Here is a 143,776-nt window from a genome sequence, read left to right on the forward strand (position 1 = left end):
CCCCCGACCCCCACCCCCTTTTATAGAATCAGGCTTGAAAAGACTACAACTACACAAAATCCTAGTTCAACGACTACTTCAAAAAAAACAAAAAAAACCAAAGAAAATTTCAAGGTGACCTGCCCCTTAGCCCTATGCTACATCATGGGGAAGTGAGCAGGAACAGAATAAGAAAACAAACACCAAAAGCAACAGAGTGGGAGTATACTGCACTGGACTTCTGTATTGTTTCCCTGAATCATCAACGGAAAAGGCTCATCCTCTTCCTTTTCAAGATAGAAGTATGTGACATTAGAGAATTTTTTTATATACATATGCATTTGTGTTTGTGTGTGTGTAGGGCTTGTATAGGTAATATCTATGTGCACATATAGAGTATTTCTTATTCTTAAATATGTATAGTTAAATTAGAGGTTAGTTTGTGGTTTTTGTTTTTTTTTTTACATTCAGTTCAAACAACGATAAAGAGTAGATAAGTCGATAAGGAGGTATGCAAAAGGTGGGGACTGGTTTCAAGTGTTGCACATATTGGCCTTCATTCTTTCAGCGAACCCACTTAGAATTAAAAGATGGGAAGATTTTTTTCTTATTTTGATGGAACCCCGTCTTTTGCGGGGGGTTTCAAAGAGTATCTCCTGTGAATGTTCCCAAGCCGTTCAGAAAATGCTATGCTATGTATCAAAACGCCTTCAAAACTACCTCCTGTCCGCCTTTTAACTGAGGAATGCAAGGTGGGCTGCGAAACGTTTTGACACCAAGATTCTTGGCGACTTAAAGGACAGAACACATAAGGAAATAAAACCAAAGTGGTATAAAATGCTATGGAACCTCCACTGGGCGCTTTGAACTCCATGACAAAGGAAGCAAGAGGGTAAAAATAAAGACAAAACACATGAGATGGAAGTGCCCAGAGATGAGTGCTGATAGACAGGATCTCACAATATGTGGAGGTTGTCAAGGTTACATGGATTTCTTTTCTGAGGTATTCTGTGTTGTTTTTTTATCTTTACATTTTTGCACACCAAGAAATACCAAGATGGAAAACTGAAAGAACACTCAGCGTTACTTTCCCAAATGCCGATACAGTCAAAGCGCTTTTTGTCTGTTTTTAAGAGCAGCTTTCCTTAATTTTGACATTCGGAAAGGCAACAGTCCAAGTCTTGTAAGTTAACGTCCAGAGGACCAACAAGGTGGACCATTACGTGAGCTCCACACGAGCCTCCCCTGCTAAGTTCTTCATATTTATTTACAATCCTTGCTGTTTATAAAGCACTGAAAAAGTATTTGGCTAAAAATATTGTACAGAATCAGTCAAAAACTTAGAACAAAAGGCTTCTTAAATACCCTTTTAAATGAGGTGTTCCACAGAAGGGTTTCTGAATAGTTTCTGTTTTGGCAGTAGGAATCTTCTGCATGACATTTAATCTTCTATGCCGTCAGACAGAATATTTATCTCACCTGCCAAAGTTCCTGGCTGAGGACTAAACTCAAGATATCTACTTGCCGAGTGCAAGTCTGTCTGACCTGACTATCGATCGTGCTCATGAGCCAGTGTTGCTCCCCAGCTCCACTATTAATACACCGACTGGTGTGGGTATCTGCATGTAGTGTAGACTTTTCAACCGAAAGGTAACAGAGAAGATAATGATCATCAAAGACGCCGAAAGTCGATTTCAAATGACGCCATAACTCGAAAGACATCAAAAAGCAGCTACAGGAGGATCACAGCAATGTACTTTTAGCATAACACAACTCCACTCATTAGCTGATTTTTTTTTTCCTTTGTTTTAAACTTTTCTGCACAACACAAACCGAAAGTTAAGCTCGTTACCCTGAAACATCAACACAACAGATCAGAGACATCATACAACATTAATGGCCAAAGCTTTAGAATATTCTTTTTTTTTTTTTTTTTTTTTTGGAGAGGTTATGAAAATTTCACCAAAGCTGAAATATGAACAGCAAAACATACTGTGTACATGTAGTTAGTGTTTTTGTCTGAAAACGGATGCCAATATTGCAGAGTATAATGATTCTCCCCCCCCCCCCCCCCACCCCCACAAAACTTAAAATCTAAAGCCCTCTTGAAGAAAAACACCGTCTGCAGGTTTCTCATCAATGGGGAGTTTGGCAAAGCCTCTGTGAAAAGATAAAGAAAAGTGCTGAGGGAAGACTGTGTTTAGATGCCTCTGGATTGTGGCTACAACCAAGAGGCAATAAAGTTTTTTAAAAAGGGCCAATGAGACGTGGACCCACAACTGCCCACTAACAGCCCGTGTTTATCGTGATAAATAAGGGCTCGTCAGTCCTGCGCTGCTCACGCTTCAATGACCAAGGATGGTGTTAAAGGACCCAGGTGAGGGCACAGGGAAGGGAGGGGCTTCTTTAAAGAAAGTGACAATCAAATCAAACATTTACTAGCAGAAGGTATGTGTGACCCTACTCTGCTACCTACAACACTGTCAATGTGCATTTCCCACTTTTGAGTGATAGGACAATCAAGACCTGACACATTTCTGAGAGGGAAAAAAAAAGAAAAGAGGGGATCACAATGGTCAGCAAGCAATCAGAGAGATACTGTCTCCAAGATACGCAACTGGAAGGTCTGACAAATCATCAAACTAACTTTTTGTGGCATTAACTCTCATCAAAACTCTTCTAAACCTGTCAGCTTGAAGTCAGAGGTCTGTAAGGCCAAGGAATACTATTAAATACTTGCAATAGTACCTTAATGGCAAAAATGAAGCACATTAGAACTGCTAGTCTTTGCAACAAGATGGAATTAGCTCTGTTATATGGTCCAAAATGAAGCCAAAGCCTTTGTGCACAAGTGTAAGGGCAGCAGATACACGAGTGTTAGCAGGGCTGAATGTGAGTTCAGAGCAACAGGGACCAGCTGGTCCATGTACATGTAGGTGGCTCTAAAGTGCCAGACACACCTCCAAATGGTAACAATGCTGCAAGATTGTCATGGTAACATACAAGGGTCCCTCATAAAATTGTATTTTGACTACATTTCCTTCACGCAGCCATGGTTTTTATTCTTTACATTTCTGCCCGTCTTTGTCTCTAATCGACGTGGTAGTTTTTAATTGTGTACGAAAGTAACGTGTGTCGGTGAAGTGAATCTGTATTGTTCCATTAAATGCTTGTTGTTTAACAGTGGCGTGGGGGTGGGGGTGGGGGTGGGGGTGGGGAAGGCCGACCTTCAGCGGCCTTTATTCTTTTCTACTTCACTTTGATTTCGTCCTCACACTCCCATCCACCTCCTCAGACCGCCGTGTCTATCTGATGGTCTTTCTAGTTGCCATCTGTAAGGAGGCTTTCTGACGAGGCGGAGGGGTGAGATGCACGCCAGCACCGCGGGCTTGTTGGAGGCGAGAACAGCCAGTGTGAGAAAATGTCTGCCTGAAAGCCTTTCACATTGCAACATAATCACGGGGGGGGGCTGGGAATTTAAGCCGACAAATTTGACCTGAATCTTACGTGACATTTTGCTTGGACGTATAAGTGTGTTGTTATCGGGCAGGTACATTATACGTGATTTAGAGACCAACCCCTAAAGATAAGATCTGAGAATGTGATTTTTGAGTTGAGTATTCAGAGGGTGCACTTGATTTTACTGATCAAGGAACCACAAATGTCACCTCCTGGCAGCACCATGACAATGAATTTGAACCAGAAGTTTAATGTGATCTGTGTAATAAATTAATGAGCTAGGATGGAAATTTGGAAATCAACTAACACGGAGTTCTCCAACCTTTTAAGAGCTGTAATGTTGACATATATGCTCCAAGGCATTAAGTTTTCACAAGACAACTTATCTTTGCAGCACTTCTTTATACTCCAGGTGGAGATTTAGCATGTTTTTTTTATCTGATTAGCTCTAAACTATGACACCCCTGCTGAACTTGTTCAAATTCTACAAGTCTCTTTTGTTCATCGCTGCATCAGCATCATTCCAGAGGAGTGTCTGGCCTTTCAGATCTACACCATGCTTTCCTTTCAAAGCCACGCTAAGCTTGTCCTGTCTTCACAAATGCTTTGACATTTACAACACTTGGCATTGCAACCTATGATAGAGATGCACATTTTAACAGATCTGTTAGCACCAGCTTGACAGAAGTCTGGAGGGGAAAAACAACAGCATGGCAGAGCTTGTATGTTGTTGTTTTTTAACTGCACTCAAAAGAGAATAGATCTCGTTGCAAGAAGAGTCATTCTTGGATATGTAGTTAAAGGAAAAATATAAAACATTTCTAGCACTAGGACTAAACCAAATCTTGAACTACTCACTAAGAAAAAGTTGGTATCAGACTAGGACTAATAAAGAAGTTATTAAGCACTAGTGATAGTGCTGGGAGATATGGACAAAAATATTATAATTTTAAAATTTACCAATATTAGTAACTGTTGCTATTTTAAATGTTTTTTTTAAAACACATAATAGAGTATGTGAAGTTATGTCACACCCTGTTGTGAGGTTTACAGTCTGTGTGCCCGTGTACAGTGGTTACTGCATGTTCTTTGTTGGGCGAAAAAGTTGTTTAAATCAATAGGGAGAGATGAGGAGATCCTACCATGAGAAATCCATACATTATTTATAAAAACTAATAAGGATAAATACATTAACAGTTTTTCAGTGGCTCAAAATCTGCTAATTTACAAGCTGACAAGCCGCCACAGTACATTTAGATTTGAAAAGATAAGGTGTCACTCCTCCGACCTACTATGAGAGCAACACTGACCCACCATGGTGATGGTTTTTAGACTCCAGTCAGTAAATCAAAACGCAGCCTCCAAGGGGAGGGACCCTCACAACATGGTGTAACATGGTGCGACATCAACTTTACATTCTCTGTGTTTATCATTGACATCAGCAACTGATGATGTCACAACCGAGGGAGGCCAATGGTATCTACAGGTTTGTTTTCAAAAACGATGCGCCTTAATTTTCTCTGTAGGCTCTATAGTCTTTAGGTCCTTTGTTCTTTTAAGCACAAATTGAACAATTTATCTAAATTAACTATCATAATAGAGGAATTTTTTATATCAATAATAATAATTACAATACAAAACAATAACAATATTTAGAGATTTGTCATCCAGCTGGTGATGTTCTTTGCATTCCTGTGTGTGTGTGTGTGTGTGTGTGTGTGTGTGTGTGTGTGTGTGTGTGTGTGTGTGTGTGTGTTTCTTTAGCTTGTGGTCAGATACTGTGGCTCCAAAACAAAAGATGGGAACAATGTTTCTGTCATATTTAAGTTTTTAAACTAAACCTCTACATTTAATTATGACAAACTGTTCAGTTATAATTAAAAAAAACTACAGTTTTGTAAAATACTTCTAAATTAAATGAAATACTAAATGTGAGTAGGATAATTAAATCAGAAATGTGTTTCTTTGAGCAGCCAGTCCCTTTTCCATGTCTGTGTCAGATCTGTGTTTTTTGGTTTTCTACAGCCAAGCAAAATCAAATGCAGTCTGAGCTTCCAAATAATTCCACATATGTTTCCGCACACAGTAGAATAGAACAGGTTCATGCCTACTGTAGATTCTGGGGTTGTAAGGGGAATTCTGGGAACTGTAGACATTCATTGACAGCTGCAGAAACAGTGGCAGTTTGGTGGCAAAGACTTAAAAGGAGAGAATTTACAACAAAATAACTACAGGAATGCACAGAACATCACAGACTCATGACGTGTAACAGAACCACTGAAGGGAGCGTTTTGTTCCTTTGACAAAAAGATGGGTAAGTTGACTTCAAAAAAAAAAGAGAGAGAAGTCTTTGTTGAAAGCAAGAAACAAAGGTCATTTTCACAGAGGCATTGCCTGCAGTGTGCCAGATCAAAATCAGCCAGCAGTGCTGATGTTCAGCAGGCTGTGGACAAAACACACCCACCTGCTTCTAAAAGAGACATGGCAGAGTCCCAGCTTCATAATTATACATATAACCCACCCACACAAAGTGTGGCTACCTGATCTGCAGGGAGGGTGTGTGTTGTAGGTACGTCATGTCTCTAAATGTGTGTGTGTGTGTGTGTGTGTGTGTGCATGTTCTGATCTTCCATGGCTGTATGTGCTAGAGAGAATACAGCATTGTATTCACAGAAACCTGGCTTTTGGCTTTTAAACAATTTCTCTTTTCTTTTTTTGTATCAAAGAAAGAAAAAGAAGATATAGAATAACAACAGTACGAATGACAACAAGGAACTACAATTATTCAAAAACTGCTTCTGTCAGTTACATCTAAAAATCTGGAAACAAGCTGTACTAAAAATCCTGACTCTTCATTGTGTGTGTTTCTAATTTACAATCAGCTGCTTTGAAGTGACCGGACCTGAGGTATAAGTGACCAGATATGCAGCGTGACAGTAAAAGAAACAAAAGAAACCTCTTCGCAGAGAGGAGCATGGCAATCATATACATTGTGGTTCTTTCTGTCCTGGTAGCCTGCGGCAGCATCATGCACCACTTTCAAACAAAATGGCACATAATGTGGCGTCTATGAAATGAGGTTACAGTAGTTGCTGTTTAACTTTTTTTTTTTTTCCTTTTATCGTATTTTTTGACAGTCACTCAGAAAGAAAGAAAAAAACATCAAATAAAAACACGAAAAGCAGAAGTGAAATCACTTGGCTTACCTTGAGATGCAAAAACTGTAAAATAAATATATATATATTATGAGTGTATATTGTTTTTCATTTCCATCATATAAAAAAGGTACATTTTCCTGTGTGTGGGTCTTTTTTTGGAATGCAGTATAGCAGGTTTTTGATCAAATAAACGGTCTAAATGTTTCATTTTAAAAACAGCATATAAAGGTAGGTTAACTTGTCCACCTGTCCCCCAATCTCCCCACTGGGTCTCTGGGTATATGCAATAAAAAAAATAATTAAAAAAAGCAAAAGGAAAGACAATCCCATTGTCAAGTTTCAGCCTGGAGTCATGTTACACATAAAACAAAACTATAAACTACAAAAAAAGAAAAGAAACTCAGAACAATAAGACCTGCTTCTTTCTCAGACCAGGGTGGGCCCAACCTTACTCACTGCCTCCAGGGTGAAACTGGACCGAATCCAAAAGTGTTTTCATCATAAGAGGAAGAATTGAGAGGACTTTAGCCCCCCACCCCAAACCATGTCAAGCCACTCCCAACCAGAAATGGCAGTATAATCTCTGTGGGTCTATTTCTCAATCTCTTGCTCATACTTTAAAGTTACGTTGTTGCAAAAACTAAAATACCTGAAAAGAGCTAGGGTGGCAAATATTGGTCAGTCAGATGTTTGTAGCCTCCCTCCTCACTTTGCATGAGGGTGGCAAACTAGGAAAGAAAAACTAACAAATACAACCACAAAAGAAACCGGAGGATACTGTATTTTCCAGAGTATTGTCTGTCCTTTGTCTAGGTTCCCATGTAACGAATACATATGTATGAGGCACAGAAAAAAGTCATTCTGAGAATGAGGTATAGTACTTGGTCTCTGATGACCAAGCTTATATGTAAATTAGTGTTTATGTATAATATATATGTATATAATTACATCTGGTACAGGTAGTTTGTGCCATTTTCCGACTGACAAATATTGCTGCCCATCTCGTTGGATTGATCCTGAGACATTTACAGTACTGAAGGCTACTGTTGCCCGCGTCAGAGAACAACTGTTTTCAATGCAAGCAGCGTAAAGTAAAAGACTAAAATCAACAGTCTTAAAAATGAATGGACAGTGCCATCTTTTTTTGCAGATCAATCTTTGAGATATTCACGTCCGTTCACTACATTCATTTTGTGAGTATTGATGAGAATGAATAAATAAATATGTACTGCTCCTAAAAGTATTATATACTATGCAATTTTTTTAAAACTGCGGTGAGCCTCAGTAGCAAGGAGGAGGACTTTTTCGGACAGGGGGATCCGTTAACCACGTCATTACTTCAATCCATCCATCAGTAGAACCCAGGAAATAGAATACAAAATGACAGAAGTATACCTTAAATGGCATGCACCTCAAGATAGGATCAGGCTGAAAATGGGTCTTTCTTGATAAATGATGTGGGAGAAAAATATGTAAATAAGTGAGAGAGTTTGTATAAATCACACAAAGATTGTTTGGCCCTTGAGGAACTCGCCTCAGAGGAATTTAGTCTAAGTGCTGCGGGAGTTTACACACGCTTAAACTATTTCCCAACTTCCTTATGGTTTATATACACTACACACTCAAATAAGGCAGATTGCCATGAGTTTGTTTTTTTTGTATGAAGAGGAAATAGGCACACTAAGTTGTGTTTTATCGCTGTCATTCACAGCTGGCTAATTGAGCAGCAATCATGACGTTTGCCATGAGGGGCCTTCGTAAGAAGTGCTTTGCTATCAATACTGAGGCTTTCACGCCCTTTAAACTATCTGATTAGTGCATTGTCCATTTTAGTGTCCAGCTCAGTGTGCGCAACAACCATTTAGACACTTCTAATGCTCGGCATTGTCAAAGTGTTGGACGCATTTCATGCATGATGACCCCTGGTAATATTGTTGTTTCAGGGGTCAGAGCTTTTCCCATTGGTCATGCATACATGCCAATCAGGCCAAGGGAGCTAAACCTTAAGGTAGATAACGAATAATCACAGGGGTAATTAGGATTGTATGCACCAAGTTTTTGATTCTGATTAATTCACAACTTAGTATGAGTTTGAGCACCTGTGGTTCAGGATTAATTGTGTTGAAATCCCCTCAACATAAAATATTTGATTGGTCAGACTCCAAAAACAGCCCAAAAAAAGCGGTGCATGCCATTTTTCTAAGATATGAATCAACGAAAAACATAATAAATAAATATAATGTACAGTACATTTCAAAAGGAGTGAATCATCATCATCATCATCATCATCATCATCTCATCCGAACAGAGACATACAGTTCTCATTAAAAATCTCACAGACTGGGTGAGCACCAAGCAGAGTTAGTGTTTACCACAGATCAAAAAAAAAAACATTTTGACATTTAAAAGCTTTTGTCATCACCTTCAATTTTTTTCCTGATGGAAAACACCAAAAGAGCATTTTTCTTTCCACCTGTGTCCTTTGAGGAATATCCTTTTTCTGCCTGTAAAATGTGACGGTTGTTGTTTTAATCCCTGGTACTTCGGCCGCAAAGGGAGGGAAATCGACGAGACAACACTACGCAAAACCCAATGTATTCAAGCGGTCAAACTTTTTTTTTTTCCTTTGTTTTTTTGTTGTTGTTGTATTTGTAGAGGTAATTAAGGGAAAAATAGTAGTTTGGGTCAAAGCTACAGCTTTTGTATGTCTTCACCCTAGAGCTTTTTGTCTTCCACCTTTCTGCCCTCTTCACTGCTTGTCGCTCCAGAAAAGAGCTACACTACATGCATAACCTCAAACAGCTTTCTTTCTCTTACTTTTGAAAAGTGCTATTTCAGAAGTTTAGCGCCATAAGATCAATACTCAAACTCAGTGTCCTTTTTTTTTTTTTTTTTTTTTTTAATGTTCTTTCTCATAATGCATTAGCAGAGCGGCCTGCTATGGCACTGCCATATTTACTCGCATGGCCCCTTTTCTCAGACCAAAGCAATGTCTTGTCTTCCTGTTTGTCTACAATAGGTCCAACAGGAAATTGCCATATCTCAAACCCACATCATCTGTCTCAGTTACCCTGAGTTAAAAATGAGGAGAAAAGAAATCATCCAGAATCATGGATTGACTTTGTCATTATAATATATTAAATTTGCTTGTCCTTTGCCTCTCTCAACTACCCATTCCCACTGCATATTGCCCACCCACCACCCTGAAATGAACAACCTCTATAAATGCACATTTTTGTAGTAAACTGCCTTAAAAACTGTTTTTTAAAGTTTAAGGGAACTTTATCAGCTAAACCATTTCTGCTTAGTTTGTTTACATAAGGAAAGTATCTGCAATGTGTTAACCGTTAACCAAGACCAGCTAAAATGTATTGGCATAGGCTGCTAAAGCCTTGTAGAGGAGCTAGATTATCAACTGGATAGCAGCAGAGTTTCACATTCTGATCCTAGAAGGCCCTGATCCAATAAAATATCCATGAGGGGATGAGCTCTTTTTGATGGCTCTGGCATTCCAGGATCAGCAGTGAAACCCTGATGAAGGTCCACGAGGTAGCACTCTGCCTTAAAAACAGCTGATTCGTTTTCAGATTACCCCTCAAAAACAGGGCAAAGAGGGCAAAAAGAGGTTTAAAGAGCTTCCTGGGTCTGAAAAGGGATCAGTGTATAGAGACGGTGTGCACCTCTGAGGTTGCGACTGGGCTTTAGAGACAGACCATTATAAGTGCATGATGCAAGGGCAACAATGCCGAGGTAACCTGGTCTGTAAGTGCCAGACCCAAAGTGTAGTGCAAAAGAAAGCAAAACGAATCAAATAAAAAGAGAAAGAATTTGATTATAGAAGTCAGTAGTGTCCACGAAACTCACAAACATGCATCCCTGAATGACTTTTGTGTGTCTTTTCTCGTTCAAAGAGGACGGACTTATGTTGCTTTCATCCGTACAGAGATTAGCAGAATATCTTAAGGAGGAAAGAAATTGTTTGCAGTTAAAGCGTCATGGCTACCTGGCAATAAGAGAATGGGTTTTGATTCCGAACCCTGGTGAGGAATATCAATGGTATGATTAAACTTTACAAATGGCTTCAAATGTAATAGACAGTTCACTTACCAATTTTTAGCTAGTACTCCGTGAAAGAGGGGAGCAATAAAGGGACAAATTTGTCAGTTTTTAAGAAGTTAATTTTCAGCCTTCCCCCAAATTGGAATGGTCCATATCCAATCTGCATTTATAAGCAGCAAATGTTCAGTGTATCAAGTTCAGAAAAGGGGGAGGGGGTTGTATTTTTGGGCTGGGGATTATCAGCATGCTTAAGGAAATTTCAATAATTGTCAAATGTATATCTGTCTTTATCTGCCTCTGTTAAGCCCCTGGATATAAAAGCTAAACAAATGCTTTTACAGCGTTGCTCAAGTGACGCTTGTTAAGAGCAATCCGATTAGCAGTTTCTCTCCAGTTTTACGAATCCTCCTTATATTATCCCTGCGTTTGTGCTCACCCAGATACTGCAAAGTAAATTGGCACAAATAAAGCCCCATCCATTTTCATATTACTTAAGTCATTTGACTGAGGTTTACATGTGTGAGTTGTTTTAGTCGATTGGTTTGAAATTGTCATCAAACTCTTCTTTTACATCGTCTTTGAGCCCAGCAGCTGCCAGCGGCGGGCCGTCGTCTCGGGGGGTTGCAATAGGTGTGTTTTCTGACTCTGTGGGAAAATCCTGGCCTCCTGCTTCCATCTTCATCATTAGCTTGAGCTTCTTCTTTGGGGGGTTCTTCAGGGTTCCCATACGCTCCTTGACCTTATATTCCAGGGTGCTGTGCGGGATCCCGTACATGTTCTGAGCCTTTGACACACTCATCTTCCCACTCATCACTACTGCAATGGCCTCCTCCAGGATCTCACTGTTATACTGACGATAACGGCCTCTCTTCTTCCTGGGCTGTTTGGAGTTTGGATCTCCTTCCACATCAGAGGTGGAATATGCTGGCCCTGTACTGGAGTGGTCCAAGTCAGAGCTCCAGTAGTCAGCTGCCCCATCCAGCAGGCTTCCCAGGCTTCCTCCTCGGCGGTTCTGCTTGGGCAAAATGGCTCTCAGCTTCCGGCTAAGCGTGTTTTCCCCATGGCCACCACCCCCAGCTCTCATGGCACCGTAACTGTACATCTCAGAGGCATGGGAGTCCCAGGAGAGATCCATTCCCCGTACTTGGGGTATCTTTAGGTCAACAGGAGGTGAGTGGCCTGGGTCTCTCTTGCCGTCATTCTGGTGGTGCTGTATCTTGGAGACCTGATTGTGGTGATGATGCAGGGAACTCTTCAAGGAGAAGGCTCCATGGTGGTGATTCTCCAGGAATGTAGGCAGGTCTTTGAGGTCGCTAAGGGCTCCACTTAGAGCTCCACTGGCCTGCTTTAGTTTGATCAGGCTGTCAAGGTGGGCCTTGCTTCCCCAGAAGGAGGAAGACCCCTTTTGGCCAAGCAAAGAGTGAGACTGGCCATGGTTGAGCAGGCCTGCTGACTCTAGATTAGCCAGTGAAAGAGCAGCAGGTTGACTTAGGAGATGCTTCTGGCTGAGGAGCTCTTCCTTGATACGCAGTGAGCGGGCCAATGGGGGCTTGAAAGAGTTGGAGCTGACATAGTTCTCCCTCATTCCATCCTGTAAGCCTCTCTGCAACAGGCCATCTTCGTCATCCACCTCTGGCAGGGTTTGTTCCACTTTGAGTGAAATTCTGGATCAAGAAAAACAAAAGACATTGAAGGATCAATGTTGGAGATCTTGTCATAGGACGTAAATGATTGTTGAGACCAGGGTTCGATGCATACTGCGTTTACTAATTCGCGCTCCAGTCTGTAATATGTTTCTCAGAGTAAAATATTAATCACTGTTTTTTTAGTATTTATTTGTTTGGCCCCGTCTGACAAGAGCCAGGAGGATTAAGTTGGTACCAAAAGCAGTTAACCAGTGTCAGTCAACCGTCAATTATAGATTCTAGACAGCAGGCCGATGTAAGTTGTGTCACTTCAGTGCTCTGCTTGCAGTTTGCATGTGAACATTTTTTTAAGCCAATCTTTCTTCATTCAGTAGTGTCGAAATGGGAACTGGGTCCCCCACAGTACTATGGTGGTCATTTGCAAGATGGAGGAAAAAAAGTTATACATAACTTATAACATGGAGTTTAAATTTTTACCAAGCAAAACATTTGAGAAACTTGCGCTGGTTAATGTTAAATGTCTGCTTATATTGCGCTTTTATCTGAAGAGCTTTACAATGTTGCTTGTCATCCACCCATTCACACACTCACACTCCGATATCTTTTAAACAGTATCTTTTTCACATGATGGATAAGCAAAGTTGACTTGACTAAGAAGTGTGTTTTCTTAGCAACAAGCATCTGCATCCTGCAAACCAATGCATTTTCAAATAGTGGAACCATCTCTGCTGCTGAAACATACGGTTACTCTACATGTGAAGTACTTTCAACTGAATCGCTGCAGCCAATGTTCCTAGAGCTAAGTAACTATAGCAACGGTGAAAAGAGTCTTTTGGAACAATTTTCCTTTAAGTTACTAATAACAGGAAATAAGATTGTCAAGTTAGTGAATGGCATTGGGGAAGATGAGTTTGAGGAAATTCTGTCTCCTTTTGGAGACATTTAATTGAGCTAAAGTCTGCAGTTAGAAGCAATTACAGTAAGTAGCTTTCTCAGGAAAGCTGATTTGTAATAAATGGGGAAACCTGGCTTTGTAGAGGCGAATGGAAACATGAATTCTCTATGTCATATATACACACGTGTAACCAGGTTTCTAATCAGCTTTCAACATCAGTGCATCTGCAGAGCTGCAGACAGGGCAAGCAACAGTGACAGGCTGAATCAAAGGAGAGATCGTTAACAAAGCAATGCCGCCTCGTGTCTAAATAAAAGTGCAAGGTTTAATTAAATTTAGTCTATGATGTTGTTTGTTCTCCATGTTGCAGAAATGAATGAATTATTACTCAATTGTCAGTTTATAAGAGATACCACAGTAAGTCTGTATGATCATTGTGGAGATGCTGCTGTTGAATTGGGTCGTACAGGTATGTGCTTCTGTACTTAAACGTTCACTGCTACAGATGTAGCAGATGTAGTAAAATAGATAATAAGTTAGTAGAACGCGACACAACTAAACAGTTTCAGACACTACAGCCTCCAAAATGATCATACAGGCGATTCAGCGGATATGAAATAGTTAAAAATTAACATTGTGAACTTCACAAAGGGACAATTTCATAGAGTGGACTGGTTTCAGCTACTCAACTGAGGGTGTATTTAATCAACTATAAATATAGTAAAGTAGTTTTATCAGATACACTTATTGCTGCTGCTCAATAATATATATATAAAAAATAAATTAATTCTACTTTGGTTCTAAATTTATTTAGTTTGGTCAATTCTAATTGTTTATTTTAAATTACTTGAAACAATTCAGATATTTCCTATAGGCATTAAGTTCATTTAAGCTGGACATATTTGTCTCATTTGTTATTAAATTGTATTTTATGTGACATAAAAAAGAAAGGGGAAAAAAAAAACAGTCAGCCTCCCTGCTCTCAAGATCAGGATCAGCCAAAGACAAATCTTAAAGATTGACCACTACTCTGTAATATAAAACTCTTAAAAGAGTGAGACCTCTTCTCTCTTTAGAACCTTCCAGTTTACATATTTATCTCATGTCAGTAAATCAAGAAAGCAAATTGTAGCTCCAAAACAGGACCTTCAGTAGCCTTTTTTAAGCATTTAGCTGTTAGACAACAAGTTGTGCCAAAGTCATTAAGCTATTAAGTAATCACACATTTTGTACATCGAATATTTGTAGTGCAATTATTCCCCCCCCCCATAAATGTAGCTTATTTTTTTGTATTTCTAAGGTTTTTTTTTGTATTGTTTATTTTCTTTGTTTTTGGTGTCTAAAGAGCTTTTAGGTTATAAAATTAATTTAATGTTTTAATCAAAAAATGTAATAATGTAAAAAAAGGAACTTTTTCCCAGGCTTTCATGCAAACGTGCTCAGAAAAGTAAGCAAGTCATTTGTTAGGCCCAAACTAAACCGCTGTGAGCTTTTGGGATTGACTGTCATAGATACATTTATATGGTTGGGGTGAAACTGCAAACTCCACCTTCTCTAGAGGTAAATGTTACATTACCTGTTCACTAGACACTTTCAGTGAGGCTCAGGGCTACTGGCCCTCAGGCAGAAGGTCAACACCTGTCCTAAAGGGGCTGTTTCCAATTTTGCTTTTAGTTCTTTTATGAAAGTCCTTCACAATGCCAGTGTTTACCACTGAGTCCTTGCTTGGGGTACATGTCAGAAGTATCTTTTTGCATTAAAAAAGGAAAAAATAAAGCTTGTGCTATTGTGTATGCTGAAGTGTTTACATTTGTGAAGCTGGGAATCTCAAACGGACACTTCACCTTCCTGAGAAACTAAATTCCTAGAATCACTGAATCATTAATGGAGAGCTCACCCCGTTCAGCTTGGTCAAAACCAATAGAACCACTTCAAAATTATAACTTTTTTCTTTCAATCCCTCAGGAAACACGCACAGTATATCGAGTGTGGCTGTGATTCAGTTGGTAGAGAGGTTGTCCACAACCCAATAAATCCCTGATTCAATGCCATTGGAGGATACAGCACATTGTATCAAACCTTATCCTTTCTGAACTACAGCACTCAAGTAGTCATGAAAATATAAGCCACAATTAGAACAGATTCTAATTTCTCCCTCAATGCAAGACTATAGACCATACAGATTATAATTGCTACTGAGAAAAACTTGACTTCAAGGCAGAGAGCACATTCGTCAATAAACAATTGGGCTACAACACTGAGAATCGTGCAGACGGACACAAAAAGAGAAAAACAATCCATGGAATTGACGCTAGCTCAGTTATTGATCAGCTGAGCAAAAACCAATAAATAAAAAGATGAAAGGTGGGAGGCTTTGACAGTGGTTGCTTGAAGACAACCATGGGGGACCATGGTATGTGTCCCCAAAATGTTGAGAAATTGAGGCAGAGCATGACCCTTTCAATACTCACACACTCGTCTATTCTTTTCATGTCTGCACGGCAATTACCAGTGGTTTGTTTCTGGCTTTTCTGGGACTTGTGTAATTGGATCATCAGTATCTAAACAACATCATTTTAAAGAAGAAAAGTCTTTATGGATTCTGTTCTAGCTAATTGAAACTACAGAGGTTGTTAGGAAGTGTCTTTACAGCCCTGTTGGGTTTATTCCTCACAAACAGCATCTTATCAGGTCACTATAGGAAGAAAAGGTTTTGTAGAAGTGGTAATTGTGCTTAATCAATTAACAAAGTTAAAGGATTTGTGGTCCTTTAGTTGTGGTGACCTTTAAACGCAACTGTGGTTGTAATTCATTTATAGCCCAACAGCAGCTTTGTTACTTAATTCTGAGTTCTGTGAAAGATTCATCTGTGTAATAAACTTATTTTTTTATTTTGTGCAAATTTTTTTGCACAAAATAAAAAAATAAGTTTATTTTTTTAAATATCGGTGGAAAAAACTTTGACTTTTTTGTAGAGGGAACCAGGAAGACGCTAACATCTGGGTTGGCCTACAAATAGGTGTCAGCCCTGCAGCACTTTATCATGCAGTAGAAGAAATGCAAATTTAGCACTAGGTTGTTGCCCTAGAAGCATGAAAAATACACAAACCTATTTAGTTGAACCTGAACAGTATCTGCAAACACCCACTGAGCAAATTTAAAGGATCTTTAGAAAAGCTCACACCAGTGTATTCAAAGTGACACAATTGATAAGTGATGGACAAATGGCAGTTGTTGTCTTACCCTTTGACGTCGGGCACAGGGGAGATGCCAGAGAAGGTTTTGAGGTTGGCTGTACTGTGGTTCTTCTTGGTGGAGAGGTCAAGGACACCATCTGAGGATATGAAAGTGCAGGAAAAAGATTAAAACACATAAGTCATATTCATAGCATTGCTATGAATATGGCTATCTTTAAATAATTAGTCAAGTAAAAAAATTATAATAGTATGGTAAAGCTTGAGGCTGTCTGTGTAAATTGCCTGTGAATTTTTCTTAGTTGATTTCTCTGACTTGTTGTTTTTTCCCCCCTCACTGACGTTTAAAGCAGGGAACAGCATTTAATCACACAAGTATGCTTCTGTAAAATTTAGATTAATTAGTTGCTACCCAACTTCAACAAGTATTCCGGCTGCCATCCGTTGCTTGACAAATCAAAGAGAATTCTTAAAACACACACACACACACAAAACGAATTCGTGAACATCACATACCGCACAGCCAAAATTGCAAAGCCAATAAAAAAAAAAAACTGTAAAAGTAATTTACAGTTGATCAGAGAACCAGTTTAGTCACGCAAAAGAAATCTGTTAATTGACTGTTGCAAGTTAATTCGCAGATGTTTGCTCAAAGATTTTCCTAGTAAAGCTATTGTTGGGAAATGTGTTTCACTCTACAATATACATAATTATACAATAAATTAGCTTTTTGTTCATATTTTAATGAGTAGTAAGGTTAAAAGTAGAGATTATTTATTCTGTGGGATCTATTTTAGCAGATTTATCCAGGAACATTTTTTTATCTCTTTAGACCCATTTGTCTCCTCTGATTTTACCTGACATGTTTTGACTATACAGCTATAATGTTTTAGATTGCGATCAACATTTGATTAATCTGAGCTGGAACAATGTTACCATGGCAACCATACCATATTCCAATTTAAATGCGACTATTACTCAGTTCACTAGATTCATACAGTAACTGTGTTACATTCGAGGCAGTTCACACTCCTCATCAGTCAGATATGCAAATGGATGATGTGATGTGTTTATAACATGAAATATTTGTAAAATTTACCTCCCTGGTGAGAGATAACTGCTGTCAATCTGTTGGTACTGTTAATTAATGAAATCACTTGGCAACTAAAACATGTTAACAGCTCTGCAACTGCTTGCGTGTGTGTGTCTGCATGTGAAAATTACTTCTGTGGTTAGATGACAAAAAAAAAATAAAAAATGAAATATTTTCTGTGCTTGAGAACAGGTGGACTCTCGGCGACACTTTAGAAAAAGAAGTCTAGTAAATATGGCAACATTGGTGAATATGTTTGTACAGGGGTAACTGGGGTCACCAGCCACACTTGGAGGATATTTACAGCATCATCCTGTCCCGGGACACAAAGCTGTGGAATGGGTTTAAACTGAACTGCTTTGTAAAAATAAAAGAGTATTTTTCACTTAAAATTGTGAGAGCAGAAATTTTTAATTGAACCCTCAGTGTATCTGACGACGTGTTGAGTAAAACAAATGAAAATCTCTTGTGTCTTATGGAAAAGTAGGGCAGATGTTACACACAGAAGTTCAGTGTATTCAGATGCATCCATAAAAACACTGGTGGTGTTTTGTTGTAGTGTAATTGGACAAGAAGGAAAATATTAACGGATAATTAGTTGAACAACAGCCACATTACAGCCCAGATGTCATACAACAATGATGACTTAATTCACGTGTACAGTGATGTGTACAGATGAACAGTGCACACACAAATCAAGAGTCTGTAACTAAAACCGTATGTGTGCACAGAAGTTTGGCTCAAAAATCAGTCTTAATCAGAAAGCACTTCACTCGCAAAATGTCCAGTGAAAGCAACCATCATAAATTATACATAAGGAGTCACACTAATGAGGTCCTTCTCTGAGCTAATGAGCGTCTATGTTAACATGCCTGTTTTCCCATAACACACTGCTGGTAGTAATAACTCCCTATATAACAGGCTCAAACAGTTTCCTCATCAACATGCAAATATATGCCACAAGAAATTCCCAATTCCAATCAGATCAAAACCGCAACTCATACAGTTTAGTCAGTTTGTGTTATGAGTTATAAGGTTTTCTTGAATGTGTGCAGACAGATACAAAGAAAAAAAAACATTTGCTCGTGCTCACGGACTGAAGTATGTCACAATTTCTAAAATAGACTGTGAAAGTTTGTCTAACGTGACAGGAAAACATGCTGCTTACTGTGGCGCATGGTGTTGTCATTATGTTCTCTGACTTATTTCATCATTTTATTGGTGTAGTCTTTACTCATCTAATGAACGGAGTTAGATTAGCATTAGTTGCATCAGTGTGAACATAAATCCAGGATCCACTCTCCTGGTAAATGTTTTGGTTGCCACCAGCTCCTGATGAGAAAGTTTGCCTGTTAAAACAGCAAACTGCTCCACTACAGGTTGAAGTCTTTTAATCTGAGTGTATCCATCGTTCACTTGCTTGCATCTTTCCCTTGCGTCTTGAGCCAGAATTACGCTTCTCGGTCGAAACCCACTCGGAAATTAAATGCAGGTTCTACAATTCACAACACTCGGGATCTGTAAAGGTAAACGTGCATTGCAACGATAAAATGAAACCTGATAAACTTTTTCCCCTCACGATTCTTGTGGTGGATGTTCTGCTGAGGTTTGGTTTTCACTAATCAAAGGGTTTGTGTCCTATGTAAAGTATAGTATGCTATCAAACCCAGCCTTTTTTAAAAAAATCTTTTTTTAATTTTCCTATAAGGAAACAAAAATAAGTTGAAATTCATATCTCAAAACACTCAAGTGGGAGGTTTGAGAGGTGTGAACGTTGAGGCCTCTGTGGTGTACAGTTACCCAGAATTCCCTTCCCTCTGCATATGTCTGGTCGGCTTAACATGACTCGATGGAGAAGTATAATTTAGCCTTTAGTTTGTCTCACTGAGGACACAAGGATGGATGCATGAAAGAAGCAGAAGAAATCCACATTTGGAGCATCATAAAACAAAACGATCCAGCAACAAAGGCCCAGGACTGTGCCACTAGAATCCTGCATCATTTTTGCAAAAAGAAAGACTTGCTGGAAGAAGATTCCAAAAAGCTGGTAGTAAAGTGGGTTCCTGGTCACACTGTTGCTGAGGGCTGGAAAAGCAAGCTGTGGCTGTGAGACTGCCGCGTGTTCGCTGATTGAAACACCAACCACCTGCTGGTTTAGTTTGATTAACCAGAGACTGAACCCTGATCTACATTTCAGTGCTGAGCATGGTGCTGTAAATGATGATGGTGTTTAAATAATCTGTGCATGAGTGGAATCTGTTTGTGTCGAATGTGAGCGTGTGTGTGTGTGTGTGTGTGTGTGTGTGCGTGCAGTCTGTTGACAGTCTCAAGGTTATACAAGTTTTGTAAAGCTTAGGATTCTCTTAGTTTATTAACTGCTTTGAAAGAATGCGATTCAAGAAGAAAGATGCAACTGTAATTGCGGACAACGAAAGAGTTTCAAAAATCCCTTTTTTGGTCCTTTTTCAACTCTGCTGCCCTTTTATAACATGTACAGTGGACCTGAAGCAGGCAATCAGCTGAACAACTGGATTTCTCAAATGTGAAAAAATTTAAACCACCACAAAAAAGGTGATTCCTTTAAATACATAGTGTACACACACACACACACACACACTCTTTTGTTGCCTCACAGCAAAAAAACTGTCACTACTGCAATAAAAGTAATAGCACCTGAGATTATTAGTTAAGGCAAATCACGTGAACAAGGTTATAAAAGAACATGCAGGTGCAGGGGCTCCATTAATGCACAAGGTGAAGGTGAGGTGTCACTAAGAAAGCAAGTTTGGAAACCCGAATATGGAATTACCTGATGATCCCAGGTCTTAAGCTTGTCAGGAGAAGAATCTACCACCATTTTAGAGAAGAAACGTACATCCCCTTGGCTTGAATCCAATAGCAAAACCTCTGCAGTACTTATTATTGTTATTTGAAATCTGTAGTCACCAAAATGCATCACCAGATGTCACGTGATCATTGCTCCAAACACGTCTTCACACTAGTAGTCAACTAGCTGTTTAGCTTGAACATGCTGTTTTGGGCAGGATTGCGTTCGGATCAATGTCTCACTGCAAAGAAATCCTTCAGAGTTCTTTTGGGACCAGACCAAGGCCACACGGTGTAAAATGTACACTGTCAACTGAAAATGAGCAGTCAACTTGCTGTTAGTTAAAACATGCTAATTTGGGACAATTCAAGGCTGGATCCCAAACAGATTCTCCATGGTTGTTTTGGTCGGCACCTCAGTGCCACAAATACCCAAGTTTAACCAGATTAATGACGTAGCTTTGAAAATGGCTTCAAATCATCTCTACAGACTAATATCATTTTTGCCCAGGGGAATCAAATATATAATAATCAATTGGGTTTGGCTAAAAGAAACTAAAATTGTATTTGAAGGTTTTTTTGTTACTTAATATTTCAACGGCCAGGGCTCCAGGTTGGCCCTTGGTGACTAGGCAGGGCCACATCCTGGATTGGAATTCGATTCCCGCAGCCTTCTGTATTCCAACCTGATGCTCTAGCTATTGAGCCACCAGGCCCCCACTTTTGTTACTGTAAATGCACTTAATTAATATGTTGTGTTAGACTCATCTCGGTCATGTTTTGGTTGGTCAATCCTCCGGGGAATTTTTAATTTATAACACCATGTGATGCTATGTAACAAAAACTGTGTGTTGTTGCTCTCACCCTGCTGGCTGGGCTCCGGGTCGACCTGGTTCTTTTTGACAGTGAGGTCCAGCGGGCTGTCCTGGTCGGCCATGAGAAGCTTGCTGAGGACGGGATTCTGTGCAGTGGCAGCAGCAGTACCTCCTGCTCCACCATTACTGGCTCCTGTACCGTTGCTGCTGATGGTGCATGAAGGAGCTGAGGCAGCAGCTGTGGCGGCAGCAGAGGTGGGGCTGAGGCTGGGTCTTGGGGTCAGAGATGGAGAGGAAGAGGCAGACGACTGAGGAGAGCTTGGTGCAGGCAGGAGCCTGGGCGGGGAACAGGGGGCCTGGGCCAGAGACACCGCTCTCGGCAGGCTTTGGTCCTTCATGGTGCCGTTGGGCAGGGGTGGGTCGTCCTGAGTAGTTTTTGAGGTATATTCAGCAGCGAATTGGCGGACCATTCGCTGCATGATCTTACGAGCCACTAGAGGAATGTGAGGGTCTGAGAAACTTGGGAGGTCTGCGGAGAAACAAAACAGCAGAGCAAACATGTCAGCCTCTCTGCTCGAGGAATTTTTTCATTCATTGCCATGTCCAACGGCATATTTATCCGATTTTATCCTGGAAATGTAATCCTGATGCTTATCTGAAATAATCCAAAAATCACTCAGAGGCAGCACTTAATCCTGCCTATTGACCATGATATCAGTGTGTACAGAAGATCTTTTCCGCTGGAGCTTCCATAGATTTTCCTAAATGGTCCAAAGAGTATTTTTTCGTTTTCAATCTCACACTGTAACTTTTTAAAATCCTCCTCATTTTTATACGTCTGGACAAATAGTGATCTCATAACCTAAGCCGAAGTTCACCAGTAACTGTGTTAGCCAAGTAGCTGCACAAATCCGTTCTGAAGCTAAAATGCCACTGTCCAATTCAATGTCGCATTTGAATTACATGCACAGAATCTTCACGATTGTGGCATTTTATAGGCTGAGTACTTAATCAAAAACATTATCAAAGTAATTCTGTACATCATTGGTGTACTGGTACTTAACCAGTGTGTACTAGCAAACACAGATAAACCAAACTTTCCATTATCCCCCAGCCGACAAAACCAACCCACATCAAACACGTCATTGATCTCAGCGGTTACTGTGTTGAGCTAAACAGTGACGGTTACAATCATTTGATATTGCTGAATTAATCTGCCATTGTCCCACATAAGTCAAGTGCACTTATCTCTACTGAGTCAAACCCTAAGTCCTCCAAACGTACATTATCTTATCTTATCTTATAAAATCTTATCTTGACACTATGTTGAAATAATTGAAAAATCCCATATTTTTGCAAATGATTCTGCCTGTTGAGCAAAGATAAAGCAACATAATACTGTTGAGCGGGTACATGCTGCCAATTTCCAACGTGCCTCAAACATCTGCTTTCCCAACACGCTTCCTGTTTTTCGTGCACGGTTTCCTCCTGGAGTTATTTTGAGTTCTTTCAAATTAACACTCCATTTTCTCAACTCATTTGTTCACATTCTGGGGGCTCGATTCCTGTGTCTGCGCTAACTAAAGGAACAATGAGGGCTACAGAGTGAATGTGTGAAAAATATCAAACCAGTGATGATCTTTGCTATGTACTGCGTTGGTAATTTGGATTGAGTACATGCATATGTTGTTTTCATTTGTTATTTGTAACAGATTGCTTCATTCCCTGTTAATTTATTGGGCTTCTGCACTTTTCACTCCCCAAAACAGGATACTGTAAAATTATTCTCGTTATTGAAATGATCTTGTTTACATGCTGTGTACTGAAGTGTTTGTTGTGTTGTACAAGTTCAAGTAATTAACAGATGCACTACGTTATACTAGTATGGATGCACAGTGTGGCATTTTGCCCACTTTGCCACAGTCAAACGGACCTAAAATGCAATGAAACCTCGGGAAGCAGGTTAGTTTGGTCCATTTTGCCAGGTGCAGGTTTCATGCTGCCGCCTTTGGAAAAGAGCCACGATTGCATCATTAATTTAGATGGGAGCCCTGGTATAAATATTTTTTTTTAAAATCATGTTTTCATGCCAAGCAAACCCAAGATTTTGTTGTGTGTTTTCATATAGACCATGTTAAATTTGCTGGTCTGGTAATGGTTCTGAGGAATGTGAGTCAAAGTGAACACATTGGAAACAGCCTGTCTAGTCCAACATTTGCCAAATACAGGAGAACGAAACCCATGATATGATACATTCGACATTTTTATGGTGTTTAATACCCCAGCAGTAACTTTCAGAAGCTCAAATGTCTGGCATTACATTTGACAAATATCTAATATGTATACAACCATAAATCTGTATAAATATTCTGAAAATGGGATTTAACATGTAATCTTGAGGCTTGTGCATTGTGATGTTAAAAATTGTAATTTGGCTGCTTTGACATTTCTATTGATTTTCACATGGATACTGCTGTTTTGTTCCAAGCAGAGCTTCTTTTGATAGAGCACACAAGTGTGTGTTTATTACATTTCCTTTAATATGGCTGTGTTCTTTGTACAATTGATTTTTGCTATGACTCATTTTAGAAGAAGTTGTCCATTTTTCAAAGCATAGCTCTGAAACTTGTCATAACATATTTCTGTCTTTTTATTGGCGCCTACACATTTTGGGCCCCTTCCACCGCATCTGCCTAAGGCCCAAGGACATTAGACTGAATAACATCTTCAGCAAAGTCAACAGTCATGACCAGTTTTGAAAGATGGTTGGAAATCATTTATATTGGCATAAGTTTCTGTACCTTCAGTTAAATGCTGAAATCAGAGCACAGCAGAAAAAAACCCTCCAGTAAGGAAGAGGCCCATTATGCAAAACCCTACCACTCCTAAATAAAGTAGATAAAGTGTCTCAGTTTATGTAAATGGATCCTAAATAGCCTGAAGGGTTATCCGTTTCCAGGTTGCTGTAAGTTTGCATGAAATGAGTTGGAGTTTTAAATTTGGATTCGCAATCCCCATGTGAATACTTATACAAATGTCCAGCAATGAATAGGACCTCTCCCTCGGTCCTATTTTGTGTCCTTAGTCAGGCTGTATATGCCGTTAGACCTCTTCAAACTCCGATTACACTCAAAATATAAAGGCGGGACTGTCTTCATGGGTTTTAGCTGTGGTATTTTCTCATGGGGCTTTATGTTCAGTCAAGAAATACTGCAGATCTAATCAGTGATATTTGTCGCATGTACATTTAGGCTTCACTCTGCAAAACTCAGCATTAGATCCTCATCCTAGCACTAGCATCTAAAATAGCCTTCTACAGTTTTTCCCTCATGGCCTCTCGTAGTAATCATCATGGAACTGTTAGTACAGGTCGGAAAAGTGGGTCGGCCTCTTTGGCCCAGATCTTAGCTGATTTAGGGTCTACCTAGAAGGGAGAAATGTCTTTGTTCCAGTTGTAAAACTTTGAAAAACTTCCATGCGGTGTCCCTCAGGGATCGATTCTTGCCCCCCTTTTTATCCACTTACAAACTGCACAAATTGTCCTATTATGCAGGTGAAACTTAACGTAAAGTACTGAAGTCCTGACGTTTGTGCCTGATGTGTACTTTTCCAAAACTATACAATAAATGTTGTAATCATTAATCTGCTACAATATCTCTGGTCCCTCCAGAGCAGGACTTCCCCGGGAAAAACAGTTCTGGACTTTTCCTCCCACATACCCCCAGATTGTCATGATACCACTCCACAATTCCATTACTTGTCAAGGTAAATGTAAGGTAATAGTCTTGACACTTGAATAATCTTGACGACTATTTCAAGATATGTTTTCAAGATTCTAAACAATTTACTGTACATCTACAGTACTGACCTAAAAACATAACAGACCATCTGTAACATGTGATATTTTACATGCCAAACAGCTTCTATAAAGTTTAGTCTTTCCAGTTTTAATCATGTTTACTTGTAAGTAAACTGGAACAAATGTGTCAAAAATATAATTAAAAAAATACAGTACATTTTCTTTAAGGGATATTTTTTCAGAATTTACGCTCATTAATTTCTCCACATTTATTTAACAAAATTTTTTACTTAACCTGCTTAAATACATGAAAAATGTCAAGATGGTCTGCATTAGAGTTATACATTTGAATTAAATAATTTACATTAATAAATTCAATTAACCTACAATAAATTAACAGCATACATCCAGGACAGGATACCCGTCTTATCCTACAGTTAAAATATGACATTTCACCATATAAACCCAGCAAAACCCAAATCATCTGCGTGGAGCTTCATATTTATTCTGTTCATGAGCTTATTTTCTTAAAGGCAACAGCTCTGTGGATGCAAAGATCACTGCATGTCATACATTTTTAATGATTAACTTCCCATTAATTGTTAATGTGACTTACTGTCAGGTCAGAAAATTGCTTAAAATTTCCATCCTGACCAGATAATCCTGAGCAGAAAGGTGTGGTGAAGAGTAACGAAATGGCTGTGGAGGAATGAGTGCGTTTACCTTTTCTGTAGAACACAGCATTGAGGAAGTCTTGGGCCTGTCTCTCTAGCTGGCTGATCCGAGACTGCTCCTGTTTGAGAGCTTCGCACTCTGACAGCACCTGGCTGCCTCCACCGTTCTCTGCCCTGTGCTCCTGCACAGAAAAACACACCGAGGCAAATAGTGAGTTAAGTCCTGTTTTTAAAAAAGAAAAGAAAAAAACCTCTGTGCACCATCCCATCGTAAGTGACCTTGTCGAACTATAGATGCTCATCTTGGTTCAGGAGACGAGTTGTACATACAAGCAGAGCTCTTTATTCTTTAGCTTGAAAAATTACCAGCCTATACTGTTTCTAGTATTTAACACAGGAAAGCACAGCGTCTGAATCAGGAGGGGAATTAAAACCGTGTTGTTGTCAGCCGTGATGAGTGTGTCAGGATTAAAAATGAAATCTATTCATCGACTGCAGAATGGTCAGAATGTATCAGTCATGCTGTTAAGCAGGACAGACAGGCATGATCCCTCAATCCCAGTGTGTTTTAGAATCCATTCTAAGGTCTGTGTTAAGTCTTCGAAGAGGCAGCATGTACTGCCAACCCTTAACTTGTCGCACTGGGGTATCAGAATTCTTTTAGAGCTCTGCATGCTCAGGTGTATCACTGCATGGAGGCTTTGGTTGGTGGCTTGGTTGCTTCTTTCTTTTAATACCACCATCTTTACTATTGTTCTTTTTCTGTTTTTGCCTTTATCACAAAGCACTTTTGCAACGTCTAAGCTAGAACGTTATTTGCTGGGCTCTTCGTGGCCTTTTTCCAGTTACAGATGACCGTTTAGAGGATGTAGACAGAGGTCTTTTATTTTTTCCATAGACTTTGCTAAAAACTAAATGGGACAAAATGTAAATTTAATTTCGATGTTCCATGTGACACACTTTGTAATCTAAGTGCTTTACAAAAAAAGTTGCTTTTTTAAATCTGATGACACATGTGTGTTGAAACGTTAGTCCAGATAGAAAATACCAGTGTGCTCACGACTCTTCCTTATTTGGATATTGCATGTCGTCTGATCTGAGATGCAGCTGAATCACCTGCATTTCATTGAATGGTATGCAGAGAACACCTTTTTTAAAATTAGTATTAATTTTTCTCGTGTGCGTCAATGGCAGGACAAAAAGCCACAAATAAAATGAAAATGGGCTTTTAAGTTCTTCCCTCTTCCTCTCTCTTTAATTTAACCCCCTCAGATCTATCTTTCCACTGGCGGTTTGTATGGTTTCAGATCAATGAATCAATGGTTGCCGCCTACTGAAGCTCCTCCGGTATTTTGCAAACAAGCTAAGGGTAATAACAGTGAAACAGAGGGAGCTTTCAAGCCCTAAGATGAATAAAAGATGAAAACTCTATTGAGTAAGAGGAGGAATACAATTAAAAGCTGCTGCAAATTGTCTTATTTGTGTCATGATTTGAACACTGTGAGTGGCAAGAATAATTATTGACCAGTCCAACAGTGCTGCTAAAAAGAGCTCCTGTAACCTATAACCTTCTGCTCGCCTTTATTTAATTGATTTTTCAGAGGTAATTGATTTTTTTCCCTCTTTTTTTTTTGCTTGTGTTGAAGTCTTATCTTTAGTAACTGTGCACTGTTAGCATGATGTGTAGGTTTAACACGAGCAGGAAGGGAAACAGAGACAGATGGGGGTTGAGGGAGGGGGGAGGTGATGAAGCAGGGATGTTTTTAGGAGACAGATGGCCGACCTCTGAGGTTGGACGAGAGTCAAGTTGAAAAACAAGTGACTGCCGGGGGAAGAATGTCTCCCTCCTAACTTCCCTTCCTCTTGTGTTCCCTTGATTGCTTGTTCCAACACATCATCACGAAAATAAAGATCAGCTATATCACTATACCATCAAAGAAAAAAAAAAACTTGGAGAGGAGGAAGAACAACTACCACTTACAGGCTTCTAAAATGGAACTGTTATTCAAGGTTTCTACAATTGTTATTTGACTAGTAAGCATGACAATTAAAGATATCTACAACTACATTTTGACTGTTCAGAAATTATTCTTGGACCTCATGATGCCATTTTTATCATCTATTAGACCAACAGAAGTTCATTTTAGATGTGTGTATTTTTGACTATCCACACTGGAGCCAAAAAGCAGATCTGCTATTACACCTTGACTAGCTGGTCCTAAGTCCAATTTACATCTGTAGTTTGGCATATTTAAAAGATGCCTTATTTTTTTGGGATGTATGGAACATCTGCTTGACATGACAAGATATTACTAGTCAAAATTCTGTTAGGAGTCAAAATGCAATGCCACTTACCTGTAATGTATTGTAGGCTTTCTAATAGCAGCTTTGACTAGTCACATTACAGGTATGTTAAATGTAAATCCTCTTCAATCATCTAATGTTGAATTGGCCTGCTGTAAAAACCGCACAACAGCGAGTGGTTGTGTGTTTACTCTGGGCAACTTTGCACTTTCTGCGGCATAATTTGCCAGTCTGGTGCCAAGACCAACGTCTACAAACCAACCACCAACGTATGTGCTGCTTTCCAGGGTCAAACACTCTCCTCCTTCCCTCTAAAGTGGATTTTCAAAGCATCAAATAATCAGCACTTTGGCCAAATCCTGTTTATTGTTTAGCTGCATTTTCAGAATAGAAGAGTGGAGCAAATAGCTGGTGTAAGCTAACAACATGCCCCCCCTCCCCCTCCCCTCCCCTCCCCCCTCCCCGAGCTAGAATTCACTGCACACTTTACCATTTGTAAAATTGATGTTGTTGTGTCTGACTCATCCGGCACAGTGTGACATGCAGTAAACTTTACATGATCATTGTCATCGCACTGTTTGCAGACACCTTAAGTCAATCTCAAGTTGAGACTGTTTAGTCAACAACATAAGAGAAGCAAAAATAGTTTTGTTCAAAGATTCTCCAAAACCAAATATGAAAAGTGCGTGTTTCCATTGACTGACTTTATTGAAATTTAAGCAAGAGCATCAATAGGGGGCCTGGTGGATCATTGGGTTGGGATACAGAAGGCCGCAGGTTCAAATCCCGCCTTGGATAAAAATGGGAAGGTTGCAGCAGGAAGGGCATCCGGCGTAAAAACTCATGCCAAATCAACATGCGGAACACGTTGTGCTGTGGCGACCCCTGAAGGGACGAGCCGAAAGCCGTTGATCTTTTTGATGTGATAAGATCAATAAGTTAATTAATAGAGGCTGAGTGAGTCTCAGCTATTTGTCATTACCGCTTCCTACCTAAGATAGCATCTGTGTTTTTTCCTCTTTTTTACCAAATTCATTTGTACCCACTGGTGTTTAGATTTGCCACTATAGCGGCAGCCAAGAGCCATTACAGCCACTAAAACACTTTTGTTTTTGGGAGTCAGTGTCTGCAACACACGAATGCGTTTTCTACTGCAAAAAAGCCAGATGCAGGTTCCACAGCGTCGCTGTTTGTGCATTTGTGAAGTGTATGTGTATGATGTAGTAGTTGGTTCAATAAACTCATTGTTATTCTGCTCCGATCACCAACCTCCTCCTACTTCCACATGCATGCACCACCCACCTCCAAATCATTGTGTCGCGTTCCTTTCACAAGCTAAATTGGGGTCAAGACCATCATGGTTGAACAACACTAAGAACAAGTATGCAAGAAGAGGTGGAGAGACAAAGATGAGCTTTGAATGGAAAGCTCAGAAATGGTGACAGAAAACAAAATATCATAAATAAGCGCACACACGGAGAGGAATTAATTCATAAAAGTAAGTTCCTTAAGTGCTGCATTAAGCAGGAAGCGACATTCATCGCTAAACTTTTATTTGTTCAGAAGATTTTATGAACAATGAGCAGTATTCACACACACACACAGTGGTACTAAAAGAGATGCGTTCAGGGACAGTACACAGTGTACTGGAAACAGAGCACTATTTTACGCTGGAAAACAATAATGGATATTTGGGGGGAAACCGAATAATAATAGTAGACAAGTATCTGAAAACTGTATATCTGAGCTGAGAAAAACCAGTGTCAACACAACTGCATGTAAAGTTGAAACAACTCACACAAGGTTCTTAAAGTTAAGGCATTAAAGCCATTTAGTTCCACTTAGTCTTCTCTGAAACCGAGACAAAACACTGTGATGCCTCTCACCTTGATTTTCTCGCGTCTTAAGCAGCAGAAGAGACAGTTTTCGTCAAAGGACCAGTCACACACTTCCTTGGGCTCGCAGTCTGGATCAGAGAGAGAGACACAGAGCAAAGGGTTAAATCCTGCAAAATAAGCTCAGTATCACAACATTACATAAACATTCTCGCTGACAGCAGGAAGTATGACATGGGACCAAAGAGGAGAAGATCATCTTTTGTCAGGTTTTTTTCATAAGCTTAGCTTTCGTCCCTTGTTGCGGTTTTGTTTTTGACCTTTGCATTCACTCCGTTTAAACACAGACACAGGTCGAGTCTTAGAACCGGCTGTTAATGGGGCACAGATGAACCAACTCTTCACATCAGGTCAGACCCGAAGAGGCGACAACAACTTGAGCCATAAAATGATTCACTTTTAATTACAGTTATTAAACTACAGTGACAATCGACTTCGCGCGTCAAGTATGTTGTGTAAAAAGGGAACGACACATAATTAGCAGGAACTGAATTTGCTGCCATGTACATCTTTGCATAAAGACCACAAACACCACGACGAACGATGTTTATACGTGAATGTGTATGTATTCCTGGCTCAAAGCCTTATTTGTGATGAACTGGTTAACTCTTTCTAAGACTCTTAAGACTTTTAATTCCCTGCTGTCTCCTAGTAGTTCAGTCAGCCGCAGCTCATAAAAGCGAAATATTCCAGACTTCTGATTTTTCTCCCCACAGCTGTCCTGTTGCTTCCAGTCGGAGCCTCAGGTTAAGTGTTTCACCTGTTGTTTGTCTGGTACAGAATCATCACACACATCACTTCAAAATCTGTACTGAACTTTGGAGGCACTCTGTTGGTGTTGCAGCTGCTCTCTGTGTGTAAATGTCAAAATTAATTCAGGTTCTGTAGACCAGTGAGTGAGTTTAGATTCCAAGTGCTATTTTCTATGCTATTAGTCATTAGCAACTAGCTGTCAACCAAACATTAAATCAGCAGCTTCCCACTTTTAGCCGGTGCTGATTTCTCCACTGACTAGTTAATATGACAAATGACTCGAGCTCCGGGCAGTTTCACTGCTCTCTGTAGTCAGTGTCTGTACGCAGCCAAAGCCTCCTGTGAACTGAATGATACTACGTTTGAAAAAAAACATCAGTGAGACATCTTCACTGTACAAAATCCCATCATTCTCTGCCCCTTATTTGTCTTATTCCCAGCAATAATTTAAACTTATACACTTATTTTTAAAATAAGACCTTCAGTACCTGGACCTGAAAAAGCTCTTAGGATGTCTGATTACAGCTGCAATTAGCATGATACTCAAAAATCAATGCACTCTGCTCCACCCAGCCCTCTGTGCTCTTCTACCATCTGCTATGCTCCACCACTTTCTGCACAGCTCTTCAGATAATTGTCATTATGAAATTACAGTAAATAAAAAGCTGCAAAATTTACTACTCAAGGAGCTTGTTGGAAATATCCGATGGTTAAAGCGGCGAGAATTCCTCACAAAATAGAAGCAAATCTGGGAGATTGATGCTCAATAAGTCTACGGTCACAGGAAATGTTAACAGCACCATGCCACATTAAAATAGATCAAATTATTATTCTACATTATTATTATATTATTAAACCATATATAGTGTTTAATAGACTATAGATTTATGCATAATCATAATTTGCAACAACCTCAGCAAATACCACTGATCTTAATATTAGCTCTGTGCTTAAGGTGGATTATGATGATGCCAACTGTCAGTTCAGGTTCAGCGAGAATCAGTTCAGTTCAGTTTTGTACAGTTATGTAGGTTATATTCATCCTACAGAATGTAAATGTAATTCACCAGTATAGCACCTTCTGATCTGCCAGAGCAAAAGTGAGAGAGGAAACTGCTGCCGACTTGGTTACAGCTGAGCTGTTGCCATGGCACTATACTTCCTTTAAAATCCCTCAGTTCAGTCTGAAACCACTTTGCCGGAGAGTGACAGAAACATATAGAGAGAGAGAGAAGGACTGAGGAGAAAGAGGAGTGTGTTACAGACCAAAAAAAAAAAAAAAAAGACAGCCGAGTCAGCTCCACAGAGAGAGAACAGAGAAACACAAGAACAAAATCAATATGGTCAGAATATTCTGTGAACATACAGTATATGTCAGATCAGAACCTCCCATCTCCAAAATGTCACCTTTTCATCTGCTAAGAAAAGAATCTGTTTTGAAAGGGTTTCATGAGCCCTGAGGACAGTGGAACATTTTCATCATCCTTCACTTTATATTAATCTATTCTGCTTAATTTGCAGTGGCTTCAGAAGGTCTTCAGAGCCTTTGTGCACAGAGACAAATTGAACTGCTTTTCTTTATGTGTGTGTACGATCAGCAATTCAAACTAAACAGGACCAAATCTTTATGTATTGCAGCTTCACATTCCAGTGAGACACACACAAAAGCACAGTCTGTGCTGTCTCTCACTGTATCGAAAAGGTCAAAGGTGAGCACAGTTTTAACCCTGTGGTTGTGCCACTTACAATGTCTCTGGGAAGGTGCCAATTAGCTGCAGTCCGACTGATAAAGTGACCCCCACCCTCACAGAAGTCGGGCTTCTCTGTGTGTGTCAGAGAGAGAGTTGGTGAGCTGGAGGAAGACATTGACACTGTTTCAATCAATCTTTAAGCATTTGTGTTTCTGCTCATCAGTCAATGTGTTTACATGCACTTAATTAATGGGGTTACTGTTTCTTCAGCAGCCTGGTTTCCTCAACATCATACTGAGTATAGATTTCTGCTGCAGTTACCTGACTTCAGATGCATAACAAGGTTTCTACACAGCTTTTACAGTGCATGTGAGTTTGTGCACGATAAGGACGTAAGACAGGGAAGGTGGCACAGTAACAGGAGCATGGATTGACTAAACCTATAATGATTGTGTTGTGTGTGTGTGTGTGAGATATGAAAATGTATGAGCACATTACTGAGGACACTCTCCGTCTGTGTGTTTGTGTATCCGTGGACTTGCAGACAAATTTTGGGACATTTGACCAGTGGTGTTTACTTCAAAGGGCTGTTTTAGAATTCAGACATAACTTCTGAAGTTTTCTGATTTAATCTGTTTTTAACAATCCCCATGCAGACAACAAACCAACAATGAATTCCCTAAAATATGTAGTAAGATGGGAAAACGTAAAAAAATTAAAAATGAAACCAAACATGTGGTGCACTAGTTCTGGAGGTTAATACAATATCTGAAGTAAAACATTAAGTTTTAGGGTCGGATGCCAAGATTGACATCTTTCCAAAACTTTCGATTCAACGATTGGAGCAGAAATTAGTCTTAGGCATTAGATGTTGAACTGGCAAAGGGACAGTGGGTAAACCAGGAAAAACAGATTAAAGATTTTTTTTTCTAAAGATCTTCTTAATGACGTGGTCAGTGACGTGTGACAGTCAACAACTAATGAACACCTGACACACTATGAACGTGTGAATGACGACAGCTGCTGCAAAGGCAACAAGCGAGTGTGTTGGGGGCCCAGGGAATTGTGGTAAATGCAGGAAAACACTAATAAGTGACATGGAGGAAGATGAGGGACAATAATTCATGAGGCATTCAGTAGCTTTGGTGTGTCAACGTGTCAACACCACAAAATGGAATTTGTGTCTTCTTGTGTTTCACAAATGGAAGTTAGCTAGTTGTGTCTAGGTGCTGGTTTTAGTCTGAGCGTGCACGTGTCTCAGTCTAATGCATGAGGGAAAATAATGTAGCCTGAAATATTCTAAAAATGCCTTAAGTTGGTGGGGGAGGGGTCACATGACTTCAGGACAGCATGTCGCCCTCATTTTGTAGAGGCAGAGGCTGCATCCCAAATCTGTACCCTGCACAATGTGCACACTAGTTTAAAGCAGATTCCTTTTCTGGTTTTTTTGTGATTTTGTGAGGTTCATGGTAGCAAATAAAAGCCTGACAGGAAGTGCTGATGGTCTCAACCGGTAAAAAGCCGGTCAACACTAATACTAAATTAACATTGACATGACATAGTTGACTGACACGTGACTGACACGAGGATTAATCCCACCCTGTAGCTCCTCCCCCCCCAGAACTACACCCCTTCAAGGGCTTGTTTTCTGTTTGCATTGTGCCACCACTGAAGCCAGGCAACAGTCCATATGACTTTATGTATTCCTATATTGATCTGTGGTGAGTCCACAGGCTTTTGTAATATCTAATGAAACATGCATTTCCAACTTTTCCTGCAGGCAAATTGCGGTAACACGGGCTGTTTTTCAACTCTGACAGCAGCTTTTATCTTCCAAAATGAATTTAACCCACAGAAAGAGCCGTTGGGAAATTACTGCACAGCTTGCTGAGATTGGACTTAGCGTCTTTTACTGCGTCACCTGGCAGATCTCACAGTGCAGAGCAAATTGACAAACAGACTTCATTTGGATGAACTGACCCCTATTCTCAATCTAAACGCTTATTTTCTCCCATTAAAAAAAATCTCAAAACACACAAAATAATATGCTCCCAAAGCAATCAGTCGAATCCCCATTATTTCCCCCTTAAACGGCAGTTGCTGGTGCTGCGTTGGCTCGTGTTTGACCAATCAAGTGAGCCCTTCCTGCACACATGGCTGATCACAGATGCTGTTTTAGCAGGTGCATTTTGGTCATTTAAAAAATAAAATAAAATAAAGTTTTTCCATTTACCAGCTTATCAAAAATCAATAAGGACGACCTTCAGGAAGCACCTACATAACATTCAGCTGGTGTTTGGTGGAATTTTAACAGGCTGTTTTACAGTGAATCATGCTATGTAGACTATGTGTAAATTGGAAGGATCAGTAGATAGAGAGATTTTGCTCACTCTGTTTCTAGTACATTAGTACTGATGTGGCCGACTCAGTAAAAAAGCGATTCAGATACTGTAACAATTAATTTTTACAAAGCACAGCTAAGATGTAAAAGACAAAACGCAGTTCAGTCTTGTAAAAAGCACTGTTCAATACAATATTTTGTTTTTTTGCATCGATCAATTCATTTCAGTTATTTTCTTTGCTACCAGCCAAATTTTCCAAATAAAACTGACATTTTGTTCGTATAAATCCGTATCAAATGTGTAAGCATTCATGGGTGTGGTCGTGTGTTTGAGCACGTTTACCTTGGAAAAGAGTGATGTCTTTGAATAGTCCCGGCCCAAACAAGCCTTCCAAGATGCTTTCAAACCCTGTGAAAAGGAGATGAAGAGAGGAGATGCTATGTTAACGAATCGTGACATGTTTACTATAGTAATTATTTTGTTTTTCAAAATAAAATTCACATAATCAAAATATTATAAAGGATGTTGAAAACTCTTATTTTATCTTTGAATGGCGAGGAACATAAATGACAAAGGGGTTTTCCCACAGGGCATGTTTTGCTGATGCACAGTCCAGACGTGATGAAAAACAAAACATTCAAAGACAAAGTCGCCCAAGTCATGTGGTGAATTTAATGTGTAAATAAACATGTTTTTAGAATTGTGAAAACAACATCACACACACACACACACACACACACACTCACATGTGCATACATTTAGACAATAGCTCTATTAGGCACATACAGATAATCGGATAACATGAAAACCAGAAATTCACAAGGCTGCGCAAAAGCTTTTTGGACACACACAAACAGAAACACACTAAAATATCTACAAAGGCAGGCAGGGTGAGTGATTATTATGCATATACACATAATAGACTCACACACACACACACACCTATACAGAGAGGGTGCAGAAGCAGAAGACACACACGCACACGCACACACACACACACACACACACACGTCTTTCTTCCCAGCTCTTAAAGCAAATAAGCGCTTTACCTCTAATACAACCAAGCTAATGTCACTCACTTTATGTTAACTGTAAATACCCTCGTTCTCCTGTTGCTTAGCAACTGCATACAGAGAAACATAAATACATATTGCAATTTTCAACCTGACCCCCCCCTTCCCCCTCTCTCCCACCCCCACCTTATCCTCCAATAAATGGAAATGGAGGCCGTCAGAGAGAAATGGAGACAAAGATGTGTGCATGTGCCTTAATGTGCAAGTGTGTTTTTAGCCATGAAGGGAGAGGTTAACGCACACACACACACACACACACACACACACACACACACACACACACACACACACACACAATGCATATGTTCACATGTAGTTCAAGTGTTGTTCACTTGTCTCAGTGTAGAGGGTGAAGGTCTGAGGCCAAATACTTCACATTGCCGGAATAAACTAGTTTGATGAAGCAGAGCAAGCATGGAAATGTGTTTCTCTGTTAGAAAATCATTACGGCCAACCTCATGACAGTAGCAACACCACTTCAGCTCAGGAAGAAGGTCAAAGATGCAAGGACTGCAGCTGCGTTTTTATAGGTTTCAATGCGATAACTAGTAACACAAGACCACTGCTTAGTTATGAATACATTTTTTTTTATGTGACTGCTTATATTGCACCAATGACTGAAGGAGTTGAGACAATTTCAGTGCTAAGAGTCGTAACATATGTGATAGCTTTCATTTCCTGTCATCAACAGCAGATGAGCCAATAAGCCACCAAGTCACCAAAATGTCCTGTAAAGTTTGGAGAACTCTTCCATAAAGGCATAACTTTATATCAAGCCAGCTTTAATGTGTAGTTTGTCTTAGGAGTTTATCTATATTCACCTGATTTTACACATTGACCATCAGGTCAGGATTGTTCAAATTAACATACAGTAAACTCCGGTATTATTTGATGTTTGATGCTTCATGGTCAGTGGCTGCAGTCTCACAGCTACACACAGCTGCAGACGCATTGTATCTTTCAGGCCTGTGCTGCAGCCATATTGTGTGTTTGTGCTCAGCATTTAAACATGTGATTGAGATCATATGGCTGACTTTGCTCAATAAGACCATTCAAGTAAAACACTGAATATGGATGTAAGATAGAAGACGGCTCTTTAACCTCATACTAACTACGAGGTCTTTATTACATTACATCAATGCTGAGGTTCATTGTCTTTTACATTTGTCACGTTTGTTCACTTTTTCAGAGAAAATGTATCCTGTAAATTCAACAAAGCTGTCATGTGGTGATGATATGATGGCACACACACACACACACACACACACACAAATGCACAGAGAGAGAGAACTCAAACGGGCAACTGGGCTAAAAATTTTTTGGGTGATTTTTTTTTGGCAACTTTTAGAGCTATATTGGGAAAAATTTGGTCAAAAAACAATTTTCCTCTGTGAAAAGGATTGTTGGTATGTTTATACCATTACTTCAATCTATTATAATAATCGTTTTCCCTCTTTACTAAAATTACAAGAACTGCATACAGTGGAAAACACCCCCCACCCCACACACAAACACAGTCACATAACAAAGTTCACTTAAACCTGCACATACAAAATTCATGTGGCCAGCAAAGGATGCTTTGATAACAAAAACACTAAAGCTTCAAAGAATTTTCAAAAGCTTCAATTTTTCCCTCCTTTCCAGCTGCTAATATGCACAGAAAACTCTGCTCTCCTTTCAAGTCAAGCATGGGGGAAGGGAGGGGGATTGTTAGTGTTGCAGTGCTGCATCCTGAGAGAAAGCCAAAGTTACACAGACCCCGTGCTATTTGGGACGGGATGGAGCATCCTCACTGTTAAAAGAAAAAAAAGGACAGTATAGGTCACAAATTCACTTCCAACTGCAGCCAGTGCACAGTAGAGGACGCACGGCCGGAGCTACAACAAGACAGATGAGAATCAAGGATGAGATTGGACAAATAAGATTAGGGGATGTGATTGGTTAGATGAGATAACAGCGACCGAGTCTCCTGAGGCGCAAGCAAAAAAGCTCCAGAAATGTAGGTCAGTTAGTGAACACACAGAGCCCATTCACACATGACATGGTAAGGAGAGAAACCACACGCACACACACACACACACACACACACACACACACACACACAGTGGCATCTGGGATTCTGTAAATGAAACATAAAGCTGCTCCAAATTCCTGAAACTCCACTGTGTCGTTTTGTTTGCTTTTATGGAAGGAATCCACCTTTTTGAGGAAGTAAAATCACAAACATAAATGCAGTCACTTCTGTATATACACCACACTGATTTCATAATGTTAAACACAACAGGAGTTAGTTTCTTAGTAACTCAGTGCTGCGAAACGTGCAGTTTTCATTAAGTGTAGACGTTAAAACAAGACTTCTGTGCTGTCAATTGTGAATGAGTGCCAGATGTTTCATGCAGACATTTCAATGGCCAAAACACCCGAAACACCAACAGCCAGGGGAAACATAGGGGAACACGAAGGCAAAGACCTGTGAGAGGACGTAGGACTGACAGCGGTTGCTGGGTAGCAAAGATGCAATACATTTATTGTAAAGAAGAACTGGCCTGACACATTTATCAGTCAGGTCTTTGTAGAAATCAATCGAAGGGAGAGATTTATGCGCCTCAGTGCAGACATGCCAGCAGGGTAATCCAGGAACTACAACATCGAAACACATACCCATTGAGGGTACGCCTGTCGTATCAAAGCGCTGACCTGCACACGTACAATCAAGTGCAGAAACAGCATCTCTCACATTTCCAGCAGCCGTGGAAGAGGAAGTCGACAGAGAGGCAGAGCAATGAATCTGAGAGGAGGAGACAGGAAGGAGAAGTAAGGAAACCAGCAGGTTGACGAGGAAACAGCCTCTCCTGCCTTCTTCTGGCCACTGGACCTAAGCTAAATATAGTGCTGCATGAGCATTAATAATTTAGCATGACCAAAGCCTTTGGAACAGGAACAATCAATACCTAATTAACCCTAACAGAGGTCTGGGTTCAAGGCAAGAGGAGGTGAGACCACATGTAAGGTAGACATGGGGAGGATCAACAAGCCAACTAAAGCCAACACCTCAGACCCGACGCCGTTTGTGGTCGATGCATTAAAGTCTTTATTCTTGACACCTTGACAAGACCAGGTATAAATTTCTTACCGGGGGTCATCTCCAAAAGCACAGGGGTTACCAGTGGTGTGAATCGGTACGAGGGGAATTTAGATGCAATGAATGCTGCAACCAAAAGCTCGATAAGAGGATGTTGCAGCGGATTATTACTTTGGCTGGAGGCCATCAGTGGCAGGTTATAAAAACAGACTGTACAGATGCATGAATATGATTGGCTGGAGAAGTCCGGTGTATGATTTACTGTGGATACAACCATTTTTTAAAATTTCGGCTCAACAAATTTCCCGACTCGCCATCAACAAGGACCATGCTGTCTGTGTTGTTATTTTTGTTTGCTAGCAACATATCCCGATAACCATCTTAATCTAATTTTGCGCAAATTAAAATTGTGGACCAAGGATTGAGCGATTCGTTCATGATGTGGTTTAGGAGATCGTTTTGAGGATTTCTCTTGATGCTCTTTTACTACAGACTACTACACTTACATTAATGTAATAGTTCTGCCACAAATCTCCGTGTAACTATGCAGATTCAGATCAGAAAGCAGATCAATTATTTTTGTTGTGGTTCTTAAAACATTTTTTGAATCCGTTTGCTGAGGATTCCTGTAAATTGAAAAATGACTAGATATAAGTCAACAGTATAGTAACTGTCATAACATATTTAATTAGTTTCTTGTGCCTGAAGGAAAGGCAGCATCAGAGGCCGTAATGAATTTCTTTCTCTCTTTATCTTTATTTACCTAAGTTCACGGCAAATAAAGAGGCAGGACTCATAAAAGCTATATTCATAACGACACCATCTTGTGATGCGTGTCGTTGGCCCAGGTTCACATCCTTCCCGTGTGAAAAGTTGTTTAAATGTATGAATGCTGAAACACAGAGACCCCGCGAACAAAGACAGAGCAGTGATTCACAAACATCACAGCAGAGGAAAGATCAACTAAATCCTCTTTTCTCTCTGCAGGAAACAAACTTCAGTGAAAGTGTTTCTCAACTGGGTTTGCGTCTTAGTGAGAATAAAATGAAATGTAAAAGGTTGTTTACCAACAGCCACAACCACCACCGACAAGGAGCTGGAGATAATACTTGAGATCTGGTGACTGCGGAGGCCATTTGTGTACAGTGAACCCATGGTCGTATTTAAGAAAGCAGTTTCAAATGATCTATGATATGATGAGTTATCCTGCTGGAAGTAGCCATCAGAAGATGGGATCACTGTGGTCATAGCGGGTTGGACGTGGTCAGCAACAAAACTCAGGCAGACTGTGACATTTAAAGTTTGGGCCCCGAAGTGAGCCAAGAAAATATCCCCCACACTACTACGACACCAATCTGAGTCATCGGCACAGAGCTGGATGCATCCATGCTGCCTTCTGAATGTCGCAGCGAGGTGAAACTCATCAGACCAGGCAACATTTTGTCCGATTTTGTTGAGCTCTTGTGATTTCAAGCTTTACTTTCCTGTTCTTGGCTGACACGAGTGGCACATGGCACATCTGCTGTTGCTGTAGCCCATCTACCGGCTTCAACCAGTCCGGCCATTCTGGCCTGTAGAAATACTGCTCACTGGCTGTTTCTCAGCCAGACTCTATAAAAACTGTCTAAAATGAACATTCAGAGTCACCTAAACAAGCTTTCTTCCTTATTCTGATGAACTTTGAACTTCAGCAGATTGTTACAACTATGTCTACCTGCCTAAATGCATTGAGTTCCTGCCATGTGATTGGCATCAACAAGCAGTTGAAGAGGTGAACCTAATAAAGAGGCAGTTGAGTGTGTGTTTGTACAATATGTTTGTGCGTGTTTAAACGTGTGTGTCCTGGCGAATTAGGAGGTAAATAAATAAAGCAAATATTTGCATCATTGGCCGTGACAACACAAGGGACGTAAACACGAGCACATGTACAGAAAAGCAAAAATACACACAACCTAAATGTTGTGTGTCGATTCAATCAGACGGCTCCTCTGGAAAGCAAGTCCCTAATCTTATCTCTTTCTCTGAAGTATCCGGTGATGAGCTCAAAGGAGGCTGATGTGCAGTGGCAGCTATTTCTGTGACTAACACACCAGTAGTGCGCACACACACACACACACACACACACACGCGCTTGTTAACACAGTAAAAGCAATCAAAATTGGATGGTGCCACATGAGAAAGTCAGTCAACCGGAGAATATACACCATCACAAAACGAGAATTAGGAGATTTGACATCATATTGCCCCATAGTGGAGCCGGTCACACTCGGAGAAAAGATGGAGCACAGCCACAAACTGCTCGTGTCCAACCAATCACTTTGCATATCGCTGCACAAAGCGTGTAGAGCAGGCTGATGCTGAAGATGCAAACGCCCTGGTCAAAACAATGTTGGGTCCTCATTTCGACGCAATGGACGGACCGTAGCCATGGAAACAACCTCAGAGCAACAACAGAGACGTGAGTTCAGGCAGTTTTCTTCATTTATGAGAAATTTTTCACAACTTTACACTCCACAATCACACTGCATTCTGGGTAGAAACCCTGTCAAAGGTTAATAACTACTGAATAAGGTTGGTAAGGACACAGCTTTTCACTTTACAAATTTGCTTTGCTTTGCTTTGTAGAGGGGCTGGAGCCCCCCCAACAGCCCTGCTTCCCGCTGCCCTGGCTCAGGCCTGAGCTTGGGTGCGGTGCTGCTCTAAATCTGTGCTCCCTTTTCTGTTCCCTTTGCTCATTTCTGCAGCCAAGTAGACGTCACAGCGGGAGGAAAGGAAAAAAAAAAAAAAGAATCAGTCCAATTACTCCTCTAATTATCTAATTATTTCATTATGTGGTAGAGAGCAGGAAGGAGGATGAAAATGGCCTCTGTGTTTCCTTTCGCCCTCGGTTCTTTGCTCCTGGTGCCGGCACCTGGAAATATTTCAAAGTATTACCTTTCTGCCCAGGCCCTCTGCTATGGATTCGGGGCTTCCTGCTTGGATTTTACTGCAATTTGATCCCCCCCACCGCCACCCCCACCCTATTCCACCCCCACCTAATTTGTTTTTTTGTGTGTTCTGTCTTTCTCTCAGCACCCAGTTAGAAGAACAAAGCGAGAAAGGAAGGAGGTGCAGGCGTATGATGGTGCTAACGAGAAACAAATTGAAAACAATGAAAAGAGAGTTGGAGATGGTGTGTGTGTGTGTGTGTGCACGCAAATTAATGTGTGTTAATTAGATTAGTTTGGGGGAATAGTACGTAGTTTACAAGGTATTAGTATTCATCGTACTTCTTCAAATGAAGTTGGTTGCTGAGTGATGTTTTGCAGAAAACGAAGTGATGAACTGTATTTGAAGAAATAAATAGATGAATGTTCCAAGTTAAAAATAAACCGGAATAAAACACAAACACCTGGTTAAGACATGAATAAATTCAGCTTTATAATTTTTCAACTATTTTGAGGCACAGCGAGGTCCATAACATTTATTTAAAGAGACAGGAAATCTGATGTGAAATCTCTAAATCTCTAAACAGGATGACAAGCTGTTGTCCAACAAACAAGCTGCAGCGACAGAGTCATGTGACGTTTGTTTCCGAGCCAAGATTCACATCAGTTAAGCCTGGGATTGGGCGACACAGGTCACAAAAGCCAATCCAACGCTTTGAACGTGACACGAGGGTTTGGTGAAATAGCGTCACCTGGGGCTAAAGACATATCAACAATATTTCAGACTTAAATATTGGACGATGCAGAAATATGTAAAAGAGAGGTGAGCTGTTGTCAACACGAGAGAAAAGCACTGGCAGCATCGGTGCAGTTGCATTGTTTAGCAGAGGGCAAAGCCCTGTGTACCACATAAAGCCTAATTCTCACTCATGCACTCAGGTCAAACCATTCAGTCACATCTCTGTTTTTCTAGTGGGTTTTCAAGACCTTGCTAATTGTTAAAAAACATAATTGTTCAAAGCCCAGAATGATGTGAAAGTGTGAAGGATGATTAAAGTGGGTCAATGTTTTGGTCGTGTTTACTGGAGAAGGAAGCGTATCGACACAGTTAAAACATTAAATAATCCTGGAAACCTGCCCTGCACAGCCTCAGACTTTTATCCTCTATTAAAGCACATCATCTTTCATTTTTATTCATTGCTGAAGTATGTTCAGACCTTTGATCTGACTGTTCACGTCAAAAAGTCGCATCCTTCTCACCTGCCACGCGAAAAAGTCAAGTGTCTCTTGTTTCTATGGCCAACACATGTTCGGCGCCACATAACTGGCTTCCATTAAGCTACGAGGTCACAAGACAAAAGGATTTGGACTAAAAAGAAAAAAACGAATGAAAAAGAAACTAATGAAAAGAAATGAAACAAATTGCAGACAGTTTTGTGAGAACTGGGGAGCAATTTACTTGCTCATCGACCTCTTTGAATTCTTTCCAAACAAAAAACAAAATTGTTCACAGCATGAATATAAAAAGATTCTAAAATGCTCCCACCCCCACCACCCTCCCCCTCCCCCAACATGCACTCAAGACTCTCTTTTTTCTAAAGAGCGGTAACCTGCAATTTACCGGAAACAGAAGCCTTTCAGGTTGGAGGTGGTGACACGCGGACACAGCTCCGGCCTTGAATCCTTATCCTGTTTGTGGCTGCCACTCTCACCTCGCACTAATGGACCCCAGATCACCAACTACCCCTTCACTGATGAAGATTAGTCTCCGAGAGGTAATTGTTTACTTGGGGCAGCACAGCCTTCAATCCATCCTTGCATTCAGGGGCATTTCCTGAAGGGTCAAATCACTGACATTACAAAAACAACAGATTGGCTCACTTATGACTAATAAGTGCATTTATGCACAATGACCATTTACATAATTACTGAGGACCTGTTAAGTGCAAAATAAAGAATGTGTTGCTACTATTTTTCAACCGCAGCTGCTCAATTCATGGAGCCAACGATGATGATGTCTGCTTGGCCACATTTTAGATTATTGTCCTCCGGTAGAATTATGTTATTAATATGACCAACCAATTTCATTGCCCTCTTCTTAGTGCCACTTTGACTGAAAGCTGGTTCCAAACCAGCCTCGGAAACAAGCCACAAAGCCACAAAGAGCGAACCACGGCGGTGTTTTAGCCTCCGAGCAGGTGAGGACATTGTTTAGGGCTGTGGATTCCAGTTCCTCACCGCAGGATCCTGGCACTGGCACGTGTCAAAGTTTCAGCACTGAAAGAAAGACTGCAGGAAAGTTCTGTGGCGGTGGCAAGAGAGTCAACAAGCACATGCTGAATCTCCTCGTTAGCAACAAATAGCTGTGAAACTTGAGCTTTTGTCCTCTTCATTATCTACTAACACAGGGCCTCTGAGCCCAGTCTTCAGCTGGTAATTACTATCAAGCTCTTTGCAAAAGGGAGGTGGGGATTTGATGATCTAAATTAGCATTTTTTCCGAGAGAGTGAGGCATAATGGGTAAAAAGGAAGAAACTCCACACACACACCAACGAGTGAGCCCTTCTTCTATCAAATGAGAAACATCTGGGCTCAAATGAAAAGCTAACAACATCTAATGTTGGCCGACCGCGTCCTCCAGCATTCGCGTCTTGGACATCACAAAGTGGCCAATCAGCAGTGAAGCTGCATTACAGCGATCAGGAACCAGAACAAGAGACAATACAAAAGGTATCACATGATATGTCCGTCACGTGACCGATGACATGTCAGTCACGTGATGGACATATCATCCTGCACCTGCAAGGTCACAGGTTTGAGCTGCTCTCGGTTTCCTGCTTTCAGTTCGGCTTTTCTGACTGCGAGGTTGCAGTGTTACTAAAACACTGCAACGATTGCTATTGTCAATAGGAACGTGAAAAAAATTAAAAGTAAAAAATCTACTCTAAGTAAGTGAAGTGCACCATCACACAGACGTACACGCACAGGCAGAAAATCCAATTTGAGCAGGCAGGGCCTCGGCCACCTAACGCACCGCGGGGGGCTTTTCAGCTCTAACAGCCTCAATCCTCCACCTCCAGCCCGTGTCCAAACTCAGCGGAGGTGTAGGGTGGGCGTTTAATGCCAGTGATTAAAGCTGAAGGTGAGGTTCGAGGTTCTCCGCCAAGCACCCGATACGTGCGCGTGGTTTTTGTTGCAGAGTGGAGCTGAGTGCACCGGTGTGAGGCCTCCGCTGTGATCGTATTTAATGCCTTACCCGGGGGGAGTCTGTTTTTCAGCCGGCCTAAACATTTTAAAGAATTTTATTTGACATTTCAGCTTGTTCACGGCAAAGTGAAGTGGGAGAATGAATGAGACAGGTAGAGACGCCAACTTGGCTTTGAGACTCCTGAACAAACAACTTCAATAAGTTTTAAGACAACTATTCTGTATCGGAGGGGCTGCAACTCAGCTGGAAGAGCAGGATGAGAGTGTATTATTGAGTCTCTGATAAGTCTGAGGTCCTCGTGGGCCGGAACCCTTCAAGTTTCTGTTTAGATTAAATGACCACGAGATGAAAAACTACTCTAAAATCTTCTGAAACCGTCCAAAAGAGGCAAAGTAACCAATAACGGGCTCAAAACGACAAAAGTGGCCACCTGTCATCAGATACACACTGAAACGTGTCTTTCGATGCTCGTCCATTTTTTAATTCTCACACACAAAAAAAACACACCTGCATTAACCCCTTAACACAACCTAATTCCTAACCTTTAATAAGTGTGGCACCAATCAAACACACAATATCCTCGGGCCGTTTGTTTTGGTGACACAGAAGAGTAAAGACGGCTCGAAAAAACCAAACCAGGAGCTGAATGTTTTCCTCTTGGTGTTGGAGAGTTTGTTCCAACACCAGATTTCTGTTGGTTTAAAGGTTGACTGTGGACTAAACCTCTTGCTCTTCTTCCCCCCGTCTCCTCTCCTCTCGACCTGCTGGGACACGTGGGTACATTCCTCACGAGATTTAAATGTTGGATGAGACAAAAAGAAAGCAAGAGGCCACACACACACACACACACACACACACACACACACACACACACACACGGAGCTTATGTGATCATTATGGTGCTATATTTGCTGAGTGTGTGTGAGGGTTTAAGAGAGAAAACCATACAAAGGGAGGATGGATGGAACGTGACCTTCAGCTCGGGACACTGCAGCCTTCTGAACACAGTAAATAACAAAAGAGGAGTAAGACACACTCACATTCCTTTTTGCTTCCATTTGCTCAGATTATCTATTCTCCTTTATCCTTATATCACCTCCTCTCACCACATTCCTCCGTTTTAAATCAATTTCATGCCCTTTTATTTCCTCCATAAACTGTTCTATTTCCATTTTCACTCTTCATGCTTTTATTCCCCGTTTCTCCACGTTGCTTCATTCAGTTCGTATTTAAACAATGTGCCGTCTCTCTTTTCTTGTCTCCGCCTCCCTTGTCCTCCTTTTTCACTCCCTCTTTATATACGTTCATTGTCTTTAATTACTCCCCTCCTGTGCTTTTACATCTTTGCAATACACCTGCTCAGATAGCTCAGGCCACACACACACACACACACACACACACAGGCCTGAGCAGCCCGTCAAAGTAAAACATTTAAATTAGAAAACAAAAATATGGAAAATCCAGCTTTTCATTACTGAAAAACTGGATTCAATGAATGATTTAATTATTTTTAATTAAATAAAATTCATCAGGTGATTAAGTCGTTTCTAACGCATTCAAATGTTTCTGTACAGATTTCGGTCGTAGTTCTTTTCCCTTTCTCTCTTTTTTAAACTCTTAAGTCAAAAATAAAGGTTCATGAAGATAAATTGATTATTAAATTGTTGTTCATCGTTTGGAATTAAAATGTTTTGACTTCTACGTCACTCTGTCACGCTGCCTTCAAACTTAAAGCGTTAACATGCGAATGGCTCCTTCAGACTTGAACAAACGGTCCCTTTCAGACAATTCTGCAGCAACACAATGCAATAACATCTAATCTAACTGTGCATAAAGTAACCAACCGAAGCTCACGCGGAAAATAGCGTTTCTGTGATGCATCACTTGGGGCCTGAAAGAGCAGAAAAAGTGAAAGAATGTCTCCAAATGACACATTCAGACTTTCCATTTTGTTCAACCAACCTACACTAGAAGAAAAGCAACACTTCCCAATATAACAGCCAGATTATTGTTAAGGCACATGAGCGTCATTCAAACAAAGTCCAGTTACTGACAGTTGAAACTCATATGCAGCATCCATTTCCAGCCATTTTTTTCTACGAACCCACACCAGCAATCATCTGCGTCTGGGTGTCGGCTGCATGATTCACTCAGACAGTATGAAGAGTTAAGGCAGAGTTACGTTATATCGCATTTGGAAAAGGAAGAGGGCGTCTTCTTTCTTTTAATAAGACACAATGGATCTGATGGAGCAGCCAGGAGAGAAATGGCCCCGCTGTGAGCCTTCATCCGTCTCCTCCCCCTCCCCTCCATAAACACACGGTGCAGGCTTTTACTGAGGCCTCACGCTGACTGACTGATTGACTAACTCTATTTTTGTGCGCATGCGTGTGTGTGTGTGTGTGTTGTGCACTAAATGATTGTGTGTGAGTGAGCTACGTGCCTTGATTGATGAACAGGGATAAGAGTGAGACCACAGAAGCCATTAGGATTTTCAATCCAAAAACCTGCCTGATCTACGAGGAGGTAAATTAATGCAAACAGTCGTCCACGTCCAGCTAAGACCACATGAACGCTACACTTGTGCAGCTAAATCGAAGACCCCAGGACGAAAGTCAGACTCAATCCTATTTGTTAAAAAAAAGAAAAGAAAAAAAAAAAGAAACTTGTTTCCTTTTTTTGTGGCCACAGTATCTGAAACCCTGACAACAACAAATGCTACACAAGGACAATTTTGTCCCAGTCATGTCCTAATGTGATATTATGCTCCCCACCTACTGTAAGTGTTGATGATGGAAAATGTGTTCAATGGGAATCTTTCGTTGCCCGTATGTGCACAGTAAATGGCTTCAATTCATTATCACCTAAAGTAACACTAGTTCCCCGTCTCCATGTCTTAAATGGGCTCACATATCATTTCTGGAGGTTTCAAACAGGAACATTTTTATCCAATATGTGAAGAAAGTCCAGTTTGGCAGAGCACTGTTTTCTCCCTACACCTGTCAGCATGAGTCACTGGTGTGTAGCAAAGTATCAAAATGTGTTTGTGTTTTTGACCGAAAGCACAGAATTTTTTTTTAAAATTTGATTTAAATCATTATTTCACTTTTAAAACAAGCAAATGTTTATTTTATATTTTCCTTTAATTTGAACATTTACCAACTTGTTAAAGGGTGAGTTCACTACTTTCAACTGGTTTTCATAATGTACATGTATATTAAAAAACATTAAAGTTACCTTTTGCCTTCACTGTACTCAATTATCTGGCTAAAAAAGATGACGTCATCTGTTCAGATAAAAGGTAACAAATGTTTGCAGAATAATGTGCTGCTTTAAATGATGTTTTAAGAAATTCTAATTTCCATTTCAAATGTTAACAAATGTAATTAACTGTAACATTTTATTGGCTCTACAGTTTTGCTCTTTAATTTGAAGTAAAAATCTGAAAAAATATGATGCTTTAATTTCTTACAAAGATGGAAAAGTTATTTTTTTTGTCGAGCAAAAGAAGCTGAACACTGAAAATGATGATGTGCGTTTTTCGTTGTTGTTTGTTTTGGCACAGTAAGATTTCGCTGGATAATTTCATTTGAAATCAACTAAACAGATCAGACTCCTTGACTGCAGTTTGATGTGATTACACGTGAAACAGTAGTTTGTTGTTCAGGAATTACAGGCCTCAGACTACATTCACTACACTAATAGAATTACAGCTCCACTGCATGTTCATATACATCCACGGTACGACATTAAACCCCATTTACCATATTTATGTATTTGTTATTTCCTAATTGGTCCTCAAACTAAAACAATGTAAATTATGTAAAATGAAAATTTTGCATTGATTTACATTGTAAATCAAAATACATTTTTTACTGATACTGTCTGATTTTTATAAAGACAAAACCTGGACAAACATCTGATTAAAAAAAAAAAAAAGGCTAAAAAAAAAAACAGCATTAAAAAATACAAATTAACAGATATGTAATGTTTTAAACAATGTTAAGAATTTGGATCCCAGTCTTTATGTTTAAATTCATTCCCATGGTGATAATGAACACAGAAAATATTGTTATCATCCTAACGAGCTCATTAGTAGCTTGCAAACAAAATATAACACTTCATTTCACCCCAGTTTGTTGGTCCAACATGTAGGTACTCAAGGTTTGGGTTCACTAACAAATTATTGTTAGAGTTCATTAAAGCCAAACACACACGCACACACACGTGCACATGCACATAAATATCAATAAGAACTCCTCAGCTCTGAGCTTAGAGGCCGACCACTTTACAGCAGTGTTATCTGCTGTCAGGCCTGAGAGGAAGAAAAAAAAAAAAAATCAAGACATCGTGAGCAGTGAAAATGTTCCAATGGCCTTCAATTCGTATGTACAGAGCGACAGACAAGAAAAGGTCTATATCACTGTCACTATTGGCAGTGACCAGGGAAAAGTGGAAGGCAGAGAAACAAATCAGCTTCAACTGTGGCAAGAAAGCAGCAAGACGCAGGAATGAAAAGCTCTGTGTGTAAAAGTCTTTAGAAAAGTCTTTCGACAGGATTATGATGGACATTTCAGGGTTAAACTGCAACCACATTCTGCTAAAAGTCCTAATCCTGACCAGATTCTGAGAAATATCTATCTATATATCTATGATGTGATACTGTCAGGACTCGTTTGGGTACTTAAGGTGGGAAACGGGACAACTGCTCACTAATGGGTCACATTTACACAACAACAAAGATGCATTGAGTTGTTGCAGGAAAACAACTGAATATTAGAAAAACTTTACTTTGAGCAACAAAATCAAAAGTGGTTAACAGCCGTTTGCTCATGTAAATATATTTGCCTAAGCAGTAACAAACACACACACACACACACACACACACACACACACACAGATCATTTAACGTCTTTTAGTCTCCACATCATCAGGCAGATGTGACGAATGGTTGAAATCTGTGCGAGTTAACACAGTCAGAGGCCCTGAGCCGATGGAACAAAGACATTTTTTTGGACTTTGCTGTGTGTGTGTGTGTGTGTGTGTGTGTGTGTGTGTGTGTGTGTGTGTGTGTGTGTGTGTGTGTGGGGGGGGGGGGGGGGGGGGGGGGGTTATATACAATGTTTGCAGTCTGTGCATGTGAGGGGGCTTGTTATCATATGATTTTCACATGAAGCTGTGCTGCTTACAGTTTGACAAAGTGTGTGATTCACAGACAGAAGAATGAAAACTATGTTTCTATACAACTAAAGTTTACATGGACATTTGGAAGCAGCATATTTGCAGCCAGATCATGTTTTCTGTTCACATAATTAGGAAATGTTGACAACACCAGAAAATGCTCCTAGAGACGACATTTCTTTTCCAGTCCTGCAGCACATCTTTGTCTCACTACGGTGGTATCGAAGTTTTTATCGATGTATTTAGAGAAAGATTGTGGTCTCACAAGAGAGACGGGGGGACGGGGGGAGGGGGCCTTAATTCAGTACTTTTGTCGTCTAAAGTTAAAAACACGCAGCAGTCGGGAGTCAAACGTTTCTGGGACTAAATGTAGCAGCTTACTAAACAGAATATGCTGCATTCGAGCAGAATTCACCGATAATGTTCCTCATCAATAGCAGATACAGTGTAGACTGACTTTGTGCAAAAAGACTTTCTTTAGAGACGAGATTCCAGGCAGGTCTGAGAATCACTGAGCCACTTAACGCACTCACTGTAAATACTGTATGAAAAGTCTCATATTGTTTCTCAGTGCAACATCCAACCACATTTCATGCTTCCTCCAGAACCACACGGATTTAAAGTCGCAGAAACCCAAAGATCCTAAAAGCCAGCTGAGCTGTTGCATGCTGGTCCACGGTGGCCGCGATGGTGTCGGCGAGCAACAAGGCGGACAACGGCGAGTCTCACGCAAGCAAGTGGACGTTGACTGCTGTAGACAATTCGCACATATCTGCAGAGGAGTTTGTGCGATGATCCGCATGGTACGTTCACGCCTTGTGTTTAGGGTGAAGCTCTGGTTGGAAGAAACGCGTGTAAAGAGCTTTTTGTTTGTCTACGGCCTCACTGGCTTTACAACAACAGGAAGGACTCCGCTGCAAACGTGTCGGGTTCAACTCGAGGCATAAAAACAAATTTAAAAAAAATCTAATTTTTGAGCCTGTGTGCGTCACATGACCTGAAACAGCTCAGCGACCATCTGCTGTCGTGACACGGTTCCTGTGTGTTTTAATGACTGACGCACAGTCAGAGCTGTAAAAGCGTGAGCTGCTCTTTTCTTTATTTTGTCCTTCACATGAAACACTGACATTAGCCGGAAAACCAAAAGGTCACGTTAGAACTCCGAGCTCTTTCCAGATGCTTTAAACACTTTGCTGCCATTTTTTTTTTTTAATCTAAGTTGTGAGAATATAATTTTCTTTTCTAACATCCAAATAAGAGACCTAATAAACAAGCTGTGTACAGACAGTCTACAGTAAAAAGGTCCGACTGGAGATGGGTTTTCATAATAAAAAGTCGGTTTTTAAACCTTGGACATTGCACATCATTAACATGTGACCACAGTGGCCCAATGGAGAAATGTGAATCAGAGAGATCTGAGTTTAAAATAACGAGTGTTTCCTGTCATTAGGCTCCTGATCCGTGTATTTGTGTTGAACCATGGACCCACAACCACATATCTGAGCAATTAATCAAGGTTGTAAAAGTTTTCCGCTGAGGATGGAAATATTGGAATTCAGTAACAGATTATTGAATTTTTTTTTCTAGCAACTCGTGTGTTTTACCACCTTAAAACTAAAAACCCCACTCGTGATTTTTTCATGTTGTTGATTTCTTCCCACAAACATGGCACCAGTTTGGATTTGCTCGCTTCAAAGCTGTAAAGCAGGAGATAGAGAGAGAAAAAGATTGTGGGGGGGGGTGAAAACTCCTCACACACCTGCACTGCCAGCACACACACACACACACACACACACACACACAGATATGGCCATATGGCTGCTTTTAAGTCGTCTTACTTCTCACTCACACACAGCACAGAGCCCAGGAGAGCTTTAACAACTGCCCATAAATATTTCCCTTTTTGCAAATCAAAGGTCTGGTGTTCTCTCTTAGTTTGCCAGTGTGTGTGTGTGTGTGTGTGTGTGTAACAGAGTGATAGAGCAAGAGAGGGGGAGGGAGCAGGAGAGAGAAAGGGGGAGGGTGGGGGGGTTTGAGCGAGAGAGAGAGCAGCTCTACAGTTCAATATTGACACAGCAGCAGAGGAGCCTCCCTGCATTAATATTAGATGATATTATCACTAATATGGAGTCGTGTTCTCTTACTTAGCTCCGCCTCTACCACTGAGCGTGCACACGCACGCACACGCACGCACATCCGCAGTCGTTCCTCCCTCTGTGCGTTTACAGCCGGACCTATCCTTGAACTTTTCCCAATTTATTCTCCCAGTCCAAAGGTGGACGGATCCAAGGAGCCGCTGATATGCAGCGACACACCTTAGCTCACAAAATGTTCACAACTCATTAACCACACGCGAAGCTGACACACAGCACGGAAACGTGTAGAAACCAGACAAACAGTGACAAACATTTCCAATTTCTCTCTCTTCATGTCATCATCACTTGACTCGTTTTACCTTTTTTATTTGTTTTGGGGGGGGGGGGCATGAGTCATCCAGGTGTCTTAACCAGCAATTTCTCACATTAAACTTTGTTTACCCGTCACAAAAAGTGTTTTCTAAAGTCACAGTAACTCCCCTCACAATCTGTAACGTCCTCTTTATGTGTCATACACATGTAAACAGTGTCCACAGGCCAATCAAATGAGGGGATCAGCGGTAAACACCTTTAAATGTGGTCTATGAAATGCGAAGGTTACAAATGAGATGTTGGTCAGTTAATAACGACGTTGGACGGTGAAGGTGGCTGTTCAGTTATCTTCTGCTTCCCTGCAACAACATCCCTGCAAACCCTCCTCTCACATTAGCCACGAACATAGCATAAGGTATGGTTGCTATGGTTACTTGCAGCTTTATATAGGCCGAGCTCTGATTGAGGTGTGATTTACCCAGCTATATGATTTACCCTGCTAGCCAATCAGCAGCAAGTGTCTTCTGTGGCTATGGTGTATAATCACGTCTATTCAGTTCTGTCCGACAAGTTATGGTGACAAATATAACTGTCTGCTCAGCCCTCTAATAATGCACGGAAACTCACACGGGTTCGTCCTTGTGGTTCTCGACCCCACAGCTCCTCGGTGTGTAACACAGTGTTTTCATTGTGCTAAAACTGCAGGACTGGCAGATAAAATGTCCAAACTGCAGAATGCCCGCAGTGATAATTGGCCACAGAGAAATGTGTTTCAATGCGGCTCTTAAAGCAAGGAAGCAAATTAATACAAATTACCGTCACGTCAGAAAAAGAAAACAGCTTCATAAATGCACTGAAATGCGGTTTCTTTGAAGCATAATTTACTGGAAGGGGGAAGTTACAGCCCTGAACAAAGAGTAAAGCGTAGCGGCCGGAGCTGAGCCTCTATAGGGCCAAAAGTGTGTGGACACTCATATGGCTCTTATTTCTGCTACTGGACCAAATTCTTTCAAATTATATTTAAAGCACAAACATTGTTTTCATAAATTTGCACCTAGTTTTCATATTTATGTCACTCGTGTATTTACGAGCCAGAGTGAGTACAACAGATGTAAGTTCCAGGAAGTTCGGACTTTCGGGTTATTAGGATGAAAATCTGCCTGATCAGTGAAGCTGCTCAATCTTTCCTATAACAAGAGGTGCGAGTTAGTAACAGAGCAACAAGAGAAACCACCCATGTCTATTTTTAGCTTTCAAGTTGTGTGGCCAGGAGGATTTTCTTTCTTTTATTGCACATAAATGGCACCAGTTTTGGTTCAGTTTTGCTGTGAAGCAGGGAAACATGTCCAGTAAATGTTTACAGGCAGGAAAAAAAAAATAGATCAGCAAGAGCAGCTGAGCTGGGAAAGTATTTCCTTGAAAACAAGACAGAGAAAGAGGGGGATGAAAATTACCTCCAACACCTGCACTGCAAACATGCATTTATGAGCTTGTGTCTGCACACACACACACCACACACACACACACACACACACACAGATATGACCATATGGCTGCCTTTAAGTCACTTTTATATGATACACACGAGTTTGTCCTTATGCTGCTGATCTCCTGCACTGGTTTCCTACAGGCTTCAGCACACAGCTCTCATTGTGCTGAAGCTGCCAAACAAAATGTTGGAAACGGCAAAATCCTGCAGCGATAATTAACCAGAGAGAGAAACTGGTTTCATTCAGCTTTTTAAGTAACAAAACCACTTGCTCCACTCAAATCAAGAGCTGTATTCAGAAACTGAGCCAACATGTGGCCAAAAGTGTGCGGACACCGTTGTTTAGTTCACTGCCCCTTAGTTCTAGTTAACACAGAACTTTACGCCACAGGACGAATCAGTTTGTGGTTGTCCTTGTCAAAACCCGAACCAGTATGGTAAATGGTGGGGAAGAACTGAATTGTCTAAATCCACCTCATGCACAACCTTTGGAATGAAGCTGATGGGACTTTCACTGAAAGCCAGCACCAACGTGTGACCTCACAAAGGATCCTGCACATGTAGATGCAACGTTAAGGCGTCCACGTGGTTTTATTCTTAAACGTGATCAACAAGTCAAATAAAGAATTATTCAAGCAAAAGAAATGAACCTAAAAGTATTTATGATTGTACATTTAACATTTGGGGTTTTGGAGCATTGGTCAGAGGAAAGAAGCACAAAGACGCCATTGTGGACAATTTCTGACTTTTTTCTTTTTTTATTCGAAAAAGTGTGAAAATAGTGTGCAGATTAATCAACAGTTAAACAGGAATTTCACACCTTCCTGTGCATTTCATGCACTGCAGCACTGCTACGGAAAGTTTACAATATCCTCCCAGTTTATCAACACAAAAACACAAGCATCCTGTGCACGATTTACCAATACAGCAGAGTGACGTGTGGCCACCACTCGACTTTATTCTGAGAACTCGGCAATGCTAAACTCTGAAAAACAAATAAATAATTAAAATAAAAATAGCTGCAAACCACTGATGTGAAGCAGAGCGGACTGTTTTTACAAGAAAGGCCACAACACAACACCCAAAATTTCCAAAATTAAAATTGTCCTCTTGAACCAGGACAATGGATGTGTCTGTCCTATTTGTACTGATGACTTCCTGTTTCTGGACCAACACCACTCACTGACCTTCACCTCCAACCAAATATAACCTGGTTTGCTTTTTCTTCCCACTTCTCTTTTAGATTACATTTCAGAATTTGTCCTTCTTTGACCTGCACATTAATTACCGGAGGCCTCCGCTGCTCAGCATGCGACACAGTGCTGCCATTGTGTCAAAACTGCTGCACTGGCAACACAAATCTCCAAACGAGTTTCGCTATGGAAATTAATTTTTTTTTTTTGGTGCTACTCTTTGAGTGGAGCTCAAATAACGAATAAAAACTGAACGTACATGCTCCAAAACTCGAATGAAAACCAGGAAGAGAAAGCAATTAATTTGAAAACACTTGCTCCGTGTGATTACAGTTTAGCCCCCAATTAAAACACAGAATACACAGAAATTGCACCTTTGTGCCTCTAATGCACAGCTCCACGCAAGAAAATAATAAAATCACATGTTTGTACAATGTACCTCAACATTTACATTATGTGACTACAGTGGCATAACATCTGTGTGCCATTGCAAGAAGTAATAATATTAGTAAAAAGGAGAAAAGTATATGATAAAAACCAGCACTGATTTCAAGAAACACTAGCAGAGAGGAAATATGGAGAAAGAAAAAAAAAAAAAAAAACAACCTGCCTACGCATCAATTAAGTCTGAGACGAAAATGTCTGCAGCTGCCACCTCAACACCCTCTGCATATGTGTGTGTGTGTGTTTGTGTCTACAGACACACACTCATTTGAGGGTGGGTGTTAGAAAAATCTAACAGTATAAAAAGTTGCAGAATATAAGTGGCTCTTAGCAGAAATGAAATTAAAAAAAATTCAAGAGATCCTTCAGCGAGCTGCAGCCACACAGCGCCTGATTGATTTCTTTATTGCTGCCTCTGAAAAATTAGTCTGTAGTGACACTGGATGACATGATCGTGATAGAATGCCAAAATACTGAAGGCAGAGGAAGAAAAGAAAAAACGGTCTGGACATGAAATAAAAAGCATCAAAATATCAGGACAAAAAAAAAACGTTGGTGATTGTGAGAAGGAAAGAAGGAACGAAGAGCGTGATCAGAGCAGAGACGTGAGGAGGTGAAGTAGACAGACAGGTTTTCAAGAGGAGGGATGTGCGTAAATTAAAAAGGCTGAAAAGAAATGAGAAGGTGAATTAGGTGGGAAAAAAAAAAGATTAAGGAAAGAGGGGATGAAAGAGAAGGATGCAGCAGGGAGGGGAGATAAAAATACAAGTGACATTTCTGCTGATGGTGATGGGAGTGACGGCGGTGGCGGAGCGGTGTTTGTTGCTTGACCTTCACTTTTATTGGAGTGTGTGTGTGTGTGCGCGGCCGCCTGGTGGGCTTGACACCTAACCGAGGGTGACACGGTCACACACTGAGGAGGACTGAGGAGGGCCCGGCTCTGCCAGGCTGACCCTCACACGGCACAGCTGGTCCTGTCACCTCCACTTATTCGGCCTGTCTGCAAGTCTGCGTGTACAGTAATCGTTGGAGTGAGTCCGGGTACAAGCCACATGCCGAAGCTTGTGAACATAAAGGCGCATTAAATTACATTTTTACTGTCCTGCTGCTTTATGTAACTATAAATTAGCAGAAGGGGTCGTCAGGTTCGAGTGTAAGGAATCCGGGCTTTGTGTATTAACAGCATAACAGTGATGATTCTCAAATTTAGTCATATTTGTAACTGCTGGACACTAGACACTAAAACCAACTACGAGTTGGATCCACTCAGCCAGACGCAGCACTCGAACGCAATTGGAGACAACAAGCAAATTTGTTCGTTTGTTTGGAAATTAAGAAACGTGTGTGGTGGGATTAGCCGATGTGCTTTTAGTTGTTTCTCCGACAACAAGAGGCGAACGAACGAGCTAATGTGAACATCACTGAGCAGAAGATTTTTTTTTTTTTTGTCCCTCAGTGGGGAAATTTCCACGTTACAGCTGCAGCAAAAGTGTGCAAATGTCAGCAAACGTCATTATAAAAAAAAAAAAATCTATACAATCACCAAACAAACAATTGCACCAGGGTGAACACAAGTAGAATATTGTTGGTTTTATTGTCTGTATGGGGATTGTCAGAAAATACAATTAGTCAAAAGACTGGGGGCTGAAAAAAAAATACATCGGTAAACTGACACAAGTTCTCCAGTTTCAATGTGTGAATTGTGCATAAATGTAAATGCGATGACTAAACGTACTGTTTGTCCTGATTAAACCGCCAGTCCAGCATATAATCTACTAATACAATGTGAATCTTTTCTGCTCTCATGGGTTTTGCTTTAGGAAAAACACATTACACAGTGTAAAATAAAAAGTGCTGGACAAGAACTGACGAGCTGCTAAAAACCCAAAACAGTGTTCAATCTTCGGACTAGTCCTGTGTTTTTAAACAGTTTCCAACCGTATTGAAGACGCCAGTGCTTTTCACACGTTGGTGCCTCAGGATCCAACACTATAATGGAACATTTCCCACTTCCAGGCCATTAACAAACTTCCATCCCCAGACGACCATTAGCAGTGTCAGGGAAAAGTCACCACACAGGCTACGCAGAAATCTAATTAAGCTCAATTATTTGACGCCCTTTAAAAAAAAAATGCTACGTGGTAAAGTTCAACTTTGTCGCCGTTCAGATTGCGCCTTGCGATGCTGCTTCCACTGTGGCAAAAATATTGGTTTCAAAATAAGACGAGACGGACAGTGACACCTCTGCCTGCAGTCTGACAGGAAAGAAACACACAGGTGCTGCTAATATTCCCGCTTCGTTACAGTAATTAAATTAACGGTTTTACTGTGCTACGCTGCACCACAGTTCACTCTGTTCACTCCTGGGCTCGAAGACTAACACTGATAAGGGCCACAGAGAAACAGCAGCTTTGCACAAAAGGTTGCAGCTCTCATTTTATGCACAAATCGATCCCTGAAAATGAGGCAGGGGGCCATTATATGTGCCGCGGTCTCCCCCCCTGTTACCTCAAGGTGAAGCCTCCGGAGAACCCCGGCTCCTCATCAGCCAAACGTCTTCACCAAGCCCAGCTCATTTATCAGCGTTGCCTGCGCTTGCGGACGAACGCGGCGTGTAGGAAACGCATGGCAAAAAAAATCTCTGCACACCTACACATGTGAGAAGGGCTGCAGGTAAGAACGGCGGGAGAATAACAGGCCGAGGGGTTTGTGGACAAAGGAACAGAACTGGCTGCTTAGGTGGGAGTTAAGGTAGACTGTGGGCGCTGCTGAAGAAAAGGCTCAAGTCTGCCAGAGAAAAGCTTTTTTTAGTTTGATGGAGACGACGGCGTAACGTGTTCGCCCAGGTCAATTTAGTTAATTGCCTTTAGTTTTGGCCTAATTGCCGAAGTTTTATTGTGAAAGAGAAGGTGACAGTCTATGTGTGCAATATGAGAAAACATGATACTAGGAAATAGTTTAGGAGATAATGTTACAAAAAGGGATAAAACACAGCACGTTGAGATGCAGGAGGGATGAGGCGTTTGAGTGTAGTCGTGAGCGTTAGATTTTATTGTGGCCCCACATCCCTTTAATTTGTCGTTTGGTCTTTTATTCACTTGCTGCTCAGCTCTTATGTTGGTTTAATGTCAAGTTCAAGCACATGGAGATGAATAAAAACGAAGGATTGTGTACTTGTACTACTTGTAAAACTTCTCCAGTACCGCGCCCGATGCCACGTGCTGGAAAAAGTATGAGGGTTAAAATAATAGATGATGACCAAAGTACTAGAAGCAAAACAGATTAGTACTTGTCATCGTACTCTGTATCGGCAAGTACTAAAATGCTAGTACTTGTACTCAGACTGTCAGACCATCAACAAAATACATTTTTATATGACAGAAACTGATCTGTACAGTACCAGATGTATTTTAGCAGCTGTAGTACTACGTAGTACTATTGCAGTCATTAGCTATATTTGTTCTAACACAGGTTTTATATTCACACTCAGGAAACATCCCCACGATCCATCAATTGTGAAGATGTTTCTGAAGCAAATTAAAAACATAGTTGAACCTGCACTGAATCTTCAATCTCATCTATATTTGTCACATTTTCAGGGAAATGTTTCTGTTAGCAGTTTCATGCACAGTTTAAAGCCTTTGTTCCTAATCCTGCCTACGAGGCTCTGATTGGTTCAGCTGTTGTTGAACCAGGAAAACAACCCTGCACGAGCACAATACCAGAACAAACATGATGTGAGCAACAACTCACGGGTTTGCATAGCAAACAATCTCCCCCGTGTGTTCGTTTTTACGTCCATCTAAGTGCTGGAAACCATTTTCACCTTGTTTCGATGCTGCTCCGTTTGCTTCATCTACATTTGGTGTCATTTTCTCCTCCTTCGGGCTGTGAACACGACGGCTCTCTGATTTAAACCTGTTCCATTACTTCTGCCCAAATCACACCGGGGAGAACAGACTCGCTCACTGGCTGCCACGAGCCACCTGCACTTGCCCATAAGGGGAAAACAGCTGCATTCGAGTGTGTCAACACACAGTAACTAATAAGATATGAGCGAGGTGAAAAACAAAAAAAGCTTCTCGAAACTTTCAGGGCATTTTGGTCCATTTATATTTAATGACGTCGCTGTTTTATGAATGTTAAAATGCTTTTCTGCCCCGAGCGGCCATTATTGTCTGACCCCAGGTCACCGAACTGTCCACTTGAAATTCAAGTGCTCTCGACTTGACTTAAAAACGAAAAAAAAAACCCAACTAAAAATAGTGGATTTTGATGCCGTCCACGCTTTCTGTTATTAGCACAAACAAAACTCAGACGCCGGAAGCTTGTAAAGGTTTGACTGCACTGAACCTCCCAGTCAACAAGTACAGAATACAGGTGCATCTGCCGTGTATATTATGGGATATTTTGCTTGTAAAGGGGACAAGCTTTGGTGCTCTGCAGGATGTAAAGGGTTCATCCTCGGGGAGCATGAATTAGTCGCAACAAAACAAAAGCTGCATTTGTTCTTTCAGACTTAGACTTTCCTTAGAGAATCTGTCTGACACCTCCATCATATTTTGCTTATTGCAGAAATAATATTTCCAGTAAAGCAACTTATTCATTAAGACGACCTTACAGATAAACAGGTGCTTTTCATGACAGAAATGTGTTGGTCCACCAGAGCTGATCTTTAATAAGCATCTTAAATTAGTCTTAGCATGCGACCACTCTGCTCCTCCCGATCCTCCCTCTCCCTGTTCCGCTAAGCTCTTCTGCCATCTGCTACACTCTGCACAGGCCTCCAGGTATTAGTCATTGTCAAATTCCAATAACTAAGATGCTGCAAAACCGGAATCATCCTCAGGAGATTACGAATGTCCACAGCACATTTGGTGGAAAGTTGCCTCAGAGTTTAGCACCGACATAAGTGACGTACGGGACGTTTTGGCCTGACGTGGACAAGTCAAATTTAAAAATGGGGGTTCAAACACAGTCAGGTGTCTCCTCTGTGATTATTGTGCTGTGAGGCACAATGGGACCTACACACTGCAGCCTCAGTGAACTCTGAGAACCACAACTGTGGACGAGCGTCTGTCCTGCTCTTCACACAAAGGCCGCTGTGTTTTTGAGGGCGCTGACATCGCCGAGACCCCCTCTGGAGTTGCTGAGTGCGGCCGGCGATGCCTCAGTCTGACACGGTGGGGACGCAGCCTTTGCATGGTAGCTTGGTTAACTGCAAACATAATTAACCGCAGCGCGAGCAGAATAAAGAGACTGAGCTCCACAGGCAGAACCGGGCAGACAATGAAATTAATCTGAAAGTGAGACAGTGGCAGTGAATGGGAAGTGCGCTGCTTTCTCTCCAGCTTCTTTTCTTTCTAGCATTTACTCCCCGTGTTTGTCTTGACAGGCTGTCAGGCGGAGGAAGACCAAACACGGGGGAACAAAAGGTTTGTAGCGATGAAAACGAAGTAAAGCAGATAAAGTGAGCGCACGGGTTCAGATGCTGCTTCCCTCTTCCAGTCCTGTCACGTGTGTTTTGATTTCTCATCGAACAGCTGATTCTCTCTCGTCCTCGGAGCAAAGTGAGTCTGACTTGTTGTGATGTCTGAACCTCGTGTCTCCACAGGTTCCTCAGGGTTGTGAGAAAAGACTTGCAGCAGGTTTTTAAAGACGCTGTGTGTCGACACTGGAGCAATAACTTCCAGTGGAAACGTCAGACGCTTTCAGTTTGACCATTCGGACACTGCAGATGCACATGATATAGATGTTTTTCAGTAGAAGCTGCAGAAAATGAATCTACAGCTATTTGAAAAGTGAAAGGCCTTTTTTTTCCTGCAGAATGTCTCATATTACATCAGTGAACATATTTTTGGATTATAAAACTGACCGATTTGAATTCCTTTACATCCTGCTGGGTAAGGAATCAAGAAAGCCTGTGTTTTGTAACTATAGCAGAAAACTGTAATACTTCAACTTTTCATCACTACTTGTTGAAACGCTGAGTGTTTTGTATTTGTTGGAGCTGATACCTGCCTGATACTAAATTTGACGCACTATGTGATTTATACTTCCGCTTAAGTACATGATCTGAATACATGTTTCGTTCCACTTTCCACAGTTTTTCTTACCCTTGATGATCTTCGAGATGCTAAATTCAGTGCCTCCGAGTTAAGGGTCGATTAATACATTCGAAAACTTGACTTTGGACTTGAATTAAATAAACATCAGCAGATTGGTTGATTGCAAAAACAGTTCCAACCCTAACTTTTTATTTTTTTAATAATCAAAACTCACCATTAGAAGAGAAAAGCTTAGAATGCAGCATCCAACCCATAATAAACTGACCGACTAACTGACCAGAGAGTTGATGTAACAATGCAGAAACAATTTAAAATGTATCATGTAAATTATTTTATGCTCCAATTAGTGAATTATTATGTAAATGCCAAGAATGTACAAACTGAACACTGGACACTAAACCTTCATTTGTCCCAAACTGTCTAACGGAACATAAAATGAAATGTAAATATCACTGAATTGTATTAATTTCATTTCTAGCATTGATCCCTGTGCTGTGTTAGTAACACATTAAAAGGTGACTTGTATAAGACAATAAACACGTGTTTACCAACTGTCTGTGAGACAACAGCAAGTTTACCTTCATCTCCTTCTGCAAACTCGTGTCCAAAGCCAAATCCTGATGACGTCCCCCCTCAGTCTTTGAATTGCAAATAATTGCCCATTGTTTCCGTGTCATTTGTTGTGCAAACCTCATCCATCATGTGTCCTCTCAGGGTCTCCTGTGTAAAAATCAACACTCCCTCCTCCTCCTCCTCCTCCTCCTCCTCCTCCTCCCTTCATGGTGCATACTCGCCCTGTCTCCCTCTGAGGGAAACTACCTTTCCCAGGATGCACCTGTGGGGACGCTGCCATGGCCAGTTGGCAAAGAGTCCTTAAGCAAACACTGAGTCCTACTTAACGCACACGACTCAAAATACAGCTCAACAATCAGTGCGCTCGTCATCTAAAAACGCATTTGCTGAATTTTCAGTTTTGAAATAGTGTTGTTGCTTCTATGTCACATGGAAACATTAGGAAAAGGCATCATCACATTCCCCCTCATTATTAAAAGATGCCTGCAGAAGCAGAAAAAATAACATATCACTTTGTTTACATGGCTGTGTGAGTCCAAGTGATGTAAATCACATCATCTGTGCAGACGTTTCCTGCACTACATGAGGCTTGTTTCATGCATCCTACTGTGTATGTGTGTGTTTGTGTGTGTGTGTGTGTGTGTGTGTGTGTGTGTGTGTGTGTGAGAATAGGTCCAAGGATGTGCAATACACACACACACACACACACACACACACACACACTTCCTTTCTTTTAACTTTTTCATGGTGTAAGGTTTTAGTACAGACGTGTGTCCACAGCCACACTAGAGTTTGATTCGGGTTATTATTACATCTGGTTACATTACCAAGTTTCTTTGCTCCCTTTATGACACTTGTCCTACAGTTAGTTTGCTGTTTTAGCTTTTAATTCTAGGGTGGATTAGTGCTGACAGAGTTGGTAACGCTAGAAGCTTAAAAGAGTCACTGTCTGTCACTGTCTTCTCGGTCTAATCATTCAGCGTGTGCCTCCCCGATGACTGCAGATGGAAATCAGCTACATTCTCACTGTGTGAGAACAATGCACTTTCTACACACTTTCCCCCGATTTAAACTGATGTAAAGTGCACAGCAGCGTAAGCCGCGGGAGCTGATCGCAGCTGTGAGGGTCCAGTAAATCCAGTTCAGTTTGATGAGATTTTATACTTAACACAAAGCTCCTTTATTGTATTTAATCACATTCAATATTAACTGTAGCACATGAACAAACACATTTTAAAAATTGTGCATAATTTATGAGGAGCCGCAGTCATTTTAGGAAGATGTCACTGAAGGATAATCTTAGGATTTATGGTCTAACAATGTGTCTCACTATAGGACATTATGTGGACTGCAGCTTCTTTTCTCCACCTTTTCATAAATATTCTTTCTGAAGCACAGGAGCACGATGATGTGACAAAGATGCAGATTTTTCCTTCAACTATTCCCATCGCACAGTTGCCTTCTAACTGTCCCGTTGACTCTGAACCACAACACCTTAACGCTGCTTTACCGAGCGTGCAGCCTCATTATTATCTCATTAGCTGGTCCCTCTGGTTCAGAAATACTGAGGTGCTACTTAGTATTAATTAATTGTTAATGGCAGTCTGAATGACACTTTTACTTCAATCCCATTACTATTGAATTCTCAGGGAAAAGGGGGGATTCTGGGCTTCCCTCATTAAAATAATCAGGTGTTCCCTAAGCTCCATTATCACCTGACTAAGCCAGCGTCTTAACCCCTCACACAGCTCTTTAAAGCCCAAACCACCCAAAAGCAGCCAGGAGGAACTGACTGAAGGCGGGTCCAAGTAAACATTCCTGCTGCTCCACAGCCTCAACACCTCTCAGCAGCTCTTTGTGTGTGTAAATGACTTTATGTAGGTGTGTGGACATATTTTAGGGTGTGAAAACTTGTTGGACAGCCCTCATGTCTTCAAATGGCTGTAAGACTTGGTTACAGTTAATGTAAAGGATTTATACAAGTGCAGTGAATATGTGTGTGTGTGTGTGTGTGTCCCAAACACAAACTCCAAACCGTGCATGAACTCACGTGGTTTCTATGTCCAAAGAACTGTACAAAGGAGGTCAGGTGGCTCACGTAACAATGGAAACACACATGCACATGTACACATGCACACACACACACACACACACACACACACGGGAATGCTTACATAAATTTTAGGTTGAGTCATTGTTAGGACTGAAGCGAAGGAAAGAAAAACAGAACAAAGGTGTTGCTACTCAGCCACCGAGAATCTCTTAACTGCTCACGTTCATTTGCACCAATTAAACCACAACTGTACTAATTGAACTAATTAAACAAAGATCCACTTAAATTTCCCAAATATATATTTGTAACAGATTTTTTTTTTTTTTACAAATGCAAACAACAAACAAACAGTAAGAAACCTTCAACACAAGCTTAAGGAAACGTCAAGCAAACAAACAGAGGAACACCTGCTGCCAGCATGTCCTGGATGTGGTGGCCTCCTATTGGCTGTTGATCAGCAGGTGGTTCATTGATACCTTTCTTACAGGTGGAAGGCAAACACAGCGTCAGCCTTCCGACAGTACGATGTATTTATCCAACTGAATGCTTTTCGTCATGCCAGGCTCTGGTGTTTAACCTTAAAGAAATTCACTAAATAATGTCATAAACCAATAAGTGGAATAAAAGCCTCTTATTATTGTGATGAGCATCCGGCGTTTTAGCGGTTGTCCAACAGACCAACGACCAAAAGTAGTGTGTTACATTCGAGCGACGTCTGACTGCTGCAGTGAACTGTTTGTGGTCACGGCTGGTCGACTTTTCCATAAGAGAACAGAGATCGAGCCCAGTGTGAAACCACTTTCTGTTCTATTGTTATTGTGACCATGTGAGTGTTGTGTATGATGTCACCTGACATATGCTGCATAACATTGAGGAAACCATGACTTTTGGCCAATCCCAGTCATTCTTTACTGCTTGAACCCAAACAATGTGTCTTTGTGCCTAAACTCCGCCATGTTTGCACTGTTGTTATCCAGAGTTTTTAAGTGTTGAGGATGAAAAGTTTACGCCTGCTGCTCATTCGGTGTAAGAGCAAATAAGTGCAGTGGTTTGCTGGATTTTAGGGATTTTTAAAAACTGTTTCCTGTGATTAACATCACAATGCGTTTTAGCCTCATTTTGGTTTGGCCTCTGGTGTGATTTTATTTTTGTTTGATCAAAATTCAAAAGCAAACCATGATTTTTATTTCTCAAATAATTGTATTCGTTTAGTCAGCTTCATGTTTTAATCATTAACATGTAGTAACAGTTTTGTCCTGTTAGTATTTAGAACTTGATGACTTTGTATTTAATCAATAATCTAATTAAAAGAGAAATGGTGATGTCTTCAAACCTCCTGTTTGTCCCAAACTATCAGATTAATATTGATCTGATAAAAGATGCAACTATTTCACCTGGTTATTTCAGTAGCTGCAAACTCATTTTCTCTTGATCAGCTCCCAAATTAACTGTCTCACCTTTAAGTGAAACCAAGAGACACAGTTAATATGAAAGTTGGACCAGTTTTGTTTAATTCCTTAAACAACATCCAAGCGCATTCACTAATGTAACAAGACTTTTTTATGTTTCTCTCTTAAAGATGATGCAGCCTTTAAAAAAAAACCTATTATTGTCTGTAGATTGAGTTGAAAAATTACAAAAGACTCAAAATAGTTTGTTATTTTAAAGCTGTCAGATTGAGCCATTTCATAAAAAATAAAAAAAAGACACATATTATTTTCTGGAATGTTTCACTAAGTTCTCAACAGCCAGAAGATGAAAAAGTTTCCTCCTCAGAAACAAATTCGGGCTTGAAGGATAAAAGAGGACGAACAACAATAGTTTGAATTCTTCTGGAGGTTTACATTAAAGTGGCTTGTTTGAACATGGGGAAGGATGTCACTGAACAAGAGCACAGCACTCGGTTTTCTGCAACAATAAAAGTTCTCACACACGCATACACACACACACACACACACACACCTTCTGTCTGCATTCACTCAGTGCCAGTGGTGTATTTTGCTTCCCCACAGATTGCAGTCAAACCCCTCGCACCCTAAAGAGAGCAGCCCTCCTCCTACGGGGCTCCTGGTTGGCAAGGATCATCCCCTGAGATGTCTTCACACACACACACACACACACACACACACACACACACACTGTGTGTCTGCTGAGCAGAAGGTGTGTATATGTGCATGCATGTATAATGAAGAGGGTGCGCAGAGATTTACAGCGTTGGCACTGGATCTGGTCGAATGGGTGGATCTCTGCCACTCTCCTTACCAGCTCCTCATAAATGTGTCATGTTTTGTTTTCCTTTTCAGAAAGCCCATGAAAAGAATTAGCAAGATGAGAAAGTGGCAGGCAGATCTCTCGGGGCGTCCATCTGCCCATTACTGAAATAAAAGCCGACCGCTCTGAGAGGAAGGCGTGGCGGAGGGATGGAGGGATTTGACTTTGAGTACAGAGGATAATCAGGGGAATAGATGGAAAGAAAGAAAGAAATCAGGGAGATGTGTTCATTTAATGACACTCTAAAGCAAAATGGATGATCTTGCACATCGTGCTTTAACTATGAGGTACTGGTAATAGGAAAAGACATTCGCTGTCTTTATAGCTCATGCACATGCTGTCAAATCCTCTTGCAAAATCAGCAGGATTCACCTCCAACTCATTTGTTAATCGCTCAAAGTAGCAACACAACTAATAATGTGACAGTAATGAGCACATGCAGGAAAGGATGCCAAAGTTTAAATGTGAGTGTTTTCAGCATGTTTTCCTCAATCTGCTGCAATTACGGACTGAGGATCTTTATGTTTGGACGGAACAAACATAAAAGGACTTTTTGACAAATTTCTGGCATTTGATAGACCAATTACTTACACAGAAGAGAAGGTATCAAAGGGATTGATCCTGAAAACATCATTAGCTGCACACTTAATGTAAATGTGGACCCAGAGTAGTGACTGATGGTTACGTTAGTTGTTGTTTTGCCACAACAGCTGCAGAGTTTATTGGCAGATTCGTTTCTTATGAACTTTTCATTTGCTACTCAACAAACTGTCTGAGTTAAAAGTTCATCTTAGCCTCAGTATAAGTGACATTTGAGGGAACGAGCTGAATTTTAGGCAGCCATCCCGGGGGTGGGGGGGGTCCTGAAATGGGAAAGCAAAGGCCATGTGAACATGGGAGAGCAAAGACCAAAGACCTCGAGTCAGCCCACTTGCAGTGTGCATGAGAGCTCGTGGTCTGGAATTGTTTGGGGACCAGCATAAGGCGAAGCAGAAGCTGGTACATCCGAATGTCAAATCTCCTAATTAGTACAATCACAATTACTCGATTAGCAGCCGCCTTTGTCCAAAGCTCACAAGTAAGTAGCAGACACTGAGGACGACTTTGTGGTTCAGTGTCTTGCCCAGGGACACTTCCACATGTTGACAGGAAGACAGGGAATCGAACCACTGACCCTGTAGGTCATGGACAACTGCTCCACCAAATGAGCTACAGCCTTACTTAGTAGCCTCATTAATCCTTTGTGCACAGCGTTGCTACGAAGCAGTTCAATGTCTATTTTAGCTGGAGTCCAAACAAATCCAAAGGCCGAATCATGTCAACTGGACTTCTGTCTTCCTGGTTGGAGACGTTTCCCTACTTATCCAAGCAGCTTCTTCCGTATGACATAATTCAACGTTTGGATAATCAAACCTCGATGACTGAGAACCTTAACAGACATAATGCTGGAACCTTTGGGGAAAAGACCCTGAAATCAGTGGAGGAGCATCAAAGGGCAACGCAAAGAGTCCAAACATCATAGTTTGTTCAACCACGCTTTCTATTAGCAACGTGGAAAGGTTCACTTAGACCGACGAGGTTTGGTAGTAGAGGGATCAATCGTTTTTGCATCTCGAGATACATTTATTTCTTGCCAAAAATGGCTCTTTGGATAGAAAAGGCCAAAGTCTGACTGAACTGAACTCAGAGTGGCCTGAGGACGTCTCAACAAGTCACTTTCTACTAGAAATGTTTCACAAATGACTTTGCACTGGTTTCCTGTCTTTCTCCCCAAGATCTCAGTCTGCTTCCACACACACACACACACACACACACACACACACACACACAGGAAGGCAGGAAGCAGCGTCTTCGCTCACCACACAATCATAATCTGTGATCCTTGCATCCAAAGTAAGTCATCAACTCAGATTATTCATCTGCATGTACGTGGATTTACAGTAACCAGGTTACAGGTCACATGTCAGTGCAGTCGTTATGTCCCTCATCTTCATATGCCACAGATATGAAGAGAAATGAACATCAGTGGAAGCAGAGAAACAAAATGTCTGTCAGCTGACTCATTTCGGTCATAAAGTATATGAGCATGCAGCCAAAATCAAGCGGCGCTGATGAGAACTTGCTGTGCAGCATATTCTGTTTTGTGATTGGAAATGCTGCTGCATTAAGAAGTTCACTCACTGAAAACACAGCCCGTAGTCATGCAGAGTAAATTGACCAGCAGCATTATTAGCGTGCTCAAAGCGGCTTCTATTCAAAACTGTTGAAACTTAATTTATAAAAAAGAAAAAAAAAACAATGTGCCACTCAGACTCACACCCTCTCTATCACTCTCCTTCACAGTCTGTCTCTCGGCTGCGCTGCCACAACCTTTCAGCAATCAAATTAGCTGCACTCCCTTACACAGAATGTGTGTCAAAGAAATCAGCAGTTGGGCTGTAATTGCTACCAATTAATAACAAGAACCTTTGTGAGGCGAATATAGGCCCGACTTTATTATCAGTACAGCAGGAAGAGGAGGCTGTGCCAACAAGCTGCGTGTGTGCACATCACTGTTGTCCTTGTTCGAGGAAACAACTATCTCACAGTGATACTTGTGTCCTTGTTTTGGCTGAAACTCTTGGAGGGTTTGGCTGCAAAGTTTCTAAATGACAGACAAACGTGTGAGTGCTGCACCTTTACGATGGCTCCTCACCATTTTGGACAGTATTGATAATAATAATCCCAGCGTGAGCTCATAATTGTAGTTTGATGCATTTGCAGCCCCTGTGGTAAAACTGTGACGGTGCTACATGAATTTCCCGTGTTGTGATCCTTCTATCGGTTCCTCCGTCACCATCAGAACATATATTCTCACTGACTTACGGTCTGAACAACGTCCTTCATGTGGTTTTACAGCTTTACATCCAGCTCCAAATTGGGTTACACTGGAAGGGAGGGACCCACATCTTCCTCTGCTGCCTTCTCAACTCAAACCCAGTGACCCACTAAATGTGCAAGTAGGCTACGAAGCAGGGAATCAGAACATCCTTAATATGTGAAACTACAAATAAAAAAAAAACTCTTTTTTTGTTGTTGTTGAGGCAAAACAAATGGTTGTTTACACTCTTTTTCCTTATCGCACCAACTGGAGGTCAGAGACTGGGCAGCTCTTTAATTTCCCACTGCATCCCTCCATCACAAGGCTTTCTTACTAAAAGCCCCACCAGCCTATACTCGGAATCAGGCCATGTGAGTTATTATAAAGCTGCCGGATGGATAGTGTAAGTAGGTGACAGGTCAAGGCGCACAGAAACGCATCCAAAAACATGCGGAGCCGCAACACCGCCACCCTGCTGCTGCTGCTGCTGCCGCCCTAAAAGCCAGATTAGAAGTCGGGCAAAGAGCCGAGGAAACCCCGAGAGTTTAGGAAGAGTGCATGATAATCTTGAAATACCATCGAGACTAAACTGAGCTAATGACACACAATGGGGGATTTAAGGGGGCTGGTGTGGGGGGTGTGTGGGAGAGATGCACGGAGAAGATCCCAAATACAGGCGGACGTGCACCAAACAGGTTTGGAAATTGGTTTTGTTCTTTTTCCGTTCTTCAATAACACAAAGAATGACACGCGTCATGGCCGTGGCTCCTGTCATAAACCTTTTTACCAATATGTCTTAATCCAAAGTGAGCCGGACAAATCTCAACCGCAGAGTTCGCCCCCCCACCCCCCGGTCCGCCTCCTCAAGCTGCGTTTCAACAAGTACCAAGCTCGGTTCAAAGGCGAGCACCGAGCAGTTTCTCCGCGTCCACCCCCTCGCCTGCACCTTCCCCCCCCAAAAAATACCAAATTATCTCCACTGACATTTACCCCAATGCAGCAAAGCGCGCTCCCAAAAGCCGATTTCCAGGGCAGTGGAGGGGGAGGAGAGGGGGGTTGTCATGTTTCGAGACTGAGAGCGCGCACTGCCCTTCACACCCCCCCCCCTCACCCAAAACTCAACCCGGGTGACGCGCACGCGAGCACGGTCCGGCCAATTGCGAGGAAGCCGATTGGCCGAGGCGCAGCTCCAAGTGCACACGTGACACGTCCTGCTTACAATAAATAAACAGCTATGGAATAATGTATAAAAAAATACCCACGCGGCTCCAAACCGCCGACCCCCTTAATAAGACAACGCTCAACAGGTCACACACACAAATTCTGCAGATGAAACACCTGACGGCAGCGCGCACAGGGGCTTAAAAAAACTTAGTGCGGAATATTTGGGGATTTGTCCGGTGGGAGGCGAGCAGCGCCAGGCAGCAGCCGTGCGTAACAAAAAATGACAGCTTCGCGGACACCCTATAGGTTTTCCTGTGGACACTCCAGCCCCGGCTCGCTGCTGTTTACGCCAAAAACCGAACCCAAACGCCGAGTCACCGGCCGCCCGGACCGAGCCACACACACGCACACACACAATGCCAAGCGAGCTTACCTACACAGTGAATGAGTTTGTGCCTCCAAGAGTCAAGTTCCTGCCGAAAGCCGCGCCTCTCTATCGTGCATTGCTGCCTTTTGCACAGACTCGCCATTTTCTATCGACCCCTCCCGTGGGCGCGCACATACTGCTGGTGCTTCCCTGCGCGCACGTCACCGGTGGTTTTATTCTAGGGCTGGGTGGAGTGAGATATGAAGGGGACGGGGCTGCAGCATCCCCCTTTCTATAGCGCTCGTTTGTTCCACCCACCGAACGCCCCCCCCCCCCTCCCCCAACTCCATCCCTCCCAGCATCTCTGCGCGAGGTTGTTCTGTCATTGGTCTTTGAATGGGATGTTGGTGTGTTTTCGTGGTGTGTGTAGGGTTCGGCATATGCCGCGTCTGCTCCAAATTTACTGGAGCTTCCAGCTCTGTGTCAAAGGGCGCGGGTGTGCCGGGAATTCAAAATGCGCCTAAAAGACACTGCTTTGTTCAGATTGGACAGATGTGGTAAGAGTGCGGGTCTCAGCGCGGCAGGAAACAAACTGGAGCCTAATTATAAAGCTCGTGTCGCTGCGCACAAAAAACACTGTCAGTGTCAACTGATGATAATAACAGAGGTTCTTGATGTGACTGTAAAAAGAGTGACAGTCCGAGGTAAACCCCCCTCCCAAGACTCCCACCACTTTACCTTCAAAATGTAAAGGGTCAGAGGATGCTTTTACCCAATGGCCTTAATTAAATGAGTAAAATTTTCATCTTTCATAAATTGTACAAACATGCAATAATATGTTTAATGCATATTAATTTATATTTAAAATGTTTCTGTCATAAATTAACTTAATTATTAATTTGAATGGGGAAAACACTCACCCCAGACCAGTGCCACATGCTTTAGGATTTAAACCTGCAGTGTCTGCGCACAAATAAATGCAAGTTGACTGGCGTGAATATCAACACAGAATCAGGTCTGATTCCAAATAAATTCATTTCAGTCGATTTTAGTTTTACTCATCTCAACAATCAGACTTGACACATTTAGTTTCCAGAAGAAGAAGAACAAACTCTACTGGAGCACTTTTACGATGAAGCTTTGCAGGAGTCTATGGTGGCGAGTTCACTTTGGAAATATTGATCATGTAAGTGCACAATTTTTAGCCCATGTCACAAAACTAAGTTGCAGGTCCTGGAATTAATCCACATTACAAACGTGATAAGCAGACTATGTATTGTTGTGTAAATAAACTGTATTTGACCTGCTCCTTGTTTCTAAAACACCATCAGAGGTTCTAGGAAGCAGTTGTTGACGTAGAGCTCATAAATCAGACACTAAAGTTCATTTCAAACCATTTTTTCTATTAAAACAAAGAAACACAAAGTACAATGTGTTTGCAAGGGTTATTGTATATATAGATATATAGATAGATGTACAGTATATATATATATATATATATATATATATATATAATAACCTTTGCAAACACATTGTACTTTGTACTACATTGTAATTTTATATATATATAGTTAAAACCAATGTTTACCTACACTGTTTAAAAAGACACATAACTAATTTCTTTCTCACTGTCTGGTATTAAATCAGAGAAACTTTTCCTGTTTTAGGTCACTTAGAATTTATACAAGTTTTTGATTTGCTAAATGCCAGAATAATGAGTTTATTTTAGAGAATTTTACTTTCCTCTAATTCAGACATCCTTTGCCTTTGAACTGTATGACTTGGGTCAAACGGTTTTTGTATCCTTCCACAAGCTTTTCACAATAGCTTGCTCAAATTTTTGCCCCTTTCTCTTGACGGATCTGGTGTAACTGAGTCAGGTTGGTAGGTCGCCTTGCTTGCTCACACATTTTCAGCTCTTCAGAGGACTAAGATCAGCGCTCTGTGATGGCCACTCCAAAACATCGACTTTGTTGTCCTTAAGCCACTTTGTAACTAATTTCACAGTACGCTTAGGGTCAATGTCCGTTTGAGTGACCCAGTAGCACCCAAGCCTTAACCTCCTGTCAGATGTCTTGTGATGTTGCTTCAATATTTCCACATAATGTTCTTTCATCTTGATGCCATGGATTTTGTGAAGTGCACCAGTCTCTCCTGCAGCAAAACACCCCCACAACATGATGCTGCCACCCCCATACTTTACTCTTGGGATGGTTTTCTCAGCCTTGCAACCTTCCCCCTTTTTCCTCCAAATATAACAATGGTCATTATGGACAAACAGTTCAACTGTAGTTTCATCAGACCACTGGACATGTCTCCAAAAATTAAGGTCTTTGTCCTTGTGAGCATTTGTAAACTGTAATCTGGCTTTTTTCTGTTGCTTTTGGAGTAATAGCTTCTTCCTCGCTGAGTGACCTTTCAGCTCATGTTGGTACAGCACTCGTTTCTCTATGGATATTGACACTTCCTTACCAGCTTCACCCAGCATCTTCACAAGTTGCTCTGCTTTTGTTCTGGTGTTGATATTTACATTTTGCATCTCTGGGACACAGACCCTGTCTCTTTCCTGAGCGGTATGATGGCTGGGGTTTACCATACTAGGCAGGACTCCAGGTGCCGGCTATGCCAAGATGCCCTTGAAACAATCCAGGACGTAACAGCAGGGTTCAAGATGCTAGCAGGCAGAATGTGGTGGCGCAGAATGAAAGATCCTGTAGGACTTCCAGATACAGACTGACAAACTGGTAATGGCCAACAAACCTGACATAGTACTTGTGGACAAACAGAGGAACAAGGCTGTGGTGGTAGATGTAGCGATCATAAGCGATAGCAAGATCAGGAAGAAGGAATGCGAGAAACTCGAAAAATACCTAGAGCTGAAAGGAGAGTTAGTAAAGATGTGGAAGGTGAAGGCACAAGTGGTACCCAAGGTAATAGGAACACTGAGAGCAGTGACCACCAAACTGCCTTCACCAGATTCCAGGAGCAACATCTGAGATCTCTGTTGAGGAGTGTGAAGTCCTAGGAACAGCTATGATACTTCGCAAGACCCTCAAGCTCCCAGGCCTCTGATAGATGACCCAAGCTTGAAGGATTCCTTCCCTTAAGCTTGGGTCCGCCTGCCAGGAATTCCACTTTTACAAAGTTATAATTTTATAAGTGCATTATATTTATTTACATAGAATTTATTTCTAATAGCAATATATGTAAAACGCTTCAGAGGCTTTTTCTTTAGCTTTTATTGATTAATGTTGATTAATCAACTTCATTTGCTACATTACAAAGCCCAGACTATCAGGACAGGAGACACAGAGTTTAGTTTCATTTAGGTCACCTTGATTTTTTTTTCTCTTTCTTAGCTTTTTTGCTGAATTACAGCCTTATTCCCTTTGAATCCACGTCGGCTCATCCAACGAACCCTCAGCACCACAGTGCAGCTGTTTTAGCGCATTGGGAGAACAATAAATCAAGTTCCATAAAACTCGCCAAAACGCGGGTCTAATCACCAAATTGAAACATGAAATGACGCGGGATCATTAAAGGGAACCTGTCTCCTGTTTTATAATCCTACAGAGACGATGGGCAGCACATAAAAAAGAGGCAAGGGCAAACGCTTTAGTGGGAGCACTCCGGCTAATTAAGCCCGTGAACCCGTTGCCCTCGACAAAGATGTCTCCCACGGAGGGCAGGGCCGCGAGCAGGAGCAGCCAATGAGAGGCAGCCTTAAGTGGAAGTGGAAGAATAACAACCAATCACAGCTCGGCGCTTTGGAGAGACGCTGAGGCAGCTCCGCCAGGGAACTAGCGGCTACGGAAACGGAGAAAAAGCCGCTGAGAGGAGCAGAAATCCTCCATCTGCCGCTTTGTTTTTAGTGATGTAGAGAAAAGGACCGAGTTGCTCTTTAATCGAACAGGTAAAAACGTCTCTTTTACTTTTCCAGACCAGACGCTTGTGTGTGTGTGTGTGTGTGTGTGTGTGTGCGCGCGTGTTTCGGAGGCTGGCAGCGTCACGCCGGCAGGACGAGAGAGATTAGGGCGCCGTTACTGTGGCAACATTAGATGGAGAGATACACACGCCTCCTCATCTAATCTGACAACAGGCCTGATGGCATCCGAGCAAATATTCCGACTAATGCACGAGTCTTAAATGTGTCCTTTATGACCGTGGAGCCTTTGATGCTCCTGTCTGCTGCACTTTGTCTTCAACGTCTTTCTGATCGGAAACAAAGGAGACACCTCGGAGAAACACAGTCAACACAGCTGTTTGCCACATGACACGAGTGATTGAGTAAAACTGTCTGGCTGCAGGGAGAAAAGGGAAACTTCTGGCTATAAATACCAAAGTGAATGAAGCACTGTTTTGGTGTCATACGGCCCCTGGAGCCCGACAGGTACGAGGACCTCCGACAAACGAGGCAGCCACATCATCAGTGCCTGTTCTTTGTAAAGTTTATATAATGTGTAGTCATTTTGTTTGTTTCTTGTCTAAATAGGGTTATTTGGCATTTTTTGTCTTTTTTTTCTTCCTTTGGTCACTTTTTGTCTTAAGTATAAAAACAGCAAATATTAATACACAAACACAGGCTCTGGTTTAGGAGCCCAGCTACCTCTCATTAATAGAGTTTGAGCAGGGGTGGGCAAACCGTGCTCCTGGAGGGCTGCAGCCCCCACCCTACCCACTGCTGATTAGCTGGATCGGATGTGTTGAGTCAGTCAGAAGCTAGAAAGGCAGTGGTTAGTGTGGGGACCTGGTGGCTCATTGGTAGAGCAATGTGTTGGGATGCAGAAGGCCTCCACATAAAGAGGCCACAACCAGCAGGACCCCTGACCCCTGTCCACTGCCAAAGGAATCTACGTTGAGCACGTGAGCATCAGAACTGGACCACGGATCAATGGAAGAAGTGGACTGGTTGGTTGAATCACTCCATGATTTGATTCAATGCTGGACAAACAGTCCAAACTGTGTAGGCCCCCCCCACCTCGCACCTTGCTGCTGAGGGGGTCACAAGTACGTGGAGACTGTTTATAAGCCAGAATCTCCGCTGAACATTAGAATAAATATACGGAGCCACACACACGTGGAAACATTGGCACCCATCGCTTTAAATGTTAATGTGTTGGTTCAGGTACTGGATAAAAAACCTCATCCAGCTTTATAATCCAGAGCAACATTGTGCTGTAGTGAATGATTTTTATGAAGTTCCCCTCTTTCTCTTCACACAGCTGCGGTGTTACAGTGTGTATGTGTGTGAGGGCAATGCCACACCACTCGTGCAGTATCTGGCCTTGGTCACCGTGTTGAGAGGCGTCATGTCTGTCGCTCAAGTGATTTTTCCGGTGGTGTTTTGATTCACATTTGTATGGAGTGATACTCGTGAACACTTTGGTCAGTGATGCCTGGCAGCTGGTAGGATGCCCTGCTGACCCCACAGGATCTTGGCGTTTGAAAGAAAAACACCACGTTTTGAAATCTGAAGCTCAAGTTGCAATGTTGTCATTTTAAAATAGTTTTTCGTGAAACTGTGATTTGAATTTGTAAACGATAATTGAAGCCTGAAGACAAAACCCTCGTGAGTGAAATGTTTATCTGGGGTTAGTGGTGGCTTCAACAAAAGTAATCCTCGCATTTAAGAGGCTGGAATCAGAGGATGCTTGGCATTTTTTTCTGAATCGATTCAAAAAGGTGCCGATTATTCGTTCAGTTATGAACTTGGTTCTGTGACTAATCGTGCAGCCTCACTGAAAACAGTGTGTTTAATCAACATTGCACCAGGATACACCACTCTTTTTTTTCCCCATCATCAATGTGCATTAGTTTTTCAGAAAATCAGCAGTTTTATCACATTTGCTCCCTGAGTAACATCCAGCTACTGCATCCTGCTGTTCTAACACCAGATATTATCATCCAGCATCAGGGTTGGATTTCACTCAGGCTTTTGTGGCTGAATAGGAGCAAGTTGCTGCTGCCAGGTACAAAAATCTGGTAAAAAGCCTAAAACTAGAATATACTCACCTAATATGTTCACATAACAGTGTAAGGTTCAATCTCTCAATCAAAGTTTATCAGTATCGCACCTTTCGTACAGAATAACGCAGTTTAAAGTGCTTTACAGATGATGGAAAGTTGTAGAAAGGTGTATGTAAGAGTATCAAAAAAGACATAAAAGTATGAGATTAAATATAGAATAAAAGATTAAAGATAAAAATAAATTAAAAAGTCTAAGCAGTGATAAATGCTTTTTATTATTGACATAATAAAACAGATTTAATTTAGATAAAAATGTTGATAAAACGATGATAAATCTAACGGGAGAAAATAGACAAAAGAGAATTAAAAAATAAGCGATATGTAAATATACGCAATAATTGAATAGCGCACATAAAATATTTGAATGAAAAGCCAGGATACAAAGGTGGCTTTTAGGTTTGCTTTTGAAAACATCCACACTTTCTGTGGTTCTGTGATGCTGAAAATGTTGTCCTGCACTTTGCAACAACTAAAAGACTCAGAGACTCAGAGAACCAGGGGTTGTTCACAGATTTTTAGCCAAGTGTTTAATATGTGTTGTCAATACAAAGTTGGGAATGTGGAGCTTCTCTCCATCCTCTGACTGCATGATCAGTGCAGAAACACTGCAGCGTTCAAAGGCGATCGATTAATCTATGACGGGTTGGAAGACGGACACATTATTTGATTAACTCTCAGCTGCTGTGTGTGCGTGTCAGGATGTCAGAGCTGCAACCATCTTACTGATGGTTTTCGTGTGTGTGTGTGTGTGTGTGTGTGTGTCTGCAGGACCCATGACCCTGACACGAGGATCCTTCACCTACTCCAACGGTGAGGAGTACCACGGTGAATGGAAAGAAGGTAAGACTGAGCTCCTCGATCGCTCGTCCATCCTCGCTCATTGGCTGCATTTGCACGGGCAGCAGAATTGATGTTATAATGTGATTAAGACAGGCTGTGCCCATGTGAAAACCACACTTGGGTTTGATTCATGTAGTAATGCTCTTAGCATAATCACAGCAACATACTGTACGTGGATTACTCTGAATGTATTTACATTAGGAGACATGGCTTCGGACATGTAGTATGCAGCTTAGTGGCAGCCACTGATCCGGGGTCACATTGAGTATTTGTCCAGCTCGGTGTGTAGAGTGAAGAGGAAGTCGGTGGTGGACTCATATTCTTATCAAGACCAAAGGGGTCATGAGTCAAGGAGACCACTGCTGTGGTGTCGCACTAGTTTGTAGATGGTGGCATCTTTGGGTTCAGTGTGCATTCGCTGCAGCACATTGCTGATGTGTTGTTGTGAAATCAGTGAATGACTTACCTCTGGCTCTGTGCCAGTGTTTGCGGGTCAATCTTCTCTGATAACTGGTTGTTCTTAATACTCCCGGGCAGTAAGCAGTGATTTCTCAGAACTGCTTCAGAGTCTTTTAAATTTCAATTGTTCAGGGAATTTTGACGATGTGACCGTTGGTAGGACACGAACGCTTACAATGTCATAAAAAGAGGGAAAAGAAAATGAATCCAAAGCTCGTTGGATCATTTCTTCATTGTTTTAGTCAAGAACTGGCTGGTTCCAGCTTCTTCTTCAACATCAGCATTTTCTCTGCTAAATATCTTTTAGGTGTTTAGCTGTTGGCTGCACAAACAAGACACTGACATCTCTTCCCAGGTCTGTTTCCCACATGAGGCCTTAGTTTTGTGGTCCTTTATAAAGATGCAGTGTTCTCAGGAGTTTGCATCAGTTAATTCTTTGTGACCTTGTAATTTAAAACATCATAAAAACATTGCAACATGCATCACAATGAACTACTCCCCCTAACAACACAAGTCCTCCACCACCAATGAGGCGGCAAATCTCAGGGGGGTGTAAGTCCAGTCTTTACAGGACTGGGGAATCATTAATTCCCAAGTACACAAATTAGTCATTATGGCTTAAAAAAAACATTCCACAACTCCAACTTGTCTGTAATATAAATATGTTTGGAATCGAGCTGTAGCATGAGACTCAAAATCAGTCCATCCAAGGCGTCAAACACGTGACACACAGGGTTTGGCCTTCTGTGATTGGTTACAAAGGTGAGTCTCACTCCTAAACCTTACGACGGGGAATTCTCAGCCCTGCTATCCACATTAGGAGAAGTTATTGAGAATATCTCTACTAAAAAATACAGAGAGCTGATGCCCGTTTACCTTAAGTCCGAACAAGTTGTCTTCGACCTGCTCTTATGCAAACAATAAAAAAAAAGGTGGGAGCAATGTGTCAATAATGGGACCAGTGTCAAAGGTGTTTCAGTTTGCATTGTGCATCTGGTGGTGTTTTAGTTAGTACTCAGTATAAAGCCTCCGTCCATACAGGTGACCTGTTGGTCCCCATGTTATTACTGGTGGATGCATTTCCGCCTTTTTTTGTGGATATGTCTCAGGATAAATGGCCCGTAAATGTGATGACATTTGGGCAAAAAAAGAAGGGGAGGGTGGAGTTTTATGTCAAAATAGAGGGTCAGGAGCAAAGCACGTGCACTTTAACAGCAGTTTACTTTTTAATGAACCTGGACTCTCACACAGACAGATTGTTACTAACGGGGGGGTTTAACTCAAAAACGTGTTAAACTGAAATCAGTGACTACAGGCAGATCTACACATGCATGCACACACAGACCATCTGGCGCCAACGAGCCTGCTAAAACAGGATATCACACTACCTAAACCAGCATTTACAGTTTGACAAAAACTTAGACAACCTTTGGGGCAAGGTTAAACAAAGAACAAAAGTTTGGCACCAGAGCGGGTGTGAGGCTACAGGGAGAAACATATGGTCTGTGCGCGCTTAGCAAAAAACTGTTAAACTGGTTTGGCTGTGATGCGCTGATATGCACAGTGTGTTTTTTTTGTAGCACAGCCATCTCCAAGTGACGACCAGAGGAATTGGTCTAGTAATAGAGCTGCTGGTGCTCAGTGTTTGGAGGTGCCAAGAATTTTTGTCACATGTATTTTTAGAATTTTATACAATTATTTAACAAATTGTAACCTAAATATTGAAAACACACCAGTTATTGTGGAGCTTTTCATCACAGGAGTTTCACAATAAGATGGAACTTTAACCACAGACTCGTCTGTGTTGGCTTAAAAAGATAAGGGACCATAAGACCATTCTTGACCTCGGAAAACAGCCGCTCAAACAACAATCTCGCCACCAACTCCATTTACAGAAGTCAGTTCAAGAATGTAGTGATTATATTAGGAGTCCTGGGTGATCAGGAACCCATCTACTTCAGCCCTGTGCCATCAGTAGGCTCAAATAGGTTATGGCTCCAAAACTCCGGACCTGAGATGTTTTTCACTTCTAAATGTTATAAAGTTTCTCTTTTTGCTTTGTGTGACTCTTATTGTGAAAGGGAAAATTAGAGCAATATGTTGCTTTCTTGCAGACAAACAATAATTACTTGTAATCTAGTTTACTTTTTTTTTACTACTTTCTCTTTTATACTATTGAAATTACAGATATTACCTGGCAGCTAAAGTTGCCAGTAAACAGCTGTTAATAGTTCACAAAACAATGAATTGTTGTAAAATGTTTTTTCAGGTAATTTTTGCTTTTTACATTAGCAGCTTTTACAATACGTATTCACAAATGTTTTATATGACGCCTTGAAATGCAAGTAATCCAAAATCAACATTGCAAAAAAAAACAAGAACAAGTACATTTCAGGCCATTTCGATTCCAAATCTTTTAGCTAGTTAATTCACAATAGCTCAGATTGGCCTGTGTTTCTGCAGAACTACTTCCAGCAGTTCTGCCAAGCCATTGTAATACAAGGAAGTGGTTGTGCGGTGGGATGAACGGAGCATTTGGTTGGATAATTGCTAACTTACCTTTTTTTTTCCACTCACAAAAATCCCAGTAAAGAGATTTTGAGTTTTACTGTTTATCCGCATTTTAAAATATCTGTGACTTATGTTATAGCTGGTTCAATGTTAGGGCTGGATTTCGATTGTTTCTTTAATGAGTACATTCAATTCCCTCTGACATATGAAACATCTGTGTTTTAAATATGAGACAGAGCATAAAGTTGCACATTAACACGCAGTGTGGACACGGTTCAGGAGCCGTGGAGTCACTGTCATGTTAACTAAAGCAGCGACAATGTGACTCTAAATGGTTTAACTGCAACGGAAATAAAAATCACTTTCGACACACAGGACTGAGTCGAATGGCTGCTTCATCTGCTCAAAGCTACAAAAATAACACGGATAGTTGTTTTCCGAGGTTCATACTGTTGTTCTGATAAAGATGGTCTGGTGTGTTTGAAAGCTCGGGAACAAAATTCCCAAGGTCAGAAAAGAGACACAAATCTTTTCTAAAGGTGAATGTGCTCTGTGGATCAGGGCGGTTAATTATTCTAATCTCAAGATTCACCGTCCAGAGCATCTTGTTTTTCAGTGAAATATTTTCTGTTGCACACACTTCAGTGTTTTCTGTGTGTTTTCTGCTCTTTATAACGCCTGAATGTGTAAACAGAGCCCAAGCACTTCTGGGAATATATTTTGTATTCCTCCACGTACCCTTTCCTAAGGCACAATTATTTTCTGGCATTTCAAAATATGCGTGATTACACTTTCTGTTGATATTAACACTAGTAGTTGACATAACACTGCTGACTTTGCTCCGGCGGCGTGCAATTGTGTGTTGGGAGGTGTTATCGTGTCTCTGCGTCCGTGCATCCAAAGTCACTGTTTGCACACAAACACGAAGGTGTGTGTCGGACAGAGGTCTGCAGCGTCACATGAATAATTCAGCAGAGTGCCGGTTGAAGACAGGCCCCGGGGCTATCAGGTTACAGGAAGCAGGTCGGCTACATCCACAGCAGCCGAGGCACAGCCAGAAGCCATTTACTACTGTACTTTGCCCATGCGGTCATTTAACATCTATGCATTACCGCTATTGATTGACATAAAAGCCGGACAAATTCAGCTAAACCGTAATTAGCCGGAGGCCGTGACCCGACACGAGATTGGAGAGAGGCGTTCCAAAGGAGCTGAACAACAGATTAAAGTCTATCTGGAGGGATCAAATCTGAGGAGACAGAGAGGAAATTACTGTCCCTTGCAGCAGCAGTCCACTGATAATCTGTTAACTTCATAGCCGTCCTTGATTTCATTATATTCAGTGACACCATTCATGCTTTGACATGGCTTCTCTAATGTTATGAGACGCTGCTCGTGGCGTTTGCGGCTTCTCTGACAATCCACAGACGGTTAAAATTTCTGGCTGCACTTCTCACTCAGGGCTCCCACAGGCCGAGGAGTTCGATTTAAACCACTCGCTTTACATCCACGCATACGGGTGCAGGACATTTCAGAGCGGAGAGACTCTGAAAGTGGAATGCAGAGCTCTACAGTTAGTTTTGGCCAAATCTCTCCTCAAAGTCTCCCGTGAAAACCCTGCTGAGACTGGGCAGAGAGCAGCACTTAAAGCAGCCCTGACAGATGGACTGCCTAATTTACTTTGCCATTAGCTGGAAGCAAAGGACAACACTCATTAGCCTCACCCCTGCCTCAACCCCTGCCAAGCAGCCTGCCTCCCCCCCACCCCCCCCACCCCCTTGTAAATCCCAATCCGCTGTTAGGTTCCCCCCTCTAGATCTTCTCCTCTGCACCAGTTTCATGCCACTTGGCGAGCTCTCAGTAAATCCTCTTCCTCGCTCACAGCTGCTTTGGGAAACCCCAGACCCCCCCCCCCCGCCGTGTGTCTCCAACTGTGCTTCATGTCCAGTCATTTGCCTCGTTTTCACTGGGCCTGGTATAAAGGTGGGGAAGAAGAAACGCTCGCTTCCTTGCTTCCTTTCACTGCCACCCTCTGGATCCTGGAAATTAGTCACACAATTAAAGGGAAAACTGGGTCTCACCTCCCTGGGAAAACATTAAGATGCGAAAATTGAAAGTGAGCAAGGTGACCTTTTGTCTGTTAGTGCCAATTAGGAATGTGCTGAAGTGTTACCTGAAAAGTGCGAGTTAAAATGACAATTCAGCGACATTCTTCAGCCTCCATTTATGCCCCAAATTGACATTTGCCTTCCACGCTCCCATAAAGTTAAGATCTTTAATGTGGTAGTCATGCTGAGATCCAGCTCTCTGTCTGAATCCCGTTGTTCTGTTCACGCTAAACAAGCACAAATAAGTTCACCACAGGCTGCAGAAAACCAGATGTTACCCACATATTTCTAAAGAGGTTTAATGCCCATCATCCTCTCATAAACTGTCAGGGCAGAGAACCTAGCTGACTGTGACGGCCTGATAACCTACACTTCCCTTTCTATTATCCAAATAAATCCTAATTATCTTGTGCAGTTATGTTTTATCATTTTAAATTATTTCAAAAATAAAAACTATGTGAACTTTTAAAGACCAGTTGACACACTTTTCTGTCCTGGTGCCAACGTACGTTCTTCGAGCTGCCACGCACGTCCTTAAACCATGTTTTACAATTGATTTTGGATTCAGTGTTGTAGTCGAGACCAAGTCAATACAGAGATCTAGTCAAAACTGAGCCGAAAATTTGGTCGACTCTGAAACTAGACGAGGCCTTTAAAAAGTGGTCTTAAGACCAACCTTGAGTACTACAGCACCGGCTCTTATCGTGTCTATTATAACTTTTAAGGCTCGTCACAGGTTTCCGCCCTCGTGCATTAGATTTGATCCTCCATCATCCTAAAAGTTCCCAGATTATATTGGCAGTATATTGTATCCATCCATCCATTATCTGTAACCACCTGTCAACACAGAGAGAGACATACACAGACAGACAACCATTCACACTCACATTCACACCTATGCAATTTAGAGTCGCCAGTCAACCTAACAGAGAACCCACAAACTCCACACAGAAAGGTCTCGAAAGGGACTCGAACTCGCTACCTTTTTAGCCGTGAAAAAAACATGATGATGATGATGATGATGATGATGATGATGATTTGCTATAAGAACCTGTGTATGTATAAACCACTTGGGAGATTTTGGGAGTCAGAAAACACACATGAGCCACCTAGAGCTTCTAATTTGTTTACATGCAAACCAATGTCATTTGAGTGTTTTTACACCCAGCTTCCTGTAGCAATCCGAACTGTATCTTTTTGTTTTGTGGTAAATGCTGCACATTGAAGGTCATGTTTTGGCTACAAGCCTAAATGTTGTGGAGCTAATTTGACCTTTTTTGTTTGCCAAATGCTGCTTCTTCACGCTCCGTCGGCGTTCTCCAGCAGACCTCCGGCCGACGGCCCTGGAGGTCGCTGGCCTCCGAAATGATTGTGTTCTCACAGATAGAATCGGCTGTTAAAATATTGATGGTTTGGTTTGAATGAGACCGTCAGCACTCAGAAGAGTCAGAGCAATGCAACAAGATTGTTTTGGTTTCCAGTTTCTACGCTGTTATGGTTCAAGTATGAGACACAATCGGCATAGAAACAAGATACAATACACTCATTTTACCCAATATTATCATGTATCCTTGAGAAATGAAGCATTGTCTGAAGATTTCTGTGTAAGACAGGATATTTTTTATATCACGCAATCATAAACAAACTGGAAGGCCAAATAGACTCATTTATTACCAAGGTTTCTTCTTTTCATTTAATATCTTTCAGTTATTTTTCACTTCATATCTGCTTATTGGAGGTTTTCATATGACAACCTTGTGGATTACACATGGGAGCCACGGGAGTTTTCATCAGCACCCCGACCATTTTGCAGTATTGGGCAATATTGCTTTTTTATAATCACATAAGTAGTATGTATTTGGCTTTTATTATCCAAGTCCAAGGAAATGAAATTGAACATCCTATGACATATTCGGAAAGAATATAAATAAATAAGAATGAGTAGCAGCAACTTGATTTATTTTAAGTACACAAATATACATAAACATTAAAACCTGACGGTAAAAAAGCTACAGAAATCGTAGAGATCATTTTTTGGCCTGTGTGTAGTGCAAACACGGGAACCTGTGACACTTCGCTCATACTTTTAAAATAATTTCAATTTAAATTTGAAATCTGTGTATTTAGCCGACAATTAATTATGATCCAGCCACGTTCATTTTACACAAATTGAAAAGTTTGTTTTTGCATTTCTTATAACGCTGCCAAACATCTTCTTTTTTTTTTTGTACTTATCGCCATCACAGGCATTTTAATTTCAGATTTTAACTTTTTGCTTTGGAACTTTTAACTCCCTCACTTTTGAAGTACTTGATGTTTCAGTCTATGGTTGTTTTCACCTCTGTCAAGCTGTTAATGATCAGGAGTTTATGATGTTTCCATCTCTCACCGGTGGAGTTTAAACAAGTATCTACTTTTACAAAGTGGACCTGATTTGTCCAAAGCACACTGTGTGTGTGTGTGTGTGTGTGTGTGTGTGTTGCTGCAGGTCTTCGTCACGGCCTGGGTCAGCTGACCTTCAACGATGGGACGTGCTACACGGGACAGTTTGAGAACGGGCTCTTTAACGGCTGTGGGCTGCTGGTCTTCCATGACGGGTCCAGGTCTGCTTAACACTTCCTGTTTACTTGACCTTTGACCTTGTAGAATTAAAGCTTCTGCATCTATTCAATCTTCAAACCATCTGTATTTAGAAAGTCACTCTTTCATAGTTTATTTTAATAATAGTAATAAAATTATATTTCTATGCAAAATTTATGTTCCTCATTATTTAAACTCAGTTTATGTCACACATACACAAGTGGCACAGTCTTGACTAAAACTATGAAGATGCAGGACACTCAACTGCTCTATAACAGATGTGTACAAGCTTTCATACATCATCATCAACATTATTGCATTTTCCCCTTGTAGTAGTTACATTATGTTGTCTAATTCCTCAGGGCACAATGTTGTAATTCAAACCCCATTTTCAGGAAAGCTGGGACGTTGTGGCAAATGAAAACAGAATGAACCTCTTTATGGTTGTAAATAGTACAAAGACACATATCAAATGTTTAAACTGAAACATTTAATTTTGTTTTTGTTTTTTCATTTTGAAATAATGTGACAACATGTTGGGGAAAATAATCCAGTTGCTGTAATTTTAAAAGCAGGCTTTTCTCTTGATGGAGGATTTCAGCTGCTCAACAGTGCTTTTAATCACAGCTGTTCAGTATTGGTATTTGGCCTTGTCTGGAGATTACAGAGATTTTTTTCTATATTCTCCAGAGTCTTTTAATGATATTAAGTACCGTAGATGATAATAATTCCCAAATTAACTGCGATGTTACCTTATTGTTGCATTTTTTTAAATTTACATTTTACAGTGTCCCAACTTCTCTAAAAATTCAGTTTGTACCATCTGGCAAATGTTTCACAAAATGGGAGATGATCGTAGTGAGGTCAAAGTGACCTTTGACCTTTGATCACCAAAATCTAATCAGTCCATCCTTGGGAAATGTTTTGTGTTTTATTTAATAAATAACAAATAAACGGTTATTAAATCATAAAGATTATTATTCTATACGTTATTCAAACGCAGTCTGTTCTTCATTCGTAAACCTAATGAAACAAGTCCGAGCAGTGTGTAGTTATCAGCCTCAGAGAAGAGAGAAATAAACAGGAAACACAGGAGATTGTAGCACAAAATTAAATCTGTCACCCTTTCCCACACGGTTGGTTTAGCAGAGCCACATCTGCACATCATGTGTGGTTCAAATTCCTTTCTATCCTCTAACTACTGAAATGTTTGACATCTTTCATCGCCTGAACATTTTAAAATCAAATAGAACCATTTCATTTTTTTTCTTTACTTAGATGAGAATTTAAATAAAGATTGTGGCATCCTGACCCTAATAGAAACAGAAAATATTTCATCCCCAATTTGGTTTATGTTTTTATCTGCTCTTTGTAGAGTCGAGAAACGTTTAAGTGCAGCTGAGGATGTTTAAGCGTTAACCATGTTCAAGGGCATCTGTTGTGTTTTTACTCAGAAATAGGCTTTTTTTTCAAGGGGCTTCACAAACACTAAGTTTGTCAATGTGTTAAATAAATATTCATTATGTATCTTTTAAATATGAAATAGTTGTTGCCTGTTGACTTTTCAAAGTTTGCAGCTTTGTTCAAGTAGATTGTAACGCAACATGTGGAATCCATAGCTTTATCCGATATGACACCTCAGCCACAACATCGTGATTTCCACTCTAAGCCTCCCTAATACATTTCTGTTAAGTCTAATTTCTAAAAACTAAATTGTGCGGAGAACAAATGTAAACCCAATGCAGCTTTTTTGTGTTTGTGATTCCAGCCTTTAGCTTTGACAAACCATAACTAATAAAGTACATTCTTCAAAACTGTCCACACTGAGTTATGTGTTGCATTTTTCTGCTGCCTTTCTAAGGTTATAATCAGTCCGTTTAAAGACAGCTTTAATACTCCAGTGCATTTTTGTCTCATGTAACAAATTGTTGAAAGGCCTATTTGAAAACAGAAATGGTTTTCGCCATTTATAAGCAAACATTCAAGGTCAGTGCAGAAGTCAAGCCTCAGTTATTGTTCTTGTGTGTATAAATGCATTCCTCAAGCTTCTGAAAAGTGTCCTCTAGTGTTTCTGTCTTTCACAGGTCCTAAAAGGACAAGTTAAAATTTTCAAGTCTTTTTGTGTGAAACAATAATCAGGTGACACTGAAGAAATGTGTTACTGGCTGTACAGACCTTAAGTAGATCCAAAATGAACCAAATGTGCTTCTTCTGTAAGTGATGGAGAAACACTAAGCTGTGTGTGTGTGTGTTTAAGTAGCTTCTGGGTTGGTGAGCAACGCTGTGTGAGACTGTGGAAATTACAAAGACTATTTTGTTGTTTCGTTTACAGTTTAGATGTCTTCGGTCTTCAATCTTCGGGCTTCTCACTCTTTTAAAGGATGCATAAATTGGCACTATAAATTGGTCCAACTAGACTCAAGGATGAACTGATTAGATTTTAGTGGTGAAAGGTCAAGGTCACTGAGCTCATGTCTGTCCCATTCTCATCAGTGCCTGGATGGAAAGATCCTGCACAAATGTCCACTTGGGCTCATGGATGCACTTATGAGAATATGAGTCTGGACCAGCCCTGTTTCCTAAAACATACATTTCAGTACCAAACTGCAAACACAAATTTGCAGTTTAGGATTTTTGTGCTTTTTAATGACGATATATTAACAATTGAATTAATTTGCCTGCACTTTATACGCCCCCCCACTCTTCTTGCTTTAGTTACTTAGGAAGATTATATTTAATGGACAGTGTTGGTCTGCAGAGGCTAAATACCACAAGGTGGTAATTCAAGCTCGTACCTGTTTAAAATATGTCTTTATTGATGGGTTTTTTTAGATATGAAGGTGAATTTGTCCAGGGGAAGTTTCAAGGTGCTGGTGTCTTCACTCGCTTTGACGGGATAAGGTTTGAGGGCGAATTCAAAAGCGGATGTGTGGACGGCAACGGTAAGAATTCACCAACCTTTTTTTCCTCTGAAAAAGTAAATGTTCAGCCATCACTGATCTGAGGATGTAATGTTGCACCTGACACTGCCTGTCCTATTTGTATTAGATGTGGGAGGATTATGCTGAATTCTGTCATTTAAATAATGGCACCAGTCATTTCTAATGGTCATATTATCACTTTTAAAGTTCCTTTTTTTTTCTTTTTTTTTTTTTACTTTAAAAGGCTTTTACAGAAGGATGATGCATAAGAAAATAACATGTCCTCAGGTTTAGGTCCTTAGGCAACTGTTGCTTTTTTCCTTTTATACTGTTTACAATCCACTCGTACGATCCACAGTGTCTTCACTGTCTCATTGTTCCAGTACATTGTTAGCTGTCTGTGCTCTTTGTTCTCCTACCAAGTGTTTTAAATACTTTTTAATTATATTAAACAGTGAAATGTGCTAATTGTCTGGTCTGAAGCCCCCTGAGTCTCTGGAAGTAATCAACACATTTTATTTGAAGGCTGCTGGGTGGTGAAGGTGGAACAATGTGTCACTGTGACAACTGGCTCATTTTTGTACTTGTGAAAATAGAGATCGAACCTAAAGATTCCTTCAGTTTCCTGAGATCTAACAGGCTCCAGTCAGAGTTGGGCCATGTGCCGTTCTTTTGAAAGGAAGGACTTCATTCCTTCATGATTTTTGTTAAACATTAACCCAAGTTCAGTAACACATAACCCTAACACACGAAAGATAAGGTGCTGAGACCCAAGCAAATTAAGTCCAAGTCCAAATTAAGTCATCTCTTCGTCAACATCAATGTTTGCAAAGGCATCAAAAGTGAAAGCAGACACTTTTCTCTTGGCCGTGTGTTTTTTTTTACTCGTTTTGCAGGTTTCACATCACATATAACTTTAACAATAAAAAAAAAAATCCCTATATTAATATTCAGAGTAAACATGTCTGGACCTGGAACTTAGCTGAAAGGCTCTGTTCAAAAATAACAAAATTCACCTGACCACAAATACCGAAGGGTAAAACCCAGTTGCAGCGTATTTTGTGAATGAATGAAGAGCTACAGAGTTTTCAGGGGGTTGTTAAACACGTGTGATTTCTCTCTGTGTGTATACACAACCATAAAACATTTAGATAACCTGTAGACAGAGAAAGACATATTAATATGTTCAATATGAACATATTTGCTACTTGTTATCTATGTTAAATGTCAATATAGTCAGTATATTTTTTACATCTCTCTGTAAAACATTTGCGTTTGCAGTTCAGGAGGCAGCAATGAAAAGTCATAAGTGGACTTGCTCGACGTTCCTGAAGACTTTTTACCTTTCATTGGACGGTAAAAGGTCTTAATGCTCAGCAGTGGGATGTTGTTCTACGTATGTTGCTAAAGTCACGTGAGTCAAAGAGTGAAACCGGCGACTTTGAAGCCTCCTCAGAACTGTATGTCTCTGATAAGTGGGAGTCTCAGTTTGACATTTATTCCTCTGTCACCCCATTGGTCTTATGCACCCAGAATGTGGACGCTGATGTCTACAATTGAGTGATTCATGTCTTTCAAGGCAGATGGAAAGGGCTTTTGTGTTTGTGAGGACAATTGTCTCCAGGTTTCTCTAAACCACGTTGCTCGATGTCTGTCCATTTTTTCCTCAGGATGGCAAAGTTTCTGCCTCAGTGTGTTGCAGGTTTCGAGCGCTCCCTCGATCTTGTGGGTGTTTCAGCCCAGTGATGTAGAGTTCAGAACATTCCCAGTTTTCCTCCCAGAGAGTCATGAGAGTCACAGAGTAAATAGTGATCTGAGCCTTTCATATGAGAGCTGAAACGTCTTCAAAACCTTCAAGCAAGACACACCACCAATGACACACCAAGGATGTAATTGTGGAAATTAGCAGAAGACACAAAGACCACCTTGCTCTGGCTATTAACAATATAATGGTGGAATGAGTGGACCCCCAGGAATTTCTGGGAGTTAAAATTTCAAAAAAACAAGATGCATCCAGGTTTGCTGCAGTTCTATCGGGCATCCTTACCTTTGCTATTACCGTGTGGTTTGGTAGTGTGAATCTAGAGGAAGAGAGACAGGTACTTAGGGTATCGCATCAAAAACCATTGATAAGTTCCATTACTTTTGGCCAAGTTGCAGAAGAAAGGCCTTAAGATTTTAAAGGGCTCCTCCCACCGGGAAAACTGCCTTTTTAAATTTTCTCCCCTCTCAAAAAAGACTGAGAAGCATTAGGAATAGAACAAGCGGGTTCCACAGCAGCACGTACCCCCAAACTCCTCAACACTTTTCCATACACATTTTAAAGGTTTGAATATTTCTGTGATTATTACTGCTAACTCCTGTGGAGGAGTTAAATACCTTTGAACATAAAACAGTCCCCAGCCCCATGGTGGATTAATGGGTAGAGGATGAGGTTTTGAAGGCAGAAGTACCCCCCCCCCCCCCCCCCCCCCCGAGGTGCCGGTTTTAGTACTTGTATTTTCATCTTCATTTTAATTTATTAATTTATTTCTTTGGATTTTTTTACTGTTTGGATTTCTTGTAAAGTACTGGGTGTTTCTTCTGTTGATGTGCAAATGTCGACATGACAATAAAGTACTGAAACTTGAATCTTCTATCCGGTGCAGGAGTGCTGACATTCGTGGACGGAGGCGGCGGCAGCCACGAGGGCCTGTTCGAGACCAACCAGCTGACGAGGAGAGAGAACAGCCAGAGAGCCGTGCAGAGGGCGCAGGCAGCCGCCGCCAAAGCCCGAGCTCTGGCCATGTGACCAAGACTACATCACCCACAGTGCCCCAGTACAAGGTCGCCCTCCTTGCAGTATCCAGAAGCTCCTTTGTTCTCTTCGGCAGTTTTCTTTGAAGTTTGCGTGCATGTTCATCTTTTGTTTGTCAAACCTGTAACTTACAGTAGAAATTAATGCCTCCTGAAGAATGATATGTGTTACATAATCCTATTTGAAAGCCAATGATTCAGGATCAGCTGAGCCAAACACAGACTTAATGTTCAGTCGACACACACCGGTGCTAAATCTGCTTCAGGGTCAGCTAGTCTGGATTCAATTCATTTTTCTAGTAAACACACATTTATCATTCAGGATCTATGGTTATCGTCGGCTAAATTTGCTTCTTGAGAAGTCTAGATGGAGATGGGTTAAATAACATTTAATAGAATTCGAATCTTAACACAGGATCCTCCACATGACATCGAAATCTTTTTAAAATTTGAAAAGATAATTGTACCTAATAAGGTTCCACAACATTTGCAAGTAATTAAAGTCAGAAACAAATAAAACGACTTAAATTATTTACACCTGCAATTCTGTTCTTCTGCCTGAGCAGGAACACAGTTTTAGATGAAGGCTGATTAATGTTTACGACGTGAAAATGAGTTGCATTACATAGAATATGTTGATTAAAAGTGCCTGAGACTTAGAGCTGTTGTTCACTTACTTTGCAACCCTTAAAATTAACAAGCTACTTGCAGTCTAGAAATGTCTGGAGTGATCATTTTAGTGGAGAAGCATTATCCACATGTCCACATGAATAAAGCATTATCTTTATAACCTTTACATTTAATATTAACTAGACGAGAATCGTTTAGCTTTAATCCTGATATTTGACCCCTATTTGTTCCCAGTCAGATAAAACAAGACACTTGCTATTGTTGCCAACGTGGAATCAGATAAACTATGAAGACTAAGATGTCGTTCAAGGTTTTTCGTTTTATGTCGAATGTCTAAAAAACTGTGGGCAGCACGTCATTTCTTTACTCAGCGGTTTCCCATCCATCTCCTAAAAAAACCTTTAATAGTAATAATTTAATTGGCTGCCTTCCCGGGAATAACTGTGCCACTTGTTGGTAATTATAAGGAACCAGAAACACTGTTTAATTGGTAAACTTTCACTTAATTCACTCATCATACGCAGGCTGAGGACAGAGGGCGCTGTACAGGGGTAACACGTTCTTTCAACGGCCCCTCATTTATCAGCTAATATCCTGAAAACGTCCCTTATTTTCCAACTTTCTACAAGGGGACACGGTGTTATTTGTAACAGCCGTTAAATAGGCTCATTATCATCAGGGTTTTACAGAAACTAAACTAGGAATTGTGCAGGAAAATATAGTGTTGTGCATTTTGGATCCTCTTGGCAAGTTGTGAATATAGATTTGACTTATTGTGGGTAAATGTAATGTGTTTCTGTAGAATTGAAGCAGCCTCAATGCTTTACTAGGTGCAATATCTAATTTTCCCAGATCATATCTCAGTGTGGCTCATATTGTTAGAAACACTCATCTACTGTGTAATTTTCTTTATACTTGTGTCCTAAAATATTTGTTAAAAAAAAGCAGATGGGCATTTCTTTAATAATAGTAGTTGTTTATTAGTAGTTTGATTATCAGGAAATGAAGCAGGATGTGTCAGGAATTGACTGTGCAACTGCCAAATATGGGTCCTATGTATAAAATAAGTTGTTACATCCCAATTATTTCCAAGCACATTCAGCCCAGTTTTAAGTTTAATACAGTTTTATAGCACATTCTTAGCCTCAGTGCTTACAGCGTCTGCTGCCTTAGTTAAATGACATCTGACCTCTTATTGGTGCTCTAGTGTTAAAACATAAATAATTTACTGTACGTCGTGGACGCTGGCTGAAGTGTGTGAGTAGTACCTTCTTGGTTTGTTGGTTTTCCTCTCACTCAGTGCCGTTACAGCTCAGTCTGATCACAGATCACCAGGAACATCCTCCTCAGTGCCAACCATGCAGTGCCAACGGGCTACATCTGATCCAGAATCAGTGGCTGATCATCAGGCAGGACATTAGGAGGTGGGGGAGGGATGGGGATGGGAAGTGCCTGCAGTGTTCGCAGGCTGGAGTAATGAGTGCAATTTCTGTTTTGGAGGTGCAATTTGATAATAACGTGCAATTTCTGCCTGAAAGCAAGACTCCCCCTGCAGCTGGTTTCACATTTGGAAATGAAAAGCTGGATGCTTTGTCTGCAGGAGGCTTTGTGTGTCAAAGTGAGGCTCATCGGATGAGTGTGGCTGTCAGATGACTGTCTCCACTTCACAACTACGTTTCAACGTTAATACTTTTTTTCATGTATTGCAAAAAAAAAAAAAAGTCTTATTTTTTAATCAGAAATCCATAATGTGCTTTACATTCATATGTTATGATTTCTGTCACATTTTAAAAATGAATCTAATGTTTGTTTTTCTTTTTCCTTTTTTTGCCAGGGAGATAAAATGAAACCATTCACTTTATGCACCTTTTTTCCCACCTCCCTGATTAATGATGTCACTTTCAATATTTAGTGTTTGTGTATAAACATGAACAATTCCCTGCTCGGAAGAAAAAAAAATGTAACAAGAGCTTGTGATAAGCTTTAAGTAACACATATTTCACATGTGCATCGTACCTGCTGGGAGTCATTATATGTTTGTGTATAGAGACTGGTGTGTAGTTGTCCGCTGTGTGTGTGTGTGTGTGTGTGCTGTGAGTGGGGGGTGGGGATGAAATGAGAAAAGAAGTTAATAGTTTGTTATGCGATTAGCTCTGAGTGCGTTTAATTTAGGATGTGGTTGGGGATTGGAAGGGGGGGGTGGGGGTCTGGTGTCTTCCCCACTGACCAATTTGACAGCCGACATCGAAAACAGCCGAACTGATGGAGGCATCTCACACCTTTTAATAGGCGCTGGGATCCAAGACACTGTTAAATGGTGATGACTTCCGCCTTTAGCTGAGTTGTGTTTTTTTTTGTATTTTTAGACAGGAGCATGTTTTGTGTACTTCAATAGTCTGTCGGTTGTGGCTGTGTTGTTTTTCTGCTTTTTAGCTGGATGTTGTATTAGTCTGAGAAAACATTGTAGATCACAAAAAAACCCTTTAAAACGCACCTTATAATATCAACTTGAAAACTTGCCATTTGATATTAACATGTGAGGATTTCACTGAGCAGCAGCGGCGTCGTCTTAACACTGTCCAACGTGGGTGTGTTTCACGTTGGTCGAAATCCTCCTTAAAACTGAATTCACGTTTCCCCGCACAGCTGACGCTTCAGCTGCCACAGTTACTTTACTATAAGCGAATCTAGTTTGTGCAAAAGCTGAGCCAAACACGGGAGACAAACATGAAAGAATTTACATTTTTAATCAAAAGAGCCTTTTCTAAGTGGGAATGTTCACAAATGTTACATATTATCTGAGATCAGTGAAATACGATGAAAGGAGATCAACACCACATGCATTAAATGCATGAATGCAAATTAGATTTAGGCCTAAAGCAGCGATTCAACATTTGGGAAATAAACTTATTTGCATTCTTGCACACAGATACATGAGAACATTGACAGTAATTGGCTGCTCTCGACAAGAAAGCAAATGAAGCGATCTTCTAAAAATGCCAAACTACTCCTTTAAAGGGACAGTCGAGTTTTTCAGGAACACGGAGGCCTGATGTGTTAAAGAGGCCATGTTATGCAGTTTTGTCTTTTTAGCTCTAACTTAGCAGTTGGACGACGGGTTTCCATATAAAACTACGCCAAAGTGACAAATGTGTCTGATCTGTTCACTCAGTTCCTGAATATTGAACCAGCTCCTCACAACCTTTACATACAAACTAATGCATTAGGGGACGTCCCAGTGCCTGATGCTGCCTTTGTGTACTTATACTGGTAAAACTTCTTCAACACTGCACCCGATACCACGTTAGCCTCTGCAGGGAGGGGGAGGTGGTTTAGAGCTGTTTGAAGATAACTGATGATGACAAAAGTAAAGCTGAAGTATTTGTATCGGTACAAGCTATAAAACATTCTTTTAAATCATTTTTAATTAATGAATGAATGAAGACGACAATTAATAAAAGGTCCAACGTGTTTTTTGTGGAACTGCCTACACAAACCTCCATTTTGGGTCCATACACCCACGACTTGCACAGTTGCGCCCACCCAGTCCCACGTTCCCTCCATAGCTCACAGCTCTGCTTGACCCACCGACATGCTGCTGCAAGCTGGCCAATCAGAGCAGAGTGGACACAGGATGGGGGTGGGGCTTAAAGAGACGGGAGCTAAACAAAGCCTTTCACACCTGCTGCATCTACACAACAAAGCATCTAAATTTGGCAATAATGTGTCTTTTAAAAATATCAGACTTCTTATCCGACTCGAGGGTCCAAGGACAGATATATTTGTAAATTGCTATGATTTTGTAAAATAAAAGCAGAGTAGATAATTGGAATAGATGTTAGTCTGTTGTGTTTGGCTGCTCACTGTATTTAGGATTCACATTCTTTATGTGACTTCAGTTTTGAAGGTGATTTCAACCAATCTGAGCAGACATGATACCTTTTAAATGGATTATTTAAAAAAGGTTGTCTTGATTTTTCTTCCTCATTGAGGCTTTATGACTGTTACATCAGGGCGTTGTTGTTTCGGTAAATTTCGATTTTTTTTTTGGTCAAAAGCCCAATTCTGTATTGGGAAAAGCTGATGACTAGTGTCGCTCATTTCTCACACGCACGCACGGAAACGGCCGGTTACTTTGATTGGTTAATTAGTATTCATCTCTAACACTCATTCACACACACACACACACACCCACGGTCGAGCCTGTGCCGACCTGACGTGTGGCACTAACAAAACCAAAATCCATTACTGTAATCACCACTATAAGGAGGAAATGGGGAAAGAGCATTCCACAGCCCTGTAATTGTTGTTCAACAGGCGACAGAGTCAACGCAAAAAAAAAAAAAGAGAAATGACACAGAGGGAGTTTAACGAGTGCCTGAACAAAAACCTTCTTCTACTGTGCTTTGAATACTGCCTGACTGTTTGATTGACTTCTTCTTAAGGGTCAGATTTTTTTTAATTTTTCATTTTTTTCAAGCTACGTCTCGTCTTCTCTGCTTAACGAAGAACGGTGAGAGAGGTGGCGTGTAGGCGGAGGACAGCGGTTGACCAGTACACATCACAGCCTGGTGACTAATGACACGGCTGACTCACCGCAGGCCTCCGCATCGGCTTCGTCCTCGGTTTTAGGCAGAAATTTGACATGTGTAGGAAAGAGCCGGTTCAGCAGACAGTGTGATTTTAAACAACAAAGAAAGTGACGTTAAACCAGGCAAAGGTCCCACATTAACCAGCGCGCACACCGTTAGTTTAAAGTTTTTTTATAGAAGAGTTACACTAAATGAAAACTACGTCTTCTGTCTCCGCAGTCACAAACTGGGGGAATGGATTTTGATTGGTGTGGATATTTACCAATTAGTACGGTTATATTGTTACATGGTGATGCTATATTGCATTATGGGAAATGTAGGATTTGACATTTGGAGAAGGGTGTTATGGGTAACTGTGACTTGCAAAGGTATTAAAACCCAAACGAGTCATGTTTCCTGTCCGTTTTGGTGGATTTGATAAAGTTTTTAATCTTTAGCCAGCGTTTCTAAACACTGATGCAAATGTTGCTCCATGTGCCAACGGGCGCAAAGCGCTTCTGGCTGCCATCGTATCGGGCCACAAATCTGCGATGATCTGTTCATGCCAATGAAATTGGTGATGTACAGCACACCAGCGGTTCTGACGCTCAGCGGGGTGGTGTTCATATATGTAACAAACCCCAAATGGCGGGAAAAGCGGGCAAGTCATGACCTGTTTGGCTTTGAATGCAGAGGAGCAGCATCCACACCTCACAAAGTCAGAAGGACGGAGCGAAAGTGAGACTGTAGACAAGTATTTCACATGTTCTCTGCATTCAAAGCTTGAGTGTAGTAATTTGCTTGAACTGGGAACATCCCCAGTCACCAGTATAGTAGAACAGAAGCCGTGTACGTTGGCTTACATGCAGCACGCTCAAGCATAATTCCATCTGTGGCTGCTGTACAGTTTTAAAGGTATTAGTTGTTAAATGGAAGGGGACGGACAGAAGTGTCCTTGCTGACTCTAAACCTAAAACCTGCTGCACAGAGGCTCATAGCTTCAGTTCATTTCATGACTTTGATTAAAGGGAAGCCGATCACGACCATATGCACTAATAACACATGAAAGATACAGTATTAAAGTGCTTTGTATGTAAATTTGAAGTGATATTTTCCACAACGTATCTTATTGTAGAGAGGTGTCGTCTGTGCCTCCTGTGACGCCAAACACAGTTTTGAAACTCGTAATCTGTTGTCATTTTATAACAACAAATACCTGGAGCCGGAGTTGAGTTAAGACAATCTAAGTTTAAAGGTCGTCTTATCGGCTCTTGGACACGTCTTACAGTCTTCGTTCAGCCGTTGCAGCTGGTTCATTGCATTACAGTTTTCAGAGTGGTTCAGTTTGTGTTCAGTCAGTTGAGCAAATCATCTACAACTAGAACAGCTCTAAAATAATCCTGTAAGACGAATCTAGATAATGTGGGACCTTTTGTTTTTTTTTTGGTAAACATTGTTAAATGTTTCACAGGGCTCTGTCCCTGTTTTGGCACCTTTAAACTCTGTAACCGAAGGTCCGTTGTTGTCACAGAGCCATACTGTCACTTGTGTTTCTGATGAATTTGTTGCAAGATGGTGATGTCACAAAAAAAAGCTGTATTTGGTTTGTTAAATGAAAACTAAGTCACAGAAGGAAAATAAAGCAAATGCATGAAACCATCTCAGGAGTTTTTTTCTCTTATGTGTAACCCAGCGAGCGGTGGAGGTGCGAGAGCCTGCTGGGAAACATGAAACGCACACACACACACACACACACACACTCTCAAGCATATGGAGGGATTTTGAACTCTGATCACTCATCTCGGCAGGTGTAGCGATTATTTGTGGAGCTCGGTCGTCAGAATCCCTCTGCTCTGTCCGTCCCTCCCCCCCCCCACGCCCACTACCTTCTCCGCTGTCACTGAAATAGCTTTAAGGTATGTTTAGGTTGGACTTTAACCCCGCCGCCTATTTCATCTCCTTGGCAACAGGCCAGAGTTCCCCTAATTTGTATCATCTCAATCCCAAGTGCTGCAGCAGTTTTGCCTGTTTGCCCCTAATCATAGAGCCTGTTGCCATGGTAAAGTATTTAAATATGCTCTGCAGACATTCTTCACCTAACACACCACAAGTAGCAGGTATGCGAGTGTGTGTTTGTGTGTATTCTTTTGTTCCTTCACTTCCTTCGTCCCCTAATCTCATGGTTCGTTTCAGACTCTCCGGTTCTTCTTCTTTTTTTTCTTTTTTTTAAATAAATTTAATTTTCCAAGCATACGATTTCCATCGCTCTTCTCCTGCTATTCTTTCTGTGTAATTCCATGGGGATGGATCTCCTATTTTCTATTTCACACTTTTCCTTAAAGAGAGAAAGGCTTTGTCTCTTATCTTATCAGTGAAGCTTCACGGCTCCCAAACGCTTTGGCCATGTTTAGAGAGGAAGTGCACACGGCATACTGATAAGAGAGGCCTGGCACTGTAGGGACGAATACTGTTGTGCAACTGAAAGGAAAAATAAAATAAAAGCTGGCAGCATGAAGACATATAAAAAAACAAAAAAACAGAGGAATCTCAAACCCAGCATGGATTTTGTCTGGTTTTAATTGCTCTGGGTTCTCACCACTCACAACTGCGCTTTTGGGAGTTTCTGTAGCCTATATATGCGTTTGAGTGTAAACATGCATGCATGAGCGCGTTGGGGGAGGTGTATAATAGGTGTATTCATCTGCTAAATAAAAATTTCAGAAGCTCTTAGTCCTCCATTCTCGAGCTGCTGCATGTAAAAGATGAGAGGAGGAGGAGGATGGTTAGAGGCCTGTAGCAGACCAAAGAAACTTGTGTTTCACAGGTTTAATTCTGATCCTCCTCTGGGATTTACAGTCACACTTCATAGGTAGTTAAAAAAATTAGAAATGTAAAAATACTATTTCTGGAGTGTCTAGTGGTAAACACACGTACACATATATATATATATATATATATATATATATATATATATATATATATATATATATATATATATATATATATATATTATTATTATTAAGTTTTCTGCTTGAAATCCCTTCTCTTTCCCCCAAACATTTTAAAGGCAAGATGCCAATTTATTCATGATTAATTTGGAGAACGCAAATCAATGCAATAATAAACCTATTTTATGTTTATACCCTCGACAGTTCCATGTATCAGGCTGCATTATAAAGTGGTTTACATTTCATTTAGATAAAATGTATTAACTAAGTCATGTGACTGACTTCATAAGATGACATTTATTGAGAAAAACGATCCAATAAGGACTGTATGCATGTTCAAAACATTAAAAGGTGCATTCAATCCAGAAATAAGGTTTTATGTTGTTCATTTTCCACATATATCTTTCAGCTGTAGGAACATGCATGTGATCAAAATGAGAGGTTTATTTCTAAAGTGAAGTGCAGCTGTACTTTCTGCAAACTGAGTTAAAAATCCTTCACTCCTCAATACAGTATAAACACATTTAGTGCACAATGAGTATATAAAGTTAATCATTAATTTCCTATGATATTCTATAGAGTGGACTCAGTGATCCCGCAGCACATGCATACAATAGCTCATTAGTAAATGAGAGCTAAATGCCATCTGTTATTTTGTATATGATATAAAAAAAAAAAGAGTGTATTCAGATGATTGACACATGAGCTGGTTAAACTGCTGCCACACTATATTTTCCAAGACGCTTAACAACAAACTGAACACTTATGAACACAAGAATGGTGAAAAAAATGAAAATTAAAGTTGTGGAAATAAACACGTAGCGTTAAATCTTGGAATAATTGTGTTTCCCATGCAGCTATTTGATTTAGAAAATATCATTATAAATAATCAAAATTCCAAACTCCATATGATCCATACGTTCATTTTGTTCTCTACATTATTAAATCAAGTCTTTATTACAGTTCCCCCCTCAGGCTAGTCATCATAGCACATCTTGATTTTAAGACCGGGACACATTAATTTTATGGTTATATTTTAACATTTCAACATGCTTCCACCTTCTCCCTGCAGGCACAAGAAAAAATGAAAAGAGTAACGGGGGAGGGGGAGAAGCGGGGAGATGTACCAGGGGATGTGAAGACATGATCTACATATTCAACATTTTGAGTCCCATCAAGGAAGAAAAAAAATAAATAAAAATACACCATCCGATGTTCCTCTGTGGTGTTCAGTGAATTCCTGCAGCTGTTTTTGTGAGGAGTGTTTCGTTCTTCGGCTTGAAGGTGTTGGAACCTAAACGTTCCACCTCAGGTTATGGAGTGTGATGGCGACAGCGGCTTAACACGCTAAAAGTCTCAGGTTGACAAAACAAAATGTGAGAGCTGCGCAAATTCCATCACATTTTGAATTCTGGGATGGTGGGTGGCTGTAAAAACTGCTCGTGTGGCTTGAACGTTTTTCTAAGCCGAGCAAGTTTTCCTGGAAGCTTTTCAGGATGAAGTTTGTCTGGAGGACGCATCTAAATTTAGATCCAGCATGAGCAAATGTCCACAAGGTTTGTTGAATCATATTTTTTTTTTAGAAATGTAATTAATGTTAAAAGACATTTTCCCTGTTGAATAAAAACAATCTATAATAATAATAATATAACATGCGATATGAGGAAAAGGTTCCAGAGTTGTAAAGATCTGTCCGTGTGCTCTACAAGCCACTGAGCTGTGTTTTGGACTCTGTTCCTCCATGTGGACTTTTAGCAGAATTAGCAGGAAGTATGTCCACCATCTTGCTTTTTGTGGTTCTAACACGCTGATAAACAGCAGAGGCTGATGGGAAATACCATTAGTTTTGTAGTTATTAGACAAATTAAAATGCTGTGATTCTGGCCCTAAACTGGAGCTTTTCATAAACCTGAGACTGTTTCTGGGGTAAAAGCAGCTCTAGCAAAAATGAGTGGCAGCGATAGCAAGACATTAGAGACGTAAAAGCAGCGAGACGTCTTTGTCTGGATCAACATAAAAAGGTCAATTTGCTTGTCTCCTCAGGCTGTCAGGGCTCCACGCATGGCCAGTAGGAGGAGAAACACAGATCGTCCGTCTCTGTCGCCATTTTAATGTGGACAGAGGTAAATGCAGGAACAACCTCGGGTGGATGTTTGTTCTTGTGGGAACTTTAGAACGTAGCCGCCTTAATGTGGACATTGTTGGACTCTGCCGTCACTGCCACCCGACTGTTAGTGACCATGTTCCAAAAAATGTTCCTGCAGTGAAAAAAAAGACTATTTCTGTCTGACAGTCCACTAACTTTAAGCCTCAAGTGTTTGTATGCAGCCAAACACAAGCTGCACAACAAGTGTAAACTAGTCAACCAGCACTAAGACGAACCCGCGACAATAAATCACCTGCTGTACAGTTCACACACCTTTTTGTTAAAACGTCCTGTGCGTGTCCTCCATTAGGAAGCAAACTTTTTTCCTCAACTAATAATTGCTTCAATATTTTTGTGCCGTTGTAACAATGTCACGCCATTTCCAAGACGTTTTTTTTTTTTTTGTTACCGTCTCGTTAATGCTGTCCTTTTGTTCCTCTGCTGAGCACATCCTCTGCGTCTTTGAGGCAAGAAATAGGTCACGCAGCTGCTCAATTATGCTTAATTTTAGCTCTACAACGCCCAGTTTAACTAGTTGTTAATCAGGTTATCTCCACCTTCGTCACTGGCTGCTCCCTGTAGCTGTCTGACTGGACCAGCATGCAGCTGCCAAGCTCCACTGAGACTGAAGACCTTTAGGCCAGATGACCGGGCAGAACCGCTACAGGCAATCCATCAACTAGTATTTGTTTCCTAAAATACAATTTAAAAAAAACGCCGCCACCTCCCCCATCACTTCTCAATCTCATCCAGTCTCTGCCTTTTGATAAACTGTTTGATCTCCACACAGGCCCTACCATCTTTGATCTCCTTCCATCTCCTACATAATTCTTCTGTCATCTTTCCCCTCGTGCTTCCCTTCCTCACTTTCCCTCTGTCATGCCCGTGTGGTCCAGGGATGGAGTGGAAGTGTCTGAAGGATACAAAGAGGAAAAGATGGAATCTGTTCAGGAAATGTATGGTAGTTTATGGAAGACCTCACCAAATCCACATCGTAAGACTTTACGGCCAAAGTCTGGTCAGAAGTGGCACAAAAGCCTTGTTAACGACAATTACTAACATTGGCAGTTAACATATCTACTTGAAATAAAAACATTGCTGCATCTTTTCATCCCATCTATAAAAGTGGGTCATGAACAAGAGTTTCAGGCTCAGTAATTTCCTAAAACAGCTGTGCGCAGTAGCGTTTGGTCAATGCGGACAGAGGTAAATGGGGCATTTTGTTCGGGGAATATTTTTGATGGTGGATTAATTCACATTTGGTGCTCTAGTGAGCATTTGGGGCAGCAGGACTGTGTATGCTAGTCAAACATCAAACATGCCATTCTGGGCGACAGTGGTGTGTTTTCAAAGCAGCCAAATTCCCATTTATTGTGCTTTTAGCTGTTGAAGACATGTAAAAGAAATCCCAATGTTCTCTCTTTCCTTTTTCTAAATCTTCCCAAAACCTTCAGTTGACTGACAGTCTTACGTGCAGACGTACGTCCAGAGACCTCGGTTTCCATACAAAGGGCCGGGCCCACATGCTCGGGTTAGCTGGCATGTGGTCACAGAGTATTGGTTTATTGCACAGAAAGTGGTTTTCCAATTGTGAAGGAAAATCTACTTAAATGTTTTTTTTTTGTTGGTTTTCGTTGTTGACCTTCACACGCATCCTTCAGTGGCTGCATCTAAAGGCCGACGGTGTCACGTGGTTGTGACAAGGCCGTCCCATTTCAAAAGCTCCTTCAAATGCCGCCAAGAAATGTGGTCTATTTTTCATGGGCAGTGAAAACTCTTGGTCCTGTTTAAACACTAGTTAGTACATGAAGGAAAATGGCAGACGCAGTTAGAGCCAGGGGAGCATGATACGAGGGGGCCTTAAAACCTTCAGTTTCCTTAAAAATGTGTTGGATTCCACAATGTGAACAGAGAGACAAAGCTCCCAAAGAGGATTTATACATCTCCAAAAACTCTTTCAGAAGAGCCCACGAATAAAAATCTAATCCCAAAATGAGGCACAATATGGCCTCTTTAATCTCTCTTGGAAAACTGGGGAGCTCTGACACAGTATCAGGCTTTAGGGAAAACATACAGGACTCATTATCTAGTCATTGCTGGTTTGGGTGTTTTTACAGGATTTGCTGACAGTAGGAAAATTGCCAATATCACCACATTTAGCCCTTAAACCTCTGCTCACATAACTCATGCTACAAATTAACCAGACAAGCAGCCTTTCCTTAAAACTGATCTAATGTTCAGGTGTACACATCCTCTCACGTGATGCTCTGTGTTTTGTCATCACATCCTCGTGTAGAGGAAACATAAATTCGGGGCAGGTTTATATCAACATTATTGGAAACCAGAGTTTTCCAGTACACATTAAAGTTCGGAGGCCGAGCCCTCAGGCCAAAACGAGAACATCCAGTACGGTGAATTCTCAATGTGGTCGAGTGGACGTCCTTTTTTAAAGAGGAGGGTGGTGGGAGCCAGGCAGCAGCATCTATACGCAGGAAAGGACAGACGGGGGGGGGGGCTAAGAGGAGGGGGAGGGGGAGGAATCTGGGAATATTAAGATTGGTTTTAATCTGGGCCAGTGCGAGAACGGGAGAGAGAAGAGGGACTGGTCTGTACATACAGTACTACACTATATCACACAGAGAGGGAGGAGGAAGAGGAAGATGTGAGGGAGAGGAGGAGATGAACGACAAAGTGCCAGGTGCACAGGGGAAAGAAATGTGACTGTTTATGAGGAGCTTTTGGAATTGATGTCCTTCCCATGTCACCCTCACCCTGCTGCCTGTGATGCTGCAGCACTGAGGGCAGCTTTTGCTGACTCGCCGTTTGCTCCCTCACCCATCACACGAGCACGAGCATCGACACATGCTAACCCCCCACACTTCCTCCTCCTGCTGTGTGGCCACTGGAACCGTTGGCATCACTGGCCTCTGCGGATCCAAGATCCTGCTAATTGAGACTAAAGGGAAGCCCTGGAGGCAAAGCAGGCAGCAAAGGAGCAGCACGGTGGCGTGTGTCACCTCCATGTGGCTGCTTCCAGAAACTGCAACTACACGAGGAAGAGAAGTGGCTCAAAACCAAGTTCCTGCGTTTGTTTTATAGGTGGAAAGTGCAAAAACTTGGAGTGATGATCCTCAGTGGGACCTTCAGAAAGTTGAAATTACATTGAGTTTCAAGAGCCCAATTTGATGAAAACACGAAAAAACAAATTATTAAAAGGTTTAGCTTGGGTTCAGCAATATAATTCTAATTATCTGTCTCTGAAAGGAAGAAAAGGGTTTGCAGCCTTCAAGACACATAGTAAACACTTGAGCATTCAAAAACCTGCTTTACGTCTTTTGGCGAAACCTTGAAGCTCAGTCACCGGCCTTTGCAGAGAGAGACGCTTTACAAATGAGTGAATGACTGAAAGATTTCACCTCATCGTATCAAAGCTCCTTGAACAGGTGCCTTAAAATGCAGTAAGAAAAAGGGTTGTATGTACCTTCTTCAAGGTATTGTAGTAATACTACCAAAGTTCAGCTATTACCAATATTTTGTTGTGACAATGGCTCCTGTGGTAAAGTGGAACACGGGGGGGACAACACAGAATTAAGACAAGTCCATGAAAAATACTTGTTCATACTGTACCAAAAAAGGCAAAAAAGGCATCACTGCCCCCAAATAAAAGTAGAAGGTGAAGAAGAAGATGCAGGCTCGTGCATTTGGCTCAGAGTTTGTTTCCCTCTGAAACTGAAAAAACTGAAAGCTTTCCTAATGTGAAGAGTTGCTGCCGAAGACTCTTGAGCTAAACTCATTAAACAGCGCTGGCAGCAGCACAGAGATATTTGTTCACGCTTCCAGCCAATGAAAGAATTCCAGTGATTTCCGCTTCATTGGGTATTTTTTGCAGCCTTCCCATTTAATTTGCTGTAATAACACCGCCGACTACCTGAAGGGCTGAGCAGAGCGTGGAGAGCGAAGCGGAGCACACAGAGGGGGAGGGACTGTGTACTGTGGCTTTGAGAGACTCTCGCTGCCATTTCTATGCATCCAAACCTGCAACTAGAACATACACACAATGTAGAGGTGACACACAGGCTCTCGCTTCTTATACCACATCAATTTCAAGGAATGGGAAGATGATAAGGATGTAAAAATGCAGCTGATAACGAACTCTTATTTTAAATATGGTGAATAAGTGACACACTATGTCTAAATAACGGCTCTCATTTGCACAGATACTGAAACTTACACGCTAAAATGTCCACACCGAGAAATTGAAACTGTAGCAGCTCAGGTTTATGTTTCTACAAAAAGGGCTGGTGCAGTGATTAAGTGCAATGCTTCACCTTTAAACTATGTGTAAAATCATCGGGAGGAGTCTTCGGGAGATGGGCACCATCTGCGACAAGTGCACGTCACCTGTTCCATCTGCTGCTGCCAGGTAGCAGGTACAGAACCTCCAGACTGGCTCACAGCCTCTATGCTCAGGCGGTGAGGATGCTGAATGGACAGTCTCCCTCCTCTGTGCCTCCACCCATCATCACACACACCGGACCTTGAGCTGGAGCTTGCATTGTTGCAACATTCACACCATTCTCCCCACGTTTGGTTTATGTTCCTTTTCTTTTGGTGTGTCCTATATATGGTGCAGTACATGACGTATCCTTACGGTTCCAACAGCTTTGCCTGCACTTTGTTACATCGTTGCTATGCGGTGGTACGATGCTCTAACGACACGGTGCTGTTACTTATAGCCTGTGTTATTATGACAATGACAATGCAGCACTGAAGTGAATTGAATAAAAATTTAACATGGCGTCTATTTAGTGATAAGTATACATGACTGTCAGGAAACCAACAGTCACAGCAGCAGACCCCCCTTAATAAAGTCACTTATTACTATTTAAACTGCAATACAGAGTATTAGTACTGTTTTTGGGAAGGTTTGCATCACATCCGACCACTAAACAAAAGTTGACTTGATTATATATATAAATAACAAACTGAACTTCAGGTAACGTTCTAGTTACTGTAAAAAAAAAAAAAAACTTGTTGTAACCGTCACAAATAAACATTTTTTATTTGGTCTCTTGTTTGGTGTCGTTGATCAGGCTCATACACACACATACAACACAACGCTCAGCACCTTCTCACACACACACACACACACACACACACACACACACACACACACTCAGTACCTAAGTGACCTGTTGATCCTCACACTTTTGTCGTGCACGCTGTCTCTTGGTCCTCAGCTTCAGCCTCTCTTGTCCCGACGCTCCACAAACTAAAATCCTGAACAGGTCCACTGGCTTTGGTCTGTTAGGCAGGTTTAGCTTCGCAGTTATGAGTTTGTGTTGTGAGACACAATAATTGATCCATGAGCCAGTTTCGGAAGGTTGGATCTTTTTTTAATTAACCAATGATCTATATTACAATTACTCTATTAAAAATAACTGAATTTTACATTTGTTCACAGTTTCAGCTTCTTTTGTGACATGATTTCAAAGCAAACAGTCTATGATATTTTACATTTAACAACATTCTTTTTCAGCATTTAGACAAGTAACTGCTTTTGGCAACAATTTGCATTCATGTGTTACTTCTAATGTAAAGCAGATAATGAGGAGCTGTGAGGCAGCAATATCTGTATTTATTCTAAGGTGCTAAGCTAAGAGGAGCTAAGGTGCTTCCTGGTACAGGGAAGACACACACACACACACACACACACACACACTCCCCCCTCTCTCTCTCTCTGTCACCTCACAGCCAGCCGTTGGATGAAAACTCTCCCCTCAGCTGCTGGGTCTCGGCGTCAGTGAGCGGCTGAAGAGGTGATCGACAGGCGCCGCCATGGTAACCGAACCACTGCATCGCTTGCTTAAGGGCGGGAACTCCCAACTTCCGGGTCACCTAGCAACACGGAGCACCGGTCACTCGCCACACAGAAAGTGTAGTGTGATTTCCAGGCTTCATCAGCAACACATTTCAAATCAGTGTTTGTGATCGATATCTGGCTGCTGAGCTACTTGGTGTAAGAGTGGAGTCTCCCTGATGCAGCGTGTGGAGGTGGTTCTGTGGTAGACTGATGCTGCTAGGGCAGTGACTTTTAACACACCGCAACAGACATTTTTCGTAGCCTGAAGCAAAGCGTTCAGTGCCGTTTATTCATACATCTCACTCAAACCACAGGCAACTCAGACATTTAACTTTGTGCATTCAAGCGCAAACCTCGTCTCATTTGGTGTCTATTTTAGTTTCATATACTGTAGAAGTTCATCAAAGCTCAATAGCAAAAGGCGGCTTTTTCTTCCCGTCAGTAAACGTTTTTAAGCTCCTGGTCTGAACGTCTGAAATTTACAGCAAGCCACTGTAATTTTGTATTAATCATTTATAGTATCCGCTCTTTGTTCGAATCCGAATGTTACACTGACTTCAAGTCGTCCAAGTAATTTTATTCTTCAAGAAGCCATGTTTTTCACAATTTCTGGTTTGTACTATTATTCTGGGGCACTACTGGAATAGTTTTGGATGATTTACAAGTGCAAAAATCGACAGATTTTGTTTATGTGTGATTTCTTCTGCTTGCGTTCAGCTAATTATTGTGAAATTTACTGTTGTTTAATATGGACAGTTAGGTTACAACTAAAAATGCAAAGTGTAATTTGGCTTCTTTATCTTTTACACAGTAATTGAACAAAACTAAGTTGAACATTAACATTAAATTGTGACTCCGATTTATAAACACAGTGTAACCACAATTACTCCATCATGGTTGTTTGGACGCCATCTGTCCAGCGTCATAATCTAATCAGTTCATCCATGAGTCAGATGGATAGTGCCAGATGTAATTAATATCCCTTCAGACGTTGCAGGAGTCCAAGTGGCTGTTTCTGTTAAATTTGAAAATAATCTCTAAGTAATCTGGGAGAAAGTGAACATTGAAAGACTGAAAGTATCAGGAGCAAATACAGTTTTGCAGGTCTGCAAAACTTTTATGGTTTATCTTCACTTACTGAGCTCTAATGTAACCAGTGATGTCGGCCTCCCGACTATTAGGAAATATGACTAAACCTCCAGTCTGTCACTATCTGTGGAGGTTTGTGTCTGCGGTGCTTTGGATGAAAGCGTCCACAGTGTAGCAGATGGTACTCACGGCGGCGTTGGGCTCAATCAGACGCTGCTGCAAGAGTCTGGCTTCCTCCCAGCGTCCGGACACGCACAGGCGCTCCAACTCACACAGCTCCCCGCCCAACACGTTAGCCAGCGCGCACACACCACCAACTGCACCTGGAGACAAACGGACAACGCACGGCAACTTTAAATGACAAACTCGTTTGAATTTCTGAGACATATACAGTGCTTTGTTCTCTGCCTTCATTTTCTTCCACAATTAATCGAAAATTGTTACTCTAATCTTGAATCAAAGTGGGGCACCAGAGATGGAAATAATACATTTGCAAAGTAGCGCTGTACAAACAAGAGCTGAATGAGATTAACTGTGTGCAAACAGGCAACTCAATATGTAGGATCCACACATCCACACACGTGGGTTGACCCGAGAGGTCAGAGGATTCCCTCAGCCAACAGAGACCCGTGTATAGTAAATCCTTCAGCTCCCTCAGGTGGAGGTGTCTACCTGACAGCATGTGCACAGAATTCAGTGTTGAAACACCTCGAGATAAAACTGAACAGGACAACAAGCTGTGTTTTCTGTCTGTTTTTAAGCTCGACGTTCGTCCTCCTTAAATCAAGCTGCACATCATTCTCCCGCTTTTACAACTGTCAACACACAACAGACATCAATGATTTACTGTCACCACGCCGCGGGTTGGCGATGGAAATCCAGCTTTCCATCCATTTCCTTTCCTTCCCTGACAGATCGTTGTTTCATTTACAGAGCTAGACACACACACACATTTTCCCAGGCAACAAGATATCATGGCCTTTCATCTTGGCATCCCATTGTCTGTGATTGGTGAGGGGGGGAGGCAGAGAGAGAGCCTGTGTCCTCAGCCTTGGAGTTGTCGCGGTGGATAGATGAGTCAACGGCTGCTGATGGGCAGATTTTCGGTCTTATTTATATTTCTGTGGCCTGTCAAAGCTCAGATCTCACAGCTGACAGCAGCTTACCTATAGCTGCTGATGGACAGGCGTGCGGCCCCGCCTCCTCGCTGCACTGCGAGTGACAGCTTGTGAAAAGAAACATTAAAGGCTGGACTGAAATAGACTGTAATATACGGCAAAATCAAACTGAAAATGTGCAGGAAATTAGCACAGTAAAGTGAGGATTCTAAGCTGGAGCCAACAAAAGTGGACCCAGCCTTCAAAAGCATAGAAATTAAATTAACCGACATAGTCCATTAATCCATAAAAACCCATCGAACATGTGGGTGTGGTCCAGATAATTCAAAATACATTTCCTATTGTTAAATCTATGGCGCAGTATACACATGTTGTGAGACACACATATGAAAATTAAGGGGTTTACGAAATAACACACAAGATTATATTGCCTGAAATATGAGCTATTCGTGACTTTAAAAGGACCATAGTGGTAAAGTTTAAGTTGTCTTTAATGGCTCTGTTGATTTTGAAAATAACTAATTAATATCAGCTGCTGCAGCTGATTATTCCTGCACCTTCTCCAAATATCATTTGTCTAGGAAAGTTCTACAACCCCAATTTCAAAAAAGTCTCATCAAACCACATTTTATTTACAAATGAACATAAACAACATATCAGTTGTTGAAACTGAGACATGTTAATATTTCATGGAAAATATTGAATTTGATGGCAGCAACACATCTCAAAAAAAGATGGAAAAGTAATTGCTGCAAATGAAAAAGGAGTATTTAACAACTAATTAGGTTAATTGGCAAAAGGTCAGTAACATTGCAGTGGTGCATTGCATACATCCAAGAAAACAAATTAGAGACCTTATCTCGTAATTACGAGATCCATATCTCGCGTAGACTATTAACTGAAAATCAATGTATAGTGTGATTCTTCGTATCCATGGCAACACAATAATTCCTGTTTCCTGTAGAAGTTGAAAATACGAAAATAATAAGTTGGAACTACAGATCTCATATCCGTAGTTCTGTAACGCGTATTTACGAGATCTGTTTTTCGTAAATGTGAGACAATGATAATTTTTTAAATTTTTTGTCTTTGGTGAATGTAATGCTGTAGTAACATGACTGGGTCTAAAAAGAGCATTTCAGATAGTCAACTGAATGTAAAGAGGGTTCACCAATCTGTGACAAACTGCACCTAAAGAATGTTGAACTATTTCAGAAAAATGTTCCTCAAGGGACAAGGCCAAAGGTCAAAAGTACACGCATGTGATGTTTGGGCCCTCAGGTGGCCCTGCATTAAAAACAGGCCTGATTCTCCGTTGGACATCACTGCGTGGGCTCCGGACCACTTCCAGAAATCACTGTCTGTGAGCACAGTTCAAGTTAAAGCTGTCACATCATGCAAAGAAGCAAAGCAATGTGTATCCAGACATCTAACAACTGTTTTAAGACAGGCTTGAAAATGATAAACTCCTTTATTGTGACTGCTGACCATAAGACAAACCTATGCTTCAAATAGGGAAGATCGCATATTCAAACAAATCTTTCTATTTTTCTAAACCACATTCAAACACTGAAGGTCTCGTCTAAGCTGGAAGAACAAACTAAAAAGTGAAAGAATGAATAGTTTTTTACTCTTCTGACACTTTTGGGGGGCCTGGGGGGGTTATGCTGCAAAGCTGCTCTCTCATGGAACAAAAACCCAACTTCCTGGTTTCACTGCAGCTCCCCCTTAACTGAATTCACGTTAGCAGTATAGCTCACAGTAAACATGATAAATAATTCACTGTGACAATGTATGATTTAACACCTTGGGGTTTGCCATATTTCTGGGACAGAAATAAGACTAATGTGAGAACAGATTTACGCTTAAATCCGAGCGATTTCAACTGAAAAAAACTATACTATAGTATGAGTCTGAGTACAGGAGTAGATGTGGGCTAATAGCCTTTAACTTTTTCCATCAAATCTTTTAGCCCTGAGGCTCCTGGAGAGCTTGACTGACAGATAGACCCTTCGGCATCATTGCAGGGGGTGTTGAGGGCATAAATTTGGACATCAAAACTTGAACACGAGCTCACAGCATGGACACATTATCATATCAATCACTAAGCAGCACCTTGCTCTGCATTAGCTGTGTCAGTCAGTCACACATACACACTGCCAATTACTCCCATATTTCACTTATGGAGATGAGAACAAAGATCAGAGAGCTGTGTGTGTGTGTGTGTGTGTGTGTGTGTGTTTAAAAATGCTGGGAGTGGGAGAACATGACTCATTAGTTTCCTGAGCATCACACTGACGTGTAATCTGAGTTTACAGTACACTGTATGTACGTGGCCAGAATACCAAGTAGGCAGACGATGTCCCCTCAAAATGCTGCCGTGAAAGAGGATTGACTGCAAGTTTGAAGGATCAAACATTTCTCTGTCACATGTGATGATTCTTAAACCAGCGAATTGTTGGGAGGTACACGGCAGTTAAGCTGAAAACAGGATACTTATTCCAAGTTCTTCTGAATCAACACTGATCCTAAGAAACTATCTACAGCTTTCAGCTTGTCCATTCGGGGGTCCTGCCTGCCCTTGGTGAGTGGGCAGTGTCGCGCCTGGCGGGGTGGGTTTCGAGCATCCCAACCTAATATAACTGTCCACATTAACATAAACGTCAAGTTGCACGTTGTTACGAAACATTTCAATTAAATGTTGCTGATCTAGTTGCAGACCACAGTATTAAACTGTAACAGGCTGTTGCCAGAAGCTTTGATGGTAAAGTTGGATTTTCCTGGTCAAAGGTCACGATCCCTGTGACCACGCACATGTCCATTAATTCTTGTGAACACAACATCTCTTGAAGTCCAAGAGGGAACTTCTTGGAATTTGGCACAAATGTCTTTTTGGTTTGGAGGATGATTTGAATGGTTAAAAGTCACCATCGCCTCACAACGGTTCCCTCCGTGTGACTGTGATATCATGGCACAGCCTTAAAGAATAACTTTGGTTATTGTCGACAATCACCATATAGACACTAAAGCCAGCTCTGAATCTCCTCCACTCATGTTTGGTTAGTTGTTCAAAAACATTAGCCAGACTCATCGCTCCTCATATTGAATGAGAACATCCGCTTTAACACAAGTATGAACAATTCAGAGTGTAATTTATGATCTAAACCACCAAAGTGGTTTACTGCCTAAGTTTAACTACACAAAAGTCTTCTGAGGTGAACTCAGAGTGTGATGGTCCTGTACATTATACACCTGCCATCCACCCAAACCACTTCCTCGCGATTAGCTTTTCATTAATGAACGTAGTACTTTATTTATTTACATTTCTTGATGTATGAGGTGGTGTCCACCCTGGACAAGTTCCCAGTCTATCTCAGGGCCACCGGGAGACATACTCATATTCACACCTATGGGCAATTTAGAGTTTACCAATTACCCAATTAACATGCATGTCTTCGGACTGTCGAAGGAAACTGGAGTAACTGACGGCAAAGATGACAACTCCAGACAGAAAGGCCACAGAAAGCCAGGGAATCGAACCAGGGAGCTGGCAGCCCTAACCACTCCACCACTGAGCTCCCACTTTTCAGTCCCCCATAAACACTATTTTGAGTGTGGTTGTGACATTCAGACTTGATCAGCTCTCGTGTATATGAAATATGTTTTTCTATTAAAACAGCTCCTGAGAAAAATCTCTGGATCTTAACAAGCTTGATGTTTCACTGTTTTAATCAGCCATCTGTTAGCTCTCTGCACTGTTTGGTGCTGGCAACTTGCCCTGTCGGAGTTTGTTTGTTGCAAACAGCTGCTAACTGCTTACTTAGAGGTGGTGGACAACTGTCAGGAGACTCGGTTGTGTAGAAAATAAATGAGAGAACAGTCCATACAGCAGCTCATTATGACTAATAGTAAAATATTATAGTTGGCTGCCTCTGGCGAGAACGTTGGGTGATGTTGTAGCCTATTAAAGACAGAATGTTTGCACAGGCAGAGGTCTGACTTTAGGACAACATCGATTTCACTGACTCTAACTAAACAAAGAGTCGCCTCCTCTGCTTTAAACTGCCCTTGTAAAACCCTAAACCAACTTCTTTTGCTGTGAAAGATTTTGCTCTTTGCAACATCCGCAGCTTTGTAGCAGTTTACCTGACATTGATACGCAGTCCGTTTTGTCAGAGCAAGCACATATTAACATTGTTCATTCATTATTTATGAATTAAACGTTTTCACCGGCAGTTTCTTGCTAAACAAAGCAGACACTATAGTGGCAGCTTTGCTAAATTTTTAAAAATTAAAAATTGTAATAAAATTGTGTATTTTATTCTTTAGTGTACTTTATTCATTGCAGTAATGTTTAGCTTCCACTGAACTAAATCCTGTCTCCTTGTTGTTGTACTATTGTAAAATATGACTAATTAGCTCAAGACCTTTAGTCTGTTCTAGTTTTTCAGTACATCATCATTTTGCTTTACTGGAAGCTTCCAGTAAAGACTTAACTCCATAGTTAACTCCAATCCTTGATTTTTAATTGCTGTGTGTTTAATGTACTGTACAGCTGTGGATCCAATCCCATCATGAAGCAGAAAAAAATGTCTATTTATCCCTGAATTGGACAGTGAAGGTTTTATAGCTTGTACCTTGTTGACGAAGCTTTTTTCTTGCTGTGTCAGGTCTAATTTGATGGTACACTCATTTACATTTATTGTACAAGAGAAACACACACACACACACACACACACACACAGAGGTGACAGTGACCCCCCCCCAAACAACTTGGGGTTTAGCGTCTCGTCTAACAACACTAACATGTTCCAAGACCAACCACAGACCTTGGGTTTCATGGACAGCTGTACCAATGCAGCTCCAGCCATGTCCAAACGAAGCCTTGATCTCTAGAACTTCAGGGTCTTATTAAAGGATGCTTCAACACAGGGGACGGATGAGCCGGGGATCGAACTGCTGACCTTCTAAAACATTTTACATGATCAATTACAGTGATTACATATGCAAATGTCTGTAATGGATTTTCTATCTCAATAAATATCAGAAGTAGGTCAGAAATGAATCTGGCAGTAAAGGAAAAAAATGACATTAATGTAAATATTTGTGAGGGGACATGTGGAGGACATGTAGCCTGTGCAACTCAATATCAGGATGTACCTAAAAGTTTGCACATTCAGCGAAAAGTGACACACGATCCCTTTAGTGATCCGGAGTCTGAGCAAAATCTGAATCGGCAGGAAGTGACCCCAGAATGAAAGGGCTTGTAGGTAGAAACAGGAGAACGGTGACATCTGATCGTGAGCAGTTTGTCGTGGAACAAAAACAAGATTAGACTAGTTTCATGTATTGTTGTTGACCTTTCTTTACACTTGTGACTGTGCAGCGGGGACCCGAAATAAAAGACGTACAAAAAGACAATTACTTCACTTTGGTTTGGGATGAAAAGGAAGCAAACAGTAGGGGAGATCGCAGCCTCGGGCGTATGAAGGCAACCAACCTCTGCATGTGAGGGAAAACTGCACCGTTAGTAATGTTGTAGGCTTCTTACCAACACAATAGGCAGCCATGAGAAACCCCGCTGAGCCTGCCAACACCTGGAAATCCTGCGTTTTGGTTTTGTGAACAATCAGGCCGATCCGTGTGATCTGAGACAAACAAAGAAGGAAACAAAAGGTAAAAAATAGAATTCTTTCAATGTCATCACTCCTCATTGCTGTCACAACTCATATTTGGCGCAGTTTTAATTTTCTTTAAAGCCTCGGGGGAGGCTGTCAAAGAGACGATGACAAAACCAACAGCTCACAAGGTAAACAAATCCCTCAAATTGAGATGAGCATCGATTCTACAGAGAGGAGGTTTTGGAGGGAGGGGGATCGAAGAGGAAGACAAAGCAAAAAAAAAAAAAACCCCAAAAAGACAAGTCCCAAGTGAGAAAAAAAAAAAAAAAGGAAATCAACTTCAGAAGAGGATCGGGAGAGCTCATGAATAATTCAGCTTCCTGTTTTGTTGCACCTCTTTAAATTCTCTTTTGTCAATCTGGATACGAAGTGGAGAATCCAAATAGACCTGAGATGTTCAAAGGGAGCACGGGATGAGTCAATGAATGCTCTGCACGTGAAGCTGAGAACTCCATAGGGAAAAACCTCCAGCCTCCGGTCTCAGCTTCCATCGTGTCACCGCAGATCTATTTTTAAACATCGGGTGTCAATCAGTTTTCAGATATCAGTCATTTCTAACCGAAGGACTGTAATTGATCAGTCAGTCAATCAGGTTACGTGACCTCCTGCTGCTCTTCGGAAAGCTTGAGAGCTCTGGCTATTTAGATTGAGCTCCTCAGTGGGAAAAAATTAAAAATAACAGTGCAGCACGGCGAGAGCCTGCACATGTGAGGGAAAATATGCATTTGATTTCTTTTTTGATTCTCAGCGAGGACGGCAGGAGTTCAGAGGACCTTCTGACCCCAAGTACGTAGCCCTCTTCTTCATTTCAAGGACGTCCAGCCAGTGACTTGGCTCTGGCAAAACAACGAGGATCCATTGTGCAAAGAAGCTTAACCTGCTTCAAGCTGGTTGTTTTAAACACAACAACAGTACAAATCCTGGCTAAGGATAACAACAAGCCAAATGTGCATAAACCTGATTTTTATAGGATAATAATAATAATAATAATAATAATAATAATAATAATAATATTATTATTATTATTATTATTATAAGTGACAACAAACAGTAAATATAAATTGGATGGATGTTTATGTTTCAAAGAGGATAATTCCACCAAATGAGTCCAGAGTAATGATTCACTAGGGGACCTACTTCCTTCCAGTAGGTTCAGTAGGTTCTTATCCTGCTCTATGCTGCACTCAAATGTTGTGGTTATTCTCATGAACCTGGAACCTTCTTAAGATTAGGCCCAAACACATCTGGTTAGGTTTGGGGAAACATCATAATTGGGGTTTAAATGTGGGTACAAACATCTATGGGAAACAAACTAATGTCTCCCACTAAAAAGCCCTTTGTTTGAACTTAACTGAGAATAATCGTGGTTTTAAGTTTTCTTCACAATCAAATTAAGCCAGTGATAGTTTTCTATCCATTCATGAGAACCACTAGAAACAGGGAACCACAAATAGCCAAATTGGAACAGTTTTAATGTTGGAGATTTGGTAAATGTATGAAAACAGATGAACACAGCTCAGTTGTAGTTGTGTTGCATGGCTCCTCCTCCCATCACCATTTTACAATCAAATATATCAATAGAGATTAATGCACCTGCTAAGGTTTTTTTGTTAGCAAGTTACCAAAATTTAATCATTTATAATCTATATTTTCAATTCAACTTTATTATATATATATTTTTTTGTTTGCTTTGTTTTCTTGAAAGTGTGTTTCCACCCTAAAATGCAAAATTACACCTTAGCCTCCAAATTCATCCCTCAACCTCAATCTGATCAAGAGCTGTGTTGGAAAAACACAACAAAAACAATTTATAACTTCCAGCCCCTAAAAGATCTGCTGCTGAAGTCTTGGTGCCAGATACCAGAGGATCACTTCAGAGACCTTATGGGGTTCAGGCCTCCAAAGGTCAGAGGGGCCCACGCGACACGAGGCAGGTGGTTTTATTTATTGTGGCTTAGCCCTCAGGCTTCATAGAAGTGAACTGTAGCTTCTGCATGTATAAAATCTTGACTCTTTTGAATGGTTATACATGAAATGTTATGAAAAATGTAAAGAAAATCGGACTGAATAGTTAGTTGTAAGCAGGAACATACTGAGAACGTGGGGGCAATAGTTTTAAGTTCATTAAGCTTGTCATTAAATAAACACTGCATTTTTGCCACAACTGAAAAAAATAAAATACATCTGCAGTGTTTGTGTGTTAAACGTGTCATATTCAAGTGCTTGTGCCCATTTTTCCAGGTGTGAGCTGTTAAGACACATCTATAAAAAACAGGTGTTGTAATTATTCGAATTAGAGAGAGAGGCAGAGATAATTGTTTGGATTGATCAGACAGGGTGATTCGCTCGCTGTGCAAAGGTGATGATGCTTCGCCGTAACTCTCTCCAGATTCACACGCCTGGCACACGCGGGAGCCGCACAAACTTCAAGTAACAACACGGATGTGTGTGTGCAACAGCGTGGGCAGGAGGATAGATTAGATTAGAGGAGATGAGGTCCGGCGAGATGCGATTTTAATGAGCGCTTAGGGAGGAGTTTATTAAAGCAGCAGATATGTTAAGTTCATGACAAGCACATTAAAAGCTTCACGGATGAGCGGAGAGCTTGTTAGAGACCTAATATTGGACTTAGTTAGGAAAGACTGGGGGTTGACGAATGTCTCAAGTGAGATTTACGCCTCCGACACCTGACAGCTCGGCCTCACGGCCGTTCACAAAGCTGGTTTTCCTTCACATTATTAACGTATTCAAAAATGTTTGTCACATCTGAAAGCTGTCACTCTTTATTGATCATCTCTACAGACAGAAAATCAAACTGTTGCTCAATCTTCAGCACCAGAAATACAAACCCATGCACTTTTGCACTTCTGGCTGTAGATAAGACAAGAACAGGAGATTTTCACATATTAATCACACTATTTTGTTTTACGTGTGTTTAATTAAAGGCAGTTGTCTGGAACAATAGACGTCATCACTTGAAGCCTCTCAGTTTAGAACGTGTGATCAAAAAACGATAATCCAAATGGAAAATCCCATTGACTTTTTTTCGAGGGAACCAGGAAGACGCCAACATCTAGGTTAGAAAAGAAAAGGCCATTTTGTGCTGTACGTGTACAACTACAGGTCACTACAGGATGTACACGTTTGTTATTGAGCATCTTAACAGCTCTCAGGTGAACTGTTATAAATACTGGTAATAAGTCACGATGCCAGAGGATAATTTGTAATTTGTAATTTTAAAAGAAAATCAATCACTCACTCACTACATTCACAACACAAACCCCATTTCCAGTTGGGACACTGTTTAAAATGTGAATTACAATATGTGTCCTTAAAAAGACAGGACAGGCGTTGCATCGCCCGGACAACAGTTGCTTTCTTTAATGGTCACGTGTAATAATGTAGGTGAGGTGGACACTTGTGTAGTTATTTAGTTAGAGATCAGTTTCCACTTTGTTGTGAAAGTGGTGGCCTTTCTTCTTGAACACAGCAACAAAAAAAATGATAATGATGCAGGTTTTTCACAACCAATTTTACATTAATCAGAGGTGATTGTGCAGTGAGGCACATTTTAACTTGGCCAAGCAGCCTGTCCACAGCAGAGCCTGCAGATAACACATCAATTTCAGATACATGTAAGTCTGGGACATACTGTATTTGCTGAAGTAATTTGCCAAATAGCAGGAGCTGCCTGATTATCTCTGGTAATCTTTGTGCGACTTGTCTGCCTCCTCCAAATTGACCCATCCCCCTCGGTTTTCTGTGTTTGGCCTCTTCACGCCTACAGCGGAGCAGGGCCACTCCGTGCTTGAACTACACCCACGCTCCTGTCTCCCAACAAGTGGACAAACATGTTATTTCCCAAATCAGAAATCCATTTGCAACTTCTCACAAACACTTCCCACACAGATGAAGAGAAATAAAGACGTTGAAACGGTTTGGGTTTTTTTTTTTAATAAAATTTCCCTCATCATAAATCCTGTCGGATAAAACTCTGCACTTTCATTGTAGCTTGTTAAACAGGTACCTGCAAAGCAGTACAACACTATTCCTAAGAATTTTGTGCAGAATTAAAGGAATATCTAATATTTAATTGCTGCCAAATTAGGAAATGTGCTACTGTCGAATTACAAATGTTAACTTTAACATTACACAGTATTTCATCTTTGATATCAGCCTCATTGCTTTAGCTTTTATCATTGAAAACTTCTCTGCAATTTCCTTTGTTCTTAGCTCATTTAAGCCTCCAGATACATTGTCCACTGTTTCTTGAATTTTAATGTCTGAAATGTTATGCTGCTGTTATGACCAGAGGCCTCTGCATTTAAAATGGTTTCTGTACACATCCACTTCTTTCTGTGCTTAAACGTGCATGTAGAACCTGATCAGGTGACTTCAGGAGAGTTTTAACAGGCAAAACATTGCGTCAAATTACTATTTTTATTTCTTTTTTGGAATAACAACAGAAACAGTTCCCTGGTTGCCCAATGGTTAATGTGCATGCCACCAAACTGCAGTGTACTGACTTTGGATCAGTTTCCTGTTTGCCCTCTGCTGCTACATCTACTCAGTAATAATGCCCCCAAAAATAAAACACTACATATCCAACTTAAATAGAGTCTTAATGTTTGAATTGCACCTAAAAAAAAGACGCTGCACCTACTTCCTATTTGGTGTTTTGCAATTCTTTTAATTTTGCACCATGTAAAACTTCACTTATCACATCACTTGTCCCCAAAGTCTCTCTGAATTAGTTTCAGTGTGTGCAGGTGAGTGGACAGTGGGTTTTTTTTAAGGAGCTTTTTCTAGGAATATATTCTTTCTTGCCGTCACTGAAAACAACAACAAGCAGCAGGCTGCAGATTTAGATGATAACTCTTAGTTTTAGGTTTATTTCGCTCATTAGTATGAAATACATATTGGTTGGATCTGCTCCTCCGTTGTGTGTCCCTGTATCGCTTTGTGAAACAGGTGGAACCATGTACAAACATTGTACGGCTCCTTTAAATCACATTAACTGTTTGTACTGCTGACATAGACGAAACTGCAGCAGTTTGTCGACAGTTCCCACAGCCGTCTGCCACTTGAAAATACAAGACAGAGCTGCATACTTTTTTTTTTTTTTTGACTCTTGTAAGTATAATCTGAACAATAAAACGTACACTGAAATAACAGAGGTAAATCTGATTCAGCCAACAAGCCTCTATATCCAGTCTATGGTAACAACAAAGCTTTTCCTATGGCGCCACCCAGAGGACAAACTTTGTATTTTTTCTCCATAAATGAAACTGATATGAAAGTTATGTTTCCTAGCTGGTGGAAAATGTAGTCACATAAAACGAGCCTTGAATGACAAGTCACACTTTCTTCCATTATGTGCATGAGGTAATTGGTTCAAACATTTGAGCTTCCGACACAGTTGATTCAGATGTGACAATATTTTTAACATCAAACATCTATTTTTTAATTGGAGGTTTAAGAGTTTAGTTGGAGAAATAATTTCTGGGTGTTCATCAAATCAGTGTTTTCCAGACATTTTGATGTTGTGTACGTGTTTCTTACATCTCCTCCGCTGTCTTTTAGGCCCACGATATTTGGATGCTGGGACAGATGCACCACAGCATCAAGCGGCAGCTCCAGGCCCGTGTTGGCCGGCACGTTGTATAACACCACCGGCACCGGGCTGCTGTCTGCCACCTGCAGCCCGACACAGAGAGAAGAGACTTCGTATAAACTTATGTTATAGTTCCATGTTGGTCCTGCCACACACTCAGATTACTTACATTTATACAATAAAATCTTATTTGACATATAGAGTATTCATTTATTCACTCTATTATTTCAGCTCAACCTCCATCTGTGTGTGTGTGCGTGTGTGTGTGTGTGTACTCTGCACTCACCTCGAGACATACAAGCCGAACCTTTGACATTACGAGTGGTCCACTTCACTAATATTTGCAATTTGTCAGAATTTAGATGTTCTTTTAAGGTTTTTAAGTGGGTCGTTCTGATAGAGTTGTTTAAGGATTAAGACTTGGCTTTAACGTTTAGGACTGAAGTTCGGATTAGGCCTGGACAGACTGTTGAAAAGGGAACTGGAACATTTCTACACTGTATATGGAAACGTAATTAGTGAGGTCATGGAAATCCTTCCTTTGCATCCTGGTTTGTGCACTAAGAGACAGAACCTGAATCTACCAAAATGTATTTATTTGGAAACTCATCTGGTGCTTTATGAAGTCCGACAGAAGGCCGTGACCTCTAACTTTCTATTTTATCTCACCTTTTATCTTTTGTTACAGTCATGTCATGTTCATCTTTATCCACCTCAACTGAGCTAATTTATGCTGTTGTCGTAGTATCTGCCTTCTACTTTAGGCATAAAGCCATGTACCAGCCCTTTGTTTAAAACTTGAAGCAAAGTGTGTGGGGATTAGGGATCTTCACAAGCATTTATGTACAAATGTGTCGGCAGACCTTTGTGAAGTGCTGGACCAGAGCACGAGCATCCATCTTGCCCTTGTAAAAGCAGGGCGTCACCACGAGGACGGCGTCGGCTCCGGCCGCCGCCATCTTCTCTGTGAGCTGCACCGTGGCTCTGGTGGCTGAACACGCAGAGGAAGGACAACACAAAAAGCTTTTATGAAGACGTGCCAGCGCTTGGTGAAGGACAGGAGATGAAAATCAAAGAGCAGGAGGTTTGGTACTTGTTAGAGCTCCCTTGCCTCTCCGTTATGGGTTTGTATACATTTATTTCTTTCAAATACACCTTCTCACACACGGGTTCATTTATAAGTCTTGTAAGTACATCTGCTTTCTCGTACTTGAGAAGCTAAACACAAAAACCTTGGCCTCATACAGATTATATAAAACCCAGGACAGAGAAAGGAAAACTAAACATCAGTGAAACACAAATAGAAATAAAAAATTAAAAAGAAATGCAAGACAAGTGACCTTCGAAGACAATTTATATAACGAACATGTCCCCAGTTAATGCACTGAATAAATATCTGGGAAATAAAAGCCTAGGAGGTTGTGACATGAAGAGGCAGGAAGTGCGGGCAGTATAGATTGATTTATTGTAATCTCTACTCTCTCTGAATGTCCATGATGTGCTGCAGAACTGAACAGCCACTAAAACTGTTACAGACTCCACTTGACTTCAATTATCAGTCCATAAAAAAATAATGACACCACCAGCTCAGCTAACGAGTGTAAAACTAAAGCCGCTAAAATCTCTGATGGAAACATATGCAGAGTTGCTTGCAGCTCTCAGCAGTTCTCACACAAATATCTGATCTGAACAAAACTGTGTGTTTTGTTGGCCTGAAGTGCAAATGTTTGTAACTCTGAATTAAATTAATTAGCGTCTGGAGTTTGTGTTGTCGTACTTTTGTGCTTTAAAAACTTAAAATCGGATTTACAGTTTTTCTTGTTAACAAAAGTTTGCAGTGGCCCACGAGTGCAACATAAAAGATAAACACACAACGCTTTGAATAGAACACAAAATAACAAGACGGAAAACAAAGCACTTAAACAGAACGCAACACATTTACAGCACAGAACAGATAAGAAAACATAAAATATCACACATCTATTTCTGAAATGCTTTGCACCTACATTCCACTGCAAACTTTGTGATTGCAGATTTTTTTTCCCTCAAAATAATTTCTGATGATCTTTGTTCTTAACTGTTACTCTATTAAATTTTAGCAAACGCCAATATAATAAGAGTCATGTTTAGATTTTTCAGTGAAAAATGAGCCACTGATTAAAATCCCCTTTTCCACAGGGGAACTTTTTATGGAGTTAGTTCCTCCACAGGAACCAGAGTCAGGCCACATGCCGAGTGGGAAAAGACCCTCCGGCATGTAATTCCAAGGCGGATCTCTTTGGAATTTCTGATTATAACAATGAAATGACTTTCTCCAGGAAACTTTCCTGGTCTTTAATCCAGGGGATAAAAGTACACACAGTACACACACACACACACACACACACACACACACACACACACACAACCCCACATTTAGACCTACATTCACAGCCTGATCCAGCCATCAGCAGTTTGTCCGCTGGCAGTGAGCGTCTGACAGTCCTCACCACCTCCACCTGCTCCTCCTCTGTCAGATACGGATACTCGCCGTTTGAGCCCTGAACCACCAGACCTGCAGCAAAAAAACACTTTATTTTTTTTGTCGAAAACTGACCATCGTCAAAAAATAAATAAAATATATATAAATATATAAAAAAAAAATAAGTAAATTTTACCAGTAACTAAGTCGGTGTCTGCCATTATAAAAGATCATATAAAAAAAGCATCAAATCCTCATCAACAACACCAACTAATGGAGTCTGTCATTTGTTTTCTTTTCTCATATAAAATACCTTATGCACAAACATACTGTCAGAACCCTATTAGTCCTGGTTCACTGCGTAAAACTGAGGAATGTAGTAACAAAATAAAACCAACAAGGGCGAGACAATAAGTTGCAAGTATTTTGTCCGGCGTACTGAACTTTGTCCTGTCTGCCAGGTCCTTGAACAAATACTCAGGACTGAGAACCAATGACGTAAAATCTGACTTTACGGGACCTGGTGTTCATGCACCTGGTTACAGATTCAGGATCTCCCTGTGAGGGGTCTGAACATTGTACCTCTTGAGTCCACTGGCCTCATAAAATCGGAGTTATGATGACTAGTCTGTCTGCAGTGCCTCGGGTCTGACCTTTAAATGGGATCTTGGCATATTTCTGCAGGTTTTCCTCCAGTTTCTGATAATCCACGTCCTCCCGGGCAGTGAACGGTGTAGCAATGGGAGGGTAAATCCCGCTGAGGTCCAGTTTTGCTGTTGCTTTGTGGCCGTGGGCACGTTTCCATGCGCTGGCATGGCCTCTTGTGCACAGGGGCCTCAGAGCTCCCCAAACCCGGGCGCACAGCATTCTGGAGCGAACGGGGTGACGGTGGCTCCGCGCTGCTTGTATTCTGCGACTCTGAGCAGCTGCTCAGAAAACCAGTTAATCACTAACCTGCTTGTGTAAATATTGACCAGGATTAGTGATTTCTGAGAAAATCTGTCACTGTCCGGACAGTTTTGAATCGGTTTCTCGACGACTTGCTGGATTCTCTGTTTACTCGCTCGCGTTTTAGTTTGTAGTTTTTGGAAAACAACATCTTCACGATAGATAGTTTCGTGCTGCTGTCAATTGTTTCCAAACATTGATTCAATGTATCAGTACAACAACACGTGGAATCAAACGCTCCGCACGAGAGAAACATGCGCTCAACTACCACAAGCGAAACATGCTAATAAGCAAAATGGACTCTAGTCATGACTCATGACACAGAACCGGAACAAGACACAAGTTGGAGGCGAAGCCAAAGGGGGTGTGGTGTTTTCTGCGAAACCCTTCTCAAAATTGCGTGAGACCAATTATGATTTCCCCCGTGATAAAATCAACATATTATTATTATTATCAACGGCGACATGATCTCTGACAAGAGTCAGAAAATGCTTACGGCACCTGGTATTCCCAGGCGGTCTCCCATCCAAGTACTAACCAGGCCCGACCCTGCTTAGCTTCCGAGATCGGACGAGATCGGGCGTGTTCAGGGTGGTATGGCCGTAAGCCACAGCTCAGTGCACAAACACACATTTTATACAAGCACATCATCCCCAGCATCCCATCCAACTGGCTCAGTTTCAGCCATAGACCACCTGGGTGCTCGCCTGACGAGCTACCGGCTGGAGGGTGGCTAAAGAGGAGGTGGAAACACTGAGTAACTGCTCCTCCTGATCTGCTGTCATCCGTTGTTAGAAAGAGCAGAGCAGCAACCAGCTGAGAGCAGACTAGCACTGTGGAAGCACTTTCCTGCTGGGGGCCGCCTCTCCAAGACGCCGCTGTTTATTTGATGCCCCCCGTGCTTCATTTGCTCACATCGAGAGCGATGTGACCTCTGACAAGAGCCAGAGATCGTCGACCACCTCCTTCTCAAAAGGCCTGTTTGCCAGGTCTCACGTGGCTTACGGCCATACCACCCTGAACACGCCCGAAACAAAGAATCCCTTCTCAAAATTGCTTCAGACCAATTTTCCCACAATCCACTCACAGGCTCCTCAGCCAACAGTCTGCGCCTGGAAAAGTACGGCCTGATCCAGGACACGAGAACCTGGTGGGGCCGGTGACTTTTTCCTTTCTCGGCTAAAATCCTCCCGGCACAATAACGTTGTCAAACCGCTAAGTGACGTTCAAACTGCGTGAAAGTTTGACCGCGGGCAATTTCATTGCATTTTGTCCCGAGGGACCCCATCGGAGACATACAAGCACCCGGTGCACGCTCTCCCGCCGAAGGACGGCCCTCGCACCTCTGATTCTAATTTGGGAAGCAAAATGCAGCTGTGCTGATGGTAATTGTGATCTTCTTTCTGCGTCTCTGGACGGACCTTAAATTGGTGTCTTGACCCTCTAGCCCAGGTTTTCCTCCACTTTTCTCTTTGGCAGTGAGCGGAGCACCAACTTCTATTACACACCTGACAGTGAAAGGTGTGTTAAAGGAGGACAGTGGCGAATTGTGGCTGACAGCTGCACTTCCTGGAGCAAATATGTGCCTCCATGTTCTTGCCACTTCAAACGATGTGTAGACTTTGTTACAGGAGTAAAAAGCTTAGGATTGACATTGGTCAAACGTTGGGAGGGCACATTTTGCTGCCTTTACCGAACAAACCCACAATGAAAGATAATGTGAACATGACGTGAGAGGAAGTTTGGGCCAGAGGTTCTCCACGCAGCTCCCCCGTCCACTCCGTGCTTTTTAAACAGTCTGTCTACAGTGAAGCAGCAGCAGCAGCAGCAGCAGCAGCAGCGCCCTCTACTGTCTGTAAGAGAAAACTGGGGGAATAAAGAAAAGCTTACAGCACCTGGTATTCCCAGGCGGTCTCCCATCCAAGTACTAACCAGGCCCGACTCTGCTTAGCTTCCGAGATCGGACGAGATCGGGCGTGTTCAGGGTGGTATGGCCGTAAGCCACAGCTCAGTGCACAAACACACATTTTATACCAGCACATCATCCCCAGCATCCCATCCAACTGGCTCAGTTTCAGCCATAGACCACCTGGGTGCTCGCCTGACGAGCTACCGGCTGGAGGGTGGCTAAAGAGGAGGTGGAAACACTGAGTAACTGCTCCTCCTGATCTGCTGTGATCCGTTGTTAGAAAGAGCAGAGCAGCAACCAGCTGAGAGCAGACTAGCACTGTGGAAGCACTTTCCTCCTGGGGGCCGCCTCTCCAAGACGCCGCTGTTTATTTGATGCCCCCCGTGCTTCATTTGCTCACATCGAGAGCGATGTGACCTCTGACAAGAGCCAGAGATCGTCGACCACCTCCTTCTCAAAAGGCCTGTTTGCCAGGTCTCACGTGGCTTACGGCCATACCACCCTGAACACGCCCGAAACAAAGAATCCCTTCTCAAAATTTCTTCAGACCAATTTTCCCACAATCCACTCACAGGCTCCTCAGCCAACAGTCTGCGCCTGGAAAAGTACGGCCTGATCCAGGACACGAGAACCTGGTGGGGCCGGTGACTTTTTCCTTTCTCGGCTAAAATCCAAGGTCAAACGTTGGGAGGGCACATTTTGCTGCCTTTACCGAACAAACCCACAATGAAAGATAATGTGAACATGACGTGAGAGGAAGTTTGGGCCAGAGGTTCTCCACGCAGCTCCCCCGTCCACTCCGTGCTTTTTAAACAGTCTGTCTACAGTGAAGCAGCAGCAGCAGCAGCAGCAGCAGCAGCGCCCTCTACTGTCTGTAAGAGAAAACTGGGGGAATAAAGAAAAGCTTACAGCACCTGGTATTCCCAGGCGGTCTCCCATCCAAGTACTAACCAGGCCCGACCCTGCTTAGCTTCCGAGATCGGACGAGATCGGGCGTGTTCAGGGTGGTATGGCCGTAAGCCACAGCTCAGTGCACAAACACACATTTTATACCAGCACATCATCCCCAGAATCCCATCCAACTGGCTCAGTTTCAGCCATAGACCACCTGGGTGCTCGCCTGACGAGCTACCGGCTGGAGGGTGGCTAAAGAGGAGGTGGAAACACTGAGTAACTGCTCCTCCTGATCTGCTGTGATCCGTTGTTAGAAAGTGCAGAGCAGCAACCAGCTGAGAGCAGACTAGCACTGTGGAAGCACTTTCCTGCTGGGGGCCGCCTCTCCAAGACGCCGCTGTTTATTTGATGCCCCCCGTGCTTCATTTGCTCACATCGAGAGCGATGTGACCTCTGACAAGAGCCAGAGATCGTCGACCACCTCCTTCTCAAAAGGCCTGTTTGCCAGGTCTCACGTGGCTTACGGCCATACCACCCTGAACACGCCCGAAACAAAGAATCCCTTCTCAAAATTTCTTCAGACCAATTTTCCCACAATCCACTCACAGGCTCCTCAGCCAACAGTCTGCGCCTGGAAAAGTACGGCCTGATCCAGGACACGAGAACCTGGTGGGGCCGGTGACTTTTTCCTTTCTCGGCTAAAATCCTCCCGGCACAATAACGTTGTCAAACCGCTAAGTGACGTTCAAACTGCGTGAAAGTTTGACCGCGGGCAATTTCATTGCATTTTGTCCCGGGGGACCCCATCGGAGACATACAAGCACCCGGTGCACGCTCTCCCGCCGAAGGACGGCCCTCGCACCTCTGATTCTACTTTGGGAAGCAAAATGCAGCTGTGCTGATGGTAATTGTGATCTTCTTTCTGCGTCTCTGGACGGACCTTAAATTGGTGTCTTGACCCTCTAGCCCAGGTTTTCCTCCACTTTTCTCTTTGGCAGTGAGCGGAGCACCAACTTCTATTACACACCTGACAGTGAAAGGTGTGCTAAAGGAGGACAGTGGCGAATTGTGGCTGACAGCTGCACTTCCTGGAGCAAATATGTGCCTCCATGTTCTTGCCACTTCAAACGATGTGTAGACTTTGTTACAGGAGTAAAAAGCTTAGGATTGACATTGGTCAAACGTTGGGAGGGCACATTTTGCTGCCTTTACCGAACAAACCCACAATGAAAGATAATGTGAACATGACGTGAGAGGAAGTTTGGGCCAGAGGTTCTCCACGCAGCTCCCCCGTCCACTCCGTGCTTTTTAAACAGTCTGTCTAAAGTGAAGCAGCAGCAGCAGCAGCAGCAGCAGCAGCAGCAGCAGCAGCGCCCTCTACTGTCTGTAAGAGAAAACTGGGGGAATAAAGAAAAGCTTACAGCACCTGGTATTCCCAGGCGGTCTCCCATCCAAGTACTAAGTACTGTGCTTCATTTGCTCACATCGAGAGCGATGTGACCTCTGACAAGAGCCAGAGATCGTCGACCACCTCCTTCTCAAAAGGCCTGTTTGCCAGGTCTCACGTGGCTTACGGCCATACCACCCTGAACACGCCCGAAACAAAGAATCCCTTCTCAAAATTTCTTCAGACCAATTTTCCCACAATCCACTCACAGGCTCCTCAGCCAACAGTCTGCGCCTGGAAAAGTACGGCCTGATCCAGGACACGAGAACCTGGTGGGGCCGGTGACTTTTTCCTTTCTCGGCTAAAATCCAAGGTCAAACGTTGGGAGGGCACATTTTGCTGCCTTTACCGAACAAACCCACAATGAAAGATAATGTGAACATGACGTGAGAGGAAGTTTGGGCCAGAGGTTCTCCACGCAGCTCCCCCGTCCACTCCGTGCTTTTTAAACAGTCTGTCTACAGTGAAGCAGCAGCAGCAGCAGCAGCAGCAGCAGCGCCCTCTACTGTCTGTAAGAGAAAACTGGGGGAATAAAGAAAAGCTTACAGCACCTGGTATTCCCAGGCGGTCTCCCATCCAAGTACTAACCAGGCCCGACCCTGCTTAGCTTCCGAGATCGGACGAGATCGGGCGTGTTCAGGGTGGTATGGCCGTAAGCCACAGCTCAGTGCACAAACACACATTTTATACAAGCACATCATCCCCAGCATCCCATCCAACTGGCTCAGTTTCAGCCATAGACCACCTGGGTGCTCGCCTGACGAGCTACCGGCTGGAGGGTGGCTAAAGAGGAGGTGGAAACACTGAGTAACTGCTCCTCCTGATCTGCTGTGATCCGTTGTTAGAAAGAGCAGAGCAGCAACCAGCTGAGAGCAGACTAGCACTGTGGAAGCACTTTCCTGCTGGGGGCCGCCTCTCCAAGACGCCGCTGTTTATTTGATGCCCCCCGTGCTTCATTTGCTCACATCGAGAGCGATGTGACCTCTGACAAGAGCCAGAGATCGTCGACCACCTCCTTCTCAAAAGGCCTGTTTGCCAGGTCTCACGTGGCTTACGGCCATACCACCCTGAACACGCCCGAAACAAAGAATCCCTTCTCAAAATTTCTTCAGACCAATTTTCCCACAATCCACTCACAGGCTCCTCAGCCAACAGTCTGCGCCTGGAAAAGTACGGCCTGATCCAGGACACGAGAACCTGGTGGGGCCGGTGACTTTTTCCTTTCTCGGCTAAAATCCTCCCGGCACAATAACGTTGTCAAACCGCTAAGTGACGTTCAAACTGCGTGAAAGTTTGACCGCGGGCAATTTCATTGCATTTTGTCCCGGGGGACCCCATCGGAGACATACAAGCACCCGGTGCACGCTCTCCCGCCGAAGGACGGCCCTCGCACCTCTGATTCTACTTTGGGAAGCAAAATGCAGCTGTGCTGATGGTAATTGTGATCTTCTTTCTGCGTCTCTGGACGGACCTTAAATTGGTGTCTTGACCCTCTAGCCCAGGTTTTCCTCCACTTTTCTCTTTGGCAGTGAGCGGAGCACCAACTTCTATTACACACCTGACAGTGAAAGGTGTGCTAAAGGAGGACAGTGGCGAATTGTGGCTGACAGCTGCACTTCCTGGAGCAAATATGTGCCTCCATGTTCTTGCCACTTCAAACGATGTGTAGACTTTGTTACAGGAGTAAAAAGCTTAGGATTGACATTGGTCAAACGTTGGGAGGGCACATTTTGCTGCCTTTACCGAACAAACCCACAATGAAAGATAATGTGAACATGACGTGAGAGGAAGTTTGGGCCAGAGGTTCTCCACGCAGCTCCCCCGTCCACTCCGTGCTTTTTAAACAGTCTGTCTAAAGTGAAGCAGCAGCAGCAGCAGCAGCAGCAGCAGCAGCAGCAGCGCCCTCTACTGTCTGTAAGAGAAAACTGGGGGAATAAAGAAAAGCTTACAGCACCTGGTATTCCCAGGCGGTCTCCCATCCAAGTACTAACCAGGCCCGACCCTGCTTAGCTTCCGAGATCGGACGAGATCGGGCGTGTTCAGGGTGGTATGGCCGTAAGCCGCAGCTCAGTGCACAAACACACATTTTATACAAGCACATCATCCCCACCATCCCATCCAACTGGCTCAGTTTCAGCCATAGACCACCTGGGTGCTCGCCTGACGAGCTACCGGCTGGAGGGTGGCTAAAGAGGAGGTGGAAACACTGAGTAACTGCTCCTCCTGATCTGCTGTGATCCGTTGTTAGAAAGAGCAGAGCAGCAACCAGCTGAGAGCAGACTAGCACTGTGGAAGCACTTTCCTGCTGGGGGCCGCCTCTCCATGACGTCGCTGTTTATTTGATGCCCCCCGTGCTTCATTTGCTCACATCGAGAGCGATGTGACCTCTGACAAGAGCCAGAGATCGTCGACCACCTCCTTCTCAAAAGGCCTGTTTGCCAGGTCTCACGTGGCTTACGGCCATACCACCCTGAACACGCCCGAAACAAAGAATCCCTTCTCAAAATTTCTTCAGACCAATTTTCCCACAATCCACTCACAGGCTCCTCAGCCAACAGTCTGCGCCTGGAAAAGTACGGCCTGATCCAGGACACGAGAACCTGGTGGGGCCGGTGACTTTTTCCTTTCTCGGCTAAAATCCTCCCGGCACAATAACGTTGTCAAACCGCTAAGTGACGTTCAAACTGCGTGAAAGTTTGACCGCGGGCAATTTCATTGCATTTTGTCCCGGGGGACCCCATCGGAGACATACAAGCACCCGGTGCACGCTCTCCCGCCGAAGGACGGCCCTCGCACCTCTGATTCTACTTTGGGAAGCAAAATGCAGCTGTGCTGATGGTAATTGTGATCTTCTTTCTGCGTCTCTGGACGGACCTTAAATTGGTGTCTTGACCCTCTAGCCCAGGTTTTCCTCCACTTTTCTCTTTGGCAGTGAGCGGAGCACCAACTTCTATTACACACCTGACAGTGAAAGGTGTGCTAAAGGAGGACAGTGGCGAATTGTGGCTGACAGCTGCACTTCCTGGAGCAAATATGTGCCTCCATGTTCTTGCCACTTCAAACGATGTGTAGACTTTGTTACAGGAGTAAAAAGCTTAGGATTGACATTGGTCAAACGTTGGGAGGGCACATTTTGCTGCCTTTACCGAACAAACCCACAATGAAAGATAATGTGAACATGACGTGAGAGGAAGTTTGGGCCAGAGGTTCTCCACGCAGCTCCCCCGTCCACTCCGTGCTTTTTAAACAGTCTGTCTAAAGTGAAGCAGCAGCAGCAGCAGCAGCAGCAGCAGCAGCAGCAGCGCCCTCTACTGTCTGTAAGAGAAAACTGGGGGAATAAAGAAAAGCTTACAGCACCTGGTATTCCCAGGCGGTCTCCCATCCAAGTACTAACCAGGCCCGACCCTGCTTAGCTTCCGAGATCGGACGAGATCGGGCGTGTTCAGGGTGGTATGGCCGTAAGCCGCAGCTCAGTGCACAAACACACATTTTATACAAGCACATCATCCCCACCATCCCATCCAACTGGCTCAGTTTCAGCCATAGACCACCTGGGTGCTCGCCTGACGAGCTACCGGCTGGAGGGTGGCTAAAGAGGAGGTGGAAACACTGAGTAACTGCTCCTCCTGATCTGCTGTGATCCGTTGTTAGAAAGAGCAGAGCAGCAACCAGCTGAGAGCAGACTAGCACTGTGGAAGCACTTTCCTGCTGGGGGCCGCCTCTCCATGACGTCGCTGTTTATTTGATGCCCCCCGTGCTTCATTTGCTCACATCGAGAGCGATGTGACCTCTGACAAGAGCCAGAGATCGTCGACCACCTCCTTCTCAAAAGGCCTGTTTGCCAGGTCTCACGTGGCTTACGGCCATACCACCCTGAACACGCCCGAAACAAAGAATCCCTTCTCAAAATTTCTTCAGACCAATTTTCCCACAATCCACTCACAGGCTCCTCAGCCAACAGTCTGCGCCTGGAAAAGTACGGCCTGATCCAGGACACGAGAACCTGGTGGGGCCGGTGACTTTTTCCTTTCTCGGCTAAAATCCTCCCGGCACAATAACGTTGTCAAACCGCTAAGTGACGTTCAAACTGCGTGAAAGTTTGACCGCGGGCAATTTCATTGCATTTTGTCCCGAGGGACCCCATCGGAGACATACAAGCACCCGGTGCACGCTCTCCCGCCGAAGGACGGCCCTCGCACCTCTGATTCTACTTTGGGAAGCAAAATGCAGCTGTGCTGATGGTAATTGTGATCTTCTTTCTGCGTCTCTGGACGGACCTTAAATTGGTGTCTTGACCCTCTAGCCCAGGTTTTCCTCCACTTTTCTCTTTGGCAGTGAGCGGAGCACCAACTTCTATTACACACCTGACAGTGAAAGGTGTGTTAAAGGAGGACAGTGGCGAATTGTGGCTGACAGCTGCACTTCCTGGAGCAAATATGTGCCTCCATGTTCTTGCCACTTCAAACGATGTGTAGACTTTGTTACAGGAGTAAAAAGCTTAGGATTGACATTGGTCAAACGTTGGGAGGGCACATTTTGCTGCCTTTACCGAACAAACCCACAATGAAAGATAATGTGAACATGACGTGAGAGGAAGTTTGGGCCAGAGGTTCTCCACGCAGCTCCCCCGTCCACTCCGTGCTTTTTAAACAGTCTGTCTACAGTGAAGCAGCAGCAGCAGCAGCAGCAGCAGCAGCGCCCTCTACTGTCTGTAAGAGAAAACTGGGGGAATAAAGAAAAGCTTACAGCACCTGGTATTCCCAGGCGGTCTCCCATCCAAGTACTAAGTACTGTGCTTCATTTGCTCACATCGAGAGCGATGTGACCTCTGACAAGAGCCAGAGATCGTCGACCACCTCCTTCTCAAAAGGCCTGTTTGCCAGGTCTCACGTGGCTTACGGCCATACCACCCTGAACACGCCCGAAACAAAGAATCCCTTCTCAAAATTTCTTCAGACCAATTTTCCCACAATCCACTCACAGGCTCCTCAGCCAACAGTCTGCGCCTGGAAAAGTACGGCCTGATCCAGGACACGAGAACCTGGTGGGGCCGGTGACTTTTTCCTTTCTCGGCTAAAATCCAAGGTCAAACGTTGGGAGGGCACATTTTGCTGCCTTTACCGAACAAACCCACAATGAAAGATAATGTGAACATGACGTGAGAGGAAGTTTGGGCCAGAGGTTCTCCACGCAGCTCCCCCGTCCACTCCGTGCTTTTTAAACAGTCTGTCTACAGTGAAGCAGCAGCAGCAGCAGCAGCAGCAGCGCCCTCTACTGTCTGTAAGAGAAAACTGGGGGAATAAAGAAAAGCTTACAGCACCTGGTATTCCCAGGCGGTCTCCCATCCAAGTACTAACCAGGCCCGACCCTGCTTAGCTTCCGAGATCGGACGAGATCGGGCGTGTTCAGGGTGGTATGGCCGTAAGCCACAGCTCAGTGCACAAACACACATTTTATACCAGCACATCATCCCCAGCATCCCATCCAACTGGCTCAGTTTCAGCCATAGACCACCTGGGTGCTCGCCTGACGAGCTACCGGCTGGAGGGTGGCTAAAGAGGAGGTGGAAACACTGAGTAACTGCTCCTCCTGATCTGCTGTGATCCGTTGTTAGAAAGAGCAGAGCAGCAACCAGCTGAGAGCAGACTAGCACTGTGGAAGCACTTTCCTGCTGGGGGCCGCCTCTCCAAGACGCCGCTGTTTATTTGATGCCCCCCGTGCTTCATTTGCTCACATCGAGAGCGATGTGACCTCTGACAAGAGCCAGAGATCGTCGACCACCTCCTTCTCAAAAGGCCTGTTTGCCAGGTCTCACGTGGCTTACGGCCATACCACCCTGAACACGCCCGAAACAAAGAATCCCTTCTCAAAATTTCTTCAGACCAATTTTCCCACAATCCACTCACAGGCTCCTCAGCCAACAGTCTGCGCCTGGAAAAGTACGGCCTGATCCAGGACACGAGAACCTGGTGGGGCCGGTGACTTTTTCCTTTCTCGGCTAAAATCCTCCCGGCACAATAACGTTGTCAAACCGCTAAGTGACGTTCAAACTGCGTGAAAGTTTGACCGCGGGCAATTTCATTGCATTTTGTCCCGGGGGACCCCATCGGAGACATACAAGCACCCGGTGCACGCTCTCCCGCCGAAGGACGGCCCTCGCACCTCTGATTCTACTTTGGGAAGCAAAATGCAGCTGTGCTGATGGTAATTGTGATCTTCTTTCTGCGTCTCTGGACGGACCTTAAATTGGTGTCTTGACCCTCTAGCCCAGATTTTCCTCCACTTTTCTCTTTGGCAGTGAGCGGAGCACCAACTTCTATTACACACCTGACAGTGAAAGGTGTGCTAAAGGAGGACAGTGGCGAATTGTGGCAGACAGCTGCACTTCCTGGAGCAAATATGTGCCTCCATGTTCTTGCCACTTCAAACGATGTGTAGACTTTGTTACAGGAGTAAAAAGCTTAGGATTGACATTGGTCAAACGTTGGGAGGGCACATTTTGCTGCCTTTACCGAACAAACCCACAATGAAAGATAATGTGAACATGACGTGAGAGGAAGTTTGGGCCAGAGGTTCTCCACGCAGCTCCCCCGTCCACTCCGTGCTTTTTAAACAGTCTGTCTAAAGTGAAGCAGCAGCAGCAGCAGCAGCAGCAGCAGCAGCAGCAGCGCCCTCTACTGTCTGTAAGAGAAAACTGGGGGAATAAAGAAAAGCTTACAGCACCTGGTATTCCCAGGCGGTCTCCCATCCAAGTACTAACCAGGCCCGACCCTGCTTAGCTTCCGAGATCGGACGAGATCGGACGAGATCTCTGACAAGAGCCAGAGATCGTCGACCACCTCCTTCTCAAAAGGCCTGTTTGCCAGGTCTCACGTGGCTTACGGCCATACCACCCTGAACACGCCCGAAACAAAGAATCCCTTCTCAAAATTGCTTCAGACCAATTTTCCCACAATCCACTCACAGGCTCCTCAGCCAACAGTCTGCGCCTGGAAAAGTACGGCCTGATCCAGGACACGAGAACCTGGTGGGGCCGGTGACTTTTTCCTTTCTCGGCTAAAATCCTCCCGGCACAATAACGTTGTCAAACCGCTAAGTGACGTTCAAACTGCGTGAAAGTGTGACCGCGGGCAATTTCATTGCATTTTGTCCCGAGGGACCCCATCGGAGACATACAAGCACCCGGTGCACGCTCTCCCGCCGAAGGACGGCCCTCGCACCTCTGATTCTACTTTGGGAAGCAAAATGCAGCTGTGCTGATGGTAATTGTGATCTTCTTTCTGCGTCTCTGGACGGACCTTAAATTGGTGTCTTGACCCTCTAGCCCAGGTTTTCCTCCACTTTTCTCTTTGGCAGTGAGCGGAGCACCAACTTCTATTACACACCTGACAGTGAAAGGTGTGTTAAAGGAGGACAGTGGCGAATTGTGGCTGACAGCTGCACTTCCTGGAGCAAATATGTGCCTCCATGTTCTTGCCACTTCAAACGATGTGTAGACTTTGTTACAGGAGTAAAAAGCTTAGGATTGACATTGGTCAAACGTTGGGAGGGCACATTTTGCTGCCTTTACCGAACAAACCCACAATGAAAGATAATGTGAACATGACGTGAGAGGAAGTTTGGGCCAGAGGTTCTCCACGCAGCTCCCCCGTCCACTCCGTGCTTTTTAAACAGTCTGTCTACAGTGAAGCAGCAGCAGCAGCAGCAGCAGCAGCAGCGCCCTCTACTGTCTGTAAGAGAAAACTGGGGGAATAAAGAAAAGCTTACAGCACCTGGTATTCCCAGGCGGTCTCCCATCCAAGTACTAACCAGGCCCGACCCTGCTTAGCTTCCGAGATCTGACGAGATCGGGCGTGTTCAGGGTGGTATGGCCGTAAGCCACAGCTCAGTGCACAAACACACATTTTATACCAGCACATCATCCCCAGCATCCCATCCAACTGGCTCAGTTTCAGCCATAGACCACCTGGGTGCTCGCCTGACGAGCTACCGGCTGGAGGGTGGCTAAAGAGGAGGTGGAAACACTGAGTAACTGCTCCTCCTGATCTGCTGTGATCCGTTGTTAGAAAGAGCAGAGCAGCAACCAGCTGAGAGCAGACTAGCACTGTGGAAGCACTTTCCTGCTGGGGGCCGCCTCTCCATGACGTCGCTGTTTATTTGATGCCCCCCGTGCTTCATTTGCTCACATCGAGAGCGATGTGACCTCTGACAAGAGCCAGAGATCGTCGACCACCTCCTTCTCAAAAGGCCTGTTTGCCAGGTCTCACGTGGCTTACGGCCATACCACCCTGAACACGCCCGAAACAAAGAATCCCTTCTCAAAATTTCTTCAGACCAATTTTCCCACAATCCACTCACAGGCTCCTCAGCCAACAGTCTGCGCCTGGAAAAGTACGGCCTGATCCAGGACACGAGAACCTGGTGGGGCCGGTGACTTTTTCCTTTCTCGGCTAAAATCCTCCCGGCACAATAACGTTGTCAAACCGCTAAGTGACGTTCAAACTGCGTGAAAGTTTGACCGCGGGCAATTTCATTGCATTTTGTCCCGAGGGACCCCATCGGAGACATACAAGCACCCGGTGCACGCTCTCCCGCCGAAGGACGGCCCTCGCACCTCTGATTCTACTTTGGGAAGCAAAATGCAGCTGTGCTGATGGTAATTGTGATCTTCTTTCTGCGTCTCTGGACGGACCTTAAATTGGTGTCTTGACCCTCTAGCCCAGGTTTTCCTCCACTTTTCTCTTTGGCAGTGAGCGGAGCACCAACTTCTATTACACACCTGACAGTGAAAGGTGTGTTAAAGGAGGACAGTGGCGAATTGTGGCTGACAGCTGCACTTCCTGGAGCAAATATGTGCCTCCATGTTCTTGCCACTTCAAACGATGTGTAGACTTTGTTACAGGAGTAAAAAGCTTAGGATTGACATTGGTCAAACGTTGGGAGGGCACATTTTGCTGCCTTTACCGAACAAACCCACAATGAAAGATAATGTGAACATGACGTGAGAGGAAGTTTGGGCCAGAGGTTCTCCACGCAGCTCCCCCGTCCACTCCGTGCTTTTTAAACAGTCTGTCTACAGTGAAGCAGCAGCAGCAGCAGCAGCAGCAGCAGCAGCGCCCTCTACTGTCTGTAAGAGAAAACTGGGGGAATAAAGAAAAGCTTACAGCACCTGGTATTCCCAGGCGGTCTCCCATCCAAGTACTAACCAGGCCCGACCCTGCTTAGCTTCCGAGATCGGACGAGATCGGGCGTGTTCAGGGTGGTATGGCCGTAAGCCACAGCTCAGTGCACAAACACACATTTTATACAAGCACATCATCCCCAGCATCCCATCCAACTGGCTCAGTTTCAGCCATAGACCACCTGGGTGCTCGCCTGACGAGCTACCGGCTGGAGGGTGGCTAAAGAGGAGGTGGAAACACTGAGTAACTGCTCCTCCTGATCTGCTGTGATCCGTTGTTAGAAAGAGCAGAGCAGCAACCAGCTGAGAGCAGACTAGCACTGTGGAAGCACTTTCCTGCTGGGGGCCGCCTCTCCAAGACGCCGCTGTTTATTTGATGCCCCCCGTGCTTCATTTGCTCACATCGAGAGCGATGTGACCTCTGACAAGAGCCAGAGATCGTCGACCACCTCCTTCTCAAAAGGCCTGTTTGCCAGGTCTCACGTGGCTTACGGCCATACCACCCTGAACACGCCCGAAACAAAGAATCCCTTCTCAAAATTGCTTCAGACCAATTTTCCCACAATCCACTCACAGGCTCCTCAGCCAACAGTCTGCGCCTGGAAAAGTACGGCCTGATCCAGGACACGAGAACCTGGTGGGGCCGGTGACTTTTTCCTTTCTCGGCTAAAATCCTCCCGGCACAATAACGTTGTCAAACCGCTAAGTGACGTTCAAACTGCGTGAAAGTTTGACCGCGGGCAATTTCATTGCATTTTGTCCCGGGGGACCCCATCGGAGACATACAAGCACCCGGTGCACGCTCTCCCGCCGAGGGACGGCCCTCGCACCTCTGATTCTACTTTGGGAAGCAAAATGCAGCTGTGCTGATGGTAATTGTGATCTTCTTTCTGCGTCTCTGGACGGACCTTAAATTGGTGTCTTGACCCTCTAGCCCAGATTTTCCTCCACTTTTCTCTTTGGCAGTGAGCGGAGCACCAACTTCTATTACACACCTGACAGTGAAAGGTGTGCTAAAGGAGGACAGTGGCGAATTGTGGCAGACAGCTGCACTTCCTGGAGCAAATATGTGCCTCCATGTTCTTGCCACTTCAAACGATGTGTAGACTTTGTTACAGGAGTAAAAAGCTTAGGATTGACATTGGTCAAACGTTGGGAGGGCACATTTTGCTGCCTTTACCGAACAAACCCACAATGAAAGATAATGTGAACATGACGTGAGAGGAAGTTTGGGCCAGAGGTTCTCCACGCAGCTCCCCCGTCCACTCCGTGCTTTTTAAACAGTCTGTCTACAGTGAAGCAGCAGCAGCAGCAGCAGCAGCGCCCTCTACTGTCTGTAAGAGAAAACTGGGGGAATAAAAAAAAGCTTACAGCACCTGGTATTCCCAGGCGGTCTCCCATCCAAGTACTAACCAGGCCCGACCCTGCTTAGCTTCCGAGATCGGGCGTGTTCAGGGTGGTATGGCCGTAAGCCACAGCTCAGTGCACAAACACACATTTTATACAAGCACATCATCCCCAGCATCCCATCCAACTGGCTCAGTTTCAGCCATAGACCACCTGGGTGCTCGCCTGACGAGCTACCGGCTGGAGGGTGGCTAAAGAGGAGGTGGAAACACTGAGTAACTGCTCCTCCTGATCTGCTGTGATCCGTTGTTAGAAAGAGCAGAGCAGCAACCAGCTGAGAGCAGACTAGCACTGTGGAAGCACTTTCCTGCTGGGGGCCGCCTCTCCAAGACGCCGCTGTTTATTTGATGCCCCCCGTGCTTCATTTGCTCACATCGAGAGCGATGTGACCTCTGACAAGAGCCAGAGATCGTCGACCACCTCCTTCTCAAAAGGCCTGTTTGCCAGGTCTCACGTGGCTTACGGCCATACCACCCTGAACACGCCCGAAACAAAGAATCCCTTCTCAAAATTGCTTCAGACCAATTTTCCCACAATCCACTCACAGGCTCCTCAGCCAACAGTCTGCGCCTGGAAAAGTACGGCCTGATCCAGGACACGAGAACCTGGTGGGGCCGGTGACTTTTTCCTTTCTCGGCTAAAATCCTCCCGGCACAATAACGTTGTCAAACCGCTAAGTGACGTTCAAACTGCGTGAAAGTTTGACCGCGGGCAATTTCATTGCATTTTGTCCCGGGGGACCCCATCGGAGACATACAAGCACCCGGTGCACGCTCTCCCGCCGAAGGACGGCCCTCGCACCTCTGATTCTACTTTGGGAAGCAAAATGCAGCTGTGCTGATGGTAATTGTGATCTTCTTTCTGCGTCTCTGGACGGACCTTAAATTGGTGTCTTGACCCTCTAGCCCAGGTTTTCCTCCACTTTTCTCTTTGGCAGTGAGCGGAGCACCAACTTCTATTACACACCTGACAGTGAAAGGTGTGCTAAAGGAGGACAGTGGCGAATTGTGGCTGACAGCTGCACTTCCTGGAGCAAATATGTGCCTCCATGTTCTTGCCACTTCAAACGATGTGTAGACTTTGTTACAGGAGTAAAAAGCTTAGGATTGACATTGGTCAAACGTTGGGAGGGCACATTTTGCTGCCTTTACCGAACAAACCCACAATGAAAGATAATGTGAACATGACGTGAGAGGAAGTTTGGGCCAGAGGTTCTCCACGCAGCTCCCCCGTCCACTCCGTGCTTTTTAAACAGTCTGTCTACAGTGAAGCAGCAGCAGCAGCAGCAGCAGCAGCGCCCTCTACTGTCTGTAAGAGAAAACTGGGGGAATAAAAAAAAGCTTACAGCACCTGGTATTCCCAGGCGGTCTCCCATCCAAGTACTAACCAGGCCCGACCCTGCTTAGTTTCCGAGATCGGGCGTGTTCAGGGTGGTATGGCCGTAAGCCACAGCTCAGTGCACAAACACACATTTTATACAAGCACATCATCCCCAGCATCCCATCCAACTGGCTCAGTTTCAGCCATAGACCACCTGGGTGCTCGCCTGACGAGCTACCGGCTGGAGGGTGGCTAAAGAGGAGGTGGAAACACTGAGTAACTGCTCCTCCTGATCTGCTGTGATCCGTTGTTAGAAAGAGCAGAGCAGCAACCAGCTGAGAGCAGACTAGCACTGTGGAAGCACTTTCCTGCTGGGGGCCGCCTCTCCAAGACGCCGCTGTTTATTTGATGCCCCCCGTGCTTCATTTGCTCACATCGAGAGCGATGTGACCTCTGACAAGAGCCAGAGATCGTCGACCACCTCCTTCTCAAAAGGCCTGTTTGCCAGGTCTCACGTGGCTTACGGCCATACCACCCTGAACACGCCCGAAACAAAGAATCCCTTCTCAAAATTGCTTCAGACCAATTTTCCCACAATCCACTCACAGGCTCCTCAGCCAACAGTCTGCGCCTGGAAAAGTACGGCCTGATCCAGGACACGAGAACCTGGTGGGGCCGGTGACTTTTTCCTTTCTCGGCTAAAATCCTCCCGGCACAATAACGTTGTCAAACCGCTAAGTGACGTTCAAACTGCGTGAAAGTTTGACCGCGGGCAATTTCATTGCATTTTGTCCCGGGGGACCCCATCGGAGACATACAAGCACCCGGTGCACGCTCTCCCGCCGAGGGACGGCCCTCGCACCTCTGATTCTACTTTGGGAAGCAAAATGCAGCTGTGCTGATGGTAATTGTGATCTACTTTCTGCGTCTCTGGACGGACCTTAAATTGGTGTCTTGACCCTCTAGCCCAGATTTTCCTCCACTTTTCTCTTTGGCAGTGAGCGGAGCACCAACTTCTATTACACACCTGACAGTGAAAGGTGTGCTAAAGGAGGACAGTGGCGAATTGTGGCAGACAGCTGCACTTCCTGGAGCAAATATGTGCCTCCATGTTCTTGCCACTTCAAACGATGTGTAGACTTTGTTACAGGAGTAAAAAGCTTAGGATTGACATTGGTCAAACGTTGGGAGGGCACATTTTGCTGCCTTTACCGAACAAACCCACAATGAAAGATAATGTGAACATGACGTGAGAGGAAGTTTGGGCCAGAGGTTCTCCACGCAGCTCCCCCGTCCACTCCGTGCTTTTTAAACAGTCTGTCTACAGTGAAGCAGCAGCAGCAGCAGCAGCAGCAGCAGCGCCCTCTACTGTCTGTAAGAGAAAACTGGGGGAATAAAGAAAAGCTTACAGCACCTGGTATTCCCAGGCGGTCTCCCATCCAAGTACTAACCAGGCCCGACCCTGCTTAGCTTCCGAGATCGGACGAGATCGGGCATGTTCAGGGTGGTATGGCCGTAAGCCGCAGCTCAGTGCACAAACACACATTTTATACAAGCACATCATCCCCAGCATCCCATCCAACTGGCTCAGTTTCAGCCATAGACCACCTGGGTGCTCGCCTGATGAGCTACCGGCTGGAGGGTGGCTAAAGAGGAGGTGGAAACACTGAGTAACTGCTCCTCCTGATCTGCTGTGATCCGTTGTTAGAAAGAGCAGAGCAGCAACCAGCTGAGAGCAGACTAGCACTGTGGAAGCACTTTCCTGCTGGGGGCCGCCTCTCCATGACGTCGCTGTTTATTTGATGCCCCCCGTGCTTCATTTGCTCACATCGAGAGCGATGTGACCTCTGACAAGAGCCAGAGATCGTCGACCACCTCCTTCTCAAAAGGCCTGTTTGCCAGGTCTCACGTGGCTTACGGCCATACCACCCTGAACACGCCCGAAACAAAGAATCCCTTCTCAAAATTGCTTCAGACCAATTTTCCCACAATCCACTCACAGGCTCCTCAGCCAACAGTCTGCGCCTGGAAAAGTACGGCCTGATCCAGGACACGAGAACCTGGTGGGGCCGGTGACTTTTTCCTTTCTCGGCTAAAATCCTCCCGGCACAATAACGTTGTCAAACCGCTAAGTGACGTTCAAACTGCGTGAAAGTTTGACCGCGGGCAATTTCATTGCATTTTGTCCCGAGGGACCCCATCGGAGACATACAAGCACCCGGTGCACGCTCTCCCGCCGAAGGACGGCCCTCGCACCTCTGATTCTACTTTGGGAAGCAAAATGCAGCTGTGCTGATGGTAATTGTGATCTTCTTTCTGCGTCTCTGGACGGACCTTAAATTGGTGTCTTGACCCTCTAGCCCAGGTTTTCCTCCACTTTTCTCTTTGGCAGTGAGCGGAGCACCAACTTCTATTACACACCTGACAGTGAAAGGTGTGTTAAAGGAGGACAGTGGCGAATTGTGGCTGACAGCTGCACTTCCTGGAGCAAATATGTGCCTCCATGTTCTTGCCACTTCAAACGATGTGTAGACTTTGTTACAGGAGTAAAAAGCTTAGGATTGACATTGGTCAAACGTTGGGAGGGCACATTTTGCTGCCTTTACCGAACAAACCCACAATGAAAGATAATGTGAACATGACGTGAGAGGAAGTTTGGGCCAGAGGTTCTCCACGCAGCTCCCCCGTCCACTCCGTGCTTTTTAAACAGTCTGTCTACAGTGAAGCAGCAGCAGCAGCAGCAGCAGCGCCCTCTACTGTCTGTAAGAGAAAACTGGGGGAATAAAGAAAAGCTTACAGCACCTGGTATTCCCAGGCGGTCTCCCATCCAAGTACTAACCAGGCCCGACCCTGCTTAGCTTCCGAGATCGGACGAGATCGGGCGTGTTCAGGGTGGTATGGCCGTAAGCCGCAGCTCAGTGCACAAACACACATTTTATACAAGCACATCATTCCCAGCATCCCATCCAACTGGCTCAGTTTCAGCCATAGACCACCTGGGTGCTCGCCTGACGAGCTACCGGCTGGAGGGTGGCTAAAGAGGAGGTGGAAACACTGAGTAACTGCTCCTCCTGATCTGCTGTGATCCGTTGTTAGAAAGAGCAGAGCAGCAACCAGCTGAGAGCAGACTAGCACTGTGGAAGCACTTTCCTGCTGGGGGCCGCCTCTCCAAGACGCCGCTGTTTATTTGATGCCCCCCGTGCTTCATTTGCTCACATCGAGAGCGATGTGACCTCTGACAAGAGCCAGAGATCGTCGACCACCTCCTTCTCAAAAGGCCTGTTTGCCAGGTCTCACGTGGCTTACGGCCATACCACCCTGAACACGCCCGAAACAAAGAATCCCTTCTCAAAATTGCTTCAGA

General features: G+C 42.6%; 3 protein-coding genes, 11 non-coding genes and 2 pseudogenes across 18 annotated transcripts; 1 reads left to right on the plus strand and 15 right to left on the minus strand.

The window, feature by feature from the left end:
* Positions 1 to 1,895: 1,895 nt before the first annotated feature.
* lcor (ligand dependent nuclear receptor corepressor) lies at positions 1,896 to 71,201 on the minus strand. 4 transcript variants are annotated; one of them, XM_067498059.1, is made up of 8 exons: positions 71,014 to 71,143; positions 34,925 to 34,990; positions 32,296 to 32,401; positions 29,788 to 29,867; positions 25,647 to 25,779; positions 21,174 to 21,653; positions 16,440 to 16,530; positions 1,896 to 12,319 (listed from the first exon to the last, which is right to left on the minus strand). In XM_067498059.1, exons 6-8 carry the CDS (start codon positions 21,601 to 21,603, stop codon positions 11,185 to 11,187), a joined length of 1,656 nt encoding a protein of 551 aa, XP_067354160.1. In that variant the 5' UTR covers positions 21,604 to 21,653; positions 25,647 to 25,779; positions 29,788 to 29,867; positions 32,296 to 32,401; positions 34,925 to 34,990; positions 71,014 to 71,143; the 3' UTR covers positions 1,896 to 11,184. The 4 variants fall into 4 exon arrangements, with proteins under 4 accessions (XP_067354160.1, XP_067354158.1, XP_067354159.1 ...); XM_067498057.1 differs by lacking the exon at positions 32,296 to 32,401 and having other exon boundaries at positions 71,010 to 71,199; XM_067498058.1 differs by lacking the exons at positions 32,296 to 32,401; positions 71,014 to 71,143 and adding an exon at positions 38,317 to 38,439.
* A 3,511-nt stretch (positions 71,202 to 74,712) lies between these two features.
* On the plus strand, positions 74,713 to 98,047 carry LOC137123978 (MORN repeat-containing protein 4-like). The gene is made up of 5 exons (XM_067498498.1): positions 74,713 to 74,856; positions 77,739 to 77,810; positions 85,377 to 85,491; positions 88,301 to 88,410; positions 91,038 to 98,047. The coding sequence occupies exons 2-5, from the start codon at positions 77,744 to 77,746 to the stop codon at positions 91,178 to 91,180; spliced, it is 435 nt and encodes a 144-aa protein (XP_067354599.1). The 5' UTR covers positions 74,713 to 74,856; positions 77,739 to 77,743; the 3' UTR covers positions 91,181 to 98,047.
* Positions 98,048 to 106,854: 8,807 nt separating this feature from the next.
* Positions 106,855 to 124,551, minus strand: hoga1 (4-hydroxy-2-oxoglutarate aldolase 1). Of its 2 annotated transcripts, none has more exons than XM_067498870.1 (7): positions 123,960 to 124,551; positions 123,271 to 123,399; positions 121,709 to 121,836; positions 120,794 to 120,928; positions 115,102 to 115,198; positions 108,622 to 108,755; positions 106,855 to 107,378 (listed from the first exon to the last, which is right to left on the minus strand). In XM_067498870.1, exons 1-7 carry the CDS (start codon positions 124,171 to 124,173, stop codon positions 107,229 to 107,231), a joined length of 987 nt encoding a protein of 328 aa, XP_067354971.1. In that variant the 5' UTR covers positions 124,174 to 124,551; the 3' UTR covers positions 106,855 to 107,228. The 2 variants fall into 2 exon arrangements, with proteins under 2 accessions (XP_067354971.1, XP_067354972.1); XM_067498871.1 differs by lacking the exon at positions 123,960 to 124,551 and adding an exon at positions 123,503 to 123,542.
* Positions 124,552 to 124,743: 192 nt separating this feature from the next.
* On the minus strand, positions 124,744 to 124,862 carry LOC137124761 (5S ribosomal RNA). Its single transcript, XR_010914070.1, has one exon. It is a non-coding gene; the product is annotated as a 5S ribosomal RNA (ribosomal RNA).
* Positions 124,863 to 126,137: 1,275 nt separating this feature from the next.
* On the minus strand, positions 126,138 to 126,256 carry LOC137124767 (5S ribosomal RNA). The gene has a single exon (XR_010914076.1). It is a non-coding gene; the product is annotated as a 5S ribosomal RNA (ribosomal RNA).
* Positions 126,257 to 127,065: 809 nt separating this feature from the next.
* LOC137124766 (5S ribosomal RNA) lies at positions 127,066 to 127,184 on the minus strand. The gene has a single exon (XR_010914075.1). It is a non-coding gene; the product is annotated as a 5S ribosomal RNA (ribosomal RNA).
* A 1,859-nt stretch (positions 127,185 to 129,043) lies between these two features.
* On the minus strand, positions 129,044 to 129,162 carry LOC137124712 (5S ribosomal RNA). Its single transcript, XR_010914025.1, has one exon. It is a non-coding gene; the product is annotated as a 5S ribosomal RNA (ribosomal RNA).
* A 1,284-nt stretch (positions 129,163 to 130,446) lies between these two features.
* On the minus strand, positions 130,447 to 130,565 carry LOC137124715 (5S ribosomal RNA). The gene has a single exon (XR_010914026.1). It is a non-coding gene; the product is annotated as a 5S ribosomal RNA (ribosomal RNA).
* Positions 130,566 to 131,849: 1,284 nt separating this feature from the next.
* LOC137124724 (5S ribosomal RNA) lies at positions 131,850 to 131,968 on the minus strand. The gene has a single exon (XR_010914034.1). It is a non-coding gene; the product is annotated as a 5S ribosomal RNA (ribosomal RNA).
* Positions 131,969 to 133,812: 1,844 nt separating this feature from the next.
* Positions 133,813 to 133,931, minus strand: LOC137124725 (5S ribosomal RNA). The gene has a single exon (XR_010914035.1). It is a non-coding gene; the product is annotated as a 5S ribosomal RNA (ribosomal RNA).
* Positions 133,932 to 136,264: 2,333 nt separating this feature from the next.
* LOC137124762 (5S ribosomal RNA) lies at positions 136,265 to 136,383 on the minus strand. The gene has a single exon (XR_010914071.1). It is a non-coding gene; the product is annotated as a 5S ribosomal RNA (ribosomal RNA).
* Positions 136,384 to 137,661: 1,278 nt separating this feature from the next.
* Positions 137,662 to 137,780, minus strand: LOC137124726 (5S ribosomal RNA). Its single transcript, XR_010914036.1, has one exon. It is a non-coding gene; the product is annotated as a 5S ribosomal RNA (ribosomal RNA).
* Positions 137,781 to 139,049: 1,269 nt separating this feature from the next.
* LOC137124772 (5S ribosomal RNA) lies at positions 139,050 to 139,158 on the minus strand (annotated as a pseudogene).
* A 1,272-nt stretch (positions 139,159 to 140,430) lies between these two features.
* Positions 140,431 to 140,539, minus strand: LOC137124710 (5S ribosomal RNA; annotated as a pseudogene).
* A 1,275-nt stretch (positions 140,540 to 141,814) lies between these two features.
* Positions 141,815 to 141,933, minus strand: LOC137124765 (5S ribosomal RNA). Its single transcript, XR_010914074.1, has one exon. It is a non-coding gene; the product is annotated as a 5S ribosomal RNA (ribosomal RNA).
* A 1,269-nt stretch (positions 141,934 to 143,202) lies between these two features.
* Positions 143,203 to 143,321, minus strand: LOC137124727 (5S ribosomal RNA). Its single transcript, XR_010914037.1, has one exon. It is a non-coding gene; the product is annotated as a 5S ribosomal RNA (ribosomal RNA).
* Between the last annotated feature and the right edge of the window lie 455 nt (positions 143,322 to 143,776).

This window comes from Channa argus, chromosome 3 (assembly GCF_033026475.1).
Source record: "Channa argus isolate prfri chromosome 3, Channa argus male v1.0, whole genome shotgun sequence".
Taxonomy (NCBI): Eukaryota; Metazoa; Chordata; class Actinopteri; order Anabantiformes; family Channidae; genus Channa; species Channa argus.

Coding starts and splice junctions, on each gene's coding strand:
- hoga1 (XM_067498870.1), bottom strand. CDS start 124,173: ATGCTGTGCGCCCGGGTTTGGGGAGCTCTGAGGCCCCTGTGCACAAGA. Junction 115,199..120,793: donor TAAAAGACAGCGGAGGAGAT/GTAAGAAACACG, acceptor TGTTTGTCTCAG/ATCACACGGATCGGCCTGAT. Junction 107,379..108,621: donor TGATTGAGCCCAACGCCGCC/GTGAGTACCATC, acceptor CCGTGTTGCTAG/GTGACCCGGAAGTTGGGAGT.
- LOC137123978 (XM_067498498.1), top strand. CDS start 77,744: ATGACCCTGACACGAGGATCCTTCACCTACTCCAACGGTGAGGAGTAC. Junction 85,492..88,300: donor GTCTTCCATGACGGGTCCAG/GTCTGCTTAACA, acceptor GGGTTTTTTTAG/ATATGAAGGTGAATTTGTCC. Junction 88,411..91,037: donor CGGATGTGTGGACGGCAACG/GTAAGAATTCAC, acceptor TATCCGGTGCAG/GAGTGCTGACATTCGTGGAC.
- lcor (XM_067498057.1), bottom strand. CDS start 71,106: ATGGCGAGTCTGTGCAAAAGGCAGCAATGCACGATAGAGAGGCGCGGC. Junction 21,654..25,646: donor TGCTGTGTTCTACAGAAAAG/GTAAACGCACTC, acceptor GTTTCTCCGCAG/ACCTCCCAAGTTTCTCAGAC. Junction 12,320..16,439: donor CCTGTGCCCGACGTCAAAGG/GTAAGACAACAA, acceptor TTCTTGATCCAG/AATTTCACTCAAAGTGGAAC.